The 144,179-nt window shown below is 36.6% G+C and overlaps 6 protein-coding genes, 1 long non-coding RNA gene and 2 other non-coding genes across 9 annotated transcripts; 5 read left to right on the top strand and 4 right to left on the bottom strand.

Annotated features, from left to right (window-relative positions):
- Window positions 1–38,713: 38,713 nt before the first annotated feature.
- Window positions 38,714–39,598, bottom strand: LOC121239631 (NDR1/HIN1-like protein 12). The gene has a single exon (XM_041136912.1). The coding sequence runs from the start codon at window positions 39,437–39,439 to the stop codon at window positions 38,777–38,779; it is 663 nt and encodes a 220-aa protein (XP_040992846.1). The 5' UTR covers window positions 39,440–39,598; the 3' UTR covers window positions 38,714–38,776.
- Window positions 39,599–96,808: 57,210 nt separating this feature from the next.
- LOC121239887 (Werner Syndrome-like exonuclease) lies at window positions 96,809–104,255 on the bottom strand. The gene is made up of 2 exons (XM_041137249.1): window positions 103,375–104,255; window positions 96,809–96,948 (listed from the first exon to the last, which is right to left on the bottom strand). The coding sequence occupies exon 1, from the start codon at window positions 104,134–104,136 to the stop codon at window positions 103,504–103,506; it is 633 nt and encodes a 210-aa protein (XP_040993183.1). The 5' UTR covers window positions 104,137–104,255; the 3' UTR covers window positions 96,809–96,948; window positions 103,375–103,503.
- LOC121239902 lies at window positions 96,846–103,431 on the top strand. The gene is made up of 2 exons (XR_005935406.1): window positions 96,846–96,902; window positions 103,329–103,431. It is a non-coding gene; the product is annotated as an uncharacterized LOC121239902 (long non-coding RNA).
- Window positions 97,025–97,733, bottom strand: LOC121239894 (Werner Syndrome-like exonuclease). Its single transcript, XM_041137261.1, has one exon. It carries the CDS (start codon window positions 97,467–97,469, stop codon window positions 97,026–97,028), a length of 444 nt encoding a protein of 147 aa, XP_040993195.1. The 5' UTR covers window positions 97,470–97,733; the 3' UTR covers window position 97,025.
- Window positions 104,256–105,280: 1,025 nt separating the features above from the next.
- Window positions 105,281–106,006, top strand: LOC121265724 (peroxidase 10-like). The gene is made up of 2 exons (XM_041169424.1): window positions 105,281–105,350; window positions 105,624–106,006. The coding sequence occupies exons 1-2, from the start codon at window positions 105,281–105,283 to the stop codon at window positions 106,004–106,006; spliced, it is 453 nt and encodes a 150-aa protein (XP_041025358.1).
- Window positions 106,007–118,957: 12,951 nt separating this feature from the next.
- Window positions 118,958–123,329, top strand: LOC121234580 (rRNA 2'-O-methyltransferase fibrillarin 2-like). The gene is made up of 7 exons (XM_041130552.1): window positions 118,958–119,111; window positions 119,686–120,008; window positions 120,699–120,794; window positions 120,912–120,989; window positions 121,071–121,247; window positions 122,651–122,719; window positions 123,019–123,329. Exons 1-7 carry the CDS (start codon window positions 119,096–119,098, stop codon window positions 123,193–123,195), a joined length of 936 nt encoding a protein of 311 aa, XP_040986486.1. The 5' UTR covers window positions 118,958–119,095; the 3' UTR covers window positions 123,196–123,329.
- On the top strand, window positions 121,769–121,840 carry LOC121243483. Its single transcript, XR_005936151.1, has one exon. It is a non-coding gene; the product is annotated as a small nucleolar RNA snoR60 (small nucleolar RNA).
- On the top strand, window positions 121,904–121,974 carry LOC121243486. The gene has a single exon (XR_005936152.1). It is a non-coding gene; the product is annotated as a small nucleolar RNA snoR60 (small nucleolar RNA).
- Window positions 123,330–129,313: 5,984 nt separating the features above from the next.
- On the bottom strand, window positions 129,314–129,778 carry LOC121265386 (uncharacterized mitochondrial protein AtMg00860-like). The gene has a single exon (XM_041169039.1). The coding sequence runs from the start codon at window positions 129,776–129,778 to the stop codon at window positions 129,314–129,316; it is 465 nt and encodes a 154-aa protein (XP_041024973.1).
- Window positions 129,779–144,179: the final 14,401 nt, after the last annotated feature.

The raw sequence follows: 144,179 nt of genomic DNA, 5'->3' as shown, positions 1-144,179 counted from the left end.
CTACAACTAGTCCAATATATAGGCGAGCATGCACCATGTAAAAGGCCTGACAGGCAAATCCTAGCGCGAGGTGGAGGTGGACGTCTCGCCTTATGGTAGGTAGGTAGGAATGTTGCTTACTGTAAATGCGAGAACAAGGAGTTGAAGAGGCCGTTGACAATGATGAGACAAGAGTTACCGACCCAAGGCGAGCAACGAACTAGGAAAAGAGTTACTCGCCCTAGGTGAGCAATGGTTTGTACCCGCTTTGGATTGGATGGTGTTTGAAGCGTCAGAATATGCAACACAAGATTACAAACCCCTTGTACATGACAGTTAACATGCAATGCACCTAGTATGTTTTTAGCAGTATGGAATAATCGCAGTGAAATAATTAAACTAGTAATGATTTGAGCAATTTAATGTGGTACCAAAACAAGTACTATTAATCCCAAATGTAATTGTTTGAAACTTCCATACAAAAGTCAGTGTCCTAAAACCAAGACCCTTTATAAAAAGCCTCAAACATTGTTTTTATCTCACGAGCAATTTCATGACCTAAACGTCCTTCTCCATTATCTTCTGAATGTCCTCAAAAAGTATTAGAACGTCACATATAAAATTTTTGGTTGCCTCGAGCTATTCCACATGTGAAGGGTCCACGAATCTTTTGGGACTCTTTGAGGCTTCTTTAACTATTGGGGGCTCATCGCGCTTACGTTTCCTGTTCGCTATCCTTGGGTCCTGTCACAACTTTAACCATTTTGGTGGGAATGATAGTGGAAACTACCAAAGTGAGACTTTAAAAATCTCAACACGTTAAACCAAAAATATATACAGAGATAACATAAGCATGTATAAGGTAAATATGAACATGAATGCATGAGCATGTTCGTGCAATTGTCAAAATATATTTTTCTCCCATCTAGATTCCTTTTAAAAAACCACTGAACTTGTAACAATGTAACGATGTAACACTGTGTGATTTCATTAAAATATAAAAACGTATGGATACCTCACAGCTACCCCTATGAACCGCGGCCTCCTTACTAGTTACCACACCACATGCTGACCCTTTGACTGGTATGAATACGTCATATACAAAGACACTCAAGCAGATCAAGACACCTTGACCATGAGCTTACAATATGTTACGGTAGTTCGCAATTCGCCTTTACCTTATTTACCATGTGTTGCACCCACAAGCATTAGGAGTCGTTACTTTGCTCCAGAATACTTAAAAAAAAAACCAATCAAAGTCTGTTGACTGTTCTTCGTCAACCCAAGTGTTACCCCTCTAATTTAATCACTCTAGAGTGGACAAGAGAGTTCCACTAGGATATTCCCCCATCCTAGCATTGGGGTCGTGATAATTTTTTTTTTTAATGCACAAACCGAAAACATGTGACGTGTAACCTTTCATGAAATCATGTAAACATTTCATGGCATGTACTTGTACTCAAGATGTAGTGAATACAACATGTGAATGGCTTGAAATAATTAAAACATTCAGATGAATATACATGGATATAACACATGATGATTCAACATGGCATATAACAATACATAAAGGCTCAGAGCATGTCATTTAAATTAAAATTCCAGTGTGACACCCCCGACCCCCATGTACGGAAACTCAGGAATTGAGATGCCCGGATGATGACAACACGGTCACGCATCCCAACGATAAGTGTCAAGTGTGTGTACATACAATAGTTTACAAAAATAAAGCAGAGGATAATTTAAGTAAGTCGACTAAGTACCAGAATTGTTTAATACAAATTTACATGAGTAAAACGTTTAACAAGAGTTATACAGTTATCCCGAAAAATATAATACAAAGTCCAAATACATAAACGAGTGATATCATATCACTCCTCTGGCGGAGTCGAATCCTCAGGCTTAACCTCAGCATCATCTGCATCAAAATATGTGATAGCATAAAATGGTACCGCAGGTAAGTAATAATCCAAACAATCCACGAGATAAAAATGCATTAATGTAACCAACAGTTATACATGCATATGATGAAATATGCATTAGTCCCAAAACATAATTTTGTCCGAAAATGATTATTTTTCAACGCACGCCAAAATCCCATTTTGGCCAAAAACATTCCATTAAAACATTTCCCGCCATTTTCCCTGAAAATGACCCAAAACAATAATCAACCATTTTTCCAGAAAATGGTTCACATAAAATCATTTTATCCAAAACACGCCATTTTCTAAAAAAACGGCCCACATAAAAATCCACAATTTTCTTAGAAAATGATCCTCATATCCATTTATCAAAAACTGTCATTTTTCCAAAAAATGGCCAAATATCCATTTTAACCGTATGCACCATGATCTCTCCTAGGGACCATCCACACACTCTGGCTTCCTTCGTAACTAGCGATGCCCAGTTCTGCACTCAGCGCGTTCAGGGCTAAGCATCCTCTAGCCCCCGCCAGCAGAGGGGCCACGGAGTCTGCACGAGAGCGTTACCATCCCGTCAGATCCCGTTGTCGCCCATTGACAACCCAGGGGACGTCACTCAATATATTCCGCTCCCGAATGACCAGAGGAGCTCCACCGAGATAATGCCCCATCTCGGCTTGGGGTTATGATACACATGCACCAAGAAACCATTTCTCACATGAAAACTCAGTTTTCAAATTTACACATGAACATGTATGCAATTATGCAAAAATCCAGTTTTCATTTACAAACATGAACATGCATGCAAATATGCAATGTACGTGATACGACACAAATATCCAACAACCAACAAATCCCCGCATAACCCAATCACACAATAACTTCATCTTTTAATCGAACCGACCCATTTACTCCTCGGACTCAGTCCGGCACAACCAACTAGTTCACAATAAATATGAGTTAGTGTAAAAATACATTTAAATCTCAAAATTTCTGTGGGAAAATACTTACCGTGCTATAATATACTTTTCGAAGGATCACGGAGTTGTTAGAAGTGGCGACACAACAATGTAATAGTGAGAAAATGCTTAAGGACGTGGGTTTCAAAATGCTAGATTTTGAACGGAGACAAACGAAGACTTGAGATTATTAGGGAATGGCTTAGGGATGTTGGTGAAGCTAATGGTGGTGGTGGTTGGCCGTGGGTGGCGGCGTAGGTGGCAGTTGAAGCCTAAAAAGGTCAAATTGGAAATGGAGATGGATGGACTTCACCGGTAGCGGATTGAGGCTGAGGATGGGTGGGTTAGGTAGCTTGGGGGTCACCGGTGAAGTGGTAAGAGGTGGTGGCTAATGGTGACGCGACGGCAGCGCGTGAGCTCAATAGGTACCACAGCTTGAAGCCGTGTGTGGAGGCTCACGGTAGTGCAAGAGGGGCTGAGAACGAAGGGGTGAGGTCGCCGGCTGGTAGGGAGATCAATGGGAGGGGCGGTGACGGAAATGGGTGGTGCACTGCGGCGCTGTGGAGGACGACGCACAGATAGGGGAGAGAGGGAGAAGTCGTGCGCGGGAGAAGAGAGAGAGGAGAAAAGAAATGAAGAGAAAAAGAAGAGAAGAAGAAAAGAAAAAGAGGAAAAAAAAAAGTGAGGGAACGAAATGAGGTTGAATCCTCACATCTTAGGTCACAAAAATGATTCAATGAAAAGGATTTCAAAACAGCAAGTTAAAAAAATTAATTTAAACGTAGTGATTAAATGAAAATGAAATAATTAAATCTAACAATAAACTAATTTAAAATAAAGAGCAATTTAAATGCTTAACAATAATTAATATTAAAAAAAGCATATCAAAATAATTTCACAACTTAAAAATCATAAAAATAAACCAACAAAAAAATTCGGTAAACTTAAAACTAGAGAACCAATATGTAAATTAATAAAAATAACCTTTCAATTAAAATACACTAAAATACGGGGCGTCACATCCAGCAAGCATCATTCAGACATATCATGAAGAATCAATCAGACAATGATGGAAATCGATCATTTCATGTGACATTTGAGAGCAAACAATACATCAAACCATACGAACAACTTATATGCAAAGTTTACACAAAGACATAAGTATATTATCCAAAACTAACTTACAAAGCTCCAAATGTAAAAGAATACCAACGATCAAGCAAGCTAAATGTATATGTTCTAAATGTTAGAATCTTGAAGAAAACTTCTCAAACCTATATATGAACCCGTGCTCTAAATTGATTAAAGGTTGCATTCTCTTAATCCAAACCAAAATAACCTTCCAAGGCACTCCTTGTGTTCACACATATATGCACAGCTAGAGGCCCTAGTGAAATCGAATAAACACAGATTCATCACCAAGCTTAACTTTTGAGATGGGTAAAACCCTAATAGCCAAGTTCATGGCCGAATAAAAAACTTACTTGTGTGTGAAACCCTAATGGCTGAATATGTAACTATTCTCACTTTTGTATATGAGAAACCCTAGTGACAATGTATTATGCCATTCAAGGTCAAAATATCTATGTTTGCTCCTTCAAACATGAAGATCCAAGAAAACCCTAATGATGGTCTCACACAAGAAACTTTCCTTGAACCCCTCACCCTTTGGCATTCAAGTTTTTAAAGAAAACCTAGAAACAAGACCATGGTTACCAAAATTAAGCATGACCTTACTTCTTTTGGCCAAAACATCTCTTCCTTTGGATTTCTTACAAACACACAAAAAACTCCTATAGATGTCGATACTCCTAAGCTCACCCCACCCTTGACATCTCTATGCTATGAACTAGAGAGCTGGATAGAGTTTAAGCTTACCAAGCTTTTGGAATGGAGGTTCCTTGAATCCTTCTCTAGAATGCACGAGAGTGGTGTTTGGGTTTGAAGAAAATGGTGCTTGGCTTCTAGGGTTGGGTGAGAAAGAGAGGAGAGAATGAGAAAACTTAAAAATGCACAAATGACTCTTGGTTACCTCCTTCCCTTTTGTGTGGTCACCGACTATTAATGTCCTTATTTATGTGCCATCTTGCCTCCCCTTCTTCTCTCTCCCATCATTACTTCTGCTGGAAAAATGAAGAGCTAAATCCTTTGTGTGGGCACCAAGTTGCCCCTTGTTTCCCTTACCTGAACCTTCCATCCTCCCTTTCAATGATTGCTTCCCTTGGAACTTACCAAGTTCCTTGCATTAATGACATGTGAGGCCTTGTTGCCAAGGCTGAGCAAGCCTGTTCCTCCCTCATCATTAGCATCCTTGGAAGTCTAAGAGAATCCTTTGCATGCATGTTTGATAAGTGGCATTCCTTTGCTAAGGTCGAGCAAGCCTCTTCCCTTTACCTCATCATTGAGCACCTCGGAAATCTAAGAGCTATCCTATGCATGGGTGCCATGTGGTGTTCTTATTTGGTCTATCCAAGCATCCCTTAGATGCAAGAGTTTTTTTTGAAGAGTAATGGTTTAGATCTTTGTTGGAATGGTGATGAACATGCAAGAGTTTGTTTTAAACTCAATCTAGAGGCTCTCGGGTTTGATAATGTATTTTAATGAAATCTAGCTATGACATGCTAGATTTAATGCTTAGATCTAGTTAGAGCTTGAATGTGAGATATATGGTTGTAATCTTTCAAGAGTTATTGCATGAAAATTAAGGATCTAGTTAGTTTGTTTTAAGACTAAAAGCATTCTTACTTCGCTTCTAAGTTTTCATGCAAATTGAGTGTTCTATGTGTGTTTTGTGATTTTTGGTTGACTAGTCAAGCTTGCCACCATCTAGGTTTAATTGATGAACATCTTAGAAGTGTTATTTATGGACTTTTCGAGTCCTTGGAGTTGATATGAAAGTGTTAGACAAAAAACAGCAAGACTTTGTTTTATTTGACCTAATCATGATGTTTTCTCATTTTCTTTGATCTAGTGAGTCCAAGTTTTTTATGAAATGTGTGATTTGGTGTTTTAACATGATTTTTTAAGAGTTATCATTTTTGGTTTAAGCATGTTTGAGTGTTAGATGGCCAAGTAGCAACGAAAGCTCGATTTAAGCATATACATGAATCAGCCAAGAGGGATTTCTAATAGTTAGGTTAGTTCTAAAAATTTCTAAATTCCTATTTGGGTTTAGGATGAAATTTACATGAGGAATAAAAATTTTGGTAAATTTTGGAATCCGTTTTCAAAATTCCTATTTTTATGGGCAAATTTGTATTTTTTTCACAAGTTGAGGGGTAACTTTGCAAATTTTACCTTAAGCTAGTAAGTTTGGTATTTATGAAGATTAAGTGAGATATTCTAACCCTAGAATGTATCTCATTTTAGCTTTCACTCTATTATGCTTCGCTTACATTATGTTACATTTATGTAAGTTAGCCTCTAATTTACATGTAGTATGCCTATGTATGTATGGTGGTAAGATCCATGCAAGTTATGTTCATGGATTTTTCCACCGTACATGAGTTTATTAAATTGAATTATGTTATGACATGCCATATTGTGATGTATATCAAGCATGAATATCTGTCGCATGTCACGATCATTATGTCATGAAGCATATGTTTATTAGTAAGTTACTTTCTAACTTATTCTCTCTATTTTTACGTATGTACGGCGGTACGATTTGCACTATTCATATTCATGTTCATTTATGCTTATTATTATTGTTTATAATGTGCTATGCCATCTCACCTATTACTGTTACATGTTATTAAGATACATGCCACGGATGACATGTTAGCATATCCGTTATAGGATTTTTTGTTACACGCCATGCGTATCATGTCATCTTATTTAGTTACATGGTTATTTGTTACATGATTACCTGTTACATGCCATGAATGTCATGTCATCTTATTCTGTTACACGATTATCTGTTAAATGTAATGAATGCCACGTCATAAGCATAAAAGCATGTCATAAAATTATTCCTAGCTCATACTAGGGTTAGTTTATATGACTTGAGTGTTTTGGAGGTGCATTGAGGATGGTGGAGCAGCATTTCTAGCAATGGTGGTAGAGAAGTCAGTAGGAAATGAAGAAGTTCATGGAATACCCGTAATGGAAGACTTTCCTAAAGTTTTCGCTGACGAGTTACCCAGATTGTCGCTTGATAGAGAGATTGAATTTGGAATAGAGTTGGAACCTGTGACGACTCCAATGCACAAGGCACCTTATCTTTGGCTCCCGCGAAGTTGATCGAGCTAAAGACATAGTTGGAAAAACTGTTAGAGATGGGATTCATTCGTCCAATTTCTTCATTGTGGGGTGCACCTGTGCTTTTTGTGAGGAAGAAAGATGGCTTTATGATGATGTACATTGACTACAGGGAGTTGAACAAAGTGACAATAAAGAACAAGTATCTGTTATAGCAAATTGACAACCTATTAGATCAACTGCAAGGAGCATCAGTGTTTTCGAAGAAAGATCTGCAATCTGGATACCATCAGCTAAAGGTTAGAGAACAAGATGTACCGAAGACTAACTTTAGATAAAGGTATGACCACTACGAGTTTTTGGTAATGCCGTTTAGATTAACCAATGCTCTAGCGGCATTCATGGATATGATGAATAGAATATTCAGATCTTATCTGGATTGTTTTATTGTCATGTTCATTAATGATGTCTTGATTTATTCGAAGAGTGAAGAGGAACATTGAAGTCACCTAAGTATGGCTCTGACCATACTCAGAGATTAGGAGTTGTATGCCAAGCTCAGTAAGTGTGAGTTCTAAGCTCTTGGGTCACGTTATTTCCAGCAGAGGAGTAGCGGTTGACCCTAGTAAGATTTAGGCAGTAATGAATTGGCAGAGGCCAACAAACGTGCACGAGATTTGAAGTTTATTGAGACTAGCTGGTTACTATAGGAGGTTTGTGGAGGGATTCTCTAGATTGTTCGGACCACTTACTGCCCTAACCAAGAAAAATGCGAAGTTCATGTGGTGCGATAAGTGTGAGACTAGTTTTCTTGAGTTGAAGAATAGATTGACAATGACATCAATACTAACACTACCGAAGCCCCATAAGACTTCTGTGGTGTAATATGAGGCAGATAAGGTGGCTAGAGTTGATTAGTGATTACCTGTGCGACACAAAATACCCCTCAGAAAGGAAAATGTGGTAGCAGATGCACTGAGTTGCAAGTCTAGAATTGAGGATTTGTCTGCTTTGTCATAAAAAATGGGATTTCTTTTGAACAATATTAGAAGATTTTTGATTGGGAACTGGAGTCAGAAGAACATTTGGACCTCAATCTAGGAATTTGTCCCGTTAGATTGGGAAGAACTAAAAAACCGTCACAGAGAGGGTAACAAATTGATGGAAGTTATCCAGAAGATTGGGAAGTTAGAAGAGCGAAAGGGCTTTAGGGTCAGAGTTGATGGGACCTTGTATTACAAAGATCAGAGAGTAATTCTTGGCGACGAAGAGTTAAGAGATAGGGTGTGAAGGAAGGCTCATAACACTCACTATACGACCCATCCTAGTACTACAAAGATGTACCAGGACTTAAAACTTCATTTCTAGTGGGAAGGAATGAAGAAGGATGCGGCATAATTTGTTATGGCGGAGCATCAGAGGCTAGCAGGTGTTTTACAGCCACTACCGATCCTAAGAATTTCCACTGGGAATAATACCATCTAGGTGATAGTTAGGGCTTATGTTCTGGAGCATGAAGGGAATTGGGAGAAGCAGCTACCTACAGTTGTGTTCACTTACAATAACAACTTCTAGGTGATCATTCAGATGGTGCCCTATTAAGCTATATATGGAAGGAAGTGCAAATCCCTTTTATATTGGGGTGAAGTCGGGAAAAACAAGGTGATTGGACTGGATTTCCCACAAGAGATAAAGGACTCGGATCTTGTGATCATAAAGAGAATGAGAACGACGCAGAGTCGACAGAAGAGTTATGCAGACCACAGGAGAATAAATATAGACATTGAAGTAGGAGACATGGTATATGTGAAAGTGTCTCCCATGAGGGGAGTAACCCAATTTGGCATTAAGGGGAAATTGTATTTAAGGTACGTGGGGTTGTACGAGATAATGGAAAAGTTGGGAGTAGTTGTGTACCGTTTGGATTTACCAACTGAATTCAGTGGAATTCACAATGTATTTCATGTGTCTTCGTTGAAGAAAAGCTTTAGGGATTAGACTCCAGTAGTCGTCGACCTCAAGAGCTTCTTGGACGTCTACTCATGCAAGGGCATGTACCCAACATCGATGAAAAGGAGGAGGTTGAGCAGTAGCTTTACCTAGCGCATTTTTCCAACATGATTTATGTCTCCGACAATGACGCCCTATACTATCTATCTCAAGATACCACATCAGTGCGCTTTGATTTATGTCCACCTCGATCATTCAGCGATTGTACGACCAACGACGTGTAGCAGCTTTGTGAGTATAATTTCTTCTTTTGTTCGGGTGGTTAGTTATATTTTTTTTTTTTGCGTACTTAGATTTTGAAAACAAAATCTTCTTATTAGGAGTGGAAGATGTAACTTCACAAAAGAAATTCAATAGACGATTTCTTTAGACTTTAGAAATGTTGTGAAATCCTTCAAGATTTCATGAATCGAGTGCTCGATTAGGTTTTTGTCCGTTAGCATATTTGGATCCCGATTCACTATGGAGATGAAATTGCCTAGTTGTTTAATTGAGCCACTTTAGAGTATAATTTTATGAAATAAATTGCACCATTATACTCAATTGAATATTTAGAATTTTATGGTGTAATAAAATGGTTTAAGTTTTATGGGTGAATAGTAACCCTTCAAGAGAGTGCCTCGTGGCATCTATTTCAAACTATTGTCAAATTACCATATAGGATGTCCAAATCTAGTTAGGATCACTAGAAAACCTTTTCTTGGACCTATGGCACAATCCTAGCAATCCACTTGGAAATGCTAAGACACATGTTAAGGAGTACTAATGTGTAATTGATGAAGTGTGAATCAAGCTTGTCATCATGCTCTCTTACACCATTCACTATTCCATTCAACTAAATACTATTTGGCCAAAGAAAAGAGGGTTTCAACCCAGGTAAAATCTTAAAACGTTTGAGGCAAATCAAAACCCTAAACCCTTGATGGGAGCCGAAAACCTAAATCTTCCCAAACCATAAACATGGTTGGTTTATAACTAACTATTTTTCCACTTGGTTAAGCACTTCCATAAGGAACCAATCACTTTAGTAAACAATCTTACACCCTCATGAACTCTTTTACAACTTGGCAATTACATTTGACCAAGAAAAATTAGATTGGAACCAAACCTTAACCAAAACCCCAAATGAAACCACCAAATGGATGCATTTGGTTTGCCCCATTCTAGTCCACCTAAACTAGCTAGTCCAACCAAGCTTCTTCAACAACCTTCCACCCCCAAACAACTTACAAGGCCATGCCTTGGATTCCATGCCACCTCATGATCAGCCCTAAATAGTGCCACTTATGGCAAGCAAACAAGCAAAGGTCAAGCTCTATCTCACCCACTCAGCAATAGCTAGACAGCAACCCCTTTCCAGGAGATTTTCTCCTTCTATTGTAAGCAACCCTCACCTCAAAGTGTCACTCACTCAACCACCAAGTCAACCCCTTCCTATAGCCCATGCCACCCTCACTTCCACCTTCACTTGGCACTTTTCTTCATTCGTTTCCAAGAGCAAACCGAGAGAAACTTTTCTGGGCAATTCTACTTCTTGTGTTTCTAGCTTTTGTAAGTATTTTCCTTAGCTCAAATCTCTTCCATTTTGTTTAGTATGAGTCTTTTGCTTGGGATCATGTTGGTTAAATTTTCGTAGAGATTTGTTGCATGAAAATATGTGTTGATGGTGGAAGGGTTTGGTTTTGATGATTGTTCGTGAACCTTGGGAGTTATGTGTTATTTTGATGAAACGTTGTGTAGATCTCCATGTAATGAAATTTTGACATGATAATATGCAAAATTATGGATTGAGTTGAAGCATGTTAGGATTTTATAAAATGGTTTTGCATGATCTTTGAAGTGGTAGAATTCGATTGGTTCAAAATGAGCTTTGTTTGGTTTAGATTGCTAGTTTAGCTTGATCTTGATTCAATAGTTATGATTTTTGTAAATCTTGTTTTCAAGCCCTTGATCTATGGATTAAGACTGGTCTTTGAAGATTTATACGTCTTTGATTGGATTGTTGAACAACATGCAAGAGTTTGATATTACGCATGTACTAGAAGCTCTCGGGTGTAATGATTGCTTAATGGATTATTTGCTATGACATGCTTGATTTAATTCTTAGATTATGTGTGAGGTATATGGTTATGTTATGTCAAGATTTTTTGCATGAAATTCAAGGATCTATTCCTTATGTTTCAAGTAAAAAAGCATGCATGGTTCGGCTTCATTGTTTTCATGCAAACCAAATTGTCATATGCGTGTTTGTGATTTGTGAAGTTAGTCATACATTAAAGTGTTAGACCAAGAACACCAAGATTTGGTTTTATTTCACCTAGTCTTGAAGTTTTTTTGCATTTTCTTGAAATGTTTAGTTTAAGGTTTAGTTTAATGTATGATTTAGTGTGTTATCATGGTTTTAGAACAAAGTATGTGATTTTTTAGAGTTGCTAAGTTTAGTATAAACATGTTAGTGTGTTAAATGGCCAAGTAGCAACAAAAACATGATTTTTAGCCTAGGAGTGAATTGGCCAAGAGGAGCTTTCCTACTTAGGTTTAGCTTTTAAAAATTCTACATTCATATTGAATTTAGGATGAAACTTACATGAGGAGTGTAAAGTTTTGTAAGTTTTAGACTTCGTTTGCAATTTCCTTATGTTTAGGGTTAAATTTGTAGTTTTTGAAAGTTATGGGGTTACTTTACAAATTTGGCTGTAAATTTGACCCTTGAACGTATCTCATTTGAGCTTACATTTTTTTTATGCTACGCTTACGTTTTATGAAACATTCTGCAAGTTAACTTTTAACTTACTCCTAATATTCTTACGTATGTATGGTGGTAAGATTTCATTGATTATATTCATGTTCATTTTCGCGTATTATGACTGTTTATAACATGCCATGTCATCTATTACTATTACACGATTATCTGTTTCACACGTTGAATGACATGTCATAATATTTGTTATATGATTATCTGTCACATGCTATGAGTGCCATATCATACGCATTTAGTATGCCATGAAACATTTCTAAGTCATGCATGAGTTTTTTATTTTATCATGACCCCAAGTGTTAGGATGGGAAGTTATCCTAGTCAACTCTGGAGTGTTTAAATTAGATTTGAAATCTCCTGGATTGATGAAGTATAGTTAATAGGCATTGAATGGCACCTAAGTATCTCTTTTCCAGTGAAGTCAGGCACCAAACGCCATTGGTTAGGGGTGATAAACGGTCTGTCCAGATCGAACAGACCGACTGTTTCGGTCCGGACCGAACCGGACCAAGATTGAGACAGGTCAGTCTCGATCCACGTTTTAGAGGACTGAAAAGTTTCAGTCCAGTCCACTGTCTAGGGTTTTTCCAAACCGAATCGGATCGGACCTGACCAAATGAAAAAAAAATATATATATTATATATAATAATTGTACAATTAACAATATAAAATTTTAAATATGTTATTAATACTTGTTAATATTCTATAAATTAACAATATTTTATATATATCTTCATCTAACCTATCACTATTAACAATATAAAATTTTAAATATGTTATTAACACTTGTTAATATTCTATGAATTAACTAATATATAATATCAATTAGTTAATTATATAGTAATTATATAAATTAATAATGTAGTTTTCATCTAATTTATTATCATTGACCATATAAAATATTTTGTTATTGAGTTTGTTACATAATCCACATTAATAAGTCACTTAGTTTAATTTAGTATTTTAAATGATTTTTTTATTAATTGATTTAAAAAACAAAAAAAAAAGAAAAAAAATAGGCCGTACCGAATGGATTGACCGGACTGGATGGGACCGATAGCTACCGGACAGGACATGACTGATAGCTACCAGTCGGTTCGATCCTATGGGTGTTCGGTTCAGTCTGGTTCAAAAAAATGAAAGACCAAAAATGTTTGATCCATCTCCGGACCGGACCGACCGACCGATTTGCACCCCTACCAGTGGTGCCAAAATTAAATGTTTACAAGTACAATTTATCATGATGTACTCACAGCTGGTGTAGAAGCTTGTGATATGATACATATTCGGTAGGAGCACATGGCCCTTGGGGAGTCATGGAGTATCCACTTTTTCGAGTAAACGAACATTTACATGTAACAAGGTCTTAGAATCATGCAAGCATGTCATGTCCAAGTCATCATGTTATGTTCTTGCCAAGACATGTTATTTCCATGTCAACTCATGTTACTTTCAAGTTATATCACGCATGTGCAAGTCTATGTCACGAAGCATGCATGTCATATTACTGTGATGCATGCCTTATCATACTGTTGGTCGTTTAGGAGCTTTACTTGCTGAGATTTTGTAAATCTTACTTGGTAATCCCAACTACCATTCCTCCCGGAATGGTATATGATCTGTCAAGGGACCGAAGATCAGGACGCGACCTGCTAGACGAGGTTGAGTAGGCCACAGAGGACACTCGAGGAGCTCATGGAGTCGATTATCCAATTCTTGGATTATATTTAGGAGATCATTGCCGAGTTGCACGAACGAATTGGAGTTTGGTTTAATAGTTTGCATTTTATATATGTATTTATCGAGTATTATCTTTAGTACATGTCTTGATTACATACTTCTAGATAACATTTTGGATATGTGGATAGTTATGGAAATATGTTTATGTTTTAGAATTTAGTATTCTAGTACATTAAGACCCCGTTTGGATAGTGATATGAGATGAGATGATTTTAGATGAAAGTTTAATAAAATATTGTTAGAATTTTATTTTTTAATATTATTATTATTTTAGGGTTTGAAAAAATTGAATTGTTTATTATATTTTGTGTAAGAATTTGAGAAAATTGTAATGATCAGATGAGATGAGATGAAACTGTTTCTATATCCAAACGAGTCCTTAAGTAATGCTAAAAAAAATTATTTGCTGCGAATAATACATATAGTTAGATGCATGCTAGGTGCACTACATTATGAAGTGTCACGAACGAGGGTATGTAATCTTGTATTGCATGACTCGACGCTTCCAACTCTGTCAAATTTCAAGTGGAGTTTGGGGCGTCACAATCATACTGGAAGAGGAAGAGAGTTGAGGATTTTCATAAACGGTTTCCAGTGAATGTAAGAAAAAAGACGACACTATTGATCAAAATGACGTTGTTTAGACCATCAATTATCAGCATTCAAATAATTCTCTATTGAACAACATTGTCATTCAGTCAACTGAGGAGAAAAACAAACAAAATGAAGTTATTGGTTTGTCCGCATTTGTGAATTCTACTCTAGCAACAGACGGTATTGCTCTTGATAGAGACCAACACAACTTCGTTCCAAGAAGCGAGTCAACCAGCATACTAAAGCAGCACGCCAAGCCGCAAGCATTGATGAATATAGACAAGCTAGTTACGCAATTGGAAAGAGCCAAAAATTGTTCTGCTACATTTAAACTTGGTTTGAACTGTTTGACTTGGTTTTCTGTACTGGTTCAAGCCAATTTTGGTGGTTTGGTTGTCTTGAGTCATTTCAAGCCTGATTTGGTTAGTTTAAAAGCCATTATACTCCTAGTTCTATGCCAAATCTCTAAAGGGCACTTATTGTGAGATCCCTAGATTTTTCATACGTTTTAATTCCTTTTATTTTATTTAAATGAGTTATTTTATTAATGTTATTTTAATTTATTTTACTTTGTAAATTATTGAGATTTTATGTAAATGAGATATTTAATATGTCATACAATAATTGTTGTCATGCACAGTTATCGTCTTAAATAAATTATGCTATGAAGTCGTGTTGTCTGTTGTGAAAATTGGGACTGATGGTATTAATCATGTTGGTGCGTGTCTATCACGACCCTAAGCCGAGATGGGGCATTATCTTTGTAGAGCTCCTCTAGTCACTTGGGGGCATAACATACTGACGTGACGTCTCCTGAGTTGTCGTAGGGCGACGACGGGAACAGACGAGACTTAACGCTCTCGTACCGATTCCGTGACCTTTTGGCTGGTGAGGTTAGAGGATGCTTGGCCATATATGCGTTGGGCGCGGAACTGAGCATCGCTCATTACGAAGTCTCATGCATGAACGTTATTTGTGGTGTGACTATGAGAGCCAGGGTGTGCGGACGGTCCATAGGGGAGACCATGGTGCATGCATAATAAAATAATGGCAATGATTGGGTCAAATGGGATTCTTGGCGTGAGTGATTAAAAATGCATTTTTTGGGAAAAAGGAAATGTGGATTTGTTTCCTTCATATTTGACCTTATGTGGACGTGTGATTGTATTAATGTGTTTTTAAATCTCTTGGATGTTTGTTTTGGTTAATTATTTGCTGAGATGTCATAATCTCGTTGTAGTGTATTACCCTACGGTTCCGTCTTATGGTACCGTAGATTTTGACGCAGAGCCTGAGTATGAACTTGAGGGGCCGACTTCGTCAGAGGCTTGAGTTGCTAATATGTTGTTCAGCGTTTTGGGATTTGTTTCCCTTATGTTATGTGTTTTCTTTAAATTATCTGTTGGATGATTGTATAATGCTTGTAGAGATATTTTACTATTTTTGAACAATTTTGGTACTTACTAAAGAAAGACATTTTTTATTCTCCACTGCGAATATTATTTTGTACACTTATTGCATGTTGTACACACTTTGAGCATTGGTCGTAGGGGTGCGTGATCCGTGTGGTCATTATCCCGGTATCATGAACTCCACCAAAATAATACGTGGGGGTCGAGGGCGCCACACTTGTTGTTCGAGCAAATCACCAAAAATTCCTTCAAAAAGGAGAAACTTTAAGGAGAGTTCGTGGTAACACTCATCAAGGCACCACTTCCATTATTCTCCATGTTTGAAGTACAACAAAAGGATTTCTAGACAACCACCTTGGATTGTATTCAAGGGTTATAATTAATTTGATTTTTGCATGTCTGAACTACTATATTTCTATATTTGTAATAGAACACATTTATTATTTCTACATCTTTGTTGTTATTATTTTTGATATTGAAGAAAAGTATTGATCCCTTGGAGATTGAAAAATTAATTGGAAGAAATTTTCGAGGCTGGAAGATTCATATAGCTTTCCTTCTAAAGTATGAAAAGACCTTATATAAATTAACAACACTAGAACATATGAAAAATGGTCAAAGTTGAAGTGGAAGCAACATAAGAACGAGGGACAAATGGGAAGAACACAATGCTTTTATAAGAATCTTGATTTTTCAGACTTCCATCTATTGAATCCTTTGGGATGATAGCCATCTCTATTAAAAGAAAAATCCCATTTATCATCATCCTTAGAATATAACAAAGCCCTCCCTCTCTACGTGAGACTCTCTCTCTCTCTCTCTCTCTCTCTCTCTCTCTCCCCTATGCGTTTGAACCAACCATGTTGAGTGTGGTATGTGTCGTACGTGTTAATGCCGATAAATGGGTTCATGGTGTTTAACTAGGTCAAGGTATAATATCTTAACATGGTTTGGCAACATGAGTTGCATGAGCTATATATACTGATAAGATCCATTTATGGAGTTAGGAACATTTATAGGTTTATGGCATTTGGTTGAATTGTTTGGACGTGAAAATTATGAGGATTTAGTTATGTAGGTTAAACGTTATCTTGGGTGTCATGTGGATAGTTATTTTAAGGACGTAACTTATTGTGTGATTTTGATGGTTAAGTTGAATACGTGAGCCCAAATTATAGTTAAAAGTTGAGTATTTGTGGTTTTGGGTCATAGAGTGAAATTAGGGTTTCTACGTATGCATATTTTGAGGAGATGATTAACTTCAGGTAGATGAATTATTTTAAGTGATGGTGAATATTTCTAGAGTTATGGACTTGCTTGAAATCATGAGGTTACACAAATTATGGATGGACGTGTTTGAGGTATGGTTGATATGCTACGTGAGGTTGGAAGAATTTGAGATTAATGTGTTATAGATGAATTTTACGGTCTTACGATGAAAGAAACGTGACCATGATTATGTTATGGTATGGATTGAGGTTTAACGATCTTTAGAATTTTGAGTTGAAGTAACTTAAGGATTTGACTCAAAGACACTAGTTGGATGATTGAATATTTATGAGGTCAAATGTAAGATGTTTGAGGACATAATATAGGTCTAAAGTCATGGGTAGTCTTAGTAAGTGAAGTTTCGAGTCTTGAAACTAATGATGCGCTTAAGAAGGAAATTGATGTAATGTCAAGTTAAGTGTAGGAGCCAACTGACGTGAATATCATCCGATTACATGAAAGTGATTTTTAACATAAAGGTTAATTTTGCATAAGGCTCAAGGTAAGTTGTAATGCCCCGTACCTGGAGTGTTAGAGAGTTAGTTCCTATGACTTAAAATCACATTCCACAGTACAGGTATAAGCTCCAAAGTCTCAATAACATAAAACTCATTGATTCAATCTAAAATATATGTTCATCTACAAGAACATTAATGAACTAGTCCAACATAATTAACTAAAAATAGCACCAAGTCTCAATAACAACATCAATATCCCAAAATATCAATTAAAAGAAAATGACTAGTTTCTTGAATAAAATCCCCATATAGACTCTTGTAACCTTTGGCACTTACTCCATTACACTCAACTAATCTCGTTCACGCTTTCTATTCTTGATCTCCTTCTAAAACATCCAAACCATCTAAAAAATAATAAAGATAATTTAGTGAGTTATCAACAACTCAGTAAGCACCAAACATATACTAGTGTGTAAACATGAGTCAGTTACAGAATACAAAAATAGACAGTCCTCAAAATATAATAGTAAAGTTTCATAAAGACTTCATAGAATAATATATATACAAAAGACAGCACAACAAGAACGACAGCTGGAGAGCAAAATTGAAAAAGCTTGACGCAAAGGGTGGTGTTTGATGCTGGGGGCCTAGTATGGTAGATCGGGGCTATGTAAAGGCCTAGTAGAGGTGGCCACGATGATGCGGTGGTGCAAATAGAGAATGAGAGCACAAGAGATGTAACGTCTCAGAAGAAATTTGATAGATGAATTTCTTTAGAGCTTAGAAACGTCATGAAATCCAATGAATTGAATTACTTATGCCATGCCATTTTGTTGTGCATATCAATCATGAATATATGTCACATAACATGACTATCATGTCATGAAGTATTATCTTCAAGTGAAGGAAGAGTCAAGTTTAGTATGGTAACCCCATAGAACAAGACACCATGGAAACCCCATGGGGCAAGACACTATGGTAATCCAATTGGACAAGACACCTGGATAATCCCATGGGACAAGATATTATTTATGCAGTAAAGTAAGCATGTTGAGTTTTTCCATAAGCAAGTCCATGTGCATCAAGCATACATGTCAGGTTATTATCAAGCAGGCTTATTTATACTATTAGTAGCTTAGGAGCCTTACTAATTGAGATTATAAATCTCACTATGGTAGTCCTAACTATCATTCCCCTTGAATGGTAGACAATGTGTTAGGGATTGGAGAACCCGCGCACCCCTAACTTGACAATGTCGAATAGACCTGAGGGGGAGCTTTGGGGAGCTCATGGAGATGATCCTCCAGTTTTTTAATATTATTTTGGGTCTGATAGCTGATCTGTGTAAGCAACTTGTTGTTTAGATTAGTTTCATGTTATGTCTGTAATTGGGAGAAGTAGCTACCTCTGGTAGAGTTCGCTTACAATAACAGCTTCCAGGCCGCCATTCAGATGGCTCCCTATGAACCTTTATACTGAAGGAAGTGAAGATCCCTGTTGTATTGGGAAGAAGTAGGGGAAAAATAAGGTGATTTGATCGAAATTCCTGCAGGAGATAAAGGACCAGGTCCTAGTAATTAGAGAAAGAATGAGAACGATATAGACTCGGCAGAAGAGTTATGTGGACAACGGGAGAAGAAATTTGGACTTTCAAGTCGGAGATTGGGTTTATGTGAAGGTGTCTCCCATGAGGGGAGTCACTCGATTTGGTATGAAAGATACTTTGGACCGTACGAGATATTGGAGAAAGTGAGAGCAATTGCATACCATATGGATTTACCAACTAAGTTCTATAGAATCCACAATGTGTTCTATGCGTCCTTGCTAAAGAAAAGCTTTGGGGATCAAACTCTAGCAGTGGTCGACCATGAGAGTATACCATTGCAACCAAACCTTACATATGAGGAAAAATCAATACATATTATTGATTGGAAAAAGAAGGAATTGCAAAACCGCAAGATTTCACTGGTCAAAGTACTATGGCAAAATCATAATGTTCAAGAAGCAACTTGGGAGAAAAAGGTTGAAATGAAAGCCAAGTACCCGTATTTGTTTGGATTGTATTGTAGCTTTTGTTTTGTCTGTGAATAGTAGGGGTGTAACCGGTCCGATTTTGGACAAAATTAGGACTAAATCGGTACGTACCGGTTTTGTATTTTCCAAAACCGATTACGCACCGGTTACCCTCCTAAACCGGTATCTCCGGTTTTACCGGTTTCCGGTCCGGTCCGGTCCGATTTTTCAGTTTTTTAAAATGTAAGTTTGTCATTAAAAAATAAAAATCTGTTGATAAAAAAAACTGCTTAAAAAAATCTGTTCTAAAAATCTGTTCCTATTACAAAATCTGCACTACTAAAAAAATCTATTTTAGTAAAAAAATTAGTATTAGTTATAAACTTATATATTAGTATAGCTATATAATATATTAGACTATATAATAGTATTAATATTATACTATTAGTATAGTTATATATTAGTATTAGTCATAAACTTATATATTAGTATAGCTATATAATATATTAGACTATATATAATATAATTTAATATATATATATATTTTATGTTTAAAGCATATGATCAATTAAATTTTCATCTTCAAGATTAAACTTTTATTTTATAAATTATAATAATATTATCTTATATATAATTATATTAATAACATATGATCAAACAAATTACTAATGTTCATATTTAAGATTAACATTTTATGTTATAATTTATAAATTATAATATGAAATTATTTCATATATGATATATAATTATATATATTATATATAAAAATTTCACATATAATTATATATTATATATAAAACATATATAAAATATTAATTTTTATATTTTTTTCCCCTAACCGGTCCGGTCCGGTTCGGTTCGGTCCAGTCCCGGAAATCGTAGAACCAGAACCAGACCGGTTCCGGCCGGTTTGCATAATTCAAGAACTGGTTCCGAACTGGACTGGTTCAAAATCGGTCCGGACCTGGACCGGTTTTCTGGTTTCCCGGTTTAAATTTACATCCCTAGTAAACACCGTTTAGCTGACTTTGTATTCTCTATTTTGTACGAGATTACATTGGATCAGAAAATTTTTGTACTTCATTTGTTTGGATATCAAATAAAGTATGTTTCCCCCAGACTTTTTATGGCCTCTTGTATGGATTGTTTTGTGGGATTTGTTTTTTGTTGTTGGCTTTGCCTTTTGCAGCTTTCATGGCACTTGAGAGGAAAACCACAAGGAAGTGAACACTTCATACGAAACGAGTGAGGCAGATAAGAGAGGAGTGTTGTAGGAGGCGTCTTATTGAGCTAGATAGACAGACGACTACCTAATAGCAGGAGATGGAGAAGTGGGAGCACCATTGCACCCAAGTGATGGACAGTGACATGAAGTGCTACGAGAGGAGAGCCCTTTGCCACAAGGAGTGATTTCCAACACGCCATCCATCTACGTGGATAGCTAGAGAAAGTTTCTATTCAAGGAGGACACTCGACGAGGCAAAGACGAGTCGTGCCACAGAGCAGCGCACTACTGTCCTTGAGCCTGAGACATCTGAGTCATTGATGTCGTTGTTGCACGAAGGACGTCTTCTCATGTAGGGGCGTGTGTCCGACAATGACGACAACGAGGAGGTTGACCCTGCACATTTCACTAACATGTACTACGATTCTAACGATGATGCAACTATCTACCTTAGGATACTACGTCAATGGATTCTGAGTTACCTCTACCCGCATCACCCAACAATTTTACAGCCAGCGACGGACAGTCACTTTGTGAGTATTTTCCTTCTTCTGTTGTGGTACTTAGTTATATTTTTATGCGTACACTTAGATTTCGAGGATGAAATCTTCTACTTACCAGGCAAGAAGTAACGTCCCGAAAGAAATTCAATGGGAGCTTAGAAACGTCATGAAACTCTTTCCTTGAATGGAGTGATTGATTAGGTCTTACTTCGTTAGCGTATTTGAATCTCAATCCACTACAAACATAAAATTGCCTTTTTATTTAATTAAAGCACTCAGAAGTACAATTTTATGAAACAAATTGTACTATTAAACTCGAATTAATATTTAAGATTTTATGGTGCAATAAAAAGTCTCGAGTTTTTTGGGTGAATAGTAACCATTCAGAAGAGCGCCATGCGGGATATCAAAATCCACTTAGGATCACGAGAAAACCATTTTGGACACATGGCACATTCCGAACTATCCAATTGGAAATCTTAGGGACATTTGTCAGAGGAGTACAAGTGTGTAAGTGATGGAGTGTGAATTAAGCTTGTTGTCATGTCTCTTACACCATTCACTATTTCCTCCAGCCAAACACTATTTGGCCCACCAAAAGAGGTTTGCAACCTTAATGAAACCCTAAACCAAGTTATGCAAACCGAAACCCCAAATAGTTAGTGTAACCAAACCATAATTGCTTTCACTTTGTTTTGACTATGTGAATTCCTACTTGGTTTAGCCACTTCCACAAGCAACCAACTACTCACGTGCACACTTATCCACTCTCTTAAATCTTGATAATTGCATTTGACAAAAAAAAAAAAAAAAAAACTAGATTTGAACCAAACTCTAATGGAAACCCCAATGAAACCCATAATGGAGTCCATTTCGTTAGCCTCCCATAGTCCAATTGAAACTAGCTTGTTTCACCAACCCACCTCATTTTCTGCCCCAAATAGTGCCATCTGTGGCAAGTCAAAGAACCATAGTTCAAGCCCTCCATTCACCCACTTGGCAGTAGTAGAAAACAACAACCCATTTTAGCTTTTTCTTCCTACTTTTCACAAGTTAACGTCACCTTAAGTGTCATTCACTTAACCACCAAGTTAGCCCTCTCCTATACATAGCACGCCACTTCCATTTCCTCCACACTTGGTCCACTGCTTCCTTCCATTTCAAAGAGAGAAACCGAGAGAGCTAAAGATAAAAATAAAAATCTAGGTAGCTTTGTTTGCTTGGTCCCAGCTTTTGTAAGTATTTCCCTTGGCTCAAATATATTCTATTTTGTTTAGTATTGAGTCTTGATTACTTGGGAGAGTATTGGTTTAATTTTCTTGAAGATTTATTCGATGAAAGTTGGTATTGATGGTGGAAGGTTCGGTTTGGATGTTTATTAATGAACCTTGGAAGGTTTTTTTTTTTTGTTTTACGAGAAATTGTGTAGATCTCGATTCTATGAAGTGTTTTTGATGATTTTAATGAAAGTTACGGTTTGATTTAAAGCATGCTAGGTTTTATCGAATAGTTTTGCCTGATCTTTGGAGTGATAGAAATTGTTGGTCAAAATGAGTTTTTGTTTTGTTTAGTTTGTTATTTTAGCTTTAGGATCATGATTCTATGGTTTTGATTTTTGTAAATCTTGTTCTTAAAACCTTGATCTATGGACTAAGGCTCGATTTTTGAAGATTTATGACTTAGGTCTTTGTTGGATTGTTGATATGCAAGGGTATGCTTTTAAGCAAGATTAAGAGGCTCTCGAGTCTGATGATTGTTTTGATGGATTATTTGCTATGACATGTTAGATTTGAAGCTTGTTAGGACTAGCATGTAATGAAGCATGCAAACAAGTCATGAAATGTTTTTATAAGTAAAAGCATGAAGTGTCAAGTTTACACTATGTCAACCCCATAGGACAAGACACCATGGTAATCCCATGGGACAAGACATCATGGTAACCCCATGGGACAAGATATTATGTATAAGTCTATGATAGTAAAGTAATCATGCCAATTTTTTCCATAAGCATACATGTCATATTATTTTCAAGCATTCTTATTTATACAATTAGTAGCATAGGAGCCTTACTTGCTGTAAATCTCACAGTAGTAGTCCCAATTATCATTCCCCCTCAATGGTAGACGATGTGTCAGGGATTGGAAAACTCGTGCACCTCCACCTTTATGACGTTGAATAGGCCAAAGAGGATCCTAGGGGAGTTTATGGAGATGATCCTCCAGCTTTTGAATATTATTTTGGGTTTGATAGCTGAGTTGCATGAGCAACTTGATGTTTTGATTAGTTTTATGTTATGTCTATAAATATGGAGATCTGTCTCCATTACTTTATTTGAATATTAATGGAAGCTTTTATCTTTTGGGATTAGCATTCTAGTACATTATCTATTGCTTAAAAAAAAGTTTTCCACTGCGAATTGTGTATATTGTTAGAAGTATGTTAGTTGCGTTGCATTCTTAACTGTCATGAACGGGAGTATGTGAATTTGTGTTGAATGTCTCGACGTTTCTAGTTTCGTCAAATCACAAGGGGAGTTTGGGGTCGGCACAAGATATATTGGTGGAGGACTTACTGGCTTGGGGTGGCTTTGCAATCGGCAACCGGAAAAACAGAGGTGGCGAGGGAAAAAGAGATGCAGAGGTGGCAAAGTACTTACCAACGATGGCTTAGTCTAGCGGCAACGGCTTGGCAACATAGAGAGGGAGGGAGAGTCAGGGCATGTGGAGGAGGGACTCCGTAGAAGGCTTGGCAAGTAAGGGAGAAGACAAAAAGAAGAAAGAAATAAAAATATAGGGTTATTGGAGGTCTCGAGCCTAGGCTTAATAATTTGAGCTTAGGTTTACACATGGGTCGAGATATTACGTAAGTGAATAGTCATACCCTTCTTTATTGTTTATTGTAAACAAAACTTTCATGTTTGCAAACTATGCTATATGTACATGATTTAAGGATATATATGTATAGATTGTTCTTTGATTGCCTCTTTTTATATATCGTTATTATTACATGTAATGCATGAATGTCTGACGGTATATGTAAAGTATTACTATATATATCAAATGAATGAAAGATAAGGAATAGAAAGACTAAATGGAAAGGAATAGAAATTAACTGAAATGAATGTTTACTATTTGAAAATACTTAAAATGTCTTGATAGTGAAGATGGTACCATGAGGTTGGGATGGATGGCAGTATCGAAATGCATCATTGGTTGTGCATCTAATGATGACCCATTCCTGAGGATGCTAGGTTCTTATCTGCTACCACCGAAAGAGTTATGATCGTAAGGGTCGGTAATCCTAACACACGGAGGTTAACAATGTGTACAAGCCATGAGGTTAAAGAGGAAAGAATGCTAAGCTTGAATGAGACTTTATGAGGTTAAATGAGGCTTATGAGATTGACTAAATTGTATGCCTAAGAGATGTATATATATGTATTAATGTCCATGAATGTGAATGTGATTGAATGTGATTGTGAATTGGATGACTGAAAACCTACGTTCTTATATGTTTACAGTAAGAAGTAGTCATATTAAGTATTCAACTCATTTTTGTTTTAAATGTTTGATTGTCCTAGTTGATGCTTAAAGTGAGGTTTGAGGTTGCAAGACGGGACTTAACTTAGGGAGAAGAGGAAAGGCCTAGATAATATGTTGAGGTTTTACTTCAAGTTTTTAATAGAAAAAGATTTTCAGATATGTTTTTGTAAATGCTTCAACAAACTCTCTTTTAAATTGTAAAATGTATGTGTTATTTTTATGAAAGTGCCTAGTGCTTCAAAGAAGTAAAGATTTTTTTTCAATACAAGGTTAGTAGCATGCAAGATCCCCTAGATTTCTAGAATTTACATTATTCTTAGCCCTAGGTGACTGGGTGTCACAACTTAAATGCTTCAAAACAATATGAGATCATATAGATATAATAGAAACACTAGTAATTATCTTTTGTGAGAAAATTATATGCTCTATGGCGTGTCTTTACATTAATAGTTAGTAAATGCTAAAATAAACTATTTCTAAAGGAAGGTGCCTTAGGTGGCTTTCATAAAGACTTTTAACAGGCCTTCCCAGCTAAACAAGCCACACACAAAGGTAGGCCTACAATTCACAAAAGACACTAATAGGCCTCTTGTGACATCCCTAGATTACGTTTGAGATTTGACGGACTCTGAAGCGTCGGCACATGCAACACAAGATTACCTATCCCCGTTCATGCCAGATAAAGATCCAATGCACTTAGCATGCATATAACAATATGCAATATTCGTAATAGATAATTTTTTTCTTAAGCAATAGTATGCACCAGATAAGATATATCCCAAATTAACATATGCGTACTTCATAACATAAGATAATAGACGTCAAAAAGTTATAGTACTGTCTATTACATCACTAGTATAGGAGACAATGCTCCTTAAGTACATAACTACTAGGCTAGCCCAATGAGTAGATCGCGCAACTAAGCCAAGAGAGCCATAATCCTATCTAAAAATCTAAGCATCGACATGATGAGCTCCTTGTTGTTGGATCGCAGCCTAATCGACCTCGTCTAGGTGATTCTCTGTTAGTTGTCCAGATCTTGACACATGATCTAGCATTTGGGGGAATGGTAGTTGGGGCTGCCACGTTAGATTTGATTGCAAATCTCAGCAAATTAAAAACGAACTTAAACTAGCAGTTTACAAATGCATGCATATAGTAAAAGACCTGAATGCTGACGTGAACATGAATAAACGTGACATGACTTGGCAAATAACATGACATGTGTTGACATGACTTGATTTGACATGGATTGAACTGACATGAACTGGAACTGACTTGAACTAAGCTAACTTGAACTGAACGTCACGTGAATTAAACGTGATGTGAACTGAAATTGAACGTGAACTGAAAACACTTGACATGAACTGAACTGACATGAATGTGAAATTTCTTGACATTCAGAATGCTCTTGCCAATTGTATCGTCAGAAATAGGAGAACAATTAAGATGATTCTGCCCAATGTATTTCGTTAGAGATCCTTACACAATTAGAATGATTACGCCATGAGTATTTTAATGCAGATACCCTAACAATGAGAATGATTATGCTAGGAGTACCTAGTAATAACTTTAATGAAAATACTCTGACAATCAAAAAGATTACGCCAGGAGCATTTTAGTAGAGGTACTCTAACAATCAGAATGATCATGCCAGAAGTACCTTGTGTGAATTATCAATGGAGATACTTGGACAATCATAGTGATTACGCCATGAGTACCCATGCATGACTGATTGGGAAAATATTTTTTGACGGATTCTTACGACTCATGACATGGCATAACTTGACATGACATGTTTCTGTGTCTAATGGCTTGGCATAACATGGTGGGTAATAGATAAACATATACTGGAAAATAAATCATGTAATGGCATAACATGATGTGTAATATAAGTATGTACTTGAAATGAAACTTGGAATGACATAACATAACATGTATATAAGCATAACAAACATTAATGATAGTTTTTTACTACCATACATAAACAAATATCCTAAAAGTAAATTAGAGGCCAACTTACAATGATTGAAGCGTGACGAAAAGTAACGTGGATTAACGTGAACTAAAAGAAGATGTTTCTAAGGGTTAGAAAAGTCTCACTAAAATATTTAAAAACATAAAATTACTTGCTTATGGAAAAATTACCATTTTATCCCCTACTTGTAGAAAAATGACAAATTTACCCCTAAACTAAGGATTTTACATCCTCACTCCAAAACTCACCAAACTTTTGTCCTAAATCCAAATATCTAATCAAAAAAATTTAAAATAATCACTTTTTTTTAATAAATATGCTTAGGTTGAAACATACTATAGCTAAAATTATTGATTTTTGTTGCAATTCTATCCAACTTCAAGCCTCATACTCAAACCAATTTATGCAACATCTAAAGATCACATCCTATGTTTTAAAATCATGCTAAGACCATAAAATATACACTTAAAAAAAATACAAACTCCTTATGACAATAAAATGTTAAAACACCAAATCTCAAACAACTCTTTGATGCATTTTGACTATTCCCTTTCCAATAACTCCAAGGACTCCGAAAACCTATCAACATTTCATACAAACCTCAAGTAATCGAAAAGCTTCAATATCTAGCCATATAATTGAACCTTTGCATGCATAACAATTGATTTCATCAAGATCAAGGCCATTATTCTCTGAGAATAACATCCTAACACATTGATAAAAGTCCTAATAACCACATATTTTAATAGCAGGACCATAGGATCATGTCTCCATAATAAAAGATCAAAACTTTGTCAAAACAGAAACTATTTTTACACCTTGAGTTTCCAACTTTCTACAATCATGCAAAACTCTTAGTAAAAACTCTTAACATGCAACAAATTTATATATAACTTGCATGTTAACATGTAAACTCTAAACCATAAAAATATCAGACCAAGATATTGCCAAAAACTTCATCAAATAAATCAAAGCTTCACACAATATCCAAACTATCTCCCAATAGGACCTACGCATGCTTAAGTAGACTTTTCACTAATCCAAACTCTTTGAAAAACAACAAAAAATACATGAATGGAGGCTATACTAAATAGAAACAACTTATATGAAGTTAGTTTTGTGAGAATATACTTATAAAGGGTTCAAAAAAATTAAGCAAGAGTGGCTAGAAATACTGTCTAACTAAGGCATGATGAACAAGGCATGGGCGACTTATGTAGGGTTGGAGGGCTGAGAGGGGATGTGAGGTTGACTATTTTATGATGGTTTTGTTAGCCAAAACTATGGGCAAAATCGTGGGTAACAGCACATGAATTTTAGCCATGGAAGCTTCCATTTAAAGGGTGTTGATGGGGTAGCTGTTCGACCTCCCATCAGCCATTATTTGGGCAGACATGGGCAGTGAAAGTACACCCAGGGAAATGGGAGAAACTTTCTCAACAAGCCTTGCTTAGGTGGTTCTTTTCGGTGGGCATTAATGAGACTAAATGAATTGGGCCTCATTTAGGGTTTCAATAGGGTTTGGTTTGGGGTTTCGATTTCTAACAAGTCCAAATCTAAATTTTATTTGTTCAATAAAAATACCAAAGTATAAAAGAATAAATAAGGGTGTCATAACATGTATTTGAATAGTTAATAGCATGTGGAAGTGATTTAATAAAATGATTAAACATTTAATTCTATCCCAAAATCTAACTTGGCCAAAGTATTCGTTCCTACGTTGTGAAATAAAAAATTTCTCAAAACTATTAATCATCTCCAACTATGTAAGTTAAAACATCACATCTTGTGAATTTTGAGTAAAACTCATAGAGGTCTTAAAAACTCATAACTCACAAATGCAAATTATTCATGAGGTATATAATATTCATAATTGTTGCGCTAAATACATTGTACATAGGTTCTGTCCGAAGCATCATGGATAATTTGGAGCATGATGTTAAGGTCACATTAAAGTATATTGAACAACGAAGAAAACATTCCTTTATAAGGTCATAATAAAATTATATTTTCAATATTACACTTTTAAATAAAATCCTACTAAAAATACTTGTTTGATATAAATAAATAGGGATGCTTTGTCCATCCACGTAATAATAAGCATATATATATTACTAATTAGCACAACAAATTATCAATTTTCTCTCTATCTGTTTTCGGAAAATGTCTTTTATCATAATTTTTCAAAACATTTTACCCAAGCTTAATTTATATACGAAAGAAAAAAGTATTTTCAGGACATGGACATGGCAGAAAATCGTACGTATGAACTCATCAGACAATCCCATTTCCCAAGCCTGCACGTTCCACACATGTCAAAAAGCCACCATTAATATTAGGCACTATACACAACCCCATGCGTTCTGGTGAGTACGTTGGCTTTGTTTTGCGCTGCAGCATGCAGCCCTTGTAGTTGTAGGTCACATCCGTCGCTTCCGGCGTTCCAAGCCATCTTAAAACTATTTTTTTTTTTTATTCTATTAATCTTCTTAATCATTTATCATGGATGAAACATGGCCAAAGGTTGCCGGGTAGTAGACAGGCACCACCACTGAAAGTGGGATTTGTCAAAAAGAATTTCATCCTGATCGCTACAAGAAAAATGATCAACTGTGATGAATTATATGCGACGAGAATAACTACTTGCGACAAAAACAAACTCATTTTGATAAAAAAATATTTATTTTTACAGAAAATAAGTGGTCACAATTAAGCAATTTTCTTGCAGTGCCTATTCTTTAAAATTATGATTTGGATTTCTCCCCGTACATGCAACAAAATTCTATCACATTTTAGGAACATGTTTCTAACATGTTACTAACATTTCAAACAATATTTTCATGCAGATAATTTGATCCTAAACATGTGATGGTATAACCTCTAATGAAAAATCTGAATTTAACAAAAATATGAGATATCATCAATTATATACTTTAAAACTCAATCCAAAAAAAAATAAAAAATTAAATAAATAAATAAAAAACTCAATCATTATCATAGGGGTGACAACAAGCAAACATGCTCTCATAGCAATGCTAGATGAGGTTAATTTGAATATCTCAAATGGGGCGGAAGTCCCAAAAACCCAATCTTTGCTCGTCTTGAGACCATTGCACTTCTACATTACCTAGAGGTAATTAAAGTTTTTAAAATAATTCGACACTTCAAAATGAAGTGCTTAAAATTGTTGCCCTAGAAAATTGTAAACGGAGACAAAAGATCTTTTTTGTATTTTTATGTTCATTTAAATACTAACTCGATAAGACTCCTAGCTCTTTCAAGATTGTCCTAATGGGTGGTTTATGAACTTCCCTAAAAAATAATTAACTGCCTATTTGTGAAGAGAATTAACTAGTGTAATTAAGTAACTGGTAAGGAGTTATAAAAATGTATTTATCTATATATTTATCATATATACTAGTATAGTTATATAGTTATATAACTAGAACTTATATAGTTAAATTCAATAATATACTAGTATGAGCTAATTATTATAAAATAATATACTTATACTATAATATAAATAGACTAATCTTAGTCTAGTATAAGTAAACATCATAGTATTACTGTCATGCATAATTAAGTATAGAAATAAATTAGACACTAGTATTTAAATAAGTTTAGTATAATAAATTAATAGCACATATACTAATTTACTAAATTATAATAATATGTAATTAGACACTAGAAAATCTAGTATATAATTAAGTTAGAAATAAGTTTGACATTAGTATAATTAATACTAATATATAATAACATATAATTAGATACTAAAAATAATATGTAATACTATAGTATGATAACATATAATTAGACACTATATTATAAATCTAGTTGGTGCTCACCCATAATAAGGCTCAGGTGGCGAGCTAAGCTTGCATCATGAAGTGGCAACATGCAAACTGGTAGACAAAATCTTAAATATTTAGCATGACCTGCCGGCATTAACTTTCAGATGCAATTTTATTAGAATCTCTAGTAGTATAGAATCAATGACCTTTTTAATGACAATCTTAGGGAATTGTTTATATACTTAATTATATACACTATAAGGAATCATGCATTTTCCAACACTTAAAATCATTGCAAATCCCCCCCAATAATTGCTGCATTTGATCATTTGCGACGATTTTTAATTCGCTGTATTTTTGATGAAATAAAAATGTCATTTTTGACCAATTTTAGCGATTAGAAAAAATCGTCACAGAAACTAATATTTCCAGCGATTTTTTTTTGTCACAACTATCTAAAAAATTGACGGAAATGACATTTCTGTTTACCATTAAAATCGTTGAAAATAGTCAACTCTGGCAATATACTTCGTCGCAATAGGTTAAAAAAGCGTCGCAAATAGCTCATTATTTTTTGCAGCAATTTTTAATTATCAACGCAATTATTTATTTCTAGCGAGTAAGTTTCACCGCAAATTGTTGTTTTCGGAGATATAATATCGCCGCAAATATGTTAATGAGGCAACAAATTATTTCCGACGAATTTTACTTGCCGAAAAAGGTGTTTTAGAAAAAAAAAATTTACAAAACAGAATATAGAAAAAATATAATGCACATCCAAATTATATGTTCTTGCTAAAAAAAAAAAAAACAATTGCACAAGTGGGAAGCACAAAACCAGATTTACAAATAATATAAAAACCAATGAGTCTTCTCCAACCTGGGGAAATCATGTGAACAAAGATAAAAATTAAAGGAATATGTTAAAGTAGCAAATGAAACAAAAGAAACAAAAGAAACAAAAGAAAAGAATGAACTAACCCTCTTAGCTTTAAGAACTTGCTCCCTTCTGGTAGGTTCTATTCCTAATCCTGTGCATGAAACTAGGACAAAGTCTGTTTCTTGCCCAGTCTGCATATATCAGTTATCATATTAAGAAAACTAAAAATATAGCTATAAGTCATTCTCCCAATATGAAGCTAGCATAAAAAGCTCTGATTGCAACTAATTCTTTTGAGAGATTTCACAAATATGGCTAAACACATCCTCAGCTCATGACATATGGTATAAAAGCCAGCTTAATAACTCCATGTGGCTCAGGGTGCACACAATGATCCTTCAACATATGATCCATTAAGCATACACCCAACCTCCAAGCCTCCAGGGAAGCAAAATGAAAGAAGATCTTTGTATTTGAGAGGCAGCTCCTTTTCTGGAGGGTACTTACCCAACACCCTGCATTGACATATTAACTTAGAAATTGGAAACATAAAGGAAAAAAAATGGAACTTTGATTATCTACTCTGGTGAACAACTAATATTCCCATCAACAAATCTATGGGGCACCATTTTTTGCATAATTCAATAAATTAAGGACATTCATAATTAATTAAGCCACACATCATGTTATGACAGATTTGAGCACACTACTATCACTCAAATAAGTACCAAGTTCTGCTCCTCTATTTAAGTATGATGCTAGGCAACTATAACAATATGCAACTGGACAGAATAAATTGGAACATCTTCAACATCACTGCAACCATGTCCTTATACCATGGCATGATATTTTCAATATGCATGTGGCAAACATCAATCTAGCATTTTGAGGTAAAATGGTAGGACAAACAATTACCTTAATGTTATAGTCATCTCTCAGTACTTTGTTGCAAAAGATGTTGGCTTTGATTCTGCATATCATCATATGCCTATCCAATTGACTGAAGAAAAACAAGACCAATAATTATATCAATTTCATGATTGATAATGGCCTTGTTGAACACCACATTAGATAACATAATTTTTTGTTTTTTTTGATAAGTGAAAAAGTAAAAGCAGAAAACTAACCTCAGTTTTAGATAAGTAAGCCCCATTTTCTTCATTTCTGGATTTTATAACATCACTTAGCCTAGAGGTATTCCTGAACAAAGATGTAAACAATACACTTGGTAAGAACTTTTACGCCATTATCAAGTTTAAACAATCACCACCTAATGCTTCAATACCAGCTTGCTGGTTAATATAAAGCACCATAATCATTATGATGCTAAATAATAATAAATAAAAAAAACAGTAAGTCTTCACACAAAATACCAACCAGGCTTGGCAAACTTAGAAATATACAGGAGAACTACACTTAACAAGAGAATGGGAAAACTCCTAAATCTAGTCCCCAAAAAGTATATGAAAAATATGCTTGATATAATCATCCAATCAAAGGGCTATATTTGAGATCTTTGAAATTGAAGGTTAAGTTTGATCCCTAAAAGATCAACAACCTCAAACGTTCTAATATCGGCTCATGACATTCTTCACAACAGATGTTTGGGTGTTTAGAGAAATTCTATATAGCTGTTTCCATTTAGAGAAATTCTACTCAGAAGCCCTATACCACACACTTATTGAGAAAAAAATAAAAATTCACATCAATAAATGTGTGGTGTAAGACAGCTTAGTAGAAGAACTCTTGTATTTAATCCTCTATTATTTGATGCTTGGGTCATTAATGTTAGTCAGTAGTTGTAAAGCAGTTATGATATAATTTTTAAGGGTATGTCGTGCCGTGCGCTTGGGAACCCTTGGATAGCTCATGATCTTTACCAGATGGTAAAGCAAAAGTCTCCCTATGTAGTGTTTTTTTTATGGAAACACTACTAGTGTCAGCTAGAATGGAGTTTTGAAGAGGCAATTTGGGTTTGATGGGCGTTTTACTGTTGACCTAATGGGGAGGAGTGGGGGTTTACTTACTAAGACACATAACTGGGTGGATAACATGCCAGGGCTAGTCTACTAGGTGGTTACTTACTAGATTCTATGGATTTCCAGAGATCAATTGTTGAATGCAATCATGGGAATCAATGACCAAGATTAATCTAGGTAATTCTCCCTAGTGTATTATGGGGGACATTAATGACATACTGATGTAGTTGGAGAAAGTTGGAGGCAAAAGTAGACTTGAGAGTCAGATGAGAGTTTTCTGGGGTTAGTTGAAGATAATGAACTTTTGATATGGGTTGTAAGGGGGGCCCTTTCACTTGGAGCAGCAAACATGTTGATGATAGCTTTATAAAAGAAAGACTAGACATAGTCTTTGTGAATTTACCATGGAAAATTGTGTTTAGCATAACTGAGATATAGGGTCTGGTCTAGGAGTTTAGATCATAGGCCTCTATTAGTGTCAATTTTCCAAGAAGTCAGAAGTCAGTTGTATAAGAGTAAAGCCTTTAAATTTGAAGCAAACTGGATTAAAGATGAAGAATGCAGTAAGATTGTTGAGGAGGCATGGAGAGATGAGCAATCTGTTATGCACTCTTTCCAGATGTAGTGCTGAACTTGTCAAGTGGAGTTGGAACATATGTACAGGAAGGGAAAAACTTAAAGGAGAAGACAGAAGCATTGAGGAGATTGCAGGAAGTGGAGGGACTAGATAATGTTGATCAAATTAAAAATCTACAGAAGGAAGTGAGGCAACTGTTAGAACAATAAGATATTAAGTGGAAGCAAAGGGCCATGAAAAATTGGTATTAGTCTGGAGATAGAAATACTAAGTATTTCCACCTATGTGTGCTACTCAGAGAAATAGAAGAAGCCAAATATTTGACGTGAAGGACTCCTAGTCCATTCTTAGAACAGGTCAAAATGATATTCAACAAGCTTTTGAAACTCACTTTAGAGAGGTGTATGGTTCAACTAACCCATCAAAGGAAGCAGTTGACAATGTTTTATCTTCTTTAATATATCGAGTTATGAGGGAGATGAACGAGAAGTTAGAAAAAACTTTTACTAGGGATAAAGTGGATAAGGCTCTATTTCAAATGGGTCCTCTAAAGTCTCGAGGCTTTGATGAGTATGGGCCATGCTTTTATCAAGAATATTGACATCTAGTTGGAGATGTAGTTTATGAAGTAGTGCTAGGGTTTCTAAATGATGGGAATTTTGATGAGAAGATTAAGAGTACTTATATTGCGCTAATTCCTATAGTGGACAGGCCTACTTCAGTGTGTGATTTTAGGCCTATAAGTTTGTGTAATGTAGTATACAAACTTATGGCCAAAACACTAGCAAATAGGCTAAAACAATGTATTGTCTGATACAATTTTCCATAATCAGAGTGCATTTATACCTGGAAGACTTATAACAGATAACATTATAATAGCCTATGAAGTTTTGTATACTATGAAGACTAGGCAGAAAGGAAAAAAAAGGAAGTGTAGCACTCAAGCTAGATATATTAAAGACCTATGATTGGGTAGAATGGCCTTATCTGATGGCAGTAATGGAGAAAATTGGTTTTAGGAATCGATGGATAGAGCAAATTATGAGATGTGTATCCATAGTGAAGTACTTAGTTCTAGTGAATGAGCAGAAAAGTAAAGTGATCACTCTTACAAGAGGATTGAGACAATGGGATCCTCTATCTCCTTATTTTTTTGTGTGCAGAAGGATTGACTTCAATGTTGTATCAAGCAGAAGGTAATGGGTCTATAAAGGGTGTGGAGGTGAGTAAGGGGGGACTAGCATTAATCATCTATTGTTTCTAGTTGATTGCATAATTTTCTGTAGAGCTGAAATGCATCAGTGTAGGGCTATGGAATCTATACTGCATAAGTATGAGGGGGCATCAAGTGAGAAACTAAATATGCAGAAAACATCCTTATATTTCAGTGATTATAGAAGAGATGAAGTTAGAGAAGAGTTGACACAAGTTATTGGTGCAAAGGTTTGTGAGGATGTAGAGAAGTATTTAGGACTACCTAATATGGTGGGTAGTTCGAGATATAAAGCTTTTAGAGGAATCAAGGAAAGGGTATAGCAAAGAATAAATAGTTGGAAAAACTAGTTTCTATCACAGGCTGGAAAGGAAGTTCTAATAAAGTCAGCCATACAAGCTATCCCAACCTATGTTATGAGTGTCTTTAAATTACCAAAATAGTTGTGTAAGGAGCTACCTCAAATGATGGTTAAATTTTAGTGGAGACATATGAACCACAACAGTAAAATCCAATGGAAGCAGTGGAGTAAGGTTAGAATGTCAAACAGTCAAGGAGTGATGGGGTTTAGAGATATGGAGTGCTTTAACCAGGCAATGTTGTCAAAGCATTCCTGGAGGTTGCTCATAAATCCTCACTCTCTCGTAGCTAAGATTATGAAAGAGAAATATTATAAGCATTGTGACATATTAAAGGCGAAAGTTGGCAGTGCCCCATCACAGATCTAGATGAGTATAAGGGGATCTGGGAATTTGGTCAAAGCAAGAATGAGATGGAGGGTGGGGAATGGAGAGAAGACCAAGATATGGGGTGCAAATAGTTACCGAGTCCTTCTAGTCACATGATCTAGTCACCAGCAAAATTCTACCAAGGGAAGCTTGTGTTAAGGATTTTATTGATGCAAAGGGATGTTGGAAAGTAAATCTTATCGATGAAGTGGTCAATGAAACGGAGGTAGACATAGTGAAAGAAGTTTACAGTAAGCAGAAGAGGTTCTGAAGACAAACTGGTATGGGGCCCTACTAAAAATTGTATTTTTTCAGTTAAGTCAGCTTAATTTATAGTGTCAAATGAAGAGGTCTGTTATGGGTGAGACTTTAGCTATTAACCTGGGCTCAATTGTATGGAAAAAGACATAGGATCTACAAGTTTCAAATGTGGTAAAAGTTTTTATTTGGAAAGCTGTAAGTGAGATATTGCCAACAAAGTGAAACTTGTTTAGAAGGAAAATCACTGATAATGGCCTTTGTCCAATTTGTGAACAACACAATGAGACCAGTGGTCATATATTGTGGAACTGTGCTGCAGCTCAAGATGTGTGGGCAGATTCATCAAGTATCTTATAGAAATGGAAATGGGGGTTTTTATAATATATGGGAAGTTTTGGTCTAAGGCTTACAAAAATCTAAGATTGAAGAAATAACTTGTATATTTATAAGGATATGGCTGAGGAGGAATAGGTTGGTTTTTTAGGGTAGGTTTGATAGCCCTTTGAATTTGCTACAGGGAGCGATGGTGGAAGTAGTAGATTATCAGCAAGCTCAATTGAGTATGAAAGATCGAACATCAGTGGCAAATCAGAGGAGCATTGGAGTTAGATGAAGCAAGCCTGAAGTTAATTGGTATAAGGTGAATTGGGATATCGATGCTGTACTGGCTGTGAAGAAGTCTACTATGGGAGGTGGTATGGTGGTAAGGAATTGGGAAAGTGAGTTAGTGGCTTCTGCAGGTATGCCAAGGAGATTCATACGCAGTCCATTACAGGTTGATGCTGGGGAAGTGCGAGTTGGAAAAGAAAAACCTAATTCCAATTAATGGAAACTCTGACTCCGTTTTGATACCGAGCAAGCAAAGTGAAATCAGAGTTTTATCTCTCGTGGGGTCATAATGCTGTTTTTGGACTCCGACTCTTATCAGAGTTGGAGCCCACCCCTACTATAGACAGCTGGATTGCTGCAATTTAGATGGCATTTTTTCTTTTTCCTCTCACTCTCTTGGATGGGTTCTTATTTTTCTTTTGCTATGATGCACTATTTAATTAAAAATTAAAAACAACATAATTCCCTTTCAAAACATTTTTTTTTTGCAGTAATTTATGATATGAACCCCATTTCCTCCTTTACCCACTTAACATTAGGAGTCGAGAAGTACGATATGAGGGTGCAAAGATGCGATGCCAAATTATTGGGGGCTCTCTTGCATCATCATATATATGAAATATTTAAGTTTCTGGGGATCCGAATTAAAGTAACCTTCTTTTTGATCGAATTCATCAATCCTTACTTTAAGGGCAAAGCTGCTCATGCTTTGTCTTTTCAACGAGGTAGTCAGAAAGGCAATTTATAGATAAGATTTACTTTCCCCCTGAGCAAATTAATAATCAAATTATACAAATAATAACTTGTCAGATAAGGATTACATGGCCGGCATCATAAAAATGGATATCGTAAAAAATATCATATAATGGTTGAAAAGAATATGAAACTCAACATGAGAGTTTGGGATATGGGATAAAACGTTCAAAAGTGAATTCCTGCCTAGCAATAATTTTCTGCGGCCATTGTCTCAACGGTTTTCTATTTCAAATAAAAAAGTAATACTACATAAAATCGTGAATCAGTGTGTAAATGCTACACAATAATAATTGTGCTGAAAGTTAATAAGAAAATGAAATATTATGTTCTCTTTACTACAAATAGATATGCGTTTTATTCCAACCGGTGAAAATTTTTAAAAACCATCGTATTTCTTCTTATTTGTAATTTGTAAATATATTATACGTCATTTATTTAAATAATAAATAAAACTTAAAAATATATATAGGGAAGAATAATCAAAGAGACGAAATTTAATATATATATATATATATATCCCAAATTATCAACCTCGGTACAATGTATCTTCAAACTATAAAAAAGTAATAATTATATGCACATGCATTTGGTGACGGGGCAATAGTAGACGAAAATTAAATCATGTACACAATATTAACGATCAAATTGATCGCAATTTAAAATTATTACAAGAAAATTTTTTATTTATGATTGTTATTTCTAGCGAATATAATTATTTCTTATTAAAATGAATCTATTTTGTTATAAATAATCGTTATTGTCGTAAATAATCTGTTACAAATATTTATTTTTCTTGTGGTGAGTCTTAATAATATAATATTGGGTGAATATATGTTAATAATTGGAAGAAGGAAGTTAATATATATATATATATATATATATATATCTTGGTGTTTACAAATGGTAATTCGAAGATGCATCATGCATGTGCAAATTAAAACACATGATCTAGGACACTACAGAACTTAGAAGCAAGCAAAAGACAAATGGTCCCTAATTCGCTGCATGGACAGCCATGCGTCCAAAAATCTTGATGCCTTGTGGCCACGCCATAAAGTGGGTACCGACAAATCAATGAGCAAAGCCAGAACAGAATCCTAAGCATGCATGAGCTGATCAGAATGAATCCAAATGGGAATGGATGGATTTGCAACATGGAAAGGAAGAAAACGTAGAAATTAACGCCTTCTAGCTACCATCCTTGTTCATTCATATATGCATAGTATTCACTTGGTACTTTCAGGACTAAACTTCCTTTAATCTACCTCTAGATCGGCTACACACACACATATATATATATAGATTGAAAGGAAAAGAAAAGTTCTCCAAAATAAATGACTAAGTACACACACATATATAGAATAAAGATAAAGCAGGATGATAAAAGCTGAAATTACAACTACAACTCTTCAAATTAAGTTCATATATCTACTTTGCATTCAGGAGATCCAAGCAAGGGCACCTGACCCACATAACCTCTCTTCAATCCCATCATGATGTCGCATTTCACATAAACCCTATAATGGCCAGTCCTAATAGGACCAGCCTTCCATCTCAGCCTCCCCATCAGCACCAACCTTAATCCCACCACCCCATATGCCTCATCCATCATTAACCCATTTGCCACCTCCACAGACACCGGAACTGTCCCGCCGCCCAGCACTGGAGACACCACCACTGTGCTGTGCTTTTCATGAAACAGCGGAGGCAACATCCCCTGGGGCGTGATGGCTTGGTTTTTATAAGACACAAAAGCTGAGAGCCTGTCGTAGTAAATGGACAAGCGCTTGTTGGGGTTTCTTGTGACGACGGTGAATTGCATGGTGGTGGAAATAAGAGGCGGTGCGGTTGTGTTGAAGTCGTAGATGGATGCGCCGACGACCTTGAACTGCGGTTTGTGGGGGCGGTAGACGAGCCAAAGTGTGAGTGCAGTTACACCAAGTAAGAGGAGAAAGATAGTGATGAACGTGCAGAGAGCTTGTCGTGGTACTTTGTGGGTAAAGCCTGAAGCCATGCCTTTTCCTCTGTGCTTTTCTTGGGTCATATTTGAGGGGCTTTCTTCTGGACCCTGCTCTTTTGCCATGGAAGCTGATGTATATAAAGCTTGAGCGAGGAGAGAGAGAGAGAGAGAGAGACGGAAAGGTGAGGTTGATCAAAAGTCGAGGGAAGAGGGGAAACAAAAAGGATAGGCAGCATAAGAGGGGAGTGTTGAACAGGGAAACACGCAAGCTGGGGTCACTTGAAACCAAAAGCAGTCCTTTTTACTCATGGTTGTGCGCTTAACTTTTTTGCTTTTTCTTAAAATAAACGATGCTCGAACTTAAGGGCGAGTCATTAATATAAATCGACTCACCTAAGTTTTCTTTTAATTTGTAATATTGTAATATGATTTTATTTAAATTAGATTAACACCAATTATATATATAGTTCATGATTGTTTACGTTGTATATCTAGAGTACTTCATGTGAGGGGAACATACTTTTTGGAGATTGCTTTGTATGATTAAAATTAACGAGGTGTGGTGATTAATTGTTTTGTCACGTACGTAATAATATGTAACTTTTTTAAAAAAAAATTAAAATATATATAGGTATTTAGTCTGTCCTTAGACAACTATATATCTTAGGTCCCGTTTGGAATTTGTACTAGTCTGAGATCAATTTAATTTAGTTTAATTTTAAGCAGAATATAACATCTAAATGCCCAACTCACAAATTATTAAACTCATTTCAACTTAAAAATCTTTTTACATGTGGAACCCACAATATTTTTTAACTCAACACTTTTTTACACGTAGGACCCATAACCTTTTTCAAATTCTCATAAATACATCTTAACTCATCTTAACATCCAAACACATATAAAGTCATCTTAGGTGGGCTCACAAAACTAACACCATCTCAACTCACTACTATTTATAAACAACTCAATTTAGCTCAACATCCAAACGGGATCCGTTTTCTAGGCCTCTAGCTGACCTTATTCAATATTTTGTTTTTTATTAATTGTCATGGAAAAAAAATTAAGAAAAATATAGATGTAAGATTTTATTAAATATTTAATGCTAAAATAAAATTAAATAAAAAACCATTGCTTTCGGGCAAGTGCTTTTTTTTTTCATATTTATTTCCTTCACCTGAATTTCTTTGCAGTTAAGCATGCGCGGATTTACATCAAAAAGATATCATCACTAAAACCACGAAGTCCTAAAATGGAAAGGAAGGATTAGATCAGATCTTTAGTTTCTTCCATGATCCATTCTTGTTCCTTTCTCTTTCCATGAAAGACCACACTGTCTAATTAGCTATGGCTAGTGTTAATGTCGTGTTTCACACAACTTTGAGTCAAATTTCGACAACTCAAGTCTTCGAAAATGGGCCGTACACAAGGTAGAAAAGACTGTGGCTTTGAGAGGGTGGCCTAGGGGCCAGATAACCTCTAATGCCAAAGTTAGTAAATATTCTTGGAGGGTAGCAACTAAATAAGAGAGTCTAGGAATCAGAGACAATATTCTCGTATTTGGGATCTGCTATTATACTACAGGTCTAAGGAGCAGATTGTGCTTGCTCTCATGAAGTCCGCGTTTCTCGTACTATTCCTTTTGTTAGAGTCTTCAAATGTGGCGTGGCTTTGCGACGGTGTCATTAATGTGACTTGGTTATCCAACCTCCTCCTCTCAGTCTGCCTTCCCTCTTGTTCATTCATGTCTTCTCTGTCAGTAGATGGACGGCTCCCCGTATATTATGTATGTTGTGCAGGCAAGCACTTGAAGACTAGACACAACTCTAGGGGTCCTCAGATCGACGAATCTCATCCTCTGCAGCACTATCCCTCCTACAAGTCATGCATAGAGGAGCCTCCTTATGGGCTAGGTTAGTGGCTCTCTACTCCGGGCTAGTCTTGATAGGGTCTCTTGGGCTTTGTGAGTAAAATACCCTTAGAGTTACCCTGCTTATTCTCACCGGACGAGTACGGTGAGAATTTATCATGATTCGATCCCACCTTCCTACCAAGGTTGAGAACCTTATTTATGTGTTCTACGGTACGGGAGGTTTCTGTTGATTTGCATTTCTGACAACATTCTTATCTTCCACGATGGACTCACCTTTCTATGACATATTTTCAATCTCATTAATGAAGAGCTGTCAGACAGTTTTTCATGTTTGCATCGCTTTGTAAACCACATTTTCAAAATCCGAGACGACGAGTGCCCTTATTGTCAAGGTGCATGAGAGTCTAACCGTCACCTTCTTATTATAAAACATGGGAGTGTGACCTAGTTTCCACCCACTGCATTATGGTTGTCCCGTTATTTTAGTTCTCATGATTTTTCTTCTCCTCGACCAATCTTCTTTGCTACTTCATGCTCTGGCAATGATGGCCTCCAAAAAATCTATTCAACCCAACGTTTTCGGCAAGGGCTCCGCTAATACAAGGCCATTGTTTTTGGGTAGTAGATGGTGCTCGACTACCAACAAACCAATGCTGGCCTCCTTAGCCCTCACCTATCAAGTGCCAGAGTCTGCTTCATTTGAAGTTCCTAGCCCTGATGAAGGTGTCGTCAACGCAGAAGGTCATTCCACTAGGGTGGCCCTATACCCTTCCATGTTTGCATGCGGCTTGAGACTGCCATTCCCTTGCCCTGTTCATGACCTTCTAGACTGCCTTGGCTTGGCCCTTTCCCAATTGCACCCGAATGCCGGGAGATTATTGATGTGCTATAGAATTATCTAGTGGCAAGCTTTGTTGGAATCCTTCCTGGACAACATAGATCTTACTAGTCACGAGTTTCTTCTTACCCATAGGGTGTTACGGCAAAAGAGGAATATATGCAGTTTCAAGGCAGCCCACACTCTAATCACCTTGGAGCCATGGTACCGTAAAGTGAAAGACTGGTCTCTCAAATTCTTCTTCGTATCTGGCCTTGGATGAGAGTTTCCGATAGGCTAGGTGAACCGTCGGGAGTTCCCAATACGAACAGATTGGAGAATAGTCCTGAAAGACAAGGCTGTGCATCCGACAGCCACCCCTACATAGCGCAGCGTAGCGCATCGCGATTGTACAGGAATGGATGTAAAACCATCCCGACAGTGTTTTCTCTGAGATCCTCTTTTTCGAGGAGAGTTTGAGGAGCTCTCTACCTTCCTTGGGTCACCTTCCCTCTGATGATAGGCCGGTTGTTGCATGACCCCAAGTTGTTTCGCGTCAGAAGCATTCCTATGATCTTCCTCTACTAGACAAGGGGAAGACGATCTGCCGAGAGAGTGTTTAGGCCGAGGATAGAAATCTTCCTAGCGTACGAGACTCCTTAACGGGGGGATCGGTTAGAGGCCGGCCATTCTATTACTATGGCGATTCCAGCGCTGGTTGCGGTGTGCAAGCTGGCGAGCAGTCTTCCCGCATCGCCTTTACTGTTGGTCGTTGTTGAGGAGTTCCAAGGCGAGGTCGACGTAGACTTCCTCTTTCAGAGTATTTTTGCGTCTACGACTCCTAATGAGGGACAACATTCTTCTTCATGGATCTCTCATCCTTCTTAGTCTCGTTCGGCCGTCAAAAGTCATTCTCTTGAGGCTGCTGATGAAGGGGTGGAGGCTACTTCAAGCAATCGTGCAAAGGCAAAGGATCATACAGGAGGTAAGTCCCCTCTAGACATTGCAATTGTCGGGGGTTTGAAAAGTCCCGTTGTGGATTCTTCTATCCAAGCCACATTCCCAAAGAGAGGGAGTTCCTTTCTACATATTTTAGCCAACGATGGTTCGAGGAGTCCAGTCACTGACCCACTTGTCCAGGTTGAGTTCTTTGAAGGTGGCGGGCTTTGTAGGTGATACAGTCAGCGAGGGTCCGCTTGATGAACCAGTCACCCAGGCCGAGTATCCAACAGGGGATGACTCTGTTTCGGATGTCGCGATTGGCCCCCGTCCAAGGGGTTTGATCGAGGACCCGTCTGCTCCCCCTAAAGTCTCTACGGGATTTCCTGAATTTACAAGCCTTCTGGAGACCCTACCTTCTTTGTCATGGCTAGCCATGGTGGGGAGCCGAGAGGAGGCCATTGGTCGGGTTGTTGAGTGCTTGTTAGGTCTTTTCCACATGGTTCAGTTGATGCTTTTCCCCTTTTATTCGTTTCTCTTTTCCTCTCCCTTTTTCTTAGTCTTTTCTTTATGTCGCAAGGGTACTTCTAAGCTTGTGGCATTCTTCATGGATGATCAGGAGGCAGCTATTCAGGAGAACTTGGACGATGCTCGCGGTGAAAGGGAGGAGAGAGAACAGTTGAAGTGCGAACTTGAGAGGATGAGACTTGACTTATCATATGAGCGCAAAAGAGCAAAGAAACTGGAGCGTCGCCAGTGGAAGCACAAGCAGAAGTGGGAAAAGGAGGAGACTCAACTGGAGTGGCTCAACCAAAGTCTTCAGGACGACTTATCTTGAGAGTAGGAGGAGAAGAAGCAGTTGGAGCAGTTGAACCAAAGTCTTTAGGACGTCACCCTCTCCTTGCAAGGGTAGTTGAAGTGGTTCCCAAGACTTTGTGACGAAGCATGGGGACGTGGGGTCGTTGAAGGCCGCAGATCAATGCGGGCATTCCTTCTGGAGAGTCCAGAGTTGCGTTTAAGATCTTTCACTAAGTACCTTCAGAGGCTTGTGATTTCCAATATTCCCACCAGCGAGGCATCCTTTCAAACCAACTGTGACCTTGGAAGGAAAAAAATGCCTGATACTTTCTCCGGTCTAGTTGTTCCTACACCAGCATTTGTGGAGCCGGCCAACCCTGCTTCTATTGCGACTGAGACTGGTGCCCCTGGCGTCGGTATTTTTACACACGTATCTGCACTTTATCACACAGCGGCTTGTATATACAAATATACTGACTAGTACATATATCTTGTTTGTCATGTCTTGCCTTTGCCTCATTTTTTTTTTTTTTTTTGGTTGGCCCGCTTGGGGAACCATGGTGAAGGGGTCCATAGAGCTCCTACCTACCCCGTTGGTCGGTCATGCTGCACTTGCTTATCCTTTATGGATAGTCGTCCTTGGAATACGACCATTGCTTTAATTGTTATTTGGACGGCGATGCCTAGCCTTGCTTTTGAAGTTTCTTGGCACACCCTGCTAGCATCCAGTTTAACTTTTTCGACCCTACTAGCTGCTTAGCTTTTTGTTCGTGTTTCTAATACAAGTTTCCTCCCTTCACGTTGTTTTATACGCTCTTTGTAAGTCTTTGGGTTTTGAAAACGGCCACGGATTGTTAGGTCGATCTGCCTTGTTGACTATTCAGGGCCCTCGGGCCGGGTAATGGCTCGAGGCCTAATGGGCTTTAAGTAGTCGGAATAAATCCCTTATGGTTATCCTGCTAATTCTTTTTGGACAAGTTTGGGAAGAATTCTTCTTATTTCGTCTGACTTATGCCTTATCAAGTTCCCGGCCTGCCTTGTCGCATGTTGAGTGACCGCTCGTATTTTGCATACATGGCAACACCAAGTCAATTATGCTTTCGCATTGAATAGTGCCCTTTCGATTTCTACGTCATGGCTTCATTTTTCACAGCCATTAATTCCGCACATTGTATCAGTAGATATGCTCTGAATCGGTTGCTATAATCAAGAGATTTTGGTTCTCTGGGGGGGACACGTGGTGACTCGTGGAGTTCTGGCTCCTTGGGAGGCCAAACGTCAACCCCGCCTATATAAGGACCCTCTTCCACACTAGGAAATCCATTATACTCACTCTGTCTTTTCTCTTTTATTCTGTGACTCTTACTTTACTGCTTGAGTTCTCAGTTCTTTTGTTTTCCTTTACTTTTCTTCCGAAGTTCCCATGTGTTTTCTTCTATCTTTCATGGCTCCGATGAAATCTTCACACCCTAGTCATCGACAGGTCCTTTTGCGGCGCTCAGGCAGCTAGTGGCTATGGCGGCTTGAGCACCAAAGGGTGGAACCACCAATCCTCCGTTGTTGGGGTCCTGGACCCCTTGCTCTCGTTCTTGCCCTTTTGCCTATTGTGCCTCACTCGTTTTCGCCCTTTTGCTTATGGGGCTCGACTTCGAAGTCATTCTCTGCAACTTGCTGCTTGCACGGAAGCATAATATGAGAAGGAAATGCAAGATCTATTAAGATCTCACAGACGGCGCCACTGTTAACGTCCTGTTTTGCACATCTTTGGGCCAAGTTCTAACAACTTAGGTCTTCGAAAACAGGCCCTGCACATGGTAGAAAAGATTGCGGCTTTTAGATGGTGGCCTAGGGGCTGGGTAACCTTCGATGCCAAAGTTAATAAATATTCTTAGAGGTAGTAAATAAGTAAGAGAGTTTAGGAATCAGAGATAATATTCTCGGACTTGGAGTTTGCTATTTATACTATAGGTCTAAGAAGTAGATCGTGCCTACTTCCATGAAGTCCGTGTTTCTCGTATTGTTCCTTTTGTCAGAGTTTTTAAATGCGGCATGGCTCTGCAACGGTGTCATTAATGTGGCATGTTCCTTTTGTCGTTTTATATCTATGTCAGTTGGACGTAAATATCCCCAGCCTAATGAGAAACTAAAATTCCAACCCAAACCTCTTATATATATGCAATACTTCCGTACATAACCATTTAAATGTTTTTGAGCGATAAAAATCCTCCAAAGTTCTTATCAATCTTAAAAAGATAGATATATGATGTGGGTCTTACAATATTTATTAAGCGTTTAATGTTATTTGAGAAATTTACTTGGATAGTTATAAATGTCGAATAGATAAGTACTACATATATCTATCTTTCCTCTAAATCTTAAAATTCAATCAATAATTTTAAGAGATCTAAATATGTTCTTGAGCTAAAAGCTAGCGTTATCATGATCCTATATATAGTAACGTGCGCACTTTTACATATTTGGAGTTTATTACTCTAACTTAGCATTTTATTATTTACACTTGAAGATACTACATTTTTAGCTTCTTTTTTTTTTTTTTAAGTGAAAATCAGTTTGAGTCCCCCAAACTACCGATTAATCCTCAATCAAATATTTACACCCGAGCTATTAAAACCAATAACTTGATACACTAACCACTATATTTATTTCGATTTGCACCATATGTCCAATACAATAGCCATCAGGCCTAACGATATTTTGATTTTCTTTGAGTGATTATTTATAATTTTCCATTTAAATTTAGTAAAAATAAAATAAAATAAGAAATAAATAACATAAAAGTAAAATAATAATAATAAAAAAAATGAAAGATAAAAGGTAGATGTTGGCAGTTTACCCTGGTGGTGGCCTCCAACCAATTTTTTTCTTTTATAAATGAAATTATAATTTCATTCATTAACTTGTTCTTTTATTGTTTTAATTCTGCATTAAGGGTAAATATGTAATTTTAACTTTCTCCCGTTTGGATTGAAAGTTGATCTCAACTTATCTCATCAAATCTAATCATTACAACTTTATCAAACTTTCACAAAAAATATAATAAAAAATTTAATTTTTTCAAATCTTAAAACAATAATAATATTTTAACAATATTTTATTCAACTTTTATTTCAACTCACTATCCAAACCTCACCTAATTAACTTGAGGTGAAATTTGAAGAGAATTAGTAGTTTAAGGGACTAACGTGTCAGTTTTGATAATCTAAGATATGGTTTGAAATTTAAATAAAAACTTTAGTTTGTAAAGTGTTGAAGTGAAAAATGAATGTAGCTGTCAAGTGTTTGGGAAATTAAAGGTTCACAAAGAATATTTTCATTCATGTATTGGTATACACTGCGATGCCCCTTCAGTACAAAGAGGTTTCCTTATAGTCACACTATGGTGACACCTACCGTACCTTAGCAGGTCTCTAAGTCAGTTACACAAATATTTTTCTGAAATCTTTTGTATTCTATTGAATATTCTCTAAGTCAGTTACATTTGCCGCCCTAACAGGAAGTATGAGTTTTCTTTTTTTTTTTTTTTTTTTTTTTTTTTTTTTTTTTTTTTTTTCCTGTCCAAAATCTATACCTTTCAGGAGAAGTAATGGATTAGTATAGCTTGACCCAAATATGAGAGTGAATGGGATCCCCCGCTTTCGCCTACGGGCTTTCTTATTCGAGAATTGCTCAAGGTACTGCATCATACATGTTTATAAAGTTCCGTTTAGTTGTTAGACTCAATCGAGATCAACTCAGTTTAGTTTAATTTTAAACTGAATCTAACATCTAAACATTTAATTCTCAAATTATTAGACTCATATCAACTCAAAATTTCTTTAAATGTGAGACTAACAACTTTTTACAATTAAACACTTATTTATATGCAAGATTCATAATTTTTTTCAACTTTTTATAAATACATATAAATCCATCTTAACATTCAAATACATTTACACTCATCATAGATAGACCTCACAAAACTCACTCAACCATCTCAACTCGCTGCTATTTATAAAGAATTCAATTAAACTTAACTCAACTCTCAAGTTTCAAACGCAATTAAAAAGCTTCATTTTCAGTTCTTAGCGAATCGGATAATATTATGGCCAAGCGTAGATACGGAAATCAATCCCGGTTTCTCTGTCTTACTCTTTTTTATTTAGTAAAAGAAGAGTGGACAAAGGCTGATATTTGTCATTTTTGTTTTACGCAAGTGGCAAGAAATTAGGGGAAGTGCCCATCGCCGACATGTGATATGGATAAGTCATAAATGCAAGTGTTTTCCGGGGTTGGCCGAAAGAAAGGTGGCTGAGCTTTTTCTTTTACAAAAGAAAAAATGTTTGGGCTCTGTTCGGATTACGTCCTATGTCTGGGTCCACCGCTTATTTAGCTCACACGTTGGTTTCATATTTTTACACCTCAGACCTCCTTGCACTGTCCAACTTTTCTCTTTTTTAGTTTTGTCCTTACCATGTCTTACTTTCCGAAAGTAAGTATATTATCCGGCTTGGACGTTGAGATGATTTTAACCTACTTATCACTTTTCATGTCATCTTAATTATAACACTGCTAGAAATTCAGTGATTGAATTTTTTTATACTTTAAAAATATCGTGAAAATTCTATAAAGGTATCATGAATCAAGAAATTGGATAAGTTTTAGTCTATCGATTTAGTTAGTTTCTTATCATTTTGGTGACAAAAGCACGTCTTATTTATTTGAAGAATTTAAGAATATGAGATTGAGAAATAGTTTGCGTAATTAGCCGTAGATAAATATTTAGGATTATAAGGCACAATAATACAATTTTTATTTTTCGGATAATAGGTGTTTGAAAATGCCTTTTCATTTAATCGAAACACTTAGGAGTAAATACTTGCGAAACAAATTACACTATTAGGTTCTTAAGATTATTTACAATTTTATGGTGCAAAGTTTATTTTTACCTTTTTGAGAGTGAATAGTAACATCTGCCATAGAGCCTTGTGACACTCAACCCAATTGATTTTCAAATCATAGTATGGATTGTTCAAATCAGTCTAGAGGAGTTTTATTTAGACACTTAGCAATATCTTAGTCACAGTTGGCAAATAGTATAGGACACATGTCACGACGAATAATCATGAGATGGAAATGTGAAGGAAATGAAAAAAAATCAAGTATTGTGATCATGTCACCTAAGACAAACACTATTTCATTCAACCATTCATTTTTTTGCAAAACCAAATGGGGTTTCAACCCTAGTGAAACCTCAAACCTTTGAGATCCAATTAAAACCCAAAAACTTTGGTGGAAGCCAAAACCTTAAAAGGTTTCCCCAAACCCCAAATGGTTATCTCAAACCCTAAATGTAGGTCGATTTTAGTTTAGTATTTAATCACTTCATTAAATCACTTTGACATACTATTTACCACTCAAATTCATGTCATTACACTCTTATTTATTCTTTTATACCTTGATAATTTCATCGTGCCAAGAAAAACTGAATTTGGGATTGTTAGGAACTGAAATCCCAAACCAAACCCTCTTGAAACCCTAAATGAGGCCCAATCGATTTAGGCCTATTAAGGCCGACTGAAAAGCTCCACCCAAGTAAGGCTTCTTGAGGAAGTTTCCCCCACTTCCCTAGGTGTACTTTTACTGTCCTTTTCAACCTAAATAGTAGCTGATGGGAGGTCAAACAACCACCCCATCAACACCCTTTCACATGAAAGCTTCAAGGCTGAAAACCATGTGCTATTGCTCATGGTTTTGGCTATCAAAACCACCATCAATTGGTCATCCTCACATCCCCTCAGCCCTCTAGTCCTGTAAGTCGTCCATACTAGCCCCTTCATGTTTTTGTCACTTTCATTTCACTCTCTTGGAGAGAACTCAAGAGAAGGTTTCATGTTTATGCCTGGTCTTGCTTGGATTTTTTAAAACTACCTTCATATAAAGTGTTCCTCTCTTATTCAAGTTTCCATTGATGTATTTTGTGTGACAGTCTGGATATTTTGTAAAACTTTGATTTATTTCATGAAGCCCTTGGAAAAGTCTTGGTTCAATATTTTTATGGTTTAGAGTTAACATATTAACATGCAAGCTGGATTTAGATTTTTTGCATATTAAGAGTTTTTACAAAGAGTTTTGATCTTTTGTTATGGAAACATGATCCTTCGGTCTTGATATTCACATAGGTGATTCTTGGGACTTTGATCTATGAGTTAGGAAGTTATTTTTGGAGAATAATGGTTTTGATCTTGAGGAAATAAATTGTTGTGCATGCAAAGGTTCTGTTAGGACACAAACTTGAGGGTTCGTTGTGTTTTTATGAATTTTCGCCATGTGATCCCTGGTTTAATGCTTGGATCAAGTTAAGAACTTGAAAATGAGGTATATGATGTTATTTCTTGAAGATGTATTTCATGAGAAATTTGGATTTAGTGGTTTGATCTAAAATCAAAGCATGTGGTACTTGGTTGTGAAGTTAGTGTGCAAGCCAATTTGGTTGGGTGATGTTTTGTGAATTTTGTAGTCTTTGATTTTTTTTTCGAACTTGATATTTCTTAGAATTGACTTATAAACATGTTAAGAGTATGTTTATGGACTTACGAAGTTCTTGGAGTTTTTTGGAATGAATTAGTCCAAGTGTATCAAAGAGTTGTTTGAGATTTTGTGTTTTAACATTTTCTTAACATAAGGAGTTTATGCTTTTTGTGAAATGTATATTTTGTGGTCTTAGTATGATTCTTTAAAGATAGGATGTGATTTTTAAGTGTTGTATAAATCTGTTTTGGCATGAAAGTTGAGGTTGAAACAATTGTAATAAAAATCAAGGATTTTAGCCCTAGTATGTTTCGGCCTAAGCATAGTTCTTATAGTTGTGATGCATTTTAAGCTTTTTTGATTAGATATTTGAATAATGTAAATTTTGGTGAGTTTTGGAGTTAGGATGCAAAATTCTTAATTTATATGTAGGAAATTATAATTTTGCCCCCAAAATAAGGATTTTGCATACTAACTCCAAATCCTATCAATATTTACATTTATCATATAAATTTTGTCATAAATCTAAATATCACAACAGAAAAATTTACAACTATAAGAACTATGCTTAGGCTAAAACGTACTAGATTTTTGTTACAAATATATTCAACTTCAAACAACATACTCAAATCAATTTATGTAGCATCTAAAGATCACATCCTATGTTTTAAAAATATGCTAAGACCATGAAACATGCATTTCAAAAATATTACAAGCTCCTCAATGACAAGAAAAGTGTCAAAACGCAAGTCTTAGAACAACTCTTTGGTGCACTTGGCCTATTTCCTTTCTAATAAACTCCAAGGATTCCAGAAGTTCATAAACATAGTCTTAACACATTTATAAATGAATCTTAAGAAATAACATGCTTGAAATCAAAGACCACAAAATTCACAAAACATCACCCAACACAATCGGCTTGCACACTAACTTCACAACCGAGTACCACATGCTTTGATTTTAGATGAAACCACTAATCTAAATTTCTCATGATATACATCTTAAAGAAATAACATCATATACCTCATTTTCAATTTCTAAAATTGATCTAAGCATAAAACTTAGGATCACATGGTGAAAAGTATTAAAAATATAGGACAACCCGTGAGTCTCAAGTTTGTGTCCTAATTGAACCTTTGCATGCATAACAATTTATTTCCTTAAGATCAAAACCATTATTATCCAAACATAACTTCCTAACCCATAGATCAAAGTCCTACGAACCACATATGTGAATATCAATACCATAGGATCATATTTCCATAACAAAATATCAAAACTTTCTTAAGTCAGAAACTGTTTTGACACCTCCACTTTCCAACTTTCTAAAATCATGTAAAACTCTTTGTAAAAACTCTTAACATGAAACAAACATAAATCCAACTTGCATGTTAACATGTTAACTCTAAATCCTTCATTGCATAAAAAAAATATTTTTCTTATAAAAGGATCTCATTTTCATTTACATATCATTTAGAAAACTCTAGAAGAGTATGAACATAATACTTATCTGGACTCCATGCAATTTTTATTTCATACAGTCCATTCATGTGCATGTTAGATGGAAACCTCAATGCATATATAACTTAACTTCATTTCATTTTTAAGTGCATATGCAACTTAAACTTAGAACATGCATAAAACTACCATTTACTTAAACTTCCTTCACCTAGACCCATTCAATTATCCAAACCATCTTCCATACATTCTTTTATCACTCTTTTCTAAATTCTCAAAGTCGTAACTTGGGACCCACTTGAGGCCACTTTCTCAACACATAGCATTTAACTTCACATTCTTAACCTTTAAAGTGAACCTCCATTATTCACTTTAAAAGGTTAAAATATACTATCACCTTCATCATTTTCTCTCTACCTTCATTTCTATTTCATAACTTTAACCAAGTTATATAACTCATTCTTAACCAATACATACACCCATCCCTCCATTCACGTGTTATATAATCAAATACTTTAATATGGCATGATTTAAGACTTCAACCATTTTCACCATATAACAAAAGACAAGCATAATATACAATTTTATGCGAACTTTGATGCTTAAACATTAGATGTTCATGCATAAGACAAATTATACACTATATAGTAAATCTGTCCAACACAACCACCATGCTTCACAAATCTCAAACCAACACAATCTCCCATCTAAGTATACATGTATAGCCAACCAAACCACTCATAGACACGGCTTCCCAAGTTCCATATATACATGAGACATTCAAAGTACACAAAGCTATCCAATATGTATAATCAACCAAATTACACATGTACCATACCATTTTTAGATCAACATACAGTTCACCAGTCTTGATATACTCAACTTTAGCCATACTTCATTAAAAATACAGTCCATGTCATCTCACGCTATATTCACAAATAAACACAACATCTCCTTTTAATCCCAACACTTCACACAGCATACAACCACATAACAACTACACAATAATCCACATTTGATCCCATCATTTCATACTATACAACCATACCACTTACAGTTTAGACTTCACAACATATCACATTTCACAACATTCCATTTCAAACACAATCACATGCTTACAAACACCACATATTTACTTCTCAATCCAAAATATATGTATGCTAATAATAAATATGGCTTAGCCCGTACGCCACTAACAACCTAAATTGGAGAGTTAATACCTTTAAAAGTTAATACCTTTAAATTGAGGGGTGGTGCCTTCGATTGGCTCACAACTATGCAGCTACAGAGGCTTGTTGCTGTTGTTGGTAGTTCCTCACGGTAGGCCTTCGGTTAATGGCTCTCGATGGCACAAGAAAGAGAGGCAGTGGCTGGGGTAGGACTGAGGAGGTGGAGCTTGGGCATGGGCATTTGATGGGTGGAGGAAAATATCTAGTCTGAAGTGGAGGTTATCTGGTCGTGCACGGTGGAGAGAGAGAGAGAGAGAGAGAGAGAGAGAGAGGAAGTGTGTACGCTGTCGTGGACTGCTACGCAGGTGGTTGAGGATAATAGAGCTCAAGCATGGGTCACTAGGTTGGATTCCATTGGTGGTTGTGCTGGGCTTCTGTGGGACAGGCTGTGAGGAAGGCTTGGGTTATAGTGGTGGATCTCGATTTTAGTGGTGCAACCATGAGGCTTAGGTGGTGCAACCGTGGTTAAGGAGATCGGGAAGGAGATGGTGAAGTCTAGAGAGAGTGAGGGCTGCCTAAGTGGAACATTAGCGTGGGCTGGCTTTTTGCGAGTGGTGTTGTTGCTTGTGGTGATTGGTGGTGATGGGTGGCGAAGGAAATCTTGAGGGAATAGAAAGGGAGACAGAGGCGTTGGGGCTAGGTCTGGGTTGTACAACGGTGGAAGGTGCTAGCTTTGGGCAGCGATGGCATCACGACGATTCTGGTGGTGGTCGCTGGGCACAAAGGAGCTGAAGGCTTTGTTGAAGAGGGGGCTTGCAATGGTAGTTGCTCCATTAGTGGGTAATTGGCCTTGTCGTGGCTTTGTGCTGTTGTTGGGGAGGAGGTCGACTTACTGTGGTTGTTGCATTTTCGATGGGCAACGCTACCAATTGAGGAAGAAGAGAGAGAGAGAGAGAGAGAGGGTATGAGATGAGAGAGATCAGGAAAGGGAGAGGGACTAGGTGCAAGGGGGAGAGAAGAGATGAATGAGAGAGGGGAGTTAGAGTATTTAGGCAAACTTATCCTAACCCTACATTTTTACCTAACTTGAATATAAGGGTGGAGATCATTTCTTGATAAATAAAAGGAATAAAGAGAAAGAAAGAGGAACATAAAATAGGATGACAAATGAAATAAGTGTAAAGTAAATCAAGCTTTATTTTTCTTGATCCAAAATTAATATTTTTCATCATAACATAAAATGATGAGTATAATAAATATTTTTAAGAGAAATAAACTCATCTAAACAAATAGAATTTTAACATAAAATAAAACGAGGAATATTAAGTAAATATCGCTAAAGAAATAAAATCATTTAAATAAACTGATTTTCTAAAACTATATTACTTTTGGGACTCCAAAATATAGAAAGACTTACTTTCAAAATTACGTTTGATCCAATAACCCTAAGACAAATTCTACGTGGCATTTAAAATAGTTTTTGACTTTTAAAACACTTGGAATATTTTAAATACTTGGGGTCATTTAAAATTCTGATCTTTTATTTGCAAGGAAATTGAAATCATTGCTAACATATTTTTGCAAGGAAATAATATCTTTGCTAATGTGTTTCAGCAAGAAAATTATATAGTTGCTAATGAGGTTTTTATAATTCTGATCTTCTATTTGCAAGAAAATTGAAGTCGTCACTAACATGTTTTTGCAAGGAAATAATACCATTGCTAATGTGTTTAAGCAAGGAAATTATATCATTGCTAATGAGGTGCTAACATGTTTTTGCAAGGAAATAATACCATTGCTAATGTGTTTTAGCAAGGAAATTATATCGTCGCAAATTATGTTTTTATAAGCTAACACGTTTTTGCAAGAAAATAATACCGTTGCTAATGTGTTTTAGCAAGGAAATTATATCATTGCTACTAAGGTCTTTATAATTCTGATCTTCTATTTGCCAGGAAATTGAAATCATTGCTAACATGTTTTTGTAAGGAAATAATACCATTGCTAATGAGAATACCAATAAAATCATATCGTTGCTAATGCGGGATTGCAGCGATTTAATTTCGTTGGTAATGATATATATTAATTGATTGTGAGGATACATGTTTTCGCAACGAACTTGATTCGTTGCTAATGAGGATATGTAGTGCCCTCAACCCCCACGTGTGATTTGGTGGAAGTCATGACACCGGGTTGATGACCACACGGATCACGTACCCCATCGCCATGTGCTTAGTGTGTGCAACATGCAATATGTGTGCAACACAAATAATCGCAGTGGAAAATTAAAGGCAGTCAAAACTAAGTACCAGAAAGATTTAAACCTTACAACCCAAAAATTATATCCTCGAGCACTCTCATTGGATTAGCTAAACCTAAAGTATATTTTTGATGAATGTAAGATGAATTTAGCTTTTAGCTATTCCATTCATATAAGTATCCACATTAAAATAGTAATTTTTTCATTATATGACAATAAAATAATATAAGATGAATTTGACTTTGGCTATTCACATCAAATCTCCACATTGGATTATCTATTTATTCATTATATAGTAATGAGTGAATAATAATTTCAAAAATATTTTAATTTTTTTAATTATGAATTTATTTTGTTTTATCATATTTTACTATTCATTATATTATATATTAATTAATAATCATATTTTAATTAAATTATGGGTTAAAAAAATTATATTTTTTCAATTGTCATTTAATGCTATTACCACAAAAGTCTAATTAAATTTATCTAAAATTCTATATAAATGTCTAATTACTTAGATGTATCAGTACTCTTTGATTACACCCTTTTGCATTGTTATTATATACGTGAGGGTGTTATTTAGTAACAAATAATGATTTTTTATTTTTTCTTTTAAGGTTTGTAGAGCTTCTTTCGATTTTTTTTTCCTTTCTTTTCAGGTTTGTACAGCTTTTTGTAACAAATAATGGTTCTTCATTTCGAGCAAAGAACTATAGAAGCTCTCTATCTGGGCGATGCACAAAACAACTTCAAATATTAAATACAGCTTCATCCACAACAACATCCACAAAATATAGCTTTGTATTTCCACAAAATACATTCAGGTCTTAAATCCACAAAATACATTGGTAGGACTTTGTATTTCCACAAAATACATCTACATCTTACATCCACAAAAGAGAATTATATTTCCACAAAAGGAGCACAAAAGAGTCATCTACTATGTGGCTGCCCAGTCATATATTTTTAGCATATGTGACTAGGCAGCCACTAAAATCAACACAATAAGGTCTACTACATTGTTTTGCATTTACACTAAAATCAGCACAAAAGAGAAAAGACACCAACAACATGAGTTACTTTCCTCCAAAAGGTGTGGAGGGAGATGTAGATCTATTCTTCATTTCTTCATAAACTTCCTTTTGAAGTGTTTGAAAGTAGTCATGTTGCATTGCATTCATACCATCTAGATCTAATTTCATAATCTCTATATCAACCTTCTTCTTCTTAAGTGCAAGTAATGACGTGCAAGTAATGACATCCAATCACTCTTGGCCTTGGTGACCGTTTCTCTCCTCTCCACCATACACACGGTTCTATCCTCAATCATGCGACTTAACGCTTTATTAAACTCAGCATCTTCAGCTTCTCTAGACTTCCTCTTTCTCTCCCTCTCTTTCTAACTCTTCTTGCCTAGAGGTCTATCACCAATGATCTCGACGTTGTTATCGAGAGTGTCATTTGCTAGTGGAGTTGAGTCAGCAATGGTTGGACGTTTCCCAGGCGGTCTCCTCCTCGTGTGCAATATCGACATATGTTATTGCTATTTTGGTTGGTATCTTAATAGACACCAACAATGTTCCATGGTATACTTCACCTTCTCATTCTCTTTATACAATATTTTGGCCTTCTCAAGCTTAAATGAGCCAAGTGAGAATGTTAGAGTAAAAATAAACTCAAGCACTGAAAGAACATAAATGAGAAACTAAATTATTACCTTGTCCTTTTCCGTGGCACCACTAGGATGTATTGACTCTACTTGGGCAACAGTAGCACCAAATTTATTTGTGCATTTTTGAATACATTGCCATCGATTAGTCAATGACACTACAAAACGTTCAGGATTGTTTGGTTTTTTATATTGATTATAATATTCCCATATTCTCTCCTACATTTGAGTGGATTTTTGGTCAGTCTCGCATATAGCGTCAATGCTAATGTTTAACCAAGCTGAAACAAGGAGGGTGTCCTCCTCTACAGTGAAAGACACACCTCGAAATGATTTTTTAGAGGGTGGCATTCTTTTACCTACGCAATGTGAAGCTTGGACCAAAACATTATCATCTATGCTATCGAACGGGGTGCTGCATTCCCCATGTCCCACACTAAAAAGAAGATATTAGTTCCACATATAATATCTTCTTTTTAATTTCACATATATAGCCAATGTCACACAATCCAATTTCATCTCAATACTATAGATATGAGAACAACCTATCAGGAGTACACGAAGACATGTTTTAATGATTTAATATGATATTTGATCAGAGTTGACCTTCGACTGAAGTACACAAAGACATGTTTTAATGGTTTCTTTCTTTTTGCTGAAGTTGGTTTGGAATCATGTTTCTAGGATACCTATCCTTTCATATGGGCTGATTCTCTAATATGTGGTGATTGTGGCTACATGGAGGTTATTAAGAAAGATTGCCAGAATCACTCACAAGTCAAACAACAAGTATCAAGCCAACAATCAAGCTGTCCACGATACTCTGTTATTACTGCAAATAAAAACTGATTGAATATTCATTGCCATGATCTTTGTAATTCTTGTAACCGTTGCAATTATTTCCTAAAATAGTTTTGTATGCCTCTATATATATAACATTCTGAATAGTCAATGAATAGTGTGGGAAAATCCTTTTTCAAACCTGCAGTGTAATATTCTATATGGTGATATATATTGTTAGCCCTACTCTCTCTGCAATTTGAGTCAACCTAACAAACAAAAAAAGGGGCTTGAAAATGACATCCTTCCCTTGTCTTTGACCGCCAAGGCTTCCAATTCATCCATATTTTAATACTCATGGCTCTATGTGATTATAAAAAATAAAATAAAAAATAAGAAAGGAAATTCATGGCCTTACATTGTTTGTAACTCTAAAGAAAGATCCATTGAGAACTAAACACAGAGTAAAACAATAACCATGGCAAACCCCAGGAGCTAGAACATTGCCAAGCCACAAAAAAACTCTGGAAGAAACATACTAATTCTGACCGAGCAGTACTGCACAGCATATAACTTTTGGGATGCAGTGCGTGCAGATGGTAAGCCCCAAATCAGACCCTAAAAACCCCCCAATAAACCTCAAAAGATCTTCATAGATGGTAAGCCCCAAATTCCTCGGTCCTCACATTCTCTCCATATAACAAATGATAAATTAATAAACAGGATCAAGTTCATCTGCACACAGATTTTAAGAGAGAGAGAGAGAGAAGCAGATGGGGAGATAATTGCTTGTGGGAGGAAGATGAAATACCTGGAACTGGGAGACGAAGAGACCACACGGGATCAGAGATAGAGAGAGGAGAGGGTGGTGCGGTAGCGTCCCTGGTGGTTCACCTCCCTTTGATGTTCTCCACTAGCTCCTTGATCCTTCTACAATTTCATGAGGTGAAATGATGAAAGGAAGCAGAGAAGTGAAAAGTGAGAAAAAAAATTCGAGGGAAAGAAACCGATGGTGGTTGCGTGAGAAAATATAAAGAGGAGAGAGAGTTCCAAACAAATAATAAAATAAACATTTGCTCCTTGAACAGTTACAAGCAAATTTGACTTTATTTTTAGAAGTACTGTAGCTAAAAGTCAGTCAGCCTGACTTTGCCTAATCCATTGCAACCAACTTTTCATCTGTAATAGCTGAATGGGACTTTATTTTTACCTTTGCCTATTCCGTTGAGATTGCTCTAAGAGGTTCAAACAATCATCCAACTGAAAACATAAATAAAGTGATAATAAATCATACGACAAAAATGGGAGAAATAAGCTCCAACAATTGCTCCTGTGGTGGAGCCGGTCCTTCTAGCTCAAACTATCCCTCGTCCGAGCCCGTTCTCGCTCAGAGACAACTCCTGGGACATCATATCAGTTTATTATGCTCCCTAATGACAAGAGGAGCTCTAACGAGATAATGTCACATCTCGACTTAAGGTTGTGATACGCATGCACCCACCAAAATATTACCAAGACACGAAAACCCGGTTTTCAAGTCAAGCCACATGGCAGAACACAATGTAGTTATATAAACATGTCGGATAATAACATAAAATGCATATATGCATGATAAGCAATATATTGGATGACATAGCAAATCACTCAACAGACACATACAACCACAACAATCTCAATCATCCAGTTTCACTCTTCACAATTCATAATCAGAACTACACATGTTTAACCATTCTCCGTTTATGGCCCAAGGCCCAAACCAATCTCAACTATAGTTTAATTTTCCAACACTCCATTGAGCCCAAGACCCAGCTAAACCAACCAGACTGCAGAAAAACGTTAGTGTAAAAATATTATTCTAATCTCAAGGTGGTTGCATCTGAAGATTACTTACAACGTGGCAGGCAAATTTTTGGATAATCGAATACGAGTCGGTCTATGGTGTCCTGCGATTCGACAAGTGCGCATGCCGCGACTTGGACAAACACTACACTATTAGATTATTATACAAACATAAAATGAAGATTAAATGCAATGCAAGGTACATTTGACTTACCGAGGAGGCACCAAAAGTGACCAAGCAACGGCGGAGATGCGGCAGTGCAGGTAGCAATGGCGAATCCGTGCAATAGAGGACTACCAATGGGTTTCTTACGAAGGGAATGGTGGATTTGGGGTGATGGTGAGTGGAGGATAAGGTTGCTGCGGCGGGGTGTGGCGGAGCACTATGGCGCCGTGGGTTTCAAGGGGCTGGATCATGCGCTTTGAACTGGAGGGAGAAGGAGGCTCAACTGGGCCAAATGGTGGTTAGTGAATAAAGTTTTGGCCAAGGGGTGGAGGTTTGGCGTGCTCAGGGGCAGCGACGCATGGTTGGAGGCGGTGGTTCTAGGCCGAGATAGGGAGAACTTGTGGGAGGGAGGTGCTACTCGGGGAGAAGGGAGAAAGAGGAAGGCTTTGGTGGGGGGGGAAAGGGAGGAGGCTGGCGAGGGATGCTTGTGATACCATTAGCGTGGGCTAGTTGCAGCGACGCTGGGTTGCGTGGGATTGAAACCGACTGTGTGTGTGTGTGTGTGTGAGAGAGAGAGAGAGAGAGAGAGAGAGAGAGAGAGAGAGACTTGCGGGGAGCTCAAAATCGTCGCAAACCACTTAATAATTTGCAATAACAAAAATCAGCACACAATGAAGTAAGATAAAAGAGAAATGAATAAATTTTTACCTTAGCATTTATTGAAATCGGAATAGAGAGCCTCAGAGAGGCACTCTAGGGAAAAAATCGAAGATCCTCTCCGAGCATCATAGGGACACCTTCAATGTCGATTCTCGATGCAGACCAATTGTCCTAACTACCGTTTGGTTCTTGAGCCAAGCCGAGAGAGATGAAATCACACAATGGACAAGAAAATAAGCAATGAAACGGAAAAAGAGAGAGAAAAAAGGAGTGTCGGGCCAAGCTCTATGAGAGAAAGGCAGAGAAAATGAGAGAAGAAAGAAACGAGAGTTGTTACGTGTAATTAAAGTTTTACTTACACTTTACTTACTGCACTCATTTTGTTAATTTTTTTAAAATTTAAATTTTATAATTTTCAACATATCAATAACTTGACATATAGATAAATAAGTTTTTTGTAAATTTGTTTTCAATACATTTAACATTTTTCAATCCAGAATAGAGTGTTGCCATTCAAGAGGGAAAAATATTCCTGTTGTTGCAGAATATTTTGTAATAAAATATGCCTTCGATAGGTGAATACTGCCTCACCAAGTATGACCTTTGCTTTTAATTTATTGTAACTCAATAGTCTCACTTGGATGACTTTATCTAATCCAATTTCATATTTTTTGCTTCACCGATATTTGATTAAGTCAATATTAATGTTCTTATTGAATACTAAGAATACTTAGATATTCTCAAAAAATTTCTCATTATTATTTAGTATTTTATTATTACTTTTTACATATTTTTTAATATTTTATCATTATTATTTTATTATTATTCATAAAATTCTTAAGAATAACTCGCTATCCAGATGCTAAGAATATAACTGTCTTGTCTGTCAAAAATCTAGGAGCGAGTCTCGCGAGAGTAAAATTCAAAGGAGTCAGTACGAGTGCAGCCTTCTATCTTCTTGATGGACTTTGCTGGCTTTAGCTTGAGCCAAATAAGACTAAACTTCGCCCTTCCCCTAACAATTAACATAGCAAGGCAACAGGTCGGGTGGACGCCTTGATAGTCTCTCGTTTTATTTACTACTACAATTGATAATTTCCCACGGTTCCAAATGCGCAAAACTCGTTGGAATTCGATTTATCTATACCCTTGGGCTTAAGGTCACACAAACTGACAGATGCCTTCTACATAGTTCTGAAAAAACATAAAGCACGATCAAGACAACATCTTATTAAGTAAATAGGAAGGAAAACACCCCTACTAACACACACACACAAACACATATAATAAATACAAATCAAACAGATCGAGGTTTCCCCAAATTTTAGCCTTGCAAGGCCATGAGTAGTAGTAGGACCTCGTTTAAGAAAACACATTATAATTTTTTACGCGCAAGTGAAGAACCAGAGACATATAAAAACCGACTGTGTAACGGCAAATTGTGATATAAAGGAAGGTCGGAAGGCGGAAAGGAAGGTCAGCTAGATCTCATGGAGAAGCTTTTGGCCAATCCTGTAAGAAGCATAGGCATCGATGCATGCGTATTCAACTTGACTTTCGGTGAGCAGCCGTGCCTCCCAATTACTCTTGGTCACATGCATGGGCTTCTTCATACAAAGACCCACAACTTCCAAAGCCAGGTCCTCAGTCCAGGCCTTCTAAACCGTCCTGGCCATTGTCTCTTTGCCAGCTCCTTGATATCTGCGTTTTTGCTACATTCAAGTCCATACTCGTTCTGGAGCTTCGCTATGTCATCCGCTACCTCAATCCCACAAAAGTGAAGTTCGAGTCACTACAACAGAATGTGTGTTTTGTGACAGAGAAAACTGTCACAGAAAAATGGCAAACCGTCACTAAACATATTTGGTGACGGTTTGAAACCGTCACCATAATCGTCACCTAAAGTGTGTCACAGAAAACATTTGGTGACGGTTTACTGTTCAACCGTCACAAAAAATATTTTTAGTGACGGTTGGAAGTGTTCCGTGCAGTACAACGTTCGAACGTTCCTTTTTTTGTGACTGTTATGAACTGTCACAGAAAATTACGTTCGGACGTAAAATCAAACGTTCGGACGTTATACCCTACCGATTGGCGTTCGAATGAGAGAAGTTGACGTTCGTTGGATATCGTGTTCGAACGTATAAAATTTATGTTCAAATGTTAATGCGTCCGAACGTTAATTACATTAAACGTTCGAATATTTGTTCGAACGTAAACGTAAATGTTCAAACGTAGCGCGTTTAATGTTCGGACGTTATTTCGAATGTAAACGAAGGAGCGTCCGAATGCAAGTTCTTTGTTCGAACGTTAGTCGCTTTACCGTTCAAACGGTTTGTTCGTTTTAGTGTGAGTACGTTCGAACGTATAGTTTAACGTTCGAACGATTCAATTGTATTTACGTTCGAACGTTTGTTACAGTGTGAACCAACGTTCGAACGATTTTTATTTACATTCGAACGTACAGATCAGAAATACTAATTTCATAAAATTTAAAAACATAATACCAATTGTATCATATTACATACCCAATTAACAAGTAACAATGTCTTATAAAAGTACAAAATTAGATATTAAAACTAGTCAGAAATATTGATAAAATTTATTTCTTCTTTTTCTCTCGCCCACGGGGATTCTGTTGCAACGACATAACACGTTCCATTTGCACCATCATCTCCCGTTGCACTTGCTCTTGCACTTCATTGCGTATTCTTTCCTCCTGGTCTCTCTGTTGGTCCTGCAAACGCGTCTCTAAATGAGACTGTCGTTCTAAGAGAGACTCTAACTCTTGTTGTCTAGACCTCATATACTCATTCTCACGCCGTGCAGCTTCTAAATCTGCCGTAAGATTATTAATTTGTGAAGCCGATGAGGTTGAGGAGGATGAACATTTATGCTTGATAGATCGTCCCAAACCTCTTGCCATACTAGACTGCGGCCTGAGCACTTGCGTGAATATGTCTATGTCACTAGGAGAGGATTCCTCAGAAGCTGACTGCATCTCCAACATTTTGCTCTGCAATTTAAAAGATAATGATCGTAAATAATTAGTAACGTATTAAAAGAAATAGAAATAAGAAATAAACTATTAAAATATTATATAAATAATTTATTTAACAAAATTAACACTGCTTACATAATTATCTGCAGCGACAGGATCCATCCACTCACTATGCTCATTAGTGTGAGCAGCAGCATAGACATGAATGAGGGAAAAGTTTTCAGGATCATCACGTTTCTAACAAAGCGAGAATATTAGCAATTTTAAAAAGATAATATTAGTACTTATCAGAAATAATATCAGGAAAATAAATGAATTTTTTAATTTTTTAATTACCATTTTTTCAGCAAGACGGTGGAATGACCTTGAACCGGCACAATGGTGGACAGTCAGAACGGATCTATTCTGTGCATTTATAGAACTCAAGTGCTACAAAATATATTAAAAATGTTAATTGTAATATGTATACATATAATATATAAAACGAATATGAATGTAAATAATTAAAAGATATAAATGTAAAATACCTGATAATCTGGAGATGCGAAAAGATCACAACACTTTCTCCAATCATCTAACTTCATCTGCTGAAAAGGAGACTGCGCAGCCTCTTCCAACGTCTCAAACTTCTTGAAGTGGTCATGACATCGTCCTTTGTGACATTGGAATAATGTAGCCATCAACTCATTCACGGTTCTCAAATCCTCGCTACGGCCAAAGTCGAGGTTGAATTCATCCTAATAAGGGAATCAGGTAAAAAATATAATATATTAATCTAGGTGAAAAAAATGTACTGAAAAGTAAACTCACCAGCACACGACTTCGAATGTGCTCCTTAATCTCTATCGGAACATCTCGCCATGAGCGCACATAAAATTGAGCATAAGCTCGAACTACTGTGCCAATATAGGAGGAAAGCGCTGCTGCACTATCATCCACTCCTCCAGTGGAATTATCAGGAATTGTGATCTTCTATTTTTTTCAAGAGAGATTCCACGTGTATAGCTACGACTGCGACGTGCAGATGCATCAACTACATGATAATAGATATACTATAATTATAATTATATAGTTAATGAAAAACAAATATTAACTATATATATAATTATCAACGACAATATTTCCTTACTGGTAGGTGTCGACTGGCTGTTGTTCTCTTCTGTGTTAGCTTCATCTTCAGGAACGGATTCCTCGAGTGGGAAGTCCTCAATGGGTTCAGGACTTGGACTTGGCGGAGGCACATTTCTTCGTTGTCGTTTTGGCGGCATTCTTGAAAATAATTAATTATATCAAAGAAAATTAATTAGAAGAAATTATGAAAATTCAAGATATTTTAGTCACCTATATGAATAAAATATTTAGTACTTTTATTCTTCAGAGGAATTTTCCATACTTGCTTCAGAATCTCCATCAATAACATCTTCATCATCATCATGCACCTCTTCTTCATCATCTTTATCCACCTCCTGCCCGGATTGTGATTCGTCTTCATCTTCTGACTCGTCTTCTTCTTCCTCATCACTGACTTGAATTGAATGATCATTTAATACAGACGGGTCGAGATGTACGGGTGGGACATCATCTCTACACAAGGGGAGCAATCTCGAGTGCACCGAGGTCAACAAACAAATTAATACCCTCTCCATCTTCCTGGTATGCCTCAACAATCGGAGTGTCATCTTCATCTCCACTATTCTCGTAATCTGCACCCGTTCCTGCTTCATATATATTTCGAGGAACAAATTTTTGTATGACTCGCCAAGTTATCTCCCCACTATCTTCATCAGCACTTTTCATTGGATCAATCAAGTAATAGACTTGGGTAACTTGACAAGCCAATACAAATGGATCATCTTCGTACCATTTAGATGCAGTATTGACACTCGTAAAGTGATTATCCCTATGTATCGAAACCCAACCACTGCCTAGATCCCACCAATCACATTTAAAGACATATGTTACAGACCCACCCAGATATTTCAATCCGATAATATCACGTATGACACCATAATAGTCAATATCATCTGTTCCATGACTCCCCTCGATCAACACACCACAATTTTGAGTCTTTCTATTACGTTCACGGTCCAAAGTATGGAATCTATAACCTCGAACCGTGCATGCAGTATATCGAAGTGCTCTATTTGAGGGATCACGGGCCAATGCATACAATTCAGAAGAAATTGATCCGGGATCACGAGCACGTTGTTCCAAAATCTATAAATTGAAATAGTATATATTTATTATTTCATTATCCAGAGTTAAAAATTTCACAATATAACATATATATAATTTTAGTTCATACACGTTCTTCAAACCATCCGGGAAATTCTTCCTCGTGTCTTGCCTCTATATTTTCTACGCCTTCCGTCCTAAGTTTGTCCATGTGGTCACTGTTATAACATGTTGCAAAAGAAGTATATTTTGAGCACAACAATTCTAATTAATTTAAAGAAAACTATAATTATTCAAAGAAATGAAATGACATACCTAAGATAATCATCAATCTCTCGGCAGTTATTTAGCATATACCACCGAACTTTACCCAACTCTCCATCAATTAAATCGTAACCTGTTTGTGCACCCAAGGGTCGTACATTCTGGAAAAATACTGATAGCTCACGAGGAGGCGGAGTAGCAAGATCAGCATTTCGCTCTTGACGATTAAATCGTGTCTCAACACCACGAAGATATAGAGAGTAAAATGTTAACCATTCATCGTGTATATAGGCCTCTGCTATTGAACCCTCAGCTTTGGCTTTATTCCCAACAGTGTGCTTCAATCGACCCAAATATCTTTCAACTGGATACATCCAACGGAACTGCACCGGTCCACCCAGAAGTACCTCTCGCGGTAAATGTATTGCTAAATGGACCATGACATCAAAAAATGATGGTGGAAAGATCTGCTCGAATTTACATAGTATAGTAGCAATGTCTTCTTCCAATTTCGACAACACATCTCGATTTACTACCCGAGCGCACAAATCCTTGAAAAACATACATAGTTCAGATATGGCCACACGTACATTAGATGTAAGCTTCCCACGAATTCCCACAGGTAATAACTTCTGCAAAAATACGTGACAATCATGACTTTTCAATCCATTGATTTTCCAATCATCAGGACTCACGCATCTACCAATATTTGAAGCATAACCATCTGGCAACTTCACACGTTGCAACCATTTGCAGAAATCCATCCTCTCCTCCCTCGTCATCGTAAAACATGCATGCGGCATGACCACCCTGTTGCCTTCCACCCGCAAATGCAGATTATGTTTAATTCTCATTCTCTCAAGATCTTTCCTCGTCTTGATCGTGTCTTTCATCTTTTTGTTAATACTCATCAATGTACCCAGTATATTATCACAAATATTCTTCTCTATGTGCATTACATCCAAACTATGTCGCAACTTGCATGACGACCAATACGGCAAGTCAAAAAAAATACTACGCTTTGTCCAATTCAATTCTTGTATGGCTCGTTTTCTCTTGTTCTTTCCTCGACCTTTGCCAAAATTGTTCGCTCTAACATGTTGCAGTTGTTCCACTATCTCTTCTCCAGACAACTCTTTTGGTGCAATCCTATCCTCTACTCTTCCATCAAACTTGGCACATTCTCTTCTCCATGCATGATTTGCTGGTAAATAACGTCGATGACCCATGAAACACAACTTTTGAGAAAATTTTAGCCACTCACTAGCAGTTTCTTTATTACACGTCAGACACGCTAACTTCCCTTTCGTACTCCAGCCGGAAAGATTCCCATACGCCGAAAAATCATTTATGGTCCACATTACCGTAGCATGCATCTGAAAAGATGTCGACTTAGATGCATCATAAGTTCTAACCCCTGTTTCCCATAACTCTTTCAGCTCTTCAATCAACGGCTGCATGAATACGTCAATATCATTCCCAGGTGATCTAGGGCCAGGGATGAGTAAAGTTAACAAAAAGTTTGGCGCCTTCATGCACCTCCATGGTGGAAGATTGTACGGAATCAATACCACGGGCCAAGTGCTATAACTTGTACTCATATTCCTAAAAGGGTTGAATCCATCGGTTGTGAGTCCCAGGCGCACGTTCTGAGCTTCTAACCCGAACTCTGGATATTGATTATCGAAAGACTGTCACGCAAGTGAATCAGCTGGATGCCTCATATACCCGTCATTCTTAACTCTTTTCTCCTCGTGCCACCTCATATCATGAGCTGTTTTCTTACACATATATAGTCTTTGCAACCTAGGTTTCAAGGGAAAATACCGCAACACCTTAACCGGGACGTTTTTCTTACCTTTCCACCTCGACTCTCCACATACAGGACATGCTTGTTTCTCCTCGTTCTCCTTCCAGAACAATACACAATCATTCTTGCATGCATGTATGGACTTGTACTCAAATCCTAATCCCTTTCTCAACTGCTTCGCTTCATAAAAGTTCTTAGGCAATGCAGACCCTTCGGGAAGAACCTCGTTAAATAAGTCCAATACCATGTTTATTGCTTTCGTCAACATCCCACACAATGATTTAATGTGAAGCAACCGCACAATAAATGACATTTTGGAATGTTTTGTACAACCTGGGTAAAGCTCGCGCTTTGCATCTTCCCACAGTGAAGGGAAATTATCACAATCAGTCCCTGATCCACCAGTTGAGGCATTGTCGTTAACCTCATCCATAAACATCCCAGCTCCAATGTCACCCAACATCTCCTCCATCTCATCATGCTCATAATCATCATCCATGTGCCACAAATAATTGTGATGATCGACCAATACATCTGCTGACCCTTCATACGGCTCACCATGCAGTACCCATCGCGTATACCCCAGATCCATACCGTTCACAAATATATGACACTCTACTTCATCCAATCCTATCGCACACAAATTTTTACACCCTCGACATGGACACTTAATGTAACCACGACTATCAGCAGAAGCCCGTGCAAAATCAATGAAAGTTCTTACTCCACATGCATAGGGTACGTAATCCTTTCCAAGTCTATCGTCCAAACGCATCCAATTTTTGTCCATTTCTAAAAACATCTATATATTAATAACACGTACATTGAAAATTCACATGCATGTCATGCTCCAATTGTCAATACCATGTTTGATAAGGTAGTTGGTCCTATCCCATTCGAGATTATATTCTCCATATTGCACAAATCTCGTCACTCTACTAATTTCTACGTTAGTAGAAATTTCGGCAGCACCTCCCCATAATTCTCCAAGTATACATGTTCAAATATCGGGATTGTGACCCTACGAACAGTATACCTGAAGAACAATAGAAGAAGACACCGAAACTTCATATTAAACGTGGAAAGTAACGAGTAACAAAAATGTGCAATACAGATAATATAATCTCAAACTGTCCACACTGGACAATTCAGGAATCAGTGGACACATAAATGTACACTGATTCCCAAACGGGTCTAAGGGTATTTATGCAATGTCACACGCATCTAGCAATATAATCATACAACAATATCTTCATATTGTTAAACTAAAGAATGATGGAAGATTATGTGACCCTACGTTTCGTGTCTTGTACACAACGAGGGAGAATGATCTTGAAGAAATGTTTAAAAATTGGTCTAATTACTTAATCGTCACAAACTGTCCAACCTCGACTCTCCTCTCAAGGCCGAAGAGACTATGACAGTCAAGCAATTAGACCAAAATTTACAGATTATAATTGTTATATATAATTTTAAAGGTTATTATATAATTTTAATTATTATCATTCCACAATTATAATCTTAATTGTTATACTTAATTGAGTGAGTTATTTACTTATATAGACAATAAGTATATAATTTTTATATAAGAATATATTTGATCCTTATTTCCTTTCTCTTTAGTTTATAATAAATAAGTATATTTACATATTCAAACTCTACTTATTTAGTAGTTTCAAGACTTTTTTATTGAAGAGTATTTTAAAGGTTATATTATAATTTTAATTATTATCATTCTTAAAATATAATTTAAATTGTTATACTTAAATTGTAAAAGAAGTATAATATTATTTTAAATATTATAATTCTTAAAGAGTTAGTTTTATTTGTTATTACTTAATTTTAAATATTATTATAAATATTTAATTATCATTCTTAAATTTCAATGGTTATACAATAATTTTAATTATTATAATTCTTAAAGAGTTACTTTTATTTGTTATTACTTAATTTGAAATATTATTATCACAATTTTTCAAATCCATATCACAAAAACACATTGTATAAATATCATAAAATTCAAATAAAGACAAGAAATAAAAATTTTTTCTTACCAAACTCAACTCTCTCTAACTCTCTAACTCAACTCTCTCTCTCTCTCTCTCTGTGTTGCGTGCACGAGAGAAGAAAAAATGATCCGCTTCCTCCCGTGCGCGTACTGATTAAGTTCTAAAATTATTAGTTTAAACGTTCGAACATTTAAGTTTTACGTCCGAACGTTATTTGCTAAAATTATTAGTTTAAACGTTCGAACGTTTAAGTTGTATGTCCGAACGTTATAAGCTAAAATTTCCCCCGCTCATAGCGTTCGGACGTTTACAGTACACGTTCGAACGTACCCTTCTTATTTATAACATAAAATCTAGCAGGAAAGTTCCCGCACTTTCCTCATATATGTTCGAATGTATCACAATTTTTCATTCGAACGTTCGTAAATTTACAGATAAACGTTCGAACATTTAACTTAAACGTCCGAACGTACATTTCATCAAAGTCTCTCCATATTTGAGCGGGAAATTTCCCGCACTAATTTACCCAACGTTCGAACGTTAACATATTTGGTGTTCGGATGTACATAATTTTCTGGTGATTTTCATCAAATAACGTTCGAACGTATAGTCTAAACGTCCGAACGTCTGAATAATCACACAGATACCTTAATCGAGCGGGAAATTTCCTGCTCTTATTTTAACGTTCGAACGTTAACTTGAAACATTCGAACGTACGATTCCTACTATACTAACTTATTGCTTATTTGTAATAATGTAAATATATTCAAACATCATTCACAAATAATAATTTAAATATTTAAAGTCCATATCACAACATATTCATAATAACTCACAATATATTCACAAAATAACATGTCACATGTATTAACATATTTTTAAAGTTGAGTAAGTAATAAACATGTATTAACAAAGCCTAATGAAAATATATTTCTAATAAGAAACACAATATTTCAAATTCATATCACAACATATTTACAAAAACTCACAAACTATTTACAAACTATACAAATAATAATCACAATATTTCAAGAGTAAGCATAAAATCACAACAATATATTGATAAAGTTTAGAAATATACCTAGCACTCACAATATCCTCTTACAAATCAAAATCTTCCAACTTCCCAAAACAAGCAATCCTTCAAATAAATACAACACTAACTTATTAGAAATATTCTATAACGAAAACACATTGTATAAATATCATAAAATTCAAATAAAGACAAGAAATAAAAATTTTTTCTTACCAAAACTCAACTCTCTCTAACTCTCTAACTCTCTAACTCAACTCTCTCTCACACTAACACTCTCTCTCTCTCTCTCTCTCTCTGTCTGTTGCGCGCACGGGAGAAGAAGAAATGATCCGCTTCCTCCCATGCGCGTATTGATTAATACCGCAAATTATTAGTTTAAACGTTCGAACGTTTAAGTTGTACGTCCGAACGTTATTTGCTAAAATTATTCCCGCTCATAACGTTCGGATGTTTACATTACACGTTCGAACGTACCCTTCTTATTTATAACATAAAATCTAGCAGGAAAGTTCCCGCACTTTCCTCATATATGTTCAAATGTATCACAATTTTTCGTTCGAACGTTCGTAAATTTACAGATAAACGTTCGAACATTTAACTTAAACGTCCGAACGTACATTTTATCAAATTGTTACCATATTTCAGCGGGAAATTTTCCGCACTAATTTAACTAACGTTCGAACGTTAACATATTTGGTGTTCGGATGTACATAATTTTCTGGTGATTTTCATCAAATAACGTTCGAACGTATAGTCTAAACGTCCGAACGTCTGAATAATCACACAGATACCTTAATCGAGCGGGAAATTTCCCGCTCTTATTTTAACGTTCGAACGTTACCTTGAAACGTTCGAACGTACGATTCCTACTATACTAACTTATAATATAATATGTATACTATATTTTATATATATATTTATAACTATATACTACATTGTATAGTATGATAGCATAATACTTTCAATGAGAACATAAATGTATATAATATATAAATTATACCATATATATAAATCAATAATATATATTAAATTGTTACTTATTAAATTCTTTATTATATACTAACTTATAATATAATATGTATACTATATTTTATATATCTATAACTATATACTACATTGTATAGTATGATAGCATAATACTTTCAATGAGAACATAAATGTATATAATATGTAAATTATACCATATATATAAATCAATAATATATATTAAATTGTTACTTATTAAATTCTTTATTATATACTAACTTATAATATAATATGTATACTATATTTTATATATCTATAACTATATACTACATTGTATAGTATGATAGCATAATATTTTAAATTCGAACATAAATGTATATAATATATAAATTATACTATATATATAAATCAATAATATATATTAAATTGTTACTTATTAAATTCTTTATTATATACTAACTTATAATATAATATTTATACTACATTTTATATATCTATTATAACTATATACTACTTATTAAATCATCAATAAACACCATAAGTTCATAAACTATTCACAAAATTCACAAACAATAATCACAATTATTTCAAGAGTAAGCATAAAATCACAACAATATGTATAAACATATTGCTAAACTTTAGAAATATAACAAGCACTCACATAAAAACCAATAATCTAATTGTCAATAACATTATATAACATCCTAATATATAACATAAACATTTATAATATAATATTAAATTGAAAAACGTTCGAACGTAATAATAAGTACGTTCGAACGTTCTGTGTATATAAGGCCAAAACCGAACGTCAAAACAACATTTCCAATACGTATCATCGTTGTTTCCTAGCACGCCGCCACGCCTCCTTCACCGCCGCCGTCAACTCCGCCACAATCGTCACTGAAGGTAGGCATTCATCTTTTATTCAAGTAACATGTATTTTATTGAGATTTGGATTGAGTTTTGTTTAAAACCGGATAAGTGGTTACCGGATTTTCAACTTCTTTTTCCGGCCACCACGGCTAGTCATTGGCCGAATAGTCACCGTAGAAATGTTTCTTGAAGTGTATACTACATTTGCAAGGTGACATTTCGGTATTTAGAACCGTGTAGAGAAATTTTTGAGATTTCAATAATGGCTGAGTCGACTCAGCCATTCTGCATCGAAACGTTCGAACGTTTCACCAAGACGTTCGTACGTACGACGTTTAAATTACAGAGCCGTTACGGCTTCCACGTTCGAACATTTAATTATAACATCCGAACGTAATGATTTTCTACATTATTCATGCTTCGACGTTCGGACGTTCATATTTATGTTCACACGTAAAACAAATACGTTCGAACGTATTTGTTTTAACGTCCGAACGTACGTCAGCCAATATTTATTTACTGCTTATGTTCGAACGTACATTGTTACATTCGAACGTATTTGTTTTACGTTCGAATGTAAATATATTGACATTATTTTACGTGCGAACGTATAAATAAACATCCAAACGTTTTATCTTTAACGTTCGAACGTTAAAGATAAAACGTTCGAACGTTACGGCAGAGCATCTTAAAATTAATACAAAAAAATGCATTATTGTAAATAATTTTTTTTTTCCTTTTATATTTTCAGGATATGGCTCTTCCACTGCATACTAGGAAACGAGGGAGGGAAGGAGCCACATCGGACACTGCCCGTATCGGAGCTCGTACTATTATGGTAGAGCGAGAGGTCTTAATTAATGAGTTCGACGAACTCTATTGGCAGCAGACGAACCTGAGAGATGTTTTCCTCAGTAGAGGCTGGGGAAATATCTGCACATTGAGAGGGAAGGTATACCCCTCAATGGTTCAAGAATTCTATATGGGGATGTGTGACATGCCTCAGGATGCATCCTCTCACACCGTGACTGTACGCGGTGTTTCCATTGAGGTATCAGTAGATGTCATCGGCGAGCACCTTGGGATTCGTCGAGTAGTGGAGACATTTGCACACTCGACACCCCGTGAGGATGTAGGCACTTCTACATCATCTACTGGTCAGGGATGTGAGCCAGCATCAGCCAGAGATGCAGGCCAGTCAGAGGCTGAGGATACTGGAGTCGAGGCTCGGGATGATGACCGAGACGAGGATTTCTACATCCTCACCGGGAGGGATCGCATGCAGATAGAGCGGAAGAACGCCTTCAACCAGAACCATCTGCTGTATTTCTTCCGCATGTTGCACCTTATTGTTGCAACAAATGTCGATCCTGTGGCTCATAAAACCACATTTAGTCGGCTTCGGGCACAATTTTTGATACGAGTGGCACGTGGAGATCCTATAGATTTGCCATTGCACATCTTTCAGAGGATCCGTTACGAGGCGAGCATCGTCTCCACGGATAATCTCCCATATGGTGTCCTTATCAGCCGACTATTACTTGCACGGGGAGTGCCGACCCAGCCAGAGGAGCGGGTCAAAGATCAGATGAGCCCCCTCGACATGACCACGCATCGACGTAGCATTGGACAGGCGAGGGGACGTCAGCCACCCCTGTAGAGGATCTAGTTCCTCCGACGCAGCCTGAGCCAGGTCATGTCGGGAGTAGTAGTCAGCATACGCCGAGTACATCTGCAGGAGATGTGCGGCCTGCTTGGGTTGATGCGGTCATCTCACAGCTGACTGCACATATCGATCATAAGATCGATCGATCGCTCGAGGCTATATTGGCGTCTGTTGCCGAACTCACCCATCGTGTAACTATCCTTAACGACAAGGTTGATACCTTGACTGAGGAGGTACGGAGTTCGACTTTTGCGGATAATGTTATCATCTGACTGTTAATATCAAATTTTGTATTTTATTTTTAATATTTGTAACGATAAATATTATTGAATATTTCTATCGTTTTTTAATTTCAATTTTTAATCTTCTTTGATGTTATATTTTTCAACTTTAATACTAAATCACTGCATTTCAAATATATATAAATCAATAATATATATTTATATATTACAAAGTGTGTATATATAAATATATACAATTCAATTTTTTAGACTTGTTCACAAATTATGCACAATAAAAACCACATAATTTTTAAATTAAAGTCATTTAATTTAAATTTACAATGAACGTTCGAATGTTATTACTTAACATTCGAACATTGGTGCAAACATTTTACGTTCGAACGTAAAATTAATAACATTCGAACGGTTGCGCCAAAACATTTTACGTTCAAAAGTAAACAGACATAATGTTTGAACGTATATGTAACGTTCGAACGCATATTTCCCATACATTGGAACGTAAAAAAATCTCATTCTATCTTTAGTGACGGGTTCTAGAAACTGTTACAGAAAATACCTTTTAGTGACGGTCTAGGGACTGTCACAATTTCCTAACCGTCACTAAAAAGCAATTGTGTTGTAGTGAGTCCATCAGAAAGCTCTTTATAGACTGTGGGATGTAGTCTAGGTAGAATAGTTGAATGATCAGGCACTTTTGGTCTATGCAAAGTTGAAGCGTCGCCGACTTGTTGCTCATCGAACGTATCGGATGCGGCCTCCACTCAACGTCTAAGCCCACAACCACGGCTTTTCCGCCACATTTTGAAAGCATTTCCCGAACCCATTCATCTACGATGCTAGCTTTGTCTGTGACGGTTGTTTCTATGGTTTTCCCCCCAAAGTTGATCGAGTATTTGGAGGTGATGGGATTGAAAGTTATGGTGGAATTGCTGTAATTAGATGTAAACCTTGCTATTTGCTATTTGGTGAGATGAATATGAGATTTTTCCGTGAAGGTTTGGTCTGAAAAATATACAGAATAAATGGGTATATTTATAGAGTTGAAATCGACTTCACTCTCACTCAAAAAAGAGTTGCTTCCTAGAATATGGATTGCTTGAGGCTTCTTCATTGGAATATGTTTTACTTGAGGCCTTTTAACTTCTGTGAATTCAATCGTACACTTTTTTTCAAAGATGTGGCTTTTATTCAATGTACTTAAAGTTATTCGTAAATGTAGAGAATTCGTAAAGATAACCCCGACACAGATAGCAGATTAGGCAGACATGAACCACTATCTGTATATGTCTATCCATAATAGATGATGGTTATACAAAGAGTCCGACTTTTACACCACCCAATTAGATATTCACACCACTCAACTTTTCATAGCTTTCTTAAAGAAAAGATCAGCAGCACCGTATAAATCTTAATTGCCCGATACGTTCTGTTCTTCCTATAACCCTAAAGTGTGGAACAGTTCAGATCACTCTCTTTGTCTGTCTCTTTTATATTTTTCCCATTATAAATCCATTGGAAAAAATCTTCCTAACAAAAGTACATGAGCTAGCTAGGGAATTAAATCTGAGTTTCTTATCTCACAAAGAAAAATGCATGGAACAATCCGCGGAAAGTGGGACATAAAATGATTCAAGATGGAAGTTAGGGCCTCATAATATAAAATGAATAAGTAGGGTGATAGTGTATCACCCTGCTCAATGCCTCTAGAAGGAATGAAATTCTGTTGAAGGCTTCCATTAATAAGAAGTGAGTATGACACTATTGATACACACCTCATAATCCATTCAATCCATCTTCTATCGAAACCCATTTTTATCATAACAGCTTCCAAGAATGACTATTCAACTCTATCATAAGTTTTACTCATGTTAAGCTTCAAAGCCAAATATCTACTCTTTCCCTTGATCCTATTCTTCATTGTGTGCAAGAGGTCATAAGCCACTATGAAATTATCTGTAATTAATCGCCCAGGAATGAAGGCACTTTGAGTTGGGGAGATGATAGATGGCAGAATGCATGTAAGTCTATTAGCCAACACCTTAGCTATAATCTTGTAATGGACATTACAAAGACTAATAGGCCTGAACTCAGTTACTTTAGAAGGCTTAGAAACTTTTGGAATTAGAGTTATGAAAGTTTTGTTGATTGAACCATCCCAATAGTTGGATTTGAAAGCCTCCATCACTACGGCACACTCATTTACCCACTATGTGCCAATGTTATCTTTAAATCTTGTCTTTGTCACTTTTATATTTTTCCCATTATAAATCCATTGGACCAAATCTTCCTAACTAAACATGAGCTAGCTAGGGAATAAAAACTAAGTTTCTTATCTCGCAAAGATAAATGCATGGAACATTCCATGGAAACTGGGCTGATAAATATTCACTTTACTTAGTCCTAACTTCCACTAAACATGGGCATCTTCGATTTGAAGTCCAGGAGGGATGTCTAGTTGATCCTCTTTGTCACCTCCATTTGATTTTCTTCCTATTTTTTCTCGCCACCTTTTGTTCTTACCTATGATGGCCCGAGTTTGTCTAGGTTTGGCCCTTAGAATTTGTTCTAGGTTGTCATGGCATTTTAGGAGCCTTAGTTACTTTGGATGGCCATAGAATCTTTGATTTGGTAACTTGAGCCCAAGAGGTGAGTGGTCCTAGTTTACTTTGTAATTTCAGCCCTATTTAGAAACCCAAGTCTAATGGTTTAGGCCCATGACTCAATTCTAAGTCACTAGTGCTGCATCATGAGGATGTTACACTTTGAATCTAGTCTTGATAGTGGGTTAAGGGGGAGAGAGTAGTGTAGGAAAGCACTAAGAATGGCTTGCACGCCTAGCCCTTTGTTTTGCTTAGAATTCGAGTTTCAAGGTAGATTTCTTGGAAAGTGAAGGCTAGGGAAGTGAAATTGAGCTTTTCTAGAAGCTTTGTATAGGAAACCGAAGGGAGGCACATAGGATTTCGAATTTAGTCAGTTTTTGCTAAGTGTCAAGTATGCACTGAGTTTTTAGAAGATTATGTGAAGAGACTTTTGTATCGAGGACAAGCATGCCCTTAGGGTTTCCGCTAGCACACTCCCAAGCATCCCATTCACATGCCACTTGTCACTTAGTTTATTTTGGACCAATGGTACATGAAAGGTCACCTAGGGAAGGAACACTTGGAAGATGAAGCATCATCTTGGGAAAGAGAGAAGGAGTGGATGGCTAGGGCTATGGCACATGCCCAATGCCACTTGTCATCCATGCCAAAGGTTACTTGATGGGAAAAGGAAAAGGCATGTATTGTTTTATCAAGCTACTCTTGAAGAAATATTTACTTGTTTAAGGAAATAAATGGCATAAAGGGGAGAGAAGAGGATTTCGGCCAAGGGAAAAGGAACCCTACACACCACCTCCCAATATGTCTCTTCCCAATACAATCCAAGTGGGGAACTCCAAGAGGCATTTCGGCAAAAGGGAAAGGGGAAGAAGAAACCTTGCCACTGGGTCTTCTATAAAAATGAAGGGGTTCATGCCAAGGGGCTATTCCCTTGCCATTTTTTCGGAATTGCATGAGCGCTCACTCTCTCCACACAATTCTCTCATGTTCATTTGAAAGTTCCCTCACTTTATTGTATGTTCTTTCCAACCAAACAAGGAGAATCCTTGCAAAAGAAACGATTTTGGCACCACTAAGGATTAGCAAGGTAAGGATCAGCTTCCTCTAAGTTTTGCACACACACATGTCACTTCTCAATCCGAAAACGAGGTTCAAATCTCATTAGACTTTGAGAAAGATAGAACACCCACACTTTCTAATGTTTTCTTGGAAAAATGATTTAGGATTTTTAAGAAAACCCTTGAAGCCGATTAGTAAGGGGGAGTTCATCCTCCATGTTTTCGACCACCAAATGTATCTTTGCTTACTTTAGGTTTTGTTTTACTTCATGAGTGAAATGAAGAGATTTTAACCCAAAAACCCTTGAAGCCGAATGGTTTGAGACTAAGTAATGTCCTAGAAATCCACACACACACTCAAGAACCTGAGGTAGGGTTTTAGATACTCTTTCTAATATAGTATGTTTGGATTTACAACTTGCTAGTATTTCTTTACGTGGATTTTGGTAAGTATACACTCAACTTACTCTCGGTTAATACTTGTATATATTTGTGCAAATCCTTTCATGGTTTTGATTGCTTTGTTTGTTATCTCTTGGTTATTTGTTTGAATATGCTAATATAATCTTGAGTAACTCTATGGAAGGAATTATATTTTTCGGACTTGAGATGAAAATGCCATGAAATACTCCTATATGTTTCGATTTTCACTTGATTGAGGTTAATGGTTTATGCAATGTGATATTTTGGTTTGAACATATCTTGGAAGTTTCAGACCTTGGTCAAAAACCTATGATTTTATGTTTTGTTTCAATATGTCTTGATTTCTATATTATATGCTTGAAGTTTGGAACATGTCTAAGTGATGAATCTTTGTGTTTTTGTACCTATGAGTTTCGGCCTAAGCAAGTTCTCATAGTTTCATGTATGTGTTTTGATAGCTCATATAGTTTATGTTATCATGCTATGAAACGAACATGCTATACATGGATATTTCATGCACAGCATTTCACATGTCATATGTCGAAGTATATGTAAGCATGTTATAAGTCCCATGTCACATGCATTTGGGAAAAAAGTGTTTTTCAAGAAAGAGTTTTCAAATGTGTTTAAAGAAAATGTTTTCAAATAAAAGAATTCATAAATTTTATCATGACCCCAAGTGCTAGGGCGGGGGAATGTCCTAGTGAAACTCCTATGTCCACTCTAGAGTGTTTAAGAATGGAATGGTAACCCATTCTTAGACAAAGTACCGTCGATGAGCCTCGAATGGATTCTTTTCAAAGGATACCAAAGCGAGGAAGTGCCTAATGCTAGTGGGTGCGTAAGGCATGTAACCCGACGAAGTAAGGTCGAGTTAATATGAATCTCTGTTTATGACGTATTCATCACGATGTACAGACCATTGATGGTGCGGTAACTAGCAGGAACACACAGTGCTAAGGGGAACTGGGTTGTGTCCACCCTCTGAATAAGAATTGAGCCTAAGTGCTAAGGATCACTCGATGCAAATATTGTGATATGTTCTGATAAGGCGAGTTCTGAATAAGTTCACATGAATAAGAAAAAGTTAGAAGTTTTTATGAAAATCTTAAGTCTCTGTTACAAGTCTTTCGAAAATGGTCAAAGGCATAAGTCAAGTACATGTTCATACGTGCATTTCATGATATACCTTTTGTATGCTTGTGTTAACTGTGGTATGTTGTGTGACTACTTGTTAAAGTGGTAGTTTCCACTACCATTCCCCAACCGAAATGGTAGAAGTTGTGACAGGTTTAGTAAATGACGACCATGACCATGACCAAGAGGAAGAGAACAACACCTCCTCCTCCAGAGAGGATTATGCCTAAGATGGCTGTGAATCGACCCAAGCCCTCCATTTTGGAGCGACTCGAGGTCATCGACCGTGAGATCACTAGTATACTTGAATTCATTGTGGAGTTCAAGCGGCGTAACACCGAGACAAGAATAAGGCTTTGGAAAAACATGTGAAGCCTGAATCTTCTTGAAGAGTACGGGAGCTTAAGTTGTTTTGAAAAAAAAAAAAAAAAAAGAAGAGTAAGGAAAATAATATTTATGGTTTTAGACTTCAACTTTTGTGGAACTATGTCTTTTGAGGAGGTCCTATGTTTTGGGGAGTTTTAAACTATACTCTATGTTTTGGGATGTTATGCCTTTAGGACACATGTTTACGTTTGGACAATGTTTGGGATATAATATTAGTATGGTGCCAAGTGCTTTGCAATTCCTTATTGTGTTGCTTAGTATCCGACTTTTACTATTTTTTCATTGCTACGTCATTGCATACTGCTAGTGTACTTAGGTGCATAGCATATTATCTGTCATGTATGAGGGGTGTGTAGTCTTGTATTATATGTCTCGGCATTTCAGTCACTGTCCAATCCCAAGTAAGGGCTGGCGGCGCCACATTACCCCTACCTTTATATAATGAAAAAGTTAAAACCAAGTTTATCGTAACACCAAACACTACGATCCAAGGAAGGAAACAAAGAGAGCCAAAGGGAGAGTGAAAGAGAATTCAAGTAAAGAAAGATGGAAAGTAGGTTTTCAAATTTTAAGAAGAAAAGGAATTGGCATATGGGAGTTATGGTGAACGGTCGAGCTTTTGGAAAACTATATGAAAAAGCTTATGTAGGGCATTTTTATTTGAGTGTCTAAAATAAAATGAATAATTCTATTTATCATTCCATAAACCAAACACCCCATCTCTTTTCTTTTTTTTTTTTTTCTTTTTTCTCATAATAACTAACAAGTATGTGGTTTATGGATGATGAGTAGAACAACTGATCAATTAGTTTTACAAGAATAAAACAAAAAATAGAATAAAAACAATGTGTAGTGTGAGATGTTGACTAGCATAAACCAAATAAAATATATGGCATTAGGGCCGGGCTCCGAGAACATATCACGCATGTATTTTGAGCTTCTATTTTAATAAAAGGGGAACACCTGATAGACATTTTGTTCGACATTTTCCATAAATGACTCTCAGAGTCCATTATTCATTCATAACTAGTTCTAAATAAGAAGGGACTCAGTCTCTACAATACATACAAAAAGGTGTTAAGTCAACGTATGGGGGGGTTACCATCACCCCACCATAGAAGTTACATTATTACCATCGCCTCACCATAGAAATTACACCATACCCAAAAGATACATTGTCTTACAGTTAATTCAACAAAACGTCCCAACACGGGACCCATCCTAAAACATAAAACCATATACCATCATCATCAAAAGCGTTGATACATGGACGTTTAAAACATAAACATAAAGTGAGTCTAATACTCAGCAAGTAGTACACCATGCTGTTAACTTACTAATCACATAATCTTTTCTTTTGAAAACATGCATACATAAACATTTGCTAATTCTTGGCAATGCTTTCATGCATAAAAAAATTTAAGGAATAAGCCATACTTTCATGCATAAATATTTAAGAAATAAGCAATACTTTTATGCATAAACAGTTTAAGAAATAATTATACTTTCATATTTCACTTTCTTTGGCTGATACACACTATTATGCCCCGTGTGTTGGGTTTAACGGTCTTTTGGAACTGGATTTCGTCTGTGACCACAGGTTGGGAACCTCTTTCAATCAAGGGGTAGCACTAGATGCACTACCAGTACTACTTACCCAGCATTGCAATCTACCCATTCCTTTGGTACTCTTTTCATTCATATGGTCGTTATGTACTTTCATACCTTAAGCTTCATTTCATTTCTTTCCTTTCTTTGCAGTCAAACATTTTCATTATCTTTCCTTAGTCCAAATGCATATGCGTTTCTTTGAAAAAGAGCATTTCAAGTCATGTTTCGTACTTTCAGACCTTAATGCCCCGTACCCGGATGGGTCGGAAAGTTACTACCTGTCATTTATAAACATGTCTCCCAACACATCTAAAATCTCCAAAGATTTCATAAACAATAAACAATCTCATATTTTTTAAATAAACACATTATAAACTCCACAAAGTCATCACTGCAATAATAATAAACCAAAGGGTCCACAATCTCCTAGTAGTCATAACATACTATATTGATAAATCTATAAGTCTTACTAAACCAAATATGTAATTAAATCTAAAAGACGTCAGAAATCCTTCTTTTAACGGTAGTACCTTAGGGTAGTCGACACCCTCTCCTTAGCTTAGCCATGCTCACATTTCCTAATCCTGGTCCTCAGTTGGACTCTCCACATCATCTGAAAATATTATGAAGATAAGGGAGTGAGTTATCAACAACTCAATAAGCAAAGACATATGCTAGCATGCAAAACATGAGCACTTACAAAGTACAGTATGCAGAACAAAATATTTTTCAGAGTTATGATGCACAACAATACATGTTTTCAAACATAACAGTGCGATGGTTTTAAGAAAAGTAAAACCTAGAGTTCTTTGGCATAACATAACCTAAGCATCATCACCATATCAAAACAGAGCATCTCACAGAGCAGAGACCATGTTTCACCCCGGTGGTAGGGCTGTGCTATTCCCCAATGGCCAAACCGGGTAGGGACAGGTGAAATATTTCCCTTATTACTCTTGGAGCCCCGAGTGTAGACACAGGAAAGACCATATAAAAATCACTTTGTTTCCAAAGTGGGTGCACTCAAAGACAGAAAAGTTGGTACCAACCGAAACAGAGCAGAGCAGAGACAGATTCAGATACAAAATCAGTGCACCATGTCAAAGGTTTTCAAATGGCATATCAAAACAAAACAGAGTACAAAAACATAATCAGATCATTCTAAAATTCTGAAAACAAAGTCCGAGCATCTTTCTAAATCAATGCACAATTTTCCAAATTCTCAATATCGCTCTTTTTCAAATTTCAGAGATAGCATGACTAAATTTAGCTAATGTCTACACAATGAATGTCAGAAAATATTTTCTCTTTTTCGTATAGATTTAATGAGTAATGCAAATAAGCGACCGATGTTGGTTTTTCTCAAGTTCTCATTTCATCACAAAATATGTAAAGTTTTCAGAAAGTCAACCTCGGTCTCAAAAACTCGTATAAAGCCTAGCATAGGAACCCTGCTTACCAGACTCCTGCAGGGTATTATCTATGCCTTGAATTCGACCTCTTATAATCTCGTCAGCTATTGATAGAAAAAAAATATACATTAAGTGTTAAATGACCATTGACATAACTTCGATTTAAATAATTAAAACCTATAATTTCATACCATATTTCAGCATAATAAGTCAACTCAAACAGCCATATAATAATCTAAACAGCCCACACTTCAACCCAAAATACCATATACCAATTTTGGTATTGACCTATACACCCACCAAAGCCAATGTCAAACTCAAATAGTCAATATATCAACCCCACTTCAATGGCCCCTAACTCCAAGCAACCACCAAGAACTCAACCAAAACAGCAATAATGTACCTCCAAATAATTTAATCTCCACTCCAACGGTCGTATAAAAACCCAAATAGTACAAAAACAGCCACTACTCAATCCTGAGTATCTATTTGATTCATTGCACGTCAAACCCAATTAATCCAAACTCAAAGACCATTCCAACACATGGTGTTTGCTTACACAAAAAAATATATCTAGAAAACCCACGGACTACATATTTTAGAAATCTCATTGGAGTGAAATAAAATGACTTGAAGTGAATGTGTGTGCGTGCGTGAGAAACAGAGAATGAGAATGGCCTACCGGCGAATGATAGCGTCTCTTGTGATGGGCTTCGACTGTTACAAAGAAAAATTTAGGGACCCATTAAAAAGCAGCACCAAAAATCACAAAGCAAAAAGAATCTACAAGTGATGAGAAGAGAGGGTCAGCTGTGAGGGTTGTAGTTCAGAGTCTAAGTGTAGAATGGGAAAGAGGGAGAGAGAGAGAGAGAGAGAGAGAGAGAGATAGATACCTGTAGACAAAAGAACACCATGCAAGAGAGGAAGAGGAGATGAGTCCGTAAAGAGAACTAAAGATTTGAGGAGAATAACTAACCACAAGGGAAGAATAACCTACCGTGTAGACAAAATAGGATTAGAGGAGCAGCTTTTGGTAAAAACATAGGAGAGCAAAAGAAATGGGGGAACTGTCGGGGGCTGGGGGAAGGAAAAGAAAGGGAATTACAAACCTGCTAAACGACACTTGGTTAAACATAGCATAAAACAGCTAGGTTAAACCCATTAAATGAACTTGAAAACTTTAAACACCCAAGAATATAACTTACTCATTTAATACATTTTAGAAGCAAGCTATAAAATTACAAGGAACCAAGCCAAACCTTTAAACCGATCCTCTAGCATCTTAATAACAAGTCACCAACCAGATCTCAACACAAAACACATAGCACCAACATATATATATATACATATCAAGAGATCAACTATCATCACTTATGACTAACCAAGTTAAATAGCAAAAATACCATTTTTGAGTGATAGGAAAATACATAGCAAAAACTGCTTCAACACACTCGGTTTGGGCAAAAAATAGAGCATTCACGCTTATTAACAACATAGATAATAACTAAAATTAAGATATAAGCTAAAACAACTCAATGGGCCTCCAAAATTAAACTAAACCCGAATTGGTCAAGCTAGGGTTTTTACCTTTGGTGAATCCTTCCCAGAACACAAAAATGGAGAAAATGAGAGATGGGTTTGACTTAGGGAACTAGAGAGCACACGAACCCTTGGCTAGAAATCCAAAACTAAAACATCAACAATAACAAAAGGAAAACCCACTTGATTAAACCATAGGTAGGTTCGAAATACACAAAGGAGAAAGGTTAAAGGTACTCTTACCTTGCTATTTTCCTCTTGAGAAGAAGGAATAACGGGTGCTTGGCTTAAGATTGGAAGGAGAATGGAAATGGGAGAGAATCGGGTGGTAGATGCACGGGTGACGCTTGAGAAGTTTTCTTCCTTTCCTTGCCATAGAAGCCGACGGTTCAAGAGAGGGAAAAGGGACTTGTTCATTGCCTTAGAAGCCGACGGATTCAAGGGGAGAAAGGGACTTATTTGCTTTTAGTCAAAACTTGTCCCATAAGCTAGGGAGATTGACGGTAGAGATTAAATGTGAGGAGATATTTCCCTTAACTACACATCCAATAGTAGAGAGAGCTTGGGTCATTTCTTAAATGAATGAAAATTAGAGGGCTTAAGGAAAAAAAATATTGTAAGGTCCTAAAATCATGCCCTTGAATTATTTTAATAACCCACATAAAAATAAAAGCACACCCATCTTAAAATAAAATAATAAAAATCTTTATCTTAAAATATTTAACTTAAAAAATTAATAAAATGACGTAAGGACCTACGTAGTAGGACCCGGGTATTACAATTTTAGACTCTGACTCTGATCAAGAGCCAATTCCAACTCCGAATGAAGTTGCCAAAGATAGATCAGTCAGACTCCAATTCGGAGTTAAGCCAGATCCATGTGTCAAGCTAGGCCTTTTCTTAACTTTATATTGGGCCTGATCCATTTTTTATGACCCACCTGTTTTACATTTCTAAATTATCATCTTTGTAGCCCAAATAAACTACAAAAGTCCAAATATCACATATCTAAATCTATAATGTAAATTAAATGGCAACATCATCAATAAATTATAATCTATCTATAATAAACGATCAAATAATCAAACATAGATAACATAATTATAACAATTAAAACACAACCACACAACAACAGAACAACACAATCATTCAACATAAAATCACAATGCACACCCGTTCAAACATCACACAAGAACACACTTATGATCAGTATTTGTAGTTATATGTATATAACAAAGTTAAAAACTATATCAAAATATCATATGGATATCCTGCTTTCTACCATCTCCAAGAGTCAAGACCAATGTTTTGAATACCGTACCGGAAGTCATACCGGTCAAGGCACTGGAATGAAATATTTCAATACCGGTATTGTTTTGTGTACCATTTCGGGATAGTCGATATATGAATAAATTATATATATAAATTATATTCTAAAATAATAGTCTATATATGAATAAATTATACATAAATACATATATATATAAATTATAAATAGTCTAGTCTGAATTGGGGGTCAAAAAATAAGCTTGTAATTTGAAAAAAAAAATTTGAAGGCCGAAATTGAGGCCGGCACGACTGGTGCTGCCAGTACGGCCGGTATTTGGGCCGGTACGAAACGTATGGGGTACCTGTACCGGCCCAGTGGCCGGTACGAAAAATTTCGACCGTACCGACCGGTACGGTACGAAATTGAAAACAGTGGTCAAGACTCCATTATCCATTGCTCTAATAACAATTCAAGTTGACAACTCTCTCTGTTTGTTGTTAGACCACATCAACTCAACCACATCAACACAACTAAGAAATGCTACACAGTATCATACAACAATAAAAAGTAAAATGTATTCAATTGTCAAGTACATAAATCATCTTCACTTATCCAAGATCCCAATGTAGTTCCCAACTTTCTAAGTATCATGAATTATTTTGAAAGTTAAAAAAGTAGATCTTACACCACCAAAGTAAAGTTAATTATCAAAGTTAATGATATTATTCATCAATCAACACCAACCTAAAACAATATAACTTAGTTTTCCACAAGTATTGTGGGGTTCACAAATAGTTTTACATAATAACAAATATTACAATACATTATAAAGAGTTAAAGGCTAAAGTTACCCGACTCAAGCCTATAGTTCTCGGCATCATCAACACCATCTAGTCCAATAGGCACCAATTTTGTATGCAGATAAAGGCCTCCATAGTTTCCGAAGCCAATAAACTCCGTTAAGTATCCAACTCACGACATCCGATGCAAAATGCTGATTCAAAGGACATGGTTTCAGTCAACGTAATAAGGTTCAAACCTTACTTTAAAAATGTCTCAATAGTTTGAAGGTCTCTTTATCTTATTAGCATATATGTAACATGACATGAATGTTAGACAAAAGACATGACGTACTATGAGACAAAAAATATTTCGTGGCATGACATGTAACAGATAACATTACGTAACATGGCATAACATGTAACATACAATATTTCGTAACATGGCATAAAATGTAAAAGAAAATATTACGTGACATGACATACATGTAACAGATAGCATACGTAACATGATATACTTGTAACAAATAGGAATATGTGACAGAATATATTGTGTAACAGATAATCATGAAGTAACATGGTATAGTATGGCGTATATGATAATATACAGACAAAAACTGTAGTTTCCTTACCAATCACACATACACAATAATCTGATAGTAAGTTAAGAGCTAACTTATAGTAATCGTCGTGTTTTACTAGGTAAAACATGAAACACGAGAAACTGTAAGTATGAGTTCTAAATTATAGAAATTTAATCGCTAACAATTAAAAACATGAAAAATACTAACTTAGAGTAAAATGACCATTTTATCTCTAACATAAGGATTTCACATCCTACCTCCAAAAATACTAAAATTTACATTTCTCATATAAATTTTATCCTAAACTTAAATATCAAATTAGAAAAATTTAAAATCAAACACAACTATGAAAAACAACAAAGGGCCGAAACTTCCAAATGTCATTTCTCTTTGATTTTCGTTGCAAATTCTTCCAACTCTAAAACTCAGGATCAAACCGATCGAATATTACAACAAAGATCCTCATATCCTAAATTTAAAAACATGCTTAAAACATCCAACAAAACATACTTCTCATAAACACAAAACTTTTTAGTAAAAATATCCAAACTTTGTAACTAAAATACAAACTCTTGAATCTCATGGTTTGACCTTTTTCAAAACATCTCCAAAAGCTCCAAAAATCCAAAACTTTCTTCTAACATGTTCATAACACATTCCAAAGAACTAACATGCTTTGAATCAATACATAAAAATCATAAAAAATCACAAAATCTTACTTAAAGTACTTGGCTCCAACACTTGGCCAAAAACAGATATCTTTTCTCAACTTGTTTTGATCAAACACTTGATCCAAGACATACCATAATGAGATCTTCAAACTAAAACATCAAGTGGTTTAAAAATGTGTTATAAAGTAGATCCAAGTATTAAACTTAAAATCACATGGCTAAAAACAAACCAAAACATAGATCTAGCCGAAAACATCAAACTTTTGACCTAACCAAGTATTCTCTTGCATAAAAACCCATAACATGTAGATCCAAGGCTTAGAATCATCAAATAAAACTATCAAAGTCAGTGGAATAAGAATAGACCACAAAAAATCTTAAAGCAAAAACTGTTTTTCTTGTTCCAGTTGCGAACCTTTTAGATCTAAGCAAATATTTCATCAAATACTTTAATCATGCAACTAGTATCCAACAAAACTTCATATAAACATGTTGAAAACACTCCACAAAAATTTTGGACCAAGATTTGGTCCATTAACTTGGTCAAAAACTCCAAAATACAACACACTATCCAAATTATTGCCCATAATGACCTTTCCATGGTTAAAAAAATATTTTACCAACCAAGGACCATGAAATCAAACAAACAAGATATGCACACAAACTAGACTCAAATATGGAACAACTTTTATGAAGGAATTATCATGAGAAGATACTTACAAAGGTTATCAAAATGGCATGCAAAAAGCCTCTGGCGTTTTGAGTAATAAATAGAGTCTATAGTTGGGTCTGTGTAATGCACACCGTTTTGGGATTAAAAACACCAAAACCGCTGAGAGAGCTTCCAAGGGTTTCTTTCCAAGAATGAGGGTGAAACGTAGTGAAGTGAGCGAAGTGGTAACCTGCACACCTCAAGTACTTCTGAAAATGGAGGTATGATCTTGTATGACATCTTGAGGTATGGTGGTTAGGTCACAAAAATGTAAAAGTATTAAAGGGGAGTGGGTTGTTGCTGCTGTCGTGAAGAATATGGGTGATGAGGTGGATTTTTCTCTCACATCAAGGGACTATTTTGGGCTGTCATGGGTAGAGGTTGGTCTGCCGTGGGTGGGAGAAAACTTCCTTGAGAAGTTTTTCCAATATGGCCATAATTCGTGGGCTTGAATGGGTCTTAATGGGCCTTAAACAAGTGGGCGTCATTTAGTGTTTAAAGAGTGTTTGGTTAGGGTTTGAGATGCTATCAAGTCCAAATCTAATTTTTCTTGGCCTAATCAAATTTCTAAGATTTAAAGGGTTGGATAATGATATCATAACATGAATTTGAGAAATTAATAGCTTGTGAAAATAATTTAACCCAGTGAGTAAACACAATACTAGAAATCGGATCAAATAGGGTCTGAAGGCCAACTTTAGGATTTGGAGAAACTGTTTAGGGTTTCAGTTTCAACCAAGCTTTTTGGGCTTCAAATGGATTCCAGCCATTTAGGGTTTCACTAGGGTTGAAACCTTCTTTCGTTTGGCACAATTTGGATGGTTGTATGGAATAAGATTTTGCTTAGGTGGCATGATCTCACACCTTGATTTCCTTCACAATCCATCTCATGGTTCCTTTTGGTGTCAAGTATCCAATACTGTTTACCAGGTGTGGCTAAAATCTTTCTAAGTTTTCAAATAAAACTTCTTTAACCTAATTTGGACATTTCACACTATGATTTTGAAAATACTGCACTAGGTGCTACTATTTATGTTACTATTCACTTCGGAAGATGAAAAATAAATTTTACACTGAAAGGTCCTCAACATACACACTAAACTAAGTGTGCAATTTTTTTTATTGAAATTCAACCCTGAAGTACTTTGAAATAAATAAAACGTGTTTCCAAATAATCGTTTCGTCGTAAAACTGAAAATGAGATTATTACGCCATAAAATCCTAAATAATCAACTGAGTCTAATGGCGTGAACCATATGGCATTCTAACACTTCTAACTATCTCAAATAAATAAAATCGCGCTTCTAGCATCATTGTGAGTAGTAACACTGATAGACTAAAACCTACGTGATTGGTCGATTCGTGAAAACTTACTGAGTTTTCATGAGATTCTTAAAGCCTATAGAAATTCCACCATTGAATTTTTAATGGGCTGTTACATGGAGGCTTCGGTGAAGAGGTGGCTTGTGATGGTAGTTGCTCTGCTAGTGGGTTACATACCTTGCCGTGACTTTGTGCAGTCGTTGGGAAGGAGGCCGACTTGCTATGGTCGCTGCATTTTCGATGGGCGGTGTTGCCAACTGAGAGAGAGAGAGAGAGAGAGAGAGAGAGAGAGGGGTTTGAGATGTGAGAGATCGGGAAAGGGAGAGGGATTATGCATGTGCAGGGGGAGAGAAGAGAGGAAAGAGAGTGGGGAGTTAGGGTTTTTGGGCAAACTGATCCTAACCCTACATTTGTGCCTAGCTTGATTATAAGGGTGGAGATCATTTCTTGATAAGTAAAAGGAATAAAGAGAAAGAAAGAGGAACACAAAATAGGATGACAAATTAAATAAGTGCAAAGTAAATCAAACTTTGTTTTTCTTGATCCAAAACTAATATTTTTTATCATAAAATAAAAATGATGAGTTTAATAAATATTTCTGAGAAAAATAAACTCACCTAAATAAATAGAATTTTAACATAAAATAAAATGATGAATATTAAGTAAATATCCCTAAAGAACTAAAATCATTTAAATAAACTGATTTTCTAAAAACTATATTATTTTCGGGACTCCAAAGTTAAAGAGACTTACTTTCAAAATTAGGTTTGATCCAATAACCCTAAGAAAAATTCTACTTGGCATTTAAAATACCCCACTTAGCATCCCTAACACTAAAAATACCCCATTTAAAATAGTTTTTGGGCTTTTAAAATATTTGGAAGATTTTAAATACTTGGTTCATTTAAAACCATCTGCTAAATTCTTATCTTATATTTGCAACGAAATTGAAATCGTTGTTAACATGTTTTTGCAAGGAAATAATATCTTTGCTAATGTGTTTTAGCAAGAAAATTATATCATTGCTAATGAGGTTTTTATAATTCCGATCTTCTATTTTCAAGGAATTGAAATCGTTGCTAACATGTTTTTGCAAGAAAATAATACCGTTGCTAATGTCTTTTAGCAAGGAAATTATTTCATTGCTAATGAGGTGCTAACATGTTTTAGCAAGGAAATTATAGTGTTGCAAATTCTGTTTTGTTAAGCTAACATGTTTTTGTAAGGAAATAATACCGTTGCTAATGTGTTTTAGCAAGGAAATTATATTGTTTCTATTGAGGTTTTTATAATTCTGATCTTCTATTTGCAATGAGGGATTGCAATGATTTAATTTCGTTGGTAATGATACATTAATTGATTGTGAGGATACATGCTTTTGCAACGAATTTGATTCGTTGCTAATGAGGTTACATGGTTTTGCAACGAATATAAATTCGTTGCTAATGACGACACATGTTTTGCAACGGAATTATATCGTTACTAATGAGCATATATGTTTTTACAACAAAAGTAAACCGTTGCTAATGGGTAGAAACTTTTTGCAATGCATAAATGTCTTTGCTATTGTCTCAAAATCGTTGGTAATTGAACTCGTATTCCATACCTGAGGTTAATTGCAACAATTATTTTGCGAGAAAATTATTTCGTCGCAATTGTATCCATTTCCAAAGAAAAATGGACTTTGGTTGCTAAAAAGGTATACACTAGCAAAGAAAAAAAAAAAATTGTTGCAAATAATGATTGCAAAAAGCCTGTCCTATTGTTGATATGGGGGTTATAAATTTTTTTAGGGTCATTCTCTATATTTATAAAATTATAAATAAAATTGGGGATATGTTGAAATTTCAAAAAAATTAGGGGGCCTGGGTCCACGTAGGTCCACCACTGGTTGCCCGCAAGGGGTTGGTGTGTTGTACCCATTGTTGGGGTACCCCCACCCACCAGGATTCAGGATTGTTGAATAGTATGGACCGTGTGGTGGTGATGTGTTACCATAGGGTAGCGAAGGAGTGTAGTCTACGAATCTAGAAGCCGATGGTGGTGGGACCCCTTAAGATGCCGTGTGGTAAGGGTCCGGTGTGCAGTAGTATGGCTGTCATATTTCAATGTTAACATTAATCTTGTCATAGGGCCTGCTAGAGGGTCGCTTGAGCTGTAAGGTTAAGGACTGATTTCGAAGTCAGTTTTGAAATCATATTCTTCTCCTTCCTCTACTTTTGCAAAGCTTCTATTTTACCTTCCTTTCGGATCCTAGGAGCAAGGATTGAAAGTCCTTTAAAACAACTAGAAGTACCTTTCTTCATCCCCTAGAATAATAAGGCTAGGACCAGGCTATTCTCAAGTTTTTTCTTCCCTCCCCCTATCAGCTAAGGTCGGGTTCAGAGTCTACTAAACTCATTTACATAGTGAGATGAGATGAGATTGTTTTAAATGAGTTAAATAAAATATTGTTTGAATATTATTATTATTTTGAGATTTGAAAAATTGAATTATTTATTATATTTTATGTGAAAATTTAAAAAATTTATAATGATGAGGTGAATGAGATGAGATCGTTTCTCTATCAAACAAGCCCTAAATTATTTTATTCCCCTTAAAACATTGGCATTGGATTAGCCATTCCAAAAGTCAAAATTTAGCTTATATGTCACTTTTTAGCTTTTAACTAATCACTCAAAACTTAAACTCTATATTAGATTAGTCATCACTTTTTTTATAATAATAAAATATTATTATTTGTTATTATTTAAATTTTTAATTATTTTTTATTTTTACATTTTTATTTTTACTTTCATAATCCAATAAGTTATAACCACTAACAATCATATTTTGCCCACATATGCTTCAACTGTAGGACGCGGTAAGGGTCATTTGCAAGGACAATGGAAAAGAATGAGTCACTACTATAGCAACATTATACATATCTTATTAATATAATGAAAAAGGAAAACCAAAAAATTAGCCAAACTAAGTTTGAAAAACTCAAGTTACGTTTGGATAGTAAGGTGATCTTATATATTTTGTGAATAATAATAAAAAAGTAATGAAAAATTAATGATAGAATATTGAATAATAATGAATATTAGTGAAAAATGGGTTAAAAGTATTAATAAAATAATGAATAGTAGTAGAGTACTCAAACTAGCCCTAAATCAAATGCTATTGATCTCAAATAATCCAAAGAATTTGTTAGACTAAAGAATCCAAGGCTAAAATGATTTCTCAAACACAGATTTTTCAAAATCTAACACAAAATCATCCTTTGTTGCTGCCCAGCCACTAAAATGATTAAAAAAGATGTTCCATAACAACAGTTAGACATGGCAAGAATGGAAATCAAGATCTGCAAGAAGGTAGATGATGTCTCCACAACAAGCAGCGTTTATAATGTACAACAGAGCAATCAAGAATGTCACGAATAAGAGAAATCTTATATAGTTATAGATGAAAACCATAGCCATGAATATGATTGCTGGATAAGAGCAAACTATTAAGGATATTATTCTGTGAAGTTTCGATTAATTACAATGATGTCAATAGTGTTGATAACAGCCTATATGATTGCTGGATAAGAGGAAACTGGGGCAATGCACTTAATGATATGACTGACAAAACAGAAAAGACTCTTTAGGAGGCAAAATCCGAAGATCCTCTTTCGAGCATCGTAGGGACACCTTCAATGTCGATTCTCGGTGCAGACCGATTGTCCTAACTGTCGTTTGGTTCATGAGCCAAGCCGTGAGAGATGAAATCACACAAGGAACAAGAAAATAAGCAAGGAAACAGAAAAAGAGAGAGAGAAAGGGAGTGTCGGGCCAAGCTCTACGAGAGAAAGGGAGAGAAATGGAGTGGGCTCGAAAGAAGGGGAGAGAAAAGAAAGAAAAGAGAGAGAACCTCGTCAAGCATGACTTTTGCTTTTAATTTATCGTAGCTCAATAGTCTCACCTGGATGACTTTAGCTAATTCAATGCTATATTTTTTGCTTCGTTGATATTTGGTTAAGCCAATTCCAATGCTATTAGGCTTATTTTTCGAAAAGCTAGGAACGAGTCTCACGAGAGGAAAACTCAAATGAATCAGTGCGAGTGCTGCCTTCTATCTTCTTTATGGACTTTGATGGCTTTAGCTTGAGCCAAATAAGCCTAAACTTTGCCCTTCCCCTAACATAGGAAGCCAACAGGTTGGGTGGACGCCTTGATATTCTCTCGTTTTATTTATTATTTTGTTTTTGTGGGCTTATTTATTACTTCTTCAACCACTACAATAATTGATTTCCAACGTTCCAAATGCGTAAAACTCGTTGGAATTCGATTTATCTATACCCTTGGGCTTAGGTCACACAAACTGACAGATGCCTTCTGTGAGACCCAGCCACTAACACTCATGCACGTGGTTTACGGCTCCATAAACTGTCGCACGAGGTCACGCCTTACGTCGTTTAAGCTCACGTTCTCATTCCCATTTCCATGCAGGTCCGTTCCTCACTTTTCCTCTAGGTTTTATTTCCTTACTTCTTATAGCATATATATATTTGTGTTGAGCATCCTTGACCTAACTTCAGTGCCGCTACTAACTCTTCATGTTCTTCAGCCACTCTGAAAATCACCACCGTGTCCACTGCCCAGCCACCGAAGCTGCTGCCCAACGTGCCGTAACCTCCATTGCAGATTTCGGTTTCCCCTGTTTTAGATATCAAAAACAGAGCATTTCAGCCACCATCCAAGCCGCTGCAGTCACGCTCCATCGGGAGCTACACCGTGCCTTGCCCCCACAGAAACCGCCGGCGAGGACACTCCTTCACCCCGGTCCGCTGCACACTGCCTCATCCCACGGTGAGCTCGCACCACTTCCAGTGGTGGTCCTTGCCTTTCGTCCTCTCCCTCGTCCTCTCACCGTGTGTCTTTCTCTCTTTTCTTTCTCTTGCCCTCGCAGCTAGTGATCAGGCGCCACCCTCGTCCGCCGTAGCCAGCCTCAGCTCCACGCCGTCGTGCTCCCCCACCTCTCCGTAAGTGCTGCAGCCGCATTGTGTGAAGTTTTTTTCTTTTCTGTGTACATATATATATATATGCAGATGTATACGTAAATTACTTTTCTGGTGTAAATATATATATATATATATATATATGCGGATGTATACGTAAATTATGTTAACGTAAATTATGTTATGTACTTCAGATTTGAAATCATGAGTATATTACAGGGGTTGTAAAGTATGTTTTATTTAGGCGTAGACGCGTGGATTTATTTTGTTAAATGGATATTTTTAAAGGGCTAATATTTTATTGGAATGGTTTGTAAGTAGACTGATAAGGAACACTTAAAAAGAATATTTTAAAATATTCTTTTAAAATATCCTTTTAAAAGAATATCTTTGTTTTATTATTATTTAAACAAAAGTATGAGTTTCTAATTATAATGATTTTGTTATAGTTATGTTACTTTGTGTTATAAATTATAGTAAGATCTCTTTCGTAAATAAGTTAGAATTAAATGTTTAGTCGAAGTTAGATATTGATGAGTTTAGAAAGTGATGTGGGTATTTTTGAGAATAATGAGAAGTTTGAGTTTGAGGAATTAAAAATGGATTATTTTAGAAGTTGTAGGCTTGAATATCGAAATACGAGATTGATTGAAAATTTATGGAAATTTACGTGATTATCTTATAGGTGACGATTAATTTTGTTCGGCATTGTTGAGGAAATTTTTGAAAAGCTAAGAAGTCTAGGTAAGCGGGGTTCCTATGCTAGATTTGCATAAAAAGAAATGAACTGAGGTTGGTTTGTAAAAAATGTGCATGTTGTTTAAAAAAAAAAAAGTGAAAAACAACCTCAGTATATGTTTTGCATTCCCTCATGAGATACGTATGAAAGAGAAAAGAAATATTTTTGACATGAAATGTGTAGACATGAGCAATATTTGACATGTTTCTGAAATATGTAAAGGAGCGAATATGATATCATTGAAATTTTTATGCATGTGATATGAAATGATTTGGATCTGTTTTTGATCAAATAGAAATGATATGAATATGTTTCGCACGTATTTTGGTATGATATGTATATGATAAAATTTTGGCATACTTATCTGTTCTGAATATGGTTCTGATATGATGATACTGTTCACATGATATGGTTGGTACCACCATGATATGATATGAGTGCACCCACTTTGGAAACAAAGTGGTCTTTTTACGTGTTTTTTCCTGTGTGCACACTCGGGGCTCTGAGATTGAAAAAGGGAAAATTCACCACATGATACTGCCTGGTTTGGCCACCGGGGATAGCACAACCCTACCACGGGGGTTAAACATGGTATATGATATGATATGATAAGATGAAAATGTTCAGTTATGTTATGCCAAAGTGTTTTTGAATATGAAATGGATTCTTAAATATGAATTGTTGATTTTGAGTATGAAAAGATTGAAAAGTCAATCTGAGTTTCTGATAACATGTTTTTTATGAGATCTGCATATAAAAATAAAATGTCTTTGTTTCTGCATACTGAACTTTCTGAAAATGTTCATGTTTACATACTAGTATATGTTCTCTGCTTACTGAGTTGTTGATAACTCACCCCTATCTTCATAATATGTTTCAGAGAATTTTGATGCTACAGCTGAGAATCAGGAATAGGGAGTATTTGCAAGTTTTGTGGATCATAGAAGACTAAGTGCCTTAGGGTGCAATGACTTTTGGAGAATGACTTTTTGGTAGTATTGATATTTTATGTGACTTTGGTATGTTGAGTAATGAATATTTCTAGTTTTGTGGAAAAGTTATGTATAACGACGAGACACTATTGATGTGCCCTTACATAGGAACATAGATATTTGTGTTGAACAAATAGCTTAATATGTTATGGAGACTCTGGTTTATTTTAAATGCATAATTGGAGTTGATTTTAGGTGACATGAGTTAACTCTCCGGACTCTCGGAGACGGGGCGTTACACCTTCTACAAAGTTCTGAAAAAACTTTAAGCACGTCCAACACAACATCTTATCAAGTAAATAGGAAGGAAAACACCCCAACACACACACACACATAATAAATACAAATTAAACAGATCGAGGTTTCCCCAAGTTTTCGCCTTGCAAGGCCGTGAGTAGTAGTAGGACCTCGTTTAAGAAAACACATTATAAAAACCGACTGTGTAACATAAAATTAAAGCATGTGTGATATATATAAAGGAAGGTCACATCTCAAGGAGAAGCTTGTGGCCAATCCTACAAGAGGCATAGGCATCGAGGCATGCGTACTCAACTTGACTTTCGATGAGCAGCCGTGCCTCCCAGTTACTCATGCACACATGCTTGGGCTTCCTCATATAAAGACCCACAACTTTCAAAGCCAGGTCCTTCAGCCCAGGCCTTCTAAACCGTCCTGGCCATTGTCTCTTTGCCAGCTCCCTGATATCCGCGCTTTTCCTACACCCAAGTCCATACCCGTTCTGGAGCTTTGCTATGTCATCCGCTACCTTAATCCCCACAAAAGTGAAGTTCGACTTCATCAGAAAGCTCTTTATGGATTGTGGGATGTAGTCCAGGTAGATAGTTGAATGATTAGGCACTTTTGGTCTATGCAAAGTTGGAGCGTCGCCGACTTGTTGCTCATCAAACATATCGGATGCGGCCTCCATTCAATGCCTAAGCCCACAACCACGGCTTTTCCGCCACATATTGAAAGCATTTCCCGAACCCATTCATCTACGATGCTAGCTTTGTCTGTGACGGTTGTTTCTATGGTTTTCCCGGCAAAGTTGATCGAGTATTTGGAGGTGATGAGACTGAAAGTTATGGTGGAATTGCTGTGATTAGATGTAACCATTGCTATTTGCTAATTGGTGAGATAAATATGAGATTTTTCCGTGAAGGTTTGGTCTGGAAAATATACAGAACAAATGGGTATATTTATAGAGTTGAAATCGACTTCACTCTCCCCAATCAACTTCGCTTGATTCATTGGAGTATGTTTTACTTGAGGCTTTTTAACTTGGGTAAGGCTACTAAGCGCTGGGAGTGATGCCCTGGCTTTTTTTTTTTTTTAAATATATTTAAATATTTTTAAAATATAAAAAAAAATACATCAATATATTTAAAATCACTAAATAAAAATTACCAGTGACCTAAAAGGTTGGGTAAAAAGGCTTTTCCGTGAATTCAATCATACACTGTTTTTTTCAAAGATGTGGCTTTTATAAATGTAAAGAATTCGTAACTTTCTTAAAGATGTACTTAATGATGTGGCTTTTACACCACCCAATTAGAGATTCACACCTCTCAACATTTCATAACTTTCTTAAAGAAAAGAGTGTGGAACATTATAATTCATAATTGCCCGATACATTTTTTATTCCTATAACCCCAAAGTGTGGAACAGTTCGGATCACTCTCTTTGTCTTTGTCTCTTTTATATTTTTCCCATTATAAATCCATTGGAAAAAATCTTCCTGACAAAAGTACATGAGCTAGCTAGGGAATTAAATCTGAGTTTCTTATCTCACAAGGAAAAATGCATGGAACATTCCATGGAAACTGGGTTGATAAATATTCACTTTACTTAGTCCTAACTTACACTAAACATGGGCATATTCGATTTGAAGTCTAGGAGGGATGTCTAGTCGTTGATCCTCTTCATCACCTCCATTTGATTTTCTTCCTATTTTTTCTCACCACCTTTCTCCTTACCTCTACCTTTATATAATGAAAAACCAAGTTTATCCTAATGCCAAACACTACGATCCAAGGAGGGAAACGAAGAGAGCCAAAGAGAGAGTGAAAGAGAATTCAAGGAAAAGAAAGATGGAATTGGAAACTGGGTAATGCAATCCTCCAGAGCCCGACTTCCAAGAGGAAGAAAACACACTAAAAAAAAAAAAAGGAATCTCTCTGTAAATGGAATCTCTCCAACCTCAAATTGATCAACAAAAAAATGGCAACTGCCTCTTCCTTCCATTGCCACGACTTTAAAAGGATTACATATGATTCTATAATTTAGGAAATAAACTAAGAAAGAATTACCAATTTAGCAACAAAATTTCGAAATAAATAGATAAGAATTTTAACAACTAGATAAGTCTCTATCATCCACGATTCGAGGAGCAGTTTCCGCATTGGAACCGTGCTCCAAATTATAAACTATGATTACCAACTTAGCAAAAATTACCAACTAGATAAATCTAGTTGTTAGGAACCGTGCTATAATTTAGGAAATAAACTATGAAAGAATTACCAACTTAGCAACATAATTTCGAAATAAATAGATAAGAATTTTAACAACTAGATAAGTCTCTATCCTCCACGATTCGAGGAGCAGTTTTCGCATTGGAACCGTGCTCCAAATTATAAGCCTCTCAAATGCCTCTTGTGCCTTGTTTGACCAAACAAAAGCATTCTTCCTTAATAGAGCAGTCAATGGAGCTGCAATGGCTCCGTAATCTTTCACAAACTTCCTGGAATATCTTGTTAAAGCCCAAAAATCCCCTTAAGGCCTTCAAATTTTTGGGCAGTGGTCACTCTTGCATAGTTGAAATTTTATGGGGTCGGCCTTCACTCCTTGGGAAATTAAGTGACCTAAATATTCTACTTCATTACATCCAAACACACACTTAGATTTCTTTACATAAAACTGATGGGACCTCAAAGTTTCTAGAACCGTATGCAAATGCTTTAAATGTTCCTCCAAAGATTTGCTATAAATCCAAATATCATTAAAGAAAACCAAGACAGACCTTCTTAAATAAGGCTTAAAAACCTCATTCATCGATCCTTGAAAAGTTGATGGGGCATTAGTAAGCTCAAAAGACATCACCATAAATTTATAGTAACCCTCATGAATTCTAAATGCTATTTTATATATATCCCCTTCATGTATTCTAATTTGATGATAACCAGAACGCAAATCCAATTTAGAAAAAATTTCTGCCCTATAAAGTTCATCAAGCAACTTATCAATATTAGGGATATGGAACTTATCTTTCACTGCATTTTTGTTGAGTGCATGGTAATCCACACACATCCTCCAACTTCCATTTGCCTTCCTGACCAGCAACATTGGAGAGGAATAGGGGTTGGCTTCCTATAATTATGCCAATTTTCTACATGTCAGTTACCAGCTTTTCTATTTCTGCATTTTGATAGTATGGGTATCTATAGGGGCGTACACAAGTTGGTTTTGATTCTTCCAACAGCTCAATCTTATAGTCATGACTCTGAGGTGGAGGCAAGCCATGAGGTTCAGCAAACACATCTTCAAAGCCCTTAATAACCTGTTCCAAAACAGGTTCCATTTCCCCCTCAATCTACATCATCTCTTCACCTATCAAGTGCAACCATATTCCCTTTACAGACCCCTTTTTTTAAATTGGGAACATGTTGCACTTCCTCTAATGCATCAACTGGTGGTTGTAACCCTTGTAATTTAACTTTGGCACCCCTAAAATCAAACTGCATGGTGAGGTCAGAAAAGTTCGATAAAATTGATCTCAAATTTCGCAACCAATCCATTCCTAAAACCACATCACAACTTCCTAAAGTTAATCAATAGAGATTAGCCATAACCCTTAAATTTTGTAGGTGAATAGGAACTACCCTACAGTAACCTTAGCAAGGTAGGCTATCCCCATTGGCCACTTTAACTATCAGTTGGCTCTCCCCCACTGGTAGTTTTGATTTTCTTGCTACATACGGATCCATAAAACTGTGTGTGCTACCTGTGCCAATAAGAATCAAAACTTTTTGATGATTAATAAGGCCTTCAATCCTCATAGGCTTAGGGGATAATGAACCTGCCATGGCATGTAGTGAGATGCTTAGCAGTTCACCCATCTCATTCTCTTCTCATTCAACTTCTTTGATTCTATGACTGCTAAATTCCCTTCATTAGGCTCGGCTTCCTCACCTTCATCCACTTCTAATCCTTCCAACAGAAATAACTTGGGTCTACTACACTTGTGACCAAGATGGAACTTTTCATCACAATAGTAGCAAAGTCCCTTCTCCATTCTTTCTTGCATTTGGGTTGGGGTGATTCTTTTTATAAGAATGGTAGGTTTTCTGTTTGGGTTATAGGTATTGGTAGGGATTCTGTTTTCAGGTCTTGGTGGTGGTGGTGGTGCAAGTAGCTTGGAAATATAAGGGATGATCTAAAAATTATGGTAACTATGCTTAAACCTGATACAATCTCAATTGCTTTTGGTTTGGCCACTAATAAAAGTACTGATACAAAATTCCTTCGTAAGCCCCTTAATTTTATTAGATAAAGCCTCAAACTCAGTTTGATATTCTTTTACCATGGTTGTTTGTCTTAATTTGGTAAATGTCCCAATTGGATCCTCATAAGTTGAGGGCCCAAAATGCACCCTAAGTGCTGCAATAAAATCCTCTCATCCTCCTATAGGACCTGAATCCCTTAATTAAGAATACCAAAACAATGTCTTCCCTTCCATATGGAAGAAGGCAATCTGTAATTTTTTATCATTAGGAATCTCAAAGTATTCAAAGAACTGTTCAGCCTTAAGAATCCATTACATGGGTTTTGACCCATCAAACTTGGAAAAATCCAATCTAAGGGTCCTAGCATATATGCCCCCCATTTCCTTCAAACAATGGATTATTTTTGAACTGACATTTTGTATTGGATGATCCTTCTCCCATTTGTGGATTACTTGCCTGTACTACTAACTGCTCATAGCTGGCTACCAAGTTGTTGAGTTGCTGCAACACGACTTCCAACATGTATTTTTGCTTGCCTTGTTCTTCTCGCAGGTGCACACTCTCCCCTTTTAGCATGGAAATAGCTTCTGTCAGTTGAGCATTGCGTGTACTCTTAGCCATGGCGCAGGAACGTGGCTGTCATACCACTGTTATGGCTTACGTAAGTCTGTGATAATGAAATGTAAATTATGTAGGCACTTCGATGGGCTTGGCCTCCACTTTGTACTCACAATATTTTGGAAACTGGAATACCTCATTCATTCAAGATTAACATATAAGTAGACATCAAACAAAGACTAAGTCAAATACTAACCAATGGACTTAATAGATCCAATAACTTATAATTGACCCACTAAGTAACTGACTCAATACATGCAAATAACTGACTCAACGTGGCCCATGAAAATACAATCTGGAACCAACTGAAATAAGACTCAAATGGACTTTGGTGTTTAAAGCCTAGGCAGGCCCATATGACAATAACCTGGTCCATGAGGCTTCAGACAACAACCCTAAGGATTAGGGTTTCATCACTCGACAGTTCATAACACCTTCATTCAATAAAAATGTTGACATACAACTTACTTTTGGTGTCTACAAAAAATAAGAATAATAAAAGACTTAAAGAGGACAACCAGAGAACCCAACTATTCGGCTTCTTTTACAAAACAAGCATATATTGAAATCGAAATAGAGAGCCTCAAAGAGGCACTCTAGGGCAGAAATCGAAGATCCTCTCCAAGCATCGTAGGGACACCTTCAATGTCGATTCTCGGTGCAAACCGATTGTCTTAACTGTCGTTTGGTTCTTGAGCCAAGTTGAAAGAGATGAAATCACACAATGGACAAGAAAATAAGCTAGGAAACAGAAAAAGAGAGAGAAAAAGGGAGTGTCGGGCAAAGCTCTACGAGAGAAAGGGAGAGAAATGGAGTGGGTTCGAAAGAAAAGGAGAGAAAATGAGAGGAAAGAAGGAAACGAGAGAAAGCCAGAATACAGAGTCTTGCCATTCAAGAGGGAAAAAGGTTCCTGCCGTTGCAGAATATTTTGAAATAAAGTACGCCTTCAATTGGTGAATACTGCCTCATCAAGTATGACTTTCAATTGGATGAGTTTAGCTAATCCAATGTTATATTTTTTAATTCACCGACATTTGACTAAGTTAATGTCAATATTGTTATCAGATATTGTGAATACCTTATATATTATATCAGAATATTTGATTACTATTTATTATTTTATTATTATTTTTATTTATTTTTAATTATTATTTAATATTTTATTATTTTTTATTATTATTATTCATAGATTATGTGAAAATAACTTACTATCCAAACTCAACGACTCAGGAGTATAAGTGTCTTCGTCTTTCGAAAAGCAAGGAGCGAGTCTCGCGAGTGCTGCCTGCTTCTATCTTCTTTATGGACTTTGCTGGCTTTTGCTTGAGCCAAATAAGACTAAACTTCGCCCTTCCCCTAACATAGACTATAGTAAGCCAACAGGTTGGGTGGACGCCTTCATATTCTCTCGTTTTATGTATTATTATTATTTTTTTTTTTTTTTTTTTTTGTGGGCTTATTTATTACTTCTAGTCTTCCTCTACCACTAGTACTACAATTGATTTCCCACGTTACAAATGCGCAAAACTCGTTGGAATTCGATTAATCTATACCGTTGGGCATAGGCACGACCAAGACAACATCTTATTAAGCAAATAGGAAGGAAAACAAAACACCCCAACTAACACACACATGCATAATAAATACAAATTAAACATAATATCGAGGTTTCCCCAAGTTTTAGCCTTGCAAGGCCGTGAGTAGTGGTAGGACCTCCTTTAAGAAAACACATTATAATTTTTAAAGCGCAAGTGAACAACCAGAGACATATAAAAACCGACTGTGTAACGACAAATTAAAGCATGTATGATATAAAGGTCGGTCGGAAGGCGGAAAGGAAGGTCAGATCTCATGGAGAAGCTTGTGGCCAATCCTATAAGAGGCATAGGCATCGATGCATGCGTACTCAACTTGACTTTCGGTGAGCAGCCGTGCCTCCCAGTTACTCATGCACACATGCTTGGGCTTCCTCATATAAAGACCCACAACTTCCAAAGCCAGGTCCTTCAGCCCAGGCCTTCTAAACCGTCCTGGCCATTTTCTCTTTGCCAGCTCCCTGATATCCGCGCTTTTGCTACACCCAAGTCCATACTCGTTTTGGAGCTTTGCTATGTCATCCGCTACCTCAATCCCCACAAAAGTGAAGTTCGAGTCCATCAGAAAGCTCTTTATGGATTGTGGGTTGTAGTCCAGGTAGAATAGTTGAATGATCAGGCACTTTTGGTCTATGCAAAGTTGAAGCGTCGCCGACTTGTTGCTCATCGAACGTATCGGATGCGGCCTCCATTCAATGTCTAAGCCCACAACAACGGCTTTTCCGCCACATATTGAAAGCATTTCCCGAACCCATTCATCTACGATGCTAGCTTTGTCTGTGACGGTTGTTTCTATGGTTTTCCCGGCAAAGTTGATCGAGTATTTGGAGGTGATGGGATTGAAAGTTATGGTGGAATTGCCGTAATTAGATGTAAACATTGCTATTTGCTAATTGGTGAGATAAATATGAGATTCTTCCGTGAAGGTTTGGTCTGAAAAATATACAGAACAAATGGGTATATTTATAGAGTTGAAATCGACCTCACTACTCTCACTCAAAAAGAGTTGCTTCCTAGAATATGGATTACTTGAGGCTTCTTCATTAGAATATGTTTTACTTGAGGCTTTTTAACTTCTGAGAATTCAATCGTACATTGTTTTTTTCAAAGATGTGGCTTTCATTCAATGTACTTAAAGTTATTCATAAATGTAGAAGAATTCGTAAAGACCCCGATACATATAGCAGATTAGGCAGACATGAACCACTATCTGTATGTGTCTATCCATGATAGATGATGGTTGTACAAAGAGTCCGACTTTTACACCAACCAATTAGAGATTCACACTTCTCAACATTTCATAACTTTCTTAAAGAAAAGAGCAGCACGGTATGAATCATAACCCCATAGTGTGGAACAGTTCAGATCACTCTCTCTGTCTTTGTCGCTTCTATATTTTTCCCATTATAACTCCAGTGGAAACAATCTTCCTAACAAAAGTACATGAGCTAGCTAGGGAATTAAATCTGAGTTTCTTATCTCACAAAGAAAAATGCATGGAACATTCCACGGAAACTGGGTTGATAAATATTCACTTTACTTAGTCCTAACTTCCACTAAACTGGGCCATCTTTGATTTGAAGTCCAGGAGGGATGTCTAGTTGATCCTCTTCGTCACGTCCATTTGATTTTCTTCCTGTTTTTTTCTCACCACCTTTCTCCTTACCTCTACCTTTATATAATGAAAAAGTTAAAACCAAGTTTATCCTAACGCCAAACACTGCGATATCCAAGGAGGGAAACGAAGAGAGCCAAAGGGAGTGTGAAAGAGAGTTCAAGGAAAAGAAAGATGGAATTGGAAACTGGGGTATTCAAGTTTTAAGAAAAAAGGAAATGGCATATGGGGAGTTATAGTGTACGGTTGATCTTTTTGAAAACTATATGAAAAAGCTTACGTACGTAGGATTTTTTTATTTGAGTGTGTAAAATAAAATGAATTTATTATTTCATAAACCACATAGCACACAATTTAGGGGTGTTCATCCGGGTTCTAACCCGGGTGTATCCGGACCGGAACCAGGGTCATGAACCCGGGCCAGAACCCAGACCAGGTTGGTCCGGGTCAGACCCGGGCCGGAACCCGGGTGTATCCAGGTTTTTCAAAACCCGGATTTTTTTTTTCCAAAAGCTTTTTTATTATTAATTGGATTTCAAATATTTTGTCTCCATTTAGATGGATTTGTATAAGAAGTTTTTATCAAATTCTCTTACAAAATCAAACTTTAACATGAAGGCTCTCACTGATCCAATGTGTTGATAGTCCAAACGGATCCAGAATGCGGTGGAACTAGCTCAAGCTCTCATGAAGTTCATATTGTCATTCTGTTACAATACAACATAACCTCTTGATCCATATGCTTTATAAAGGTGCGCACACTATTGGGTTCACTCAATGCTTTACATTCAAGTCAAGTCTCATCAAATTTGCTGATGGTAAACCTGATCCAACACTAGATGCATCCCTCCTACAAACTTTGCATAGCACATGCCCAGAAGATGATGCTGATTCTGACACCAAAATGTCTCCCTTGGATTCAGTCACTGAAAATAAATTTGATAACATCTATTACAAAAACCTTGTGAATAATTCTAGGCTACTTCAGTCAGACCAAGCTCTTATGAGGGACAATAAAACCGCTTCAATGGTCATTAACTATAGCAAGTTCCCTTATCTTTTCTGCAGGGATTTTGCAGCATCAATGGTGAAGATGGCCAACATAGGTGTGCTTACAGGAGAGTGGAGAGATTAGAAACCACCAACCAAGCTAAGGAATGTAAAAAAGTTGGGCAGTGGAGAAACATATATATATATATATATATATATATATATATATACACACACACACACAAGTTGTCAACATATATATATATATATACACACATTTATATATATAGGATTTTACCAAGAGATATATGGAGACGTGCTCATCACACTGAACTAATAAAACATATGGAGATTCTCTTCTCCCAACAATACCAGAAAATAAATATATACATATATAAATATACCAGAAAATTAAATAAATATATATATATATATATAAAAATTCATATATATAGCCTCCTCAAGCACCTTAGTGGAGATCTAGTGACTTTCCATTATGCCACGGCCATTTTCTTAGCACAGCCTTATAAATTAATTAGCTAGGTTCTTTCCTAATAATTGAATATTGATTGATCTTGGCTTCATGCTGCATGCTAAACAATTACAGTACCGAAAAATGGAGGTTATAAACTGTATGTCTGAATTTACATACAGTTTACAGTACTCAATGCCTTTTCTTTTTGCAATTTCAATTTCAAGCTTCTCGTGAAATTTACATTCACACATCAAGCCAGTTAGAACAAGCAAACCCAACAAACAAAACCAAGTTGGGTATTCCCCTAACAATTAAAACCAAACCCAAAAATCCAATGGAGGTCTAGTACACTACTCAACAACAAATAAAAGAGATACAAAACAACACAAATCTAAAAGGAAAAGCAGAGGCTTAGAGCCCACAAGCCACGAAAACCAACACCCATTAACTCCAATTATCAACAAATACAGAATCCATAAACAACTCAAACTGTTATCAACCAAGTGATTACCCCATCCATTCCTCACGCACAGAATCATAGTTACAGGGAGAGAGAGAGAGAGAGAGAGAGAGAGAGAGAGTACTCAAACAAGTGAACAATGCCCTAGAGAGAAAGGCCGACGGTGACGGGGATGCAGCGATCGAGATGCGGCGAGGATGAGCGGCGGACGATTATGGGGTCGCGGCTCACGGGGTCACAGTGATGGAGGCAAGGGCTTAGGGTTTCTGTGTTTTCTCAAGCCACAACATAATGAGACAGCGAGAGAGAGAGAGAGAGCGAGAGAGACACCGGGGGGGGGAAGTATATAACCGGTATCAAAACGGCGTCGTTTTGATACCGATTTTTATTAAAAAATAAAGATCTGGGTACCGGGTTTTAAACCCGGTACCCGGGTTTCAAACCCGTACTCGGACCGGGTTGGTCTAGATTTTCAAACCCAGGTTTTGGCCCGGGTTTGATCTGGGCCGAAACCTGGAACCGAAACCAAGTTTTTCGAGTTCCGGACCAGGCCGGGAAAAAACCCGGCTTAGATGAACAGTCCTAGCACACATCTTTTATATTTTTTTCTTTTTCTCATAACAAGTATATTGTGTATAGATGATGAGTAAAACAACTTAATTAGTTTAACAGGAATAAAATAATAAAAAATATAATAAAATTTTTTTAAAATATATATAGTGTGTGGTGTGGAATGTTGAGTAACATAACCCAAATCAAATATATGGCATTAGCGCTGGGCTCCAATTTCGTCTCAACGACTTCTAGCTCCTCTTTGGGTTGGAGGTCATTTTGGACTCCGACTCCGATTGAAGTTGCCAGAGGTAGAGTCAAACTCCAATTCGGAGTTGAGCCCGATCCATGTGTCGGGCTGGTTCTTAACTTGACGTTATTGGGCCAGATCCATTTTTTATGCCCCACTTGTTTTACATTTTTATCAACTTTGTAGCCCAAATAAGCTACAAAAAATGCAAAAGATCTAAATCTATAATGTAAATTAAAAGATCAAATCATCATCAATAAATTATAATCTATCTATAACAAACGATCAAATAATCAAATATAAATAATAGAATCGTAACAATTAAAACATAATCACGCAACAACATAATCATTTAACATAATATCACAGCGCACACCCGTTCAAACATCACGCAAGAACACACTTGTGAGTATTTATAAATGTATGCATATAACAAAGTTAAAAAATTATATAAAATATCATATGAATCTACTGCTTTCTACCATCTCCAAGAGTCAAGACACCACTCTCCATTGCTCTAATAATAATTCAAGTTGACAACTCTCTCTCATTGTTGTTGGTCCACATCAACTCAACCACGACATACTACATACTCCACAACTTAACCACAACTAAGAAAAGCTACACAGTATCATACAACAATAAAAAGTAAAATGTACACAACTCTCAAGTACATAAATCATCTTCACTTATCCAAGATCCAAATGCAGTTTCCAACATTTTAAGTATCATGTATTGTTTTGAAAGTTAAAAAAATAGATCTTACAACGCCAAATTAACTAAAGGATCATAGTAAAGTTAATTATTAAAGTTAATGATATCTTGATCGGCACCAAACTAAAACAATACAACTCAGTCTTCCACAAGTATTGTGGGGTTCACAAATAGGTCTACATAATAAAAAAAATTATAAAACATTATAAAGAGTTAAAACAATAAAATTATCTAATTAGTCATTAAAAGTTAAAGTTATCCGACATAAATGTATAGTTCTCGGCATCATTAACACTATTTAGTCCAATAGGCACCAATTTCGTCCATAGTTCCTGAAGTTAATAAACTCTGACAAACATCCAACGCATGACTTCCAATGTTAAATGTCGACTCGAAGGACATGGTTTTAGTCAACTTAATAAGGTTCAGACCTTACTTTAAAAACGTCTCAATAGTTTGACGGTCTCTTTATAATCTTATGAGATATCTAGGAGATATCTACGAATCTACTATTCTTATATATAATTACCCATAACCCTTTTCAACTTGGTTACAAATTGCAGGTAACTTTTTCATCGTATATTTTGTGAAGTAAATGGAATTGCATACCTGTTTGCAAAAGAGCTAGGCAACATGAACTGCTAAGAATTGCTTGTATCATGACATTCATTTGTATTTGAAGTTGGTTTAGGGTCTGCTAACATGAGAGAAAGCTGGATTTTCCTTATTTGAGGTGAAATTAGTCATAACTTTGTAGTTGTGACTAATTGTGAAAATACTACCAAGCTGGACACCGATCGATCGAGTTTTATTTTGGAAGCTAGAGCGCACCTCATCCAGTGATCGTTAGCTTTGACTCAGCAACCACATCATCCAAAAATCAAGCCATCAACTCATCAAATTAATCAGCAAAAATCTTATAAGAAACCTAGAAATTTTCGCAATTGTTCGAAATATTGAACACTTTCGTTTTTTTTTTTTAGGTTTTTTTGTGCTTTAGTATTGAAATTTAGAATACAACACATGTGCCTGCCGCTCCTTTCATTTTGGGTGATGCTACGTTGTCCTCCAAGTTGCTTCCTAGTGTATTTTAATTTTTTTAAAATATTAAAAAACATTTAATAAAAAATACATACACAAATTAACTGGTGATAACTAGGGGCAACTTGAAATGGCAAATTGGGAGGCAACATTTTCCTTTCTTTTTCATTGTTCTTGTTTGGGAGTCATATTCTATTCATCCTCTCTTTCTAACCATCAAAAGAAAGGTTATTGGAATCTTAGAAAAAAAACAAAGGAAGAAAGGAATATTTAACATTAGATTTAGGCCCAGTTTGGTATCACAAATGATCTCAACCTATCTCGTCTCATTTCATCTCATCTCAATATCCAAAAACCATTGAAAGTTCAAACACAAACACAAACACTTTCTAATTTCAAATTTTCAAATTTTTAATTTTTTCATCTAATCATTACTTAATTATTACAATTTTTCCAAACTTTCAAGCAAAATACAAAAAGTAATTCAACTTTTTCAAATTTTAAAATAAAAATAATATTAAAAAATTATGTTATAATAATATTTTAATTTTATAATATTTTTATTCAACTTTTTATCTGTTCTTTCTCAAAACTCCATAAAATATCTTAACTCAAATCATTACACTATTATTCACAAACTATCTTATTATCATTCACATATTTCTCATCTCATTGTGTAATCAAACGAAGCTTCAAAGCCCCCGTAATCTAGTAGTCATTGGCATCGTAGCTAGCATCATCCTCCAGCTACTCTTCCACCCTCTCAGAGGCCTTGTCGACGATCTTGTCCTCCACATCATCGACAGCTTCTACTATTGTGATTCCACCCAACACCCCTACCACCGCTCCCACCACCAATCCAATCCCCCATCCCAAACTTGTTATCCTTCTTCTCCTCCATGTGCCCGTAGCCATACTCTCCACTGTAATGTGTCTGCCCGTAACTTGGATGCCCATAAGGTGTTGGTGCATTGTACCCACTATTGGGATACCCACCTGATGAGGCCCTTTAAGGACATTGGCATTGGCTTCATAAAAAATCTAGCCAAATGTAAAATATAATAAATTTTATCAAAAGAGAGCTGCATTGGATTAGCCAAAGAGATAAGTGTGAAACTTTGAGTTACAATAAATAGATGTGTTTCTTCAAATTTGAAGGACTATTATTCATTCATCAAATCTATTTTTTATTTACTTTTAATCTCCAATGGTCTTTTTTATTTACATTTAATCTCCAACCGTCTTGTAATAATAATGTAAGAATCAAATTAAATTATTAATTAACATATAATTAGTGTAATTATAAAATATGAAAAAATAAATAAAAATATTATTATTAAGAAAATAATATTATATTATTATTTTGATAAATTCAATGGCTAATCTAATGTAGAGTTATGAATAATAAAGTTTTAGATATATGGAAAATATGTACTTTTCATCAAAATTTAAAAATGAATTTGATGAGTCCAATGCTAGTGCTCTAATAGTATGGATTGTGTGGTACCTGTTGTTGGGGTACCCACTCGGTGTTGTACCCAATTTCAGTCTATTCTCCCTATTCCCCTTCATCTTCATTGTTTACTCATTCTCACCACATATGTATTCAACAACACATATGTTCTCTCTCCAAACCGACAGTATCTCTCTCTCTCTCTCTCTCTCTCTCTGTGCGCGCGTGCATGTAGGTGAATTTAAGAGTTGGATTTTGTAGATTGAGATATTTTAGACTCTATTTGGTAAGTGAAGTAGTCTCACTACTATTCATAAATATTTATTATTTTTCACTACTATTCATAGATTATCTGAGATCCACTCAACATCTAAATGTAGCATTAAATTGTAGCAGTTTGTTCAAATGCATAGGCTATAACAAATCACTGGAAGGGGGAAACCCTAGCTACTAGCGAAAAGGAGGTCACGAAAAGTGTTGAAATACTGAGTGCATGCGGAAGACGAGCGAGCAACAGAGAGCTCACGGGAATGGAGAAGGAAGGGGAAGGAGTAAGGAGAGTTGTTTTTAAGAGCTTTTAATTTATTGAGGATAAATGATAAACTTACAAGCTCTATACAATTTTTTTTACAATTTTCAAATAAAATAATAGTTTTTAAAATTTTGATTTTGATTTAATGTGTTTGAATTTTTTTAAAAAAATACTATTTTATTGATAAGCTGTAAACAAAATATAAATAGGTTGTAACTATATCATTGCTCTAAGTGGGGCTTGGTCTTTTTAGGTGCAGTTTGGATAGTGAGATGAAATGATTTTAGATTAAAATTAAAAATTAAATAAAAAATTATTTTTAAATATTATTATTGTTTTGAAATTTGAAAAAATTGAATTATTTATTATATTTTATATAGATATTTGATAAAGTTGTAAGAGATAACCTACAGACCGGTCGGGTTGTTTTAAGCAAATAACAGCCCACGAATAAAATTGTGACACGTAGAGTTCTACTGAAAGTACTGTGTGGAAGCCTCACATCAGATTGCTTTTTTCTCATTTGTTTTTCCTCCCCACTTTCCCGAATTCCTTCCCATTTCGCGTAAGACCTCCTCCTCATTTCGCAAACCCTAGCCCAGATTGCACAACCTCTCGCAGACCAAACCCTCACCTCCTCTCTCTGTTTTTCCTCCCCCCAGTTTCTCATTTCGCAGTACCCCCAATTCCCCATTTCACAAACCCTAACCATTCCGCACCCCTCTAGCAGCGCAAACCCATTTCACAAACCCTAACCATTTTGCACCCCTCTCGCAGCGCAAACCCTCAGCATTTCGCAAGATCCTGTCGCACGGCCTCTCGCAGTCGAGTCGCACAGCCCTCTCGTAGCCAAGTCGCACGGCCTCTCGTAGCCTAGTCGCACGACCCTCACTCCTCAACGTCCCTCGACGCCGCCGCGACTCGTGGAATTTCTCTGGTATGCAGCCGACTAGTGTTTGATCCTATTCCAAAATGCCAAAATGTAGTGATTTAGTTAGTTTTTTTTACTAAATCCATTATGGGTACAAATGAAACAGAGTATTTTGCGGATTTTTTTATAATTTTTTGTGAACAAATTTTTACTTGAAATTAGAGTAGTATATGGCTTGGTTTACTAGTTTTATGTTCAAATATTTTTTAACGTGACCAAGACTGTTGCACACTGGAGGATTGGTTTGATAAATTGTTTGTGTTAGGAAGCATGTGCTTAGTGCATTAAGGGAAAATTTTCCATTTTGAGACAAGGAAGTTTGTAGTGCTGCCTGATAAGATTACCCCATTTTAGAACATCCTTTACATTCTCAGCGTTCCCAAATGATTTTGTGGTGGAAGAAAAGATATCAGTTTGCTACAAAAAATTTCCAAGTTACTCCTATTCTAGATAACCCATATGGAATCCGTTTGTGTAAAGCCTGGTTGGTTTGGTTAAGATAAGCTTTCTGTTTTGGCTGGCCTTCAATATGACTCAAAACTTTTAATGTTGGAGAGTGTGTTTAATGGCACTTTTACATGTTATAATTTCATATTATCAATTGTCAGCATATGTGTTTTTGTTAACATAGCTTCTTACTGATCTGGGGACTCTTTTTCTTTAATAGCATGATTTTCAGTTCCTGCTTAGTTTCTTCAATATTATGATAGGACATGAATAGTTCGGGTTCTCAGTCCGGGTCAAGTTCTAGGGGTGTAAGATGGGAAGACCAAGGTAGTTTGGAAAGATCACTTTGCTATTGTGGCTGCCAAACGAAGCTACAGATTTCTAGAAAAGCAAATAGTTTTGGAAGAAGATTTTTTAATTGTCCAAACTATAAGAAGAAAAAATAATGTGACTTTTTTGAGTGGATTGACCTTCAAATGAGCAAAACAACTACTGTAAGATGGCGTTGGAGTTAGCTGAACGAAGGAACGACAGGGTACTTCATGAGCGGCTACGCATAGAAGAATCTAAATTTAAAGCAATGGAGAAGAAGTACAATGGAGTCTTGAAACTGTTAATTTTATCACGGTTATTTTTTATTATTGTTTGTCGTGTAATTTTTATGTATCCAAATAATTACAATGTATCTTGGTCAGTGTTACGACTCATGTAACTCGTTGTACTTTTTGTAACACTTTAATGTAATGACTACTTTCTTTTTGTTATGATAGTTTGTGCTGTTTTGAAGATTCCTTTCATCGTTGAGGTACAGTTTATAGATGATTTGTATTATGGAGCATTGATGTAAATTATCATTTAACATTACTTGGTCCTATAATTATTTTGTGCTTACTTATTGTACTTTATTAGGTGAGTGCATTGAGTTAGAAGGACATTTGCTGGCACACAGAGACACTAGTCTTATAGATGTAAACAAATCATTTATTTTACATTTTCCCTTATTGGAAATTATAAAGAAGAGCATAAATTCAATCAAACAAAGTGCCTTTTAACTTTAATGGCTTCTAGCGAACTCCATCTTGTTGTAACAGACACAGAACTCATGATGGGATTCTATGTAAATGGTGAGTGCATTTGATTGTGAAGGAAAAGCAAATGAGACCATTTCAGCACACAGAGACATGTACAAAAACATAAAAAGATAACTAAGCTTTAAAATGAGACCATTTCTGCACCAGAAATGTAATGTTAGAAAGATAACTAAGCTTCAAAATGAGACCATTGTTACAAAGATAACTAAGCTTTAAAATCTAAATGCCTCTTTACAAAAATGCAGTTGTTACACAGTCAATCAAAATGTGTCTCTAATTGTCAACAAAAGGTCGAAAATCAATAGAGCTACATCAAACACCATGGCATAGCTTCCTTCATATGACTCGAATACCTTTCTCAGCTGCTCCTCATATGACTCAAAACCTTTACTTTCTACTGTCCTGCTGCATCAAATAAAGAGGAAGTTTGACATTTGTGTCCTATCAAATAATCCCACCAATTTAATTTAGCTAAAAGAGGGAAGAAATCACATACTGCTTTATAATAAAAGTTGCACCATGAATCCAAATGTTCCGATATGTTGTTAGTAGTTGGCCAAAAATCCCTACAAAAATAACAACAAACTTTATTAGCTTCTTTAATTACAAAGCGATAAAACACAAACAACTACAAGGCTACAATACCTCACTGAAGGACAATTATTTTTAGCATATCCCTCATTCTTGCAAATGCTACAACGTCTTTTCTTTGTTGTTTGTGTTTCCTTTGAGTTCTTCGCTTTCAAAGATTTTGGGCGCCCTTTTATGGGTACCCGTGGAGGATCTTGCACCGTTTGTGAAAAGTTCGATACAACTTGGCTTTTTAATATTTGATCATCATTGGGCGGCACTGCTCGTGAACATTCTACATGCTCATCCATTGCAAGCATCTCTTTGTGAACCTTCTCCAATGTAAGTGTGAAATGATTGTGTTTTTATGCTGACTGTGATGCAAGTTCGACAATGTTATAAAGTTGTATCATTGACTCGATTTTTCTCATCATAGGCCCATCTACTTCTAGCCTCACTTGGTCATCACAACACGGAATGTGGGGAATGGGTCGACTCTTAGCATTAATAGTCCATCTGTCTAGAACATAATGCTATGACAATCTATTTAACTTCGCTTTCTTGCCAAAAACACACAAGATATGCCTACAAAGAATCTCCATAAACTCCCACATATGGCATGTACATGTAGCATGTTCTCCACTACCCTCCAATGTCACATGGTAAAGAGGTGTTTCTTTACCATAAATTGTCACTCCATATGTTTTCGCCTCACCAATCAGATACAATTTTCTTGCTTGGTACCGTAGACTATTAAACAACTCATCTTGGAATATCATAAAAGATTTTTTTGTATAAACCATTGCCGCCTCCTCTTCAATTTTAAAAGGTGTCTTCATTATCGCTCACGTAGATTTCATCCGAACATCCTTCTCTTTCTCTTTAAAGTAACGTACATCTATAGCTTTTTCATATTGATGCACAAAGTCACTAATCATAGTGCTTGAACGAACATAATCTTTGAAAAATTTGTTCATGCTTTCACTCCTCTGAGTTGTTGACATACCGGCACAGAATGTCGAACGCAAGTAGGCAGGTACCCATTTATCCCTTCGGCTGTAAAGATTTTACAGCCAAGTATTTTCTCCTAGGTCATACTTCACGACAATCAAAGCCCATTCTTGCTCAAACTCATCAGTAGTAATTGTTTCATGGATGCAATGACGAAAATCCTTTTGAAAGTCTGGACATTTGTTGTATACATAAGCTAAGTGTTCGGGAAACTTCTGTAAAATGCGCCACAAGCACAACCTATGAGTTGTATTCGGGAGTACATCAACAATTGCCTTAGCCATCGCCTTGTCATCATCGGTAATTATAGTTGAAGGGGCATGCCCAAGCATTGCCTCTTGCAATGTTCTTAATAGCCATATATATGATTCCGCCATTTCATTAACTAACAAGGCACACCCAAACATTATAGTCTGATGATGATGATTAACTCCAGAAAATGAAACAAATGGCATCTTATAAATATTAGTCAAGTAAGTGGCATCAAATGTAACAACATCTCCAAAATATTAGTATGCAGCTCTCGACCTTGCATCAGCCCAAAAACAACTTCTCATACACCCATCGTTATCAACTTGCATGGAGAACACAAACTCAGGTTCTTTGAATTGTCGATCAAGAAAGTAGGAATATAACATTTCTGCATCCCCCTCTTCAAATATTTTTCTCCTTTGGCTTCTCAAGTAATTTTCTACATCCTTCCCAATTCAACCGACATTAAAGTCACCACCTGAATATTTACTCAATACTGACATTATCTTCCTTGTTGGTACACCAGACTCATTCAAGGTCGTAATAAGTTTTTTTTGTACTTTACTAACTCCCATATGTCTACGAATGAAACTAGTACTTCTCGGTGTAAGCAAAAAATGATTATGTTCAACCCCAAACTTGTTGACTATCCACTTTTCACCGTCTTTCTTTATTCTCATTATTGCTTTACACCCAATCTTTGTCTCAGTAGGTTCAGGCATTATTCGATCTGTGTCTTTCCGACTTACCTGCCGAAATCCTTCCCTTGTGCAAACATAGTCTACTGCACAATGAGTTTTATTATCTTTCGACAATCGAGTATGATTCGTCCGGAATGCAAATCCTTGTCGCCTTGCATATGCCTTATAAAATGCTTGGGCATCTTCGACTTCCTCAAATACCATACCAATGAATGGTTCCAACAGAGCACTACTCGAAGAGGGAATCACATTTACTCCATCTTCAACTTCAACATTGACCCCATCTTCAACATTCACATCACCTTGAATGTCTACACTTTCAGCCTCAAGTTCAGCCTCAAGTTCATCACTATCAATATTATAAATTGGTTCCTACCATACAAAACCACACGATTATAAACAAGCAAGTTTTGGAAAATCACCAAAATACATTATGTCATTTGAATCTAAAGGCAAATGATAGATTGCAGAAAATAAAATAAACAAGAAGATGTTTGTTTCCATTCTTTAAAGCGCATTTGTTACTATCTGATGTATGATGGTTTGAAAACTAAGAAGATAAGAACCGTTGAAGCAGGACAATACTTATACGGGAGAGAGGTAATTAAAGCCGAAGTGCTTTTGTTTTACCTTAGGAGTGGCTTGTTTTGTGGTTTAAAATTAGTGATTGGGGCTATCTTATCAAGTTGAATCTTGGTGTATGACAGATAAAACATTGAAATAGAAATGTAGCAACATGTTTGTGCCTCTCGTGTATCATATATCTATAGGCAAATTTATTTTCCTGAATTCTGAATATATAAGCAATGGAAGTAAGATGAACTCCTTCCATGGAAAATAGGTTTTGTCATAATAAGGATAGAAAATAGATCAAGTGAATTGTAGGAGGCAAATGGAGTAGCATGTACTGTGATTTTTTTTTTAGATGAGATGTAAATGAACTAGGAAGAGAATGAAATAGAGCCTTGGAGGAGTTGTCTGTAACTACAATAAGGGTGTCATTGTAGTTGTCTGGGAAGAAAATAGTTGTAAATTTCTGTTAAAGTTTCAATATTCTTCTTCGACACCTGTCCTTTTTATCTCTTTCATTTTTGTTTGTAAGCCATTTGGTTTCTTTCATACCCTTTCTCAAACCTTGTAATTCTAGACTTTTTTTTTCTCCTTCATACCTTAAATTCATCAATTTTTCCCTCTTCTCCCAACTTTTCCCCTGATATATTTCAAACTTTTTTCCTTTCAATAGGTTGTCACCTCAAAACAATAATAATAAGAAGGCAATATGCCTCTTTTTGGTGGATTTCTGGTTCCTCTTTTTGCTTTCCTTGATGGACTATAAAGATTAAAAGAGAGAGTAGCCGAAGTATGATGATGAAAGAAACGTTATGTGAAGAGAGAGAAAGAGATCCAAAAGGAACCTCAAACTAATTAATACTGTTCCTTATTAGGTTTGTCAAACCATGTGATTGCTTCATATTATCTACCATTCCTAACTACCAATACCAGATGAAAAAAATATATATCCCCAAACTAAAGAAAACAAATAATATTTTCTCTGCCTTGCAAAATATTTTTTTGCAAATAGCTTCTTAAAGATTGTTTATTCTTCATGGTATTGTTGTACTAGTTTTGCAACTCCACTGGAATTTTCTTGAACGTCCATTAATTAAACAGATTCTACTACCTACAACCCAGAACTTACATTAGCTTCCAAGAGCAATCTCACAATAAATTCAAATGCTAATCTGGAAAGAGTACCATGTATTCATTAGCCATCAAGCAATGAAAAGAAATCTTAAAGATTATCACCGTTCAGATTTGGATGTGTCTTTCAAACATTTTGTCAAACACATAGTCAGTCATGAACAACCAAAGCATATAACGTAAGAGAAATACCTGAGCTACACCAAAGCCACTGGACTCAGCCATTTCACAACCGTTACTTGGTGAATGCTATTGTGGGCGACGGACCAGTGGCGAGGAACTTGTTGAATAAATCGGGAAACTCGGTTGCGTAGTGGCCGATGGAGAACTCGTGGACGTGGTGGACTGGTGGCAGTTGCCCCTGGACGTGGAGGCGAGTTCGCGTTCTGAAAGCAAACGGACCACAATCGCATTAACTGGAAGCAGAAATGCTGAGCTGAAGCCTGAAGAAGCACAACATATCCCATGCGCACGAGTCTACCACTACTTTCATATATTTGCTGACGTGTCAAGACATAACTGGAGGGCTGTTATTCATCGATTATCAGACCGACCGCTTAGCAGCGAAACTGAAGTTCTAATGATAAGATAAGATGAGATGAAATATTTTTACTATTTAAACAAGGTGTTACAGTGTTAGAGGAGAGTCTGTTGTGTGGATGTTGAGTTAAAATTAACGTGAATAATAAATTTTTGAGTAGTGCTACATCACTTGAGGAATCTAGTCCGAGGATCTCCAAAGAAGGTTAAAAAAAAATTATTTTAATTATTTTTTTTATATACTTAAATATTAAAAAAAAAAAAAACTCAAAACATCACTAAAAAATACTGTTTTAATCACTGAAAGATAAAAATAGAAACACTATCGGGAGAAATTCTCGGGACCATTATCGGGATCCCATGCATTTCTGTAGATTGTTCTCCATACCCAAGGACCTAAACCCTAATTTACACTATAAAACACCGGCCAAAACCCCATCCACCCATACTGCGCCTCTCTCGCTCAGTGCTCAACTTTGGACGCAATCTCTTTCTACCCAAGGACTCGCTGCAATGAGACCTCCTCGAGGTAGCTTTAGCAATGAAACCCTTTCTTCTCTTCATGCTGTCTGTCCTTGTTTCTCTCTGCTTGGTTGCCGAGAAAGCTTGGAAAAATATCTGAGATGGCATATTTAAGTTTTTTCCTTTCAATTGGTGAACTGATAGACTTCGTTAGCCGAATATTATGGTTTCTTGCATTTTTCTCTAATTTTTCAGCGATCATACACAGTATAGTATTCTGTTTTGTTCATATTTTGTTTTGTTTGTATGAATCTTTGATTATGTTTCGGTGAACCTAAATGGTTGATCAGTTGAAAGGACGTCATTGTTTAAAATGTTCCGAACAATGAGCAATCTAATATTTACGGTGTGAGGTATTTCTCAAATTTTAATTTCAACGGGATAGAGATTTAGGTGTTCACTGTCTTTTTCAATTTTTGTTGTGAATCAATATGTTTTTTACCCTATCAATGTTCACTTTCTTGTTTTGGAACTTGAAAATATCTCAACTTTGTACGACTTTTTGCATTTGACCATCAACCAAATGAGTTCTTATATGATCCAATGCTGGGTTGTCTTTTTAATTGTTTGTATTTGTGCAGGACGTGGTGGTGGTGGTGGATTCAGGGGCAGGGGTGATGGAGGTGGATTCAGGGGAAGGGGTGATGGAGGCAGAGGTAGAGGCAGAGGTGGTGGAGGGAGAGGCGGCGACAGAGGTAGTGCCATGGGAGGCCGTGGTGGCCGAGGCTTTGGTGGAAGAGGCCGGGGTGGAGGTCGAGGTGGAATGAAAGGTGGAAGTAGGGTTGTGGTTGAGCCTCATAGACATGGAGGAGTATTCATTGCTAAGGGTAAAGAAGATGCCATTGTTACTAAGAATTTGGTACCTGGTGAAGCTGTTTACAATGAGAAAAGGATCTCTGTACAGGTCATTTTACAGCAATCATCTTCATTAATTTAAATGTGCTTTTGATTAATTTTTAATTTGTGGATCATCGAGATTCTATTCCGTTGCACTATGCCGTAACTTTGCTCGTTTTCAATGCACAAAGCATATTGTTCTGGTTTTTGCATCTATATAGTCAAGGTTGACGCAGGATTCTTGCTCTGGCCTGGTGGCACTTCCCTCCGGACCCCCTGGTCATGGTTGAGATTCAGTCCCCCAAAGCAGGGAATATATTCTCCTAGAAACTGCCTTGAAAAAAGACTCTGGTTGTATTAAATTTGCTAGATTAAGTGGTGGTAGAAAAAAAAAGGTATTGCTTTGATATCATCTTGCAGATTCCAGAAAAGTGGGCAAAATAATAAAATTATAAGGTGGTAGTAATAATATGTTGGATGCAAATTTGTTAATTTTTCTTCTATACAGAATAAATGTTTACCATATAATGCTAAACTCGTTGTGTAAAAAAATGTAATTTATTTTCCATTAAAAGTAGGTTTACCATTTTTTTCTTCATAAAAAGTTGGTAATGTTTGTATAACCTGGTATTTTGGTTCTTTTTTTTTTTTTTTTTTTTTTCTTTTGTAATTTTTATGGAAACACTATCTGCGTAGAAAATTTAATTTTGTTAAATGTTATTGATCAAGTGAATTTGTGAATTCTTTTTTCTTCCAGAATGAAGATGGCACAAAAGTGGAATACAGAGTCTGGAACCCATTTCGGTCGAAGTTGGCTGCTGCCATTATTGGTGGTGTTGATGAGATTTGGATTGTGAGTTTCTCCATTTTTAAATGCGTTTCAATTTTGTGTTTCATGTTTTTGTTATATTATCATACCATAAATCTATGCATAACCATTTTTTATGTTTGTGTTTTAATAAACTTGAAGAAACCTGGTGCTCGGGTCCTCTATCTTGGGGCTGCTTCAGGAACCACTGTCTCCCATGTTTCTGACATTGTTGGGCCTGTAAGTAGTCTGCATGAAATCATTTTTAGAAGTTTATTTATATTTAAAACAGTTGCTTGAGATTCTCTCTTTTACATGTAGACTGGAGTGGTTTATGCAGTGGAGTTTTCTCATAGAAGTGGTAGGGACCTGGTTAACATGGCAAAGAAGCGCACTAATGTTATCCCCATCATTGAAGATGCTAGGCATCCGTCCAAATATCGAATGCTAGTTGGCATGGTGGATGTAATATTTTCTGATGTTGCACAGCCTGATCAGGTTTGCTCTTTTATGTGTTTCTTATTCAATTGGTCTTCTTACATTTAAAATGGTAGACATGGCGGAACTATTGCATTTGAAGTGGTCACAACATCTATTTTCATTAGTGAATTTGAAATGCCCTGGGACATCATGTAGCAAATGTTTTTTGTACCTTGTCGTCGAGTTCCTTTTGCAACTCCTCTTAAATTACTTGACAAATTTATTTCTTGATTTTTTTTTTTTTGTGCTTTTAGGAAACATTTAGTTCTGTGGTTTAATGCAAAATTATTTTCTGAAGATGAAACTTATTTCACGTGTTTTATATTTTTAATTCACTTGTTGATACTCCTGGATAATCCATGTAGTTAAGTTTCTTCCCTTTTTGATAATTTTTTTCTTTCTTGTATAAAAATTTGATGGTTTTTGAAACTCTTCAATTATTATACACAATTTTGGACTTTGGATTTGTAAGCTTCATGTGTGTTTTTGTCAAATTAAGTATTTTAATCTTTTACATTTTATAACTCGTTTTATATCTTGACCATATGATGAGTTAACTCGGATTCCCCTTCAAGACTTAATGGGTGATGCAAAATCGAGTTTCTGATGGTGTTATAAACTCATTTCTTGTTTTATTGGCATTTTTTGTATGTTCTTTCAATATTTGGAATAATGAGTTTATGATGAGTTGCTCGAGCTTCCCTTCAACATGTTATGGGTGATGTGGGCTTGAGTTTCAGATGCTCTTGACAGAGTCGATTGAATTGACTATTATTATGTACATCAGTGCTTGCATACGATATGGCTACATATAACATTTTACATTTTATCCTTTTTTTGTCAGATTGTTCTTGTTTATATATTTCCCTTGTATCTTTATTTATTACCATGCGCAAACATGAACTTTTATTGCTACTTTTCCTAGTAGTTGTCAAACTTCTGTATCTCATTTTTGCATCTCTTGTATCTGAATCTCTGATATTTCTAGTGCTTTCGGACTTGATTCTTCTCTTGTTGGATGGTTGTTAAATAGTAGTATAATTTCCTTTTAACAGCCATGTTTGTGCACTTTTTATATCTCTTATAGCTTAAATTCCAAGAACCACAGTTGAAATCATGATTTTGGATCAGCATGAAGCTGACTATGTTTGGTTCTTCCTTGAATTGGAGCTTTGGCCCTTCAAATTTTTGGAGGATAACAGCCATTGAGTGTGAATCTTCAATAACTGAGTTGCATGCCCTTTTTAGAGTTTATAAATGTTTTCAGTTTGTTTATGGTTACTTTGCCCCGTTCTTATGGGATTCACTTGTTTACGTGGACATAGCTCTGGCCTACTAATTTTGCTGGGGCTGGTGTCTCCCATATTTTACTTAGATTGCTTTATTTGAATTTTATTTCCGTTTTCCTATGAACCTTACAGGCAAGGATTCTAGCATTGAATGCATCATATTTTCTTAAAGCTGGAGGCCATTTTGTAATTTCTATCAAGGTTTGTACAGTCTTCTTATTTAGTTTTCTTCCTATATCACTGCGCTTGTAAGATGGAGAGTGAAAGTTCAGGTGGTCTGCCCACGTGTGTGTAAAGTTGATCAGCAGCAGTGATTGGAGCTTGTTAGTGTGACTAATAAACCTCATGCATTCTACTTTGTAGTGTATGTTGTCTAATGATCAGACTTGTAACGATATATGAATTCCAACTTTTTTTTTCTACTTTATATTTTAAAGCGAGTTTACTTCTGTAGAAATTTGCCTTCTGGTTTCCTGATGTTATCTGCTTGAATATTTCAGGCCAACTGCATAGATTCTACACAACCTGCTGAGGCTGTATTCCAGAGTGAAGTGAACAAGCTAAAGCAGGATCAGTTCAAGCCATTTGAACAAGTTACACTTGAACCTTATGAGCGTGACCACGCCTGTGTGGTTGGGGGCTATCGTGTCCCAAAGAAATCCAAAATTGCTGCCTGAGATGCTGGTGGGCATCGGTAGCCTGTAACTGTTGTCAGAGTGGTAACTGAATAGAAATTTTTGTCGAAGACAATGTTATGGATGTTTTCTATCTTTGTTTTTTATGCAAGCGGAATTGAAATATTTTACCGTCACTCCCAAGTTTGTTGTGTAACCAAGAGGGAATCCATTTGGAAGCCCCAAAAACGTAATAACTACCCGAAGTTGATATAAGACACCAATGCTTGCCAGCCATCTCCAACAGCAACGCCTGCAAAAATGATTCAAAAGATACTGAAGGAGCGGGAGTGAGAAGCCTTATTATACAGCATAGATAAAGGAGAAGCCAAATAAAAAGAGACCTGAAATTACAGGTTGAACACTGTTAAGAACCATGGTCACGCCAAGACAGAATGCCAAACGAGAGACGGCTCTTTGTAAATCTTCACTGCTTGTGAAAATGATGGCAAAATAATCTCTAGTTATCAGGATTACCACCATGAAAAAAATCCCTATGAGTAGAGACTGAATTACTGTCACATAAACAGAGTATTTTGCAGCTCTTGGATATCACAATCCAAGTTCATTGGAAACTCGAACACTGCAAATTGGGAAGAAAAGAGAATCAACTATATATGCAGTAGCAAGCAAACAATCAAACTTTGGGCATGTTGTTGCACCATCTATGTCAGTAAGCAACCTTTTTGGCCATGTTGCCATGATTCTCTGAATTTATTAATAGAATCCTCAAATTATCAATGAGCGATTCAACGGCAATACATTATACTATACGGCATCATAGTGTTATTCAATTATTACTTATTTTATGGTTACCCATACCTAATTAGGTGACTTAAGTGTTACTTGCCAAAACATTATACTAAAATACGAGAAAAAAAAATCCACTTCGCACCCTCCAAATTACTAAAATCTTTTAACTATAAAATTGTTGCAATGTGTACCTCTGTTAAGATCTGATTATACAAACTGTGCCGTATCACAACCCCTAGGGGTAGGCTCAAGTGATGAAGGCCTTAGTCTTGGTGGTATGCTTCCTATAGGTCTAAGATTCGATTCCTCTTGATTGCAAACGATTTCTAGGGACCATCAGACTAGAGGAACTTCCTCTTGAATTACCTGAGGTGCATTTGTGGAAAACTCCTTGCCAAGGGCCTGTGCATCCCCAAGATTAGTCGGGACTTTGTTATTGAATACCTACTGCCAATAAAAAAAAATTGTGTTGCATCACATTTTCAGTCATCTTAACAGATATAATTAGATGAGATTTCTTCGTTAGTTTTTAATAGTTATAGAGTTCAATGTTTTAGTTTTTATAGTTTGGTGTGAAGTAAGACATCAGGCATCAAATTTATAATTGCTTGGTTTTGTAAGTTCATATTTATGAATTTATTGATGCCTAATTCTAGACATCAATGATTGGTTGTATTAGGGTTCGAATTTGCCTTGATTGGAGTTGTAGTTGGTTGTGAAGAACATCCTTCTCAAGACTTCAGTTACTCTTTTCTTAATAAGCACTAAAACTTATTAAAGCAGAAGTTGGTGTGACATCTTACTTAAAAGACTTCCTCAGTTGCTTTGCAATGAGATGAATTCAAGCTATGGTAACTTTTCAATGGATTCAGGATTTCTAGGTTTAATTTTTTAGTGAATAATTACCGATAAAAAAAATAGTGAATAATTATGAGTGTGGCTTGGTTGTTGTGGGTCGACATGCTACAAGAGTAATGCTACGTATAGTCGTGGGATGTGCAAGCGTCGTGCAGTCGTTTTGAAAAAAAGTTAGGTCCACTGTTAAATTTTTGTTTTTTTTTTCCATGTGAATCCTGTATTTACTCACTTTTTTTTAAAGTAATTGTACGATGCTTGTACATTCACGACTGCAACTATCATTTCTCTAATTTATAAGCATTACGTGGGTGCCTGGAATGACGGACCAAGTAAACAAAGTATGGTGTACAGGGATGCCATATGCAGAACTCAATTGAAAAATAAAAAAATCAGTGCAGAGATGGATTTGTATGTATATTTTTTAGAGGCTCTATCAGAAGGGAAGTTAGATGATACTTCGTTTGGCACCATGATAGTACCAAGGCTTACAATGTTCAGTGAAGTTTTTGAGAAGTATCCGAGTTTGAGTTTCTCTGTACGATGTACTGCTTACAGCCAAAAGTCTAGTCCTCGAAGTGTAGCAATCTTAATGGATGATTCGGTCATGGAAATTAAGCTTCTGTATATAATACTGTGAACAGTCTTAAAGAAAGATAGTTGAATAAATGGTCAATTATATTTGTATTTTATGCTTATCATAGATGTCAGAATGCTTCATGATACCCTAGATCAATAAAAAGGTTCCTTGAGAGTTTATACCCCTGATTTCTATGTAAAGCTATGGATGGCTTCAGTGATCAGTTGTTAAATGAAACAGGTCTATTCTTGCCAGTAAATATGCATTGCAATTTTTCCAGGTGATAATCATACCGAAGAAGGATGCTGACAAAATGGAAGTTCTAAATGCTGCATCATCTGTAAAAGAGGTATTGCAAACTGCAGGGGTTAAAGTTAAACTTGATGACTCTTCTAGTAATGCCATTAGCAATCTAGGGATAGAAGGTGGATCCACCTCTCATTAGGTGCACAAAACCTATGGTGATAGTCCTTCAAGAAGTTCAAGTAAGGTCACTGTAGAAGATCCTTCCAATGTGGGCCACAATCCAGAAATTTCTCAAAGTGGTAAGGATTACATAGTTTGCAAGGAAAAGACACAGAAACTTGAGGCTGGTTTTGATTCTCAGTTTGAGGATGGAGAGTTACGGGAATCAGATCTACATTACTTGGAGGAAAATGAGGGGAATTGAAATTTGTGGACTACATGTCTGAAAACATGGATACATGTGATGCTGATATTGTGGATTGCCTTATGTCTGAAAATTTTCAAGTTGGAAACAAATGCATGGAAGAAAGATCTTCTAGGCCTGAAGCTGAGATTTGTGAGAAGGTAAAAGTTCAGAGGGGATTAAGTCCAGGATCTGATACTGCTGTACCAAGAAGGGAATATTATGTCATGGCAGGTGCTATAAAAGAACCTTTTGTGAGTTCTAAGACAAACAATGGATCCAATCACTCGCTTAGAGGTTGTAAAATTTGTGAAGAACTGACTGCGGTAGTAACTGATCACGGCAGAACTATGAGCAAAGATCCTGATGATTGTCCTCTTCGAGTGGTTGGACAGAAGGTATCCAGCAAGGATAATGTATTAATAGAGAGGAGCAGGTAAATTCTGGGTGTACTATTTTCTTATTTCTGCAATGCAATTTTAACATGTTTATCTGCTTATTTGCTTTTCTTTCTGATGTTGCAGATCTGACAATTTCATGTGCTCAAACTGAAAATGAATATGCTACCGACTATTCTATTGGAAGGAAAACATATATGTTTTTCATAGGAAAATCCCCAACAACTAGTCACTTAACTAGTCCTTCAACCAGCGATTGGGATTCAAAATGCCATGGATTGCCTACTTATGGTATTCATAGGGGAATGGCACTTGTGATAGACGTATGTTCTGATAGGAAGTATAGAAGATATCCGATAGGGGTTAGTCAAGGTTCAAGGGAGGAGTACTAGCATAGGCCTGTGCTTGATGACTAGTGAATGTTCTTCTTGAGTGCCACATCAGGTGGCCAGGGGAGAACACATCATTTCTCCCCCTAATCAAGGACGGCTTCTTCATTATAGTCGGCCCTACAAGAAATCTAGATCTAGAAATCGTTCTCCCATTGCATGGTTGTTGCAAAAGGAAAAAAATGACAGTTCAAGACATCATGGCAGCCGGTCTCCAGATCATAGGTACGAAGCTGAAATGGAAAGGATGTGTAATGTTCTTTCTGGATTAAGAACCCAGTAATATTCAAGAACAAACAATAAGACAATAAATCGAGAACCAGAAAGAGCACAAGATCAAAACCAAGAAATCGACTTTTGATTCCTTGAGAGAGATTTTCGAGCAATCTCCAAACTCCTTACAAACAATGAAATTCACTTCGTAATTTTTCCAGTCCCCTTCCATGTACAAGAGTCTGTTATATATACTAAGACTACACAGTAAAACGCATCCGTTTAATACAATTAATCAATTGAAAGCAACGGCTATTTACAATTGCCAAAATGCCCCTATCATTAAACGCAACGCACCGCTTCAAGTAGCCGTTTCACCTCTTCAGGCTTCAACACACCGCACCGTTTCAATCTTCAAATAACCGTTAATCTTCAAATAGTCATTAAGCCCACAATTCCTCATACTTGCTACTGCTTCCTAATGCTTCTTTCGAAACTTACCCATGACAATTTCTTCCATAACTTTTCTGAAAGAGAGATCCATTACATTCTCCCTCCCTTAAGACTCTTGTCCACAAGACATTATTAAAAAATAAAAATAAAAAATTCCTTTTAGAGAACCTTACCCGTTGGGTGTGGATAAAGGCCTCTCAGATTCCATAAGGATTCCCAAGAACTGTCCTCAATAGGAGCACCCAACCACTTGATAAGGACCTCAGTAATAGACTGATTACCTTGTTTCCTCGTCCTCCTCTCTAAAATTAATTTAAGCTCTGGCTGAATCTGTCCAGCTGCATCGGTTGGGGGAAGAGTTCGCAGTAGAGCAATGCCTTGACCCAGTTTCTTTTTCAAACATGACACATGGAACACAGGATGTATGGAAGAAGAAGATGGCAACTGTAACTTATAAGCAACAGATCCTATCTTTTCCAAAACCTGAAAAGGTCCATAAAAGCGAGGAGCAAGTTTCATTTTATGCCTCAAAAAAACTGACTTTTGTCTGTAGGGCTATAATCTCAAAAACACCCAGTCACTAACTTGAGAACTCCTCTAAGAATTTCTCGTGTCAACATAGAACTTCATTCTGTGTTGAGCCTTATGAATGTTTTTCTTCAACAAGGATAAAATCTCCTTTCTAGACTTCAATTGGAGATCCACAACTTGATTACTAGTAGTACTAGGCACATAAGACAACAACTTAGGTGGGGAATATCCATAAAGAGCTTCAAATGGAGTAATAGCTGTAGCAGAGTGAGTTGTAGTGTTATAACAGCACTTAGCCATAGACAACCACGCAGACCATTCTTTAGGCTTCTGTCCAGCATAGCATCTCAGATAAGTTTCCAAGCTTTTATTCAGTGCCTTAATTATCTGATTGTGGATGGTAGGCTGAGCTAAAATCCAATGAAATACCCTACAAAAGAAACAATTGCCTCCAAAAGGAGCTGGTAAAAATTGGATCTCTATTCGAGACTATGGATTTAGGCAATCCATGGAGTTTAAAAACTCTAGAAAAAAAAACTTGTGCAACCTTAGTAGCTGTGTAAGGATGTGATAAAGGAAAGAAATGAGCAAACTTTGTTAACCTGTCAATAACAAAAAACACCACAGAATAGCCGTTGGACGATGGCAACCCTTCCACAATATCCATAGAGATATCATGCCAAGGAAGATTTGGAACAGGTAATGGTTGTAGTAAGCTAGGACATTGCAAATTTTCATGTTTATTAACTTGACAGATTTCACACTCTTGCACCAGTTTCTTAATATCTCACCTCATACCTTCCCAAAAGAAATCCAATCTAGCCTTTGTAAGAGTTCTATGGTAGCCTACATGGCTTGCCTGTGGGTTATTATGAATAAATTGCAAAAATTTTGCCGGGAAGGGTGAAGATGGTGTCACAACCAACCTTCCCTTCCTTAACAATAACCCTTGCTACAAAGAATAGTGTTTAGGACCCTCTTGCCCTTGTTGTAACTTAGATAGAATCTCAGAAGTTTTGGAACCCAAGGAGTAACTATTTTTGAGTTCCTCTATCCATAAAGGGGGTAGGGAAATATATTAGAGCAACTATGGCTAAATCTTCTTCATTTCTTCTAGAAAGTGCATCATCTACAACATTTTCCTTGCCCTTCTTATAAACAACTATAAAATCATATCCAATCAACTTGGAAATCCATTTTTGTTGTGCCTCAGTTCCCACCTTTTGTTCAATCAAATACTTTAAGGCTTGTAAGGCCTCCATCTTAAAAGTATGGCCAAGCAAGTAAGGCCTCCATCGAGTCACTGCAAAGACAAGAGTAAATAACTCTCTCTCATAAGTGGACCTTTCAAGGCCTTGTTGTAGAAGGCAATTGGGTGGCCCTCTTGCATAAGGACAGCCCCCATCCCAATGCTTGAAACATCACATTCAATAATGAATGTTTTGGAAAATTCTGGTAAATTTAAAACTGGAGGATTGCTGACAGCTTTTTTCAAAGCTTCAAAAGCAACTGCAACTGCTTCATCCCAATGAAATGAGTTCTTTTTTAACAAGGAGGTCAATGGGGCTGCAATGGATCCATAATGTCTTATGAATTTTTTGTAGTAGCTAGTAAGGCCCAAAAACCCTCTTAAGGATTTCAAAGTTTTGGGGCTAGGCCACTGCACCATGGCTAAAGTCTTGGAAGGATCTGCTTGAACCCCTTTTCCTGAGATGATGTGGCCCAAGTATTCGATTACAGAGGCCCCAAATTTACACTTTGACATCTTAGCACACAAGGTGTATTGCTCCAATACTTACAAAACAAATTTCAAATGATGAACATGCTCTTCTATATTTCTACTATAGACCAGTATGTCATCGAAGAAAACAAGTACAAACCTCCTCAAAAAAGGCTTGAATATATCATTCATCAGCCCTTGGAAAGTTGCTGGTGCATTGGTAAGCCCAAAGGACATTACCAAGAACTCATAGTGCCCTTCATGAGTTCTAAAAGCTGTGTTGGGAATGTCTTGCTCTCTCACTCTGATTTGATGATATCCAACCCTCAAATCCAACTTAGAAAACACTTGTGCACCAAAGAGTTCATCTAACAACTCATCAATGACAGGTATTGGAAACTTATCTTTGATAGTTACTTGATTGAGTGCACAATAATCAATACACATTCTCCAAGTTCCATCAACCTTTTTAACTAGTAAAATAGGTGATGAAAAAGGACTTTGGCTGGGTCTCACCACCCTAAAAGCCAACAATTCTTGAACAATCTTAATTTCTGCCTTTTGGTAATGGGATACCTATATGGCCTACCAGAAATAGGATTTGCCCCTTTTTAAAGATTAATAGGATGGTTAAAACTTAAAAGCCCTATTAGGTGGTAAGCCCATAGGTTCAGAAAAACCCCTAGGGTATGCATTCAATAACTCAATAATGATCCCAGGAGTGAACTCAGGTGCTACCTTCTGATCTACACCCACTAGTTGTAAGAACCACCCTTGACCATTACAAAAGTAGGTTTAAGCCATTTGTCTCCCATCAGTACATCGATAGTGCCAGTACTAATTCCTTGCAACACTACATCTTCCTTTCCTAACCTAAAACTCATTGACATCTTAGTAAAGTCCCAGTGAATAGACCCCAGAGTTTTGAGCCACTGCACTCCAAGAGCAATGTCACATCCTCCCAATGATAACACATGAAATGGAACAGAAAATTTAGACCCTTGTATCCTGACTACTTCTTCACCCTTTCCTCGACTCAGTACTTTAATCCCATCAGCAACCCTTACCTGCAAGCTTGAATCCCTTTCAATCCTCAACTTAGCCTTCTGAACCACTAGTGGATCCAGGAAGTTATGAGTACTTCCTGAGTCCACTAAAATTTCAACAACACAGGCACCAATTCTCCCATGCAATCTCATTGCATTGTTGTTAGAGCAGCCTGAGATGACATTAATAGACACCTCAACACCTTCGTCCCCTTCTTCTTGAACTACAGCATGTCCATCCTCATCTCCTAAACACAACTCATCCTCATGCACCCTAGAGGGGTCTGAACCCTCTTGATCAACTTGCAAAAGGTAAACATTGGGATTTTTACATTTATGAGTGGGATTCCACTTCTCATCACAGTGATAACAAAGTCCCCTCCTCATTTTCTCATCCATCTGAGAAGAGAAAACTTTTTTGATTGGTATAGGACTTCTTTGCATTATGGTACTATCCACACCCTTTTCTTGCTGAATCATACCACTTGTAATGGTCTTTCTAGATTAAGAACCCAGTAATATTCAAGAACAAACAATAAGACAATAAATCGAGAACCCAAAAAGAACACAAGATCAAAACCAAGAAATCGACTTTTGATTCCCTAAGAGAGATTTTCGAGTAATCTCCAAACTCATTACAAACAATGAAATTCACTTCGTAATTTTTCCAGTCCCCTTCCATTTACAAGAGTCTGTTATTTATACTAAGGCTACACAGTAAAACGCGGTTGTTTAATACAAGTAATCAACTGAAAGCAATGGCTATTTACAATTGCCAAAACACCCTGTATCATTAAACGCAACGCACCGCTTCAAGTAGTCGTTTCACCTCTTCAGGCTTTAACGCAACGCACTGTTTCAATCTTCAAATAACCATTAATCTTCAAATAGCCGTTAAGCCCACAATTTCTCATACTTGCTACTGCTTCCTAATGCTTCTTCAGAAACTTACCCACAACAATTTCTTCTATAACTTTTCTAAAAGAGAGAGCCATTACAGGGTGAGATTGCTCCTTCAAATGTGGAGTTTTGCATTAGACTATGAAGTAGGGTTCATTTCCCCTCCAAGACATCACTTCTCGGCTCCCCGAATTTCTAGATGGTTTGATGATCCACTTAGTGTTGCAGATCATTTCAAGGGCAGGAGGTGTCCTGCAAAACCGAAGGTTTGATCCATTGCATTCCTCACCAAGACTAGATTCAGATGATTACTTCAAATAAATAATTCATCATGGAAGATTTGATCAAATTGGTGGCATAGCTAGGAGATGTAGATATGAAGGCTATGATGATAATAGAAGGAAAACATGGTAGTATATTGCCATTCAATACAAATGGTATTATGAGGTGGTTCCAGTATGATGCAGAGGATTGTAATGTATCGCATAACTCCCACAACGATGTTGAAGGTGATAGGGGGTGCTAATAGACCTATGATGCATGTAAGACAATGGGTGAAGATAAGGGTAGGTTAATGTACAAGCTTGACAAGATATTTAATTCTAGCCCAAACTCAGTTTGAATGCAGGCTTATAACTTAAGAAAAGTGACTTTTTGAATTGGTATGCCTTTCTTGTCTCTTTGGCAATTTTTTGCTAGATAGGAGATTACTTAACCTATAAAACATTTGTGTTAGGGACTAAATTGACTGAGTTCAGCCCTTTGAAAACCTATAACTAATAATAAAGAAATAGATAAAGTCAAGAGATAAGACAGGAAATAGATAAACCAAAGGAAGTTACTCCTAAAAGGAAAAGGCTTCATAAGGCAAGTTGGACTCTATCACTCCAATTAAGAAAACATATTTCTATAAAAGAAGGAGATCTCTACAAATGAAGGATGGATTCTCAACAGGCTCGGGATGACTTCTCTATGCCTAAACTAAATTCCTCCATTGTATTGAGCAATATGAGGCCATGAGAGATTGTAAAATCACCAATCATAGTGGATTTTGCCCCTAAACAACTCGTGGATGTAGGCTTTTATGTCAAACTACGTAAATATATTGTCTCTCTTTATTTATTTATATTTTATTATTTATTATTATTTTATAGATAAACGTGAAGAGCACCGTATCGAAACCCAAATCACCATCGTGGGCCGAGGATAATCTTTTCCTTTGTTCCAATTTGTTTGCAAATTTAGGCATTAACAGTTGGCTCCGTCTGTGGGATCGACATATTATCTACACCGAAAATGAGAGAAGGATGATTCCTCGACCTGTGGGATCGTCTCTAGATTATCAGATAAGATGTTTCAATTTTAATATGTTATTTTCGTTTTTTAATTTCATTAACCCAATGTAAAATAAATTTCAAAGAAAAAAAAAGTTGGTGGAGTGCGTGGCACACACTGTGCACGTGACTACATGCACTGTGCATGCCAAGCACAGTCGACGTAAGGGGTGCACATTGACATGCACCATGTCGTTTTATATGCAAGGCCTGCAACCTGCTTCCGTCATGCATGGGAGCCAGGTCTAGCCGCCCTTACAAAGATCCAGATGGAGCCCACAAATGGTTCGTCACCGTCAGGCACCCAGAAGCTAGCAAGAGACTGATCGACCAGCTACTGACAGCCTAGTGAGGCCACCAGAGGCCATAACTAGGCCCACCGGGGTGCGGTTGTCTACAGTAATGCCGTCAGCTCTTGCAACCATCACCGAAGCTCCCTGTAAGAGCTGCTCGACGCCAACACCACAATGTGCTCACTAGCCCAGCCCAACCGTGAGCTCGTGGAGCCACCCACGACCATGCCATGCACCTCCAGTCTTTTCTATAGCCATCACAGTGTACCTCGTGGCCCAACGTCATAATGTTCCTCGTTGTTCCCTTGTCGCCAAGCACAGTTTTGTACGAGCTCTCGTGACGACTATGAGCTGCAGAGTTACGACAGTAATCACCTAGCTCGCCGGCTTCTTTTGTTACCAGCATGGTGGTTCCCGACCATGATGACGTCCCTCGCAAGGAACATGGACGCTTTGCCTGCTGGAGAAGCTCTTCGCCAACACCGCAAAAACTTTGCACATCCTGGATGCTTCATCGCCACCCTCACCAACCTTGTACATCCTGGATGCCTCATCACCCACGAAGACAACTTCAGATAACTCACGGTGGCGGTCTACCGAGAGGAGGTGAGCAAAAACACATGGACAGACCACTAGCTCCATGGCAAGCAAACAACTTTTGTGAGAAAGAGTTCATATGCGAGATTTATTATCTAATGGAGCATGGCGAGCAACAAACAGACAGACAACCATTCCTTGACAGGCGATTGATTGTGGCAAGCAAAGATGGTTAAAAACAAATCACTCAACAGCAAACAACCTCAGTCAAGGAATAGTTGAACGCAACAACCAAATTACTCTGGTTTGTCTCTTTCAAACTTGCTATTTTATTTTTACTAAAGAAATTGATTTTTAGAAGATCTTTCCCACAAAGCTCCTCGAGGTTCCATGGGAAACCTAGTAACTACATGCCCTGGGAATATAATTCACTGGAAATCACCTGCGTGGTGCGAAACACCAACTATGAAGCCTGTCTCGAGCTCCACTCGTTCAACTCAATTTGTCGTCAACAGAATAGGCAGTTCTGTATCACGAGCATCCCGAACCTTCATCAATGCCAGAATATGGCTGCCAGTTTGCATTGCACGTGTGTCACCAGCCTTCACCACACTCAAGCGAGATAGCCAAGGTTTGCAAACCTCAAACTTGTGATTTGGATTATTTAATCTAACCTGTTTGGTTTTTATTATGGTACAAGGCGAGCTCTAGCTCCTGCCACAGAGTGCAATCGCATTTTGTCTCCCACTACAACGTAGCAGTTGAACTCAACTTTAACATATCAACACGGTCAAGGTATCCTCCCGCCATGCTTTCATTGTCGGAGTTATGCAGTCGAGGTATCCTCCCACTACACTCTTATCGTCGAGATTATGCGGTCGAGGCATCCTCCTGCTACACTCTTATCGCTAAGGTTATGCGGTTGAGGCATCCTCCAGCTATGCCCATCACCAGAGTTACGCAGTCAAGTCATTCTCCCGCTAAACTCTTATCGCCGAGGTTACACAACCAAGGCATCCTCCCACTACACCCATAGCCATAGTTACATAATCGAGGCACCCTCCCGCTACACTCTCATTGCCAGAGTTACGCAGTCGATGCATCCTCCAACTACACTCACATCACTAGAGTTACATGGTCGAGGTATTCTCCCACTACACTCTCATTGTCAGGGTTACGCGGTCGAAGCATCCTCTTGCTCGCATCGCTAGACACGGTCGAGACATCCTCTCACTACACTCTCATCACCAGCATTCCGCGATCGAGGCACCCTTCTTGCCAAACGCAAGTCGAGTGTCTCCACTCGCCACAACCGTCACCAGCAGTTACCTTCGGGAACGAGTCGACAAGCTTAGCAAACCACCTAAGATGGATCCAGGGGTCGACAGGTTCCCTGACCACTTAAGCGTAAGTTACTACAAACAAACTTTTACATCTACATCAAAATGGAAACATTAAATGCCAACAGAAAATTGTGGCAAGGGGCAAAACCCACTGAAGCCACCAAAAACCAAAAATGATCATCGAGGACGAAAATAGGCTCACTTCACTAATCGTAACATACAATCATTAGTACACTCAATTATCACGCAAATGTTCTTATAAACAAACTTCACAGAAGCCCATCCTCGAAAGCTCTTACTACAAAGTTCACAAATTCTTCTTGAGGACCACTCATGGAAATCACTATTGCATTACATAATAGTGACAAACTATGGACCAGTTCGCAAAATTGCTATTTCTGCAGTTTCTTATAGGTTACCACCACCATGATTGACTTCAAGATTCTCAAGGCCTTCTTGATTAACAAGATGACGTTAAGAAACGCGGGCATCTGTTAGAGACTAAATTGACTGGGTCCAGCTCTTTGAAAACCTATCACTAATAATAAAGAAAGAGAAAACCAAGAGATAAGGCAAGAAAAGGATAAACCAAGAGAAGTTGGCTCAGACTCCTAAAAGGAAAAAAGGTTCACATGGCAAGTTGGACTCTATCACTCCAAAGAAGAAACAAATCCCTATAAAAGGAAGACATCTCTACAAATGAAGGACGAACTCTCGATAGATTCGGGATGACTTCCCTATGCCTAGACTAAATTTTTTCATTGTATTGAGCGGTATATGAGGCCATGAGAGATTCTAAAATCATTAATCATAGTGGATTTTACCCCAAAACAACTTGTGGACGTAGGCTTTTATGCTGAACCACGTAATTTATGTATCTCTATTTATTTCTATTTGTTTATTTATTATTATTTTACGGATGAACGTGAAGAGCACCGTATCAAAGCCCGAATCACCATCTTGGGTCGGGAATAGTTTTTTCCTCCATTTTAGTCTATTTGCGAATTTAGGCATTAACACTTTGTTTTCTTTTCAATGGAGGAAGGCACTTGAATACTGCCAATAAAAATACCCATTCTGAAGACAATGTTTATTGATTTTTCTAACATCGTATGCAGAACATGTAAAGTCTATCTTACATAGATATACAGAAAAGGCCTGTTGTGAACCAGGTTAGTCCTAATCGGAGATGCCGAGAGAGAGAGAGAGAGAGAGAGAGAACTTACCGGCGTGGCGACCGGCTTGGAGGCACAATTGGAGGGGACAAAATGGCGTGGGGGCTAGATTTGAGTTCCTACTGCATAAAGAAGAAGGGTGTGTATCGGGAGGGGTTAGGGGAAAATATAAAGGTTTGACCATATGGTGTATTGTACCTCTTTCTTTCTTTCTTTCTTTTTGAAAACAAAGGCGGGCTGGGCTCTTTAAGGGCTGGAGGTTACATTTATGAACACACTACTTGTTGGAGTATAGCTCAACCCTTCACAAAAATCTCCAAGAATATATTTAACACAACTTCTTGAGTAAATGATAGAAAATTAGGTCATATAAGAATTTTCCATACAACTAGTGAAGAAATTTTGTCAAAAAGCACAGTAAAGTGAGAGAGAGAGAGAGAGAGAGAGAGAGAGAGAGAGAGAGAGAGAGAAGAAGAAGAAGAAGAAGGAGGAGGAGGAGAAAACATAACATAAGATGACAACAGCTATGTTTGCAATTTTTCACATGGAACTCTTGGAGAAGTTCAACTCAATAGTTTCACAGGATAAAATGTGAGCAGAAACCAAGCGGACCCTTTGTTGGATTGTAAGAATCAGTAGAACCTTGGAAGCATGATGTAGGTGTCAAGGATCCTACTAAGACTTAAACAGTTGCCACAACTCTAAGACTTATCAACATAGTAACAAACTAAAGATCAGTTCCAACTCTTCTCAGTTTAGAAAATATAGGAACAGAAGATAATTAGATAACTATATAATGAAGTTTGTAACTATAGCACATATCCTTTGTACATATTCTTTGTTGTACTCTTTATCATGTAAACTCTTTATATTCTAATCGATGCAAATCAAAGTTACATACTTCTTTACTTGGTACCAGAGCCTCTAGGTTCACACCGTTTTTCTATCCATGGCATCCTCCAGCAACCTATCACTAATATCTCCTACTAGCCTTTCTCTTCTTAGCATCACACATCTTGCACCTATCAAGTTGGATGATACAAACTACATGATGTGGGCATGTCAGTTTCTACCCATCCTGCGATCCAATGTCCTATTAGGCATTGTTCATGGCTCAAAGCCATGCCCACCTAAATACCAATCTGTGCCTAACACAAAGAAGTTTGATCAAATCCCACCAGCTCTTAATCCTGCTTTCACCATTTGGGAAAAGAAGGATCAGTATATTCTGAGTTGATTTATTTCCACACTGTCTACGAAAGTAATCTCTATTTTCTATGGCCTAAATAGCTCATGACAGGTGTGGTTTGCATTGACAAATCGATATGCCTCTCCATGTCGATCTTGCATCAATCATTTGTGTCGCCAATTGCAAAATCTTTGCCAAGAGAATAGAACTTGTGCCGAGTTTGTTCATGTTGCAAAGTCCCTTTCTGATCAATTGGCTATCGTTGGTAGCCAGTAGAAGACGAAGACTTAATCTTATAGGTTGTAGGAGGCCTAAACTCTCAATACATCTCCTTTGTGACCTCTTTTTCCTTTGCTACAAGGGAAACCTTTATGACCTTGGAGGAATTTAAGTCGGAATTGTTCAGCTTTGAACAGATGTTGGATAATCAAAACAACTCATATGAAAGTGGCTTCATTGCTCTCTACTCACAAAAGCCAACAAATAAGCAGAAGTATGGAAGCACCCCACAGCGTAGCCAACACAAGTACTCTCCTACAACCAAAGGCTCAAACTCAAAGAAGAATTATCATCCTGCAGCCCAAGGTAAGCAGAATCCTAGATAAAACACTACTTTCACTAACTATGTCTCGAGCCTATGTGGTAGAAACAATCATTAGGCCTTCGATTGCTTCCATCGCATGGACTATGCATTCTAAGGTTGTCATCCACCAAGTGAACTTGCTACTATGGCTGCCCAATCAAAGTATATGCATGAAGACAATGAAGAATGGCTTATGGATAGTGGAGCTAACAACCATATTACTGCAGACTTGAATAAACGACCTTGCAACAACCATACTAAGGAAATGATGCAGTTGCAGTAGGCAATGGTAGTGGAGTCCACATTGCTCACAAGGGTTCTTCTACCTTTCATTCTAAACATTCATTTTGCAATCTTAATGATATTTTACATTGTCTAAGGCCTCAACTAACCTCCTCCCCATCAATAAATTATGTTGGATAATAATTGTTATTTTAAACTAACCGACACTCATTTTGTTGTGAAGGACAATCTCACCGGGAAGATCCACTTATAGAGGGCCAGTAGAGATGGTTTGTATCCTGTGCAGCTGAACCCTCTAGTCAAAAATAAAACCAAAGCACACATGGCATTATTGGGAATAAGGACTTCTGCGGCAGTTTTTCATAACAGATCGGAGCGTTCAAACTCTGAAGTTTTGCAACACCTTGTTAAGACCAAACAATTGCCTATGTCCAACTTAGGTCTAAATAAGTCTTTGTGTAATTCATGTCAAATTGCAAAAAGCAAACAACACCCTTTTTTTCCGAGTCTCATCATGTCCTTTGGAGCTTGTTCATAGTGATGTATGGACATCACCTATTTTGTAAATAAATGATTACAAGTTTTATGTACTCTTTATTGATGACTACTCTCATTACTCTTGGTTATTCCCATTAAAACACAAATCCGAGATGTTTGAGACATTTATCAAATTTAAGTGTGTGACTAAAAATCTATTTTCAATCAAAATTAACAACTCCAAACAGATGGTGGAGGAGAGTATACATCAACTCAATTCACTAAGTATCTTGTTGATCATAGAATTTACCATAGATTAACTTGCCCACATGCATCCCAATAGAATGGAATAGCTAAAAGAAAACATAGACATGTTATTGAGACTGGACTTAGTCTTTTGGGACAATCTCATCTCCCTATGACCTATTGGGTTAAAGCTCTTCACACTGCTATCTATTTGATAAATTGGTTGCCAACAACCACACTTATATTTTTTTATTACCCTTCACTAAACTATTTCATCAAGAACCAGACTACACCACCCTCAAGATCTTTGGTTGTGCCTACTACCCACTACTAGACCATATAACAAGCATAAACTAGAGTTTCAAGGCAAACAATGTGTCTTTTTGGGTTACTGTTCAAATCAAAAGGGTTACAAATGTCTTGATTTAGTCTCACACAGAGTGTATGTCTCAAGGCACATGGTGTTTGATGAGCTAAGGTTCCCGCCATAGGATCAACTTGCATCTACAGCTTCTGCTTGAGAAGCAACTTCCCAAAGAGGTACTATTCTCTTACCATCTCATTTTTATTCAATAATTACTACCTCTGACCAGTTCAGTGCCACTCTCTTAGCACCATTAGTTTAGGAACAAATCATACAGATACCACCAAACTCTCTTACACCCATAGAACCTGCACAATCCAATCTACAGAGTATCTCAACCCTTGAATTGGATATTGAACCTTTATCAACTGCCTCTCCTACTCAGCAAACAGAAAATCACTTCCTTCAACCAGTTGCTGAAACCTCTCTTGTTCAAATACTTTCACAACCAGCAACAAGCTCACCCCATATCATAACTCGATCCATGACAGGAAACCTTAAACCAAAAGAATTCATAGAATACCACATTTATCTCTCTACCAAATCCACTAAGCATCCATTAAAAGCAATGTTGGTTGCCAAATTACCTCATGAGCCTCGCACCTTTGCCCAAACTGTGTCAGATTCTAAATGGTTTGCTACTATGGAAAGTGAGTTCCAGGCCTTACAGGAAAATGGAATTTGGTCCTTCTATCCAAGACCACAAGATAGAAATGTTATAAGAAATAAATGGATATTTAAGCTAAAGCAAAAGCTTGATTGCACCATTGAAAGGTATAAGGCTAGATTAGTAGCCAAATGGTTTGAGCAGTGAGATGGAATTGACAACACAGACACCTTTAGCTCTGTTATTAAGTCTTCTACAATTTGACTTTTATTATCTCTTACTGTCACCAATGGTTGGCCAATTAAGCAACTTGATGTACTCAATGCTTTCTTGCATGGATACCTAAATGAAGAAGTATTTATGGAGCAATCTATTGGGTTTATTGACCAAAAGCTACCTAATCATGTGTGTAAACTCACCAAGGTTTTCTATGGGCTTAAACAAGCTCCTTGTGCTTGGTTCCATAGGTTAACTCAATCCCTTCTTAACCTTGGATTTATAGGTTCCTTGGTTGACACCTCATTGTTTATGTTTCATCAATCTGATGTTCATATCTTCATTCTAATTTATGTGGATGATATTATTTTCACAGGAACTCATTTAACAAGGATTACTGAGTTAATTGGTAGTCTACAAATTGAGTTCAAAATGAAAGATCTTGGTGACTTGTCCTACTTCCTTGGCATCCATGTTCATTGAGATGACGAGGGGATTCATCTTAATCAAGCCAAATACATTGTAGATTTGCTAGACAGAGTAAATATGGTGGGGGCTAAACCTTTTCTTGCACCTTGTATATCACGTAAGAAACTCACCAAGTTTGATGGGGATCCACTACTTGATCCAACACAATTCAGACATATAGTTGGGGCTTTGCAGTATTGTACATTGACAAGACTTGATATGTCTTACTCTATCAATCAACTATGTCAATTTCTGCATTGTCCTACTACTGCACTTTTCACTGTAGCCAAACGTGTATTGAGATACTTGAAGGGTACAACAGACTTTGGACTCTACCTTACACTGGGACCACTTCATTTAGAAGCATTTTGTCATTCAGATCGGGCAAGAGATCCAATTGACCGCAGGTCTACCAGTGGCTACAATGTTTTCCTTGGCCAAAATCTGATTTTTTGGCAAGCTAAAAAACAACTTGTGGTGTCTAGGTCAAGCACAGAGGCAGAATATCGCTCTATGGCTATTGCAACAGTTGAATTATATTGGTTAAGGATGCTATTAAAGGAATTATAAATCAACTCAATTGCTCCTCCTCGCCTATGGTGTGACAATTTGGGTGCTATTGCATAAGCTTATAACCTAATTTTTTATGCAAGGACTAAACATATTGAAGTTGATTATCATTTCATTAGGGAGAAGGTTTTCACAAGGATATTGTAATTAATTACATTTCCACTAATAATTAACATGTTGATATTTTCACTAAGGGCCTAACTGCTAGGAGGTTTCTAATTATAAGAGACAAACTTATGGTTATTGCACCTCCCATGAGCTTCAAGGGGCATGTTAAGGATCCTACTCAGACTCAAACAGTTGCCACGACTCCAAGACTTATCAACACAGTAACAAATGAATAGGAGAACTCCACCTGAAGCACATAGAAGACAACAAAGATAATATAGAGATGATGTGTATAGAAAAAGAGCTCGAAAAACTCTCTCCTTAGGCATGTAAACCTAGTTGCCAACTTGACCATTTCTAATGTAACTTAAGCCATGAGCCACAAAGAGGGTTAACACAATATTTTCAAGCTAGCCAGATATGATACTTGATCATACGTGAGCCCGATGAGCTGTAAAACTGAAGATCCTCAAGTTACCTGTTATGAAGCCCGTGGGTTGAAGCCTAGTGAAGAGGAAATGGGCCAGAATTGATCAGGTGAATGGCCAGGCCCATGAAGGGAGTGGAAACGCTGCATTTTGAAGTTCCTTAGGTAGTCTTCCGTATTGAGAAAATAAAGGAGATGTTCTTATTTTAGTGTTGTCAATTTACTTTTATGCCTTGCTTTACAATTGTTTGTTTTACACTTGTAAGCCATTGATTGGTTGAGTTAGTTATTTGCTGTAAAGGGAATCTAGAAAAGGTGAGGGACGTGTGTGCGATGAAATGATCTGGAAATTGTATGAATTGGCCGACTGTTTTTGGAGGCTGGGTGTTCCTCGAAAATGCCCATTGCAGTGAATGCATTTGTGATTCTCTTCTATCCATTCTACTTTACATTTGCAATTACATTATATGAAAGTTCATAACATTACTGGAAAGAAGACAAAGGCTAAACACGTGCTCCCAACGAGGCCTAGCATTGGAGGTGTGATTTCTAATGCTAGGCCTGCTCTTTAGTTCTCAAAGCAGGCTTTGAATTTTCATATATGTATATTTTTTGGGTTAGAGTTGTTTTCACAATATTTCTCTTCCGAATTCACTTTTTTAAAAGCGATTTCATGGCGGTTGCATAATTCATAGTTGCAAATATATTTTCTCTTCTCTTCCATAAGTGAGAAATTCAATAAAATTGGTTCTCGTCCCAATAAAGGGTGCCCTTTTCTGCGCTCACCCTTCCTTTATTGCACCTTTAGCTTTGTCATTATATAAACCTCTAGATCTATCTTCTAATTGTTTTTTAATTAATTGTGTTTGAACTATCTGGTTAGTTATTATAAATGATGGTTTTTTTTCTTTTTTTTTTTTACTGAGGTAAAAAATAAAAAAGTTCTCAAAAGGTACAGGCCAGCTGGAAACTAAACAAAGTCTTGAGGAAATTAATGGGGTCTTTTCTTGCCATTTTTTCTATGCTTTCTCTTTCTTTCCAAGACAAGACAAAAGCCAAATGAATCAAGAGATCAAGAACATGGAATGAATAAGTATTGAATACAAAAAGCGTGAAGTTAGGATAGAACTCTTACACGTACTGTCTGTTTTGTGCCGCCTGTTGGGTGATATATATTATGAAACATACCATGCAAGTAAGAACAGAAAGACCAAACCAAAAGTGCAATAAACATGGTCGAAAAGGAAGGCTCTATCCAAGACATAATTCCAAGAGGGCCTTTTATTACAGATAATAATCATGACAGCTCACGGACAACACCTTAGTTGTTATAAGCTTGATTCTAGGCAAATCTTTGTATTATTATTTTAGTTGTGATTTAGAGTTAATTGCAAATATTTGTATTTAAAGTCTTTCCTTATTTGAGTTGATGTACTCTGTATAAAAACAAAAAGTGTATATGAATACAATGTGTATCTTTCCATCACTGTAAATCTTCTATATGGTATCAGACAACTCTTCTCTCTAACGAGATTATCAAACATTTGATCCTATGGCTTCCCACAATTCTAATACCCCAATATCAAACCATCCAGTCAACACGACAGAACAACAATCGTTAGTTTCTGTCAATGCCAGCACTTAATAACCTTTGAAACTTACCCCTACCAACTATCCTTCATGAAGGGCTTAGTTTGTCACTCTTCTCATAGGATATGATCTTATGGGCTTTATGGATGATACACTTCAATGTCCATCTCGTGGTGACCTACTCAGCCACCATCTGTTGCCTACACATTATGGTATAGGCAAGATCAACTCTTGCTTCGTGCTATTTTTGCCTCAATCTTTGAAGCGGCGATGCCCCTCATTGTATCTGTGGCAACATCTTACTCGGCATGGCAGAGAGTTAGGCGTTTATATGCTAACAAGTCTCGCACTCGTGTTATGCAGCTCAAGGAGGATCTCACACTAATGCAGCCTGGAAATAAATATGTTAGTGACTTTCTTCAATCTGTGAAAGTACTACTGATGAACTAGCAGTGATTGATGCCCCACTTTCGGCATCATGCTATATGTCCTCAATGGACTAGGGACAGATTTCAAGGAGATTGTTGCACCTATTCGAGCTAGAGAAAATCCACTCCGTTTTAAAGAAAATCCACTCAGTTTTAAGGAACTTCATGATCTGCTCGTTGGCCATGAAAATTATCTCAAACGGCTAGAATCTGCAAATGCTACTCTGATTGCAACGGCAAACTTTGCTCAATGTCGCAACAATCAAAATAAGTTTACCAACAAAAAACAGGGACATTTCTCT

This window comes from Juglans microcarpa x Juglans regia, chromosome 1D (genome assembly GCF_004785595.1).
Source record: "Juglans microcarpa x Juglans regia isolate MS1-56 chromosome 1D, Jm3101_v1.0, whole genome shotgun sequence".
In the NCBI taxonomy this organism is placed as follows: Eukaryota; Viridiplantae; Streptophyta; class Magnoliopsida; order Fagales; family Juglandaceae; genus Juglans; species Juglans microcarpa x Juglans regia.
The sequence above is the reverse complement of the archived record's forward strand: the minus strand, read 5'-3'. Positions and strand labels throughout refer to the sequence as shown.

What these genes read in the sequence shown, in the direction of transcription:
- LOC121239631 (XM_041136912.1), bottom strand. Translation starts at nt 39,439, where the DNA reads ATGGCAAAAGAGCAGGGTCCAGAAGAAAGCCCCTCAAATATGACCCAA.
- LOC121239894 (XM_041137261.1), bottom strand. Translation starts at nt 97,469, where the DNA reads ATGGAGGCCGCATCCGATATGTTTGATGAGCAACAAGTCGGCGACGCT.
- LOC121239887 (XM_041137249.1), bottom strand. Translation starts at nt 104,136, where the DNA reads ATGTTTACATCTAATTACGGCAATTCCACCATAACTTTCAATCCCATC.
- LOC121265724 (XM_041169424.1), top strand. Translation starts at nt 105,281, where the DNA reads ATGAACCCGGGCCAGAACCCAGACCAGGTTGGTCCGGGTCAGACCCGG. An exon ending in CGGAACCCGGGTGTATCCAG is followed by an intron (nt 105,351 to 105,623) that starts GTTTTTCAAAAC and finishes TGCTTTATAAAG; the next exon opens with GTGCGCACACTATTGGGTTC.
- LOC121234580 (XM_041130552.1), top strand. An exon ending in TTTCTGACATTGTTGGGCCT is followed by an intron (nt 120,990 to 121,070) that starts GTAAGTAGTCTG and finishes TTTTACATGTAG; the next exon opens with ACTGGAGTGGTTTATGCAGT. An exon ending in ATTTTGTAATTTCTATCAAG is followed by an intron (nt 122,720 to 123,018) that starts GTTTGTACAGTC and finishes TGAATATTTCAG; the next exon opens with GCCAACTGCATAGATTCTAC.
- LOC121265386 (XM_041169039.1), bottom strand. Translation starts at nt 129,778, where the DNA reads ATGTCAAAGTGTAAATTTGGGGCCTCTGTAATCGAATACTTGGGCCAC.